Here is a 144,179-nt window from a genome sequence, read left to right as displayed (position 1 = left end):
GGGCAACTTTTATTCACAGGAATAATGTAGGCATCTCTCATTCCCTCCTAGGAACTTTGATAGAGCCAGGCCATCACTGAAAAATATTTGCATACTTAAACTACTTCATTATCTCATAAATGCCTCTAATCAGTCATTTGCATGCTAAGAGAAGAAGAATGGTAACAAAACTGAAGAGGCGTAGGAAATGAATGCAAATACCTCTTCACAATCTCGTGGAGCAAAAGATTAAAAAAAGATGTATTTATGAAGAAAAAAATGAACAAAATTATAAAAAGTCCATTTTGGTCATGATGATTAAAAAAATTACACCATAGTAACAGTTTCCATAATAGACTATTTCAATAAAGCATTTGTGTAGAGGACACTTACATTTCTACAGAGAGCTACTTACTGCATTTATCTTTTCTATTTCAAGCTGGGGCAGTAAGCCATGCTTAATTTTAAACACAACAGGAGAACTGTCTGACAGCTCCAGCTGTTTTGGCTGTGTTCTGCACTAGAGCAAAACTATCTGAACAAAACTGTCAATTAATCACCCTGAGCTATATTGAAATCAGTTGATTTTTTAACAGTGAAGGAGGTGTGATTTAAAAATAAAGAAATCATGCTGAGATATCTGGACAAAATTCCTGTAACCTAGCATCCTCCACAAGTACTATTTAGAAGACACAGAGAGACTGAGAGACTTCTAGGTCATCGTACATATTTTATGTTTCTATCTATATGGAGGAACTTTATGTGCGGTTCAACTTACTCGGGGTATCTTACTGTCTTACACAGAACCATAAAGCAGTGAAAGACGATGCTCCTACCCTAACCACAATCCGCCACAATTAAGCCTGAAAAGAGGAAACCTTGTCCTGTGAACCTTGCCTAAGGCATGACAAAAGCAACGGGGATCTTGCCATGATTTCAACTGGCTTTCAGCAAGGTGTCTAAAGCAAAACTGTATGTTTGCTCCTGCACCCACAGGCAGCCAAATTCTGCCTAGCTGCATGCCAGCAGCTGAGCTTTTTTCCTTCTTCCAAACCTGAGGCATTCCATAAAAAACCAGATTCAACCTAATACAATATACATCAATATTAACTAGTTAATCAGGTCACTTTTACATCAGGTCCTTTCTCCCCATGCAGCCCCTGCCTGGTACATGACTGTACCAGGTACATGTCTGGGGTTCTGCTCCGTGGATGTTGCTGAGTCCCTTCTACAAGATCCTGAGCACCGTCAGAAGTTGCTAAGACCAGACAGTGAGAAAGGGGAGCGGAACAGTAGAAATTACTGATTTTCACTCATTTAGACTGGTCCAAAAGGAGCATTTTTAGCTGTCTCAGTGAAGCATTCGAGGGACCTACTACTTCTGTTTTTCTTTCATTAGATTTGGGTATAATTTTAAGGCAGATGCCTTTCCAAAGACAAACCACAAATGTTTTACTGTAGATCATAGCAAAATTAAGCTTTTTTTAGTTTTATTTTGAATTACATTATTTTTCTAGAGAATAATTTCATGGCACAGAACAAGGCTAGCAATGCTGTGCGAGCACAGACAGCTTGATCAACAGAAACATTTGCCTGGATCTCATCAGCATGTGGCTAATTTGAGTCCTCAGACCCTGAGCACACTTAAGGAGAAAATAAGTTAATTCCTTTACCAGACTAAGCACACAAAATCCTGGGAGACTCCTTACATAGTTAAAATTCCTCTAAAATGATCCTATGTGCTTCTGAGATAAGCATAAAAATACCAAGCAAGTGCACTGTCCACCCAGCTATTGCTTTCTGGTAACTTCCAGCTTGATTTGCCAAAAAGATATAACACATTCTCTAAATGACACTAGTCTGCCTTGAAAAAAAAAGAAAAAGAAGAAAAAAAAAAATCAGTCAATAAGTGTAGTCAAACCTGGCATTCACAAAGGCTCCAGTCTGAAAGATCTCAGAGACACCTTGCTATCCCCAGCTTGGTGGTCATGCCCCAGGAAGGAGCACCCCAGGGGACTTGCCCTCTTCTCTGTCTTTCCATGAGGAAGAAGTTCCTCTGCTCTGATTTAGGTATTACACTTATTTTCCTGGGGCTGCAGAATAAGGAGAGGCATGAAAAAGTCCTTCCAGACTTGAGCACCAGGGATGCTCAAGATGCAGAGATGCAGAGTACCATGAGCTAATACTCAGATGCCCCTGTCCCCGACCCCTCCCCAGCTCCAGCACGTGGGGATGCCGAGGAAGTGCCTGATACAAAGGAAAGCTATTTTCTCTCATTTCAGTCCTGCACAAGCCATGTTGTTATTGTAAAAAGTCTCTGTGAAATTAACAGGGCAATAGGAAAGCCAAGTGGTGCGACTGCAGGGTGAGGTCTTCAGCCTGGCAGGCGTCAGCAGCTCCCAGTACGCTGTACTGGGAGTCTTGTCTCCATTGTCTCATGATCTGCCCCCAGAAGAGCTTTGCACAAGTGCTGGCAGGGAGGAGGAAAAGAGCAGGAAGGTCCCACATAAGAGGTATGTCTACACATCAGCTACTAGGTGAAATACATATCCCACAGCTCGTGTGACAACCAGTGCCAGCCAGTTTAGGCACGAGTAACCGTCTCGATGGGGACTGCAAGCTCAGGGTACACAAAGTGTGTCTTCTTCAGGGATGTGTCAGCAGGCCAGAGTGTGGGATGGGTACGTCAAATCCCGTAAAAATAAGATGACTCGTCTCTTCTGTGTTGCTTCCCAAGGCACTTTGGGCCTGCGGGGGTTCACCTCCCACCGAGCCACATCCCTCTGGGGCACACGGTGCCGAGGAGATGAGTGGTGCCGTCAGCCTGCTAACGTGCATCTCAGCCTCGGCTCTGCTCAACTCCCCAAGCAAAAATTTGCTCGACTCAGTGGTGTGTTACAGGAGTAGCGAAGGCACACCAGGCACGGGGTCTGTTTGCATCCAGAGCCCTCCAAGGCGTTGTTTTTCACTTAGACGTGTCACCTGCTCAGCGGAGCCGAGACTTTCAATCCCCCGAAGAACATCATGGCATTTCTCAGTCCTCCATTCCACAGCTTGTTTTTAAAAGATGTCTCGCTTAAAGGGAGATGCCCTAATACAGGTAGATATTGCAAAACACTTTTCTACTGCTCACCCAGCCTGTAGCCAGTTGATTTTGGTTTGTGTTCTTATGGCTCAGAGAAACAGGCAAATTTGTCTCCAAACTTCCTTGGAGATAAAGGATGTGTATTTAAATAAAAGCTGGGGGGCAGCAGGCGTGGGCAGGGAGCAAGATTAACAAGATGTTCTTGACCCCAAGTTTTGGTGATGATCTATCCTACCAGAGGGGATCCCAAATTAATTTGCTTAGAGAGCACCACAAAGGGTGGCATGCCTGTGCGAGGCTGTAGGCTTCTGGGAGAACAGGTATGGCTCCATCCCCTCCCTCACCTCACACCTACCCAAACAGGATCCAGACTTTTGCCCTTACGGTATCCACCTCCTAACTGCACTCTCCCAATGTATATTCAAACCAGCCTTCAATCTTCTTCCTCCCAAACTGGGCCCTACAAGGCCTCATTCACCTGATAAAGACTGCCGCAGTGTTTTTGCCTTGAATTCCCCAGTCCAGCCAGTTCCTGAGCTGGAAGCCCTGGCTGGGTTCCCACAGGCACTGACTCAATGGCACATTGCTCTCGGCCAGATGAGTTTGGTGACGCCCAAACACAACCGGGCATCACATGTCATTCAACAGGGACACAGATATTGAGCAGCACCTTCTGACATACAGGAAAGCATGGGCTCGCTCTGTTTACATGATCAGCTGCAGACTTACACTCAAGAGAGACAGGCAGCCCACCTTGTTGTCTCTAAATGCCATGTTTAAGCCCCAGCTCCCCATGCTTTTTTCCTGTAGGGGAGAAGCAAGTCCACCCTCCCACTCAAAACTCCAAGATGAGATTATTTCATCAGTAGTTGGGAGATTCACCACAAAAACTGGTGAGGACAAAAGTTTTCTCTCCTCTTAGAAAACTAAAGATGGCTCAAGAGCTGTGCTGGGAGTGGCACTTCACTGCGCCTCACAGTACGACATAAACCACGTTATTTCAGAAAACAGGGCTGGCGTCACAGTACACATAGGCATATCCCCATTCCTAATGGCCTTTCAGATGTTAACGCATCTTTTCCGTGAATCGCCTACCATGGGCTGCAAAGAGCAGGCTGTCACGCCGGGTTTCGTCATGCACCACACCGGAGCGTGGTGGCAGCAATGGGGAAGAAGCTGCATGACACGGTGATAGACGCAGCTGAGAAGTGTGTGAGCCTAGCTAGGGAGTCTGAGGGTACGCATGGATGCCCCACACCGTATCCTTGACCTCAGTATGATTCCTAACCCTGGCATTACTGCCGCTTTTTCTGTGGAAGTGGAGACAAAAAGGATTTTCCAGGGTGGAGAATCACAGACAGCAAAAGCTCCTGGTTGCTAAGAAAATAAAAATCTCAGCAAGAGAGCAACAGAGACATGACAGCCTGTCACCCAGGAGAGCATGGCAGGGGTGTCACAACAGCTGTCTCACCTTAACCTGGGGGGCTGTCTCTCATGTTTTGAAAGTAACCGATGATGCCCGACGTATGGACATCTCTGCTACGCAATGCAAACGCTGCCGGGGGACAGCGCTCCCCCGACAGGCACCTCTGCCATCTTCTACACCAGCTTCTGCATGAAAAATTCATACTGACTTAGGGTCCATAAAGCACGAACTTCCCAGACACCTACTCTGCAGAGAGTCACCCTGCACTGCAGACTTTTTGGCTACCAGCAGTGAAAATTTTTATAATTCAGTGAATTTTAAGGCAGCGAATTTTCAGAATTCGCAAAAGACAGCGTAGCTCTTCTGTGAGACCCGAGCATTTGCCGCTTGGCACCAACTCAGCCCGGGCAAAGCCTGCACCGCATGGGCACCAGCAAACCTCACCAAAACCATGCACGGGCAGAAAACAGCACTTCGGAAGATATTCTTGAAATATAACAAACTCTGATGTCCGCAGATGGCAACCTGTTTATCCACGGCACATCTTCCCCACGCTTCCTTACCAACCCGATTTCAGCTCGAGGAAACAATCAAACCTTCCTGCCCTGCCCTCCCAGACTGCCAAAGGAGTTCCAATTAGTGTCAATTGGGATAATAGCTCTATTTGCATTTTTAAGCTATTATTAGCAAGTTGTCAGTCAGCCAGTAATTTGTATCACTTTGGTATAATGAGTATTTAAATATTTAAAAAGAGAACATTCCTTTCTACCACCCCCTTCCTTTTTGTGCTAAAATAATAATGGTTTTAATCAAAAGTAATTTGTATTAATATGCATGTTGCCCCAGGTGTTAAGAGCAGTCTTCAAGAGCAGTGGTTAGAGATGTTAAGTAATAAATGCTATTAATATAGACAACTACTTCTATCCTTGATAGTAGCAGAAATGGAGGCTGCTTTTGCAGGTCATTCTGCCTCTTCTCTTAGTCTCTGCAAGATGATGATGGTACAGGAATTGAGGTCAGTTCCAATAATTTTATGTATCTATCTGGGATTATAATCTCAAAAGGACTATTTTGGACCTAATTACTCTATCTTCTCCTTAGTGAAAATTCCTCAATTAAGCACCCTGTACCACACACACACACACACAAAAGCACAAGCAGAAGACCTCTCCAGAGTGAGCCTGGAGCAGGTGAAGGGTTGTGTTTGTTAATTCAGCCAGCCAGCTATACATTGCCATTATACTCCCGATGGTTGCTGGGGGATGTTGTTTCCTGACGGGTTCGGGGTTCGAGTCTGGATGCTCAGGTATGTGCAGTCTGCCACCGTTCATCATCACACAGAGCTTGTAAAACAAGTGGATTGGCCATTTACATAAATAGGAAATCTTTCCAGGTTAATATGATGTACTGCATTTTATAATGCATGTGTGTATATATATATTTTTGACAAAAAAGCAGAGGCATGGCCCTAAGCCCATATAGGGGCAGAGCCCATCTGTATTTCCGGAGTGACAGGGGGATCCCAACAGCTGACTGTGCTGGAGGCCGAAGTGAGCCTAACTGGGAATGAGTGGCAGAAGCACCCCATTGTGACTGGCCCGGAGGCTCCGTGCATCCTGGGCATAGACTACCTCAGCAGAGGGTATTTCAAGGACCCAAAAGGGTACCGGTGGGCTTTTGGTATAGCTGCCTTGGAGATGGAAGAAATTAAACAGCTGTCCACCTTGCCTGGTCTCTCAGAGGACCCTTCTGTGGTGGGGTTGCTCAGGGTCAAAGAACAACAGGTGCCCATCGCTACCACAACAGTGCACCGGCGGCAATATCGCACCAACAGAGACTCCCTGATCCCCATCCATGAGCTGATTCGTCGGCTGGAGAGCCAAGGAGTGATCAGCAAGACTCGCTCACCCTTTAACAGCCCCATACGGCCAGTGCGAAAGTCTAATGGAGAGTGGAGACTGACAGTAGACTATCGTGGCCTGAATGAAGTCACGGCGCCATTGAGCGCTGCCGTGCCGGACATGCTAGAACTTCAATATGAACTGGAGTCAAAGGCAGCCAAGTGGTATGCCACCATTGATATTGCTAACGCGTTTTTCTCGATCCCTTTGGCGGCAGAGTGCAGGCCACAGTTTGCTTTCACTTGGAGGGGTGTCCAATACACCTGGAATCGACTTCCCCAGGGGTGGAAACACAGCCCTACCATTTGCCATGGGCTGATACAAACTGCACTGGAACAGGGTGAAGCTCCAGAGCATCTGCAATACATTGATGACATCATCGTATGGGGCAACACAGCAGAAGAAGTTTTCGAGAAAGGGAAGAAAATAATTCAAGTCCTTCTGAAAGCTGGTTTTGCTATAAAACAAAGTAAAGTCAAGGGACCTGCACAAGAGATCCAGTTTTTAGGAATAAAATGGCAAGATGGACGTCGACAGATCCCAACGGATGTGATCAACAAAATAACAGCTATGTCTCCACCAACTAGCAAAAAAGAAACACAAGCATTTTTGGGCGTTGTGGGTTTCTGGAGAATGCATATTCCAAATTACAGTCTGATTGTAAGCCCTCTTTATCAAGTGACCCGGAAGAAGAACAATTTTAAATGGGGCCCTGAGCAACGACAAGCCTTCGAACAAATCAAACAGGAGATAGTTCATGCCGTAGCCCTCGGGCCAGTCCGGGCAGGACAAGATGTTAAAAATGTGCTCTACACGGCAGCCGGGGAGAATGGCCCTACCTGGAGTCTCTGGCAGAAGGCACCAGGAGAGACTCGAGGTCGACCTCTAGGGTTTTGGAGTCGAGGATATAGGGGATCTGAGTCCCGCTATACTCCAACTGAAAAGGAGATATTGGCGGCATATGAAGGAGTTCGAGCTGCCTCAGAAGTGGTTGGTACTGAAGCACAGCTCCTCCTGGCACCCCGACTGCCGGTGCTGGGCTGGATGTTCAAAGGGAGGGTCCCCTCTACACATCATGCGACTGATGCTACGTGGAGTAAGTGGGTCGCACTTATTACACAGCGGGCTCAAATAGGAAACCTTAATCACCCGGGAATCTTGGAAGTGATCATGGACTGGCCAGAAGGCAAAGATTTTGGAATATCACCGGAAGAGGAGGTGGCGCGTGCTGAAGAGGCTCCACCATATAATGAACTGCCAGAGAATGAAAGGCAATATGCCCTATTTACTGATGGGTCCTGTCGTATTGTAGGCAAACATCGAAGGTGGAAAGCTGCTGTATGGAGCCCTATACGACGAGTTGCAGAAGTGGCTGAAGGACAAGGTGAATCAAGTCAGTTTGCGGAGGTGAAAGCCATCCAGCTGGCTTTAGATATTGCTGAACGAGAAAAATGGCCAATACTCTATCTTTATACTGACTCATGGATGGTAGCAAATGCTCTATGGGGGTGGCTGCAGCAATGGAAGCAGAGCAACTGGCAACGCAGAGGCAAGCCCATCTGGGCTGCTGAATTGTGGCAAGATATTGTTGCCCGACTAGAGAATCTCGTCATAAAAGTACGTCACGTAGATGCTCATGTACCCAAGAGTAGGGCCACTGAAGAACATCAAAACAACCATCAGGTGGATCAGGCTGCTAAGATTGAAGTGGCTCAGGTGGATCTGGACTGGCAACATAAGGGTGAATTATTTATAGCTCGGTGGGCCCATGACACCTCAGGCCATCAGGGAAGAGATGCAACATATAGATGGGCTCGGGATCGAGGGGTGGACCTGACCATGGATGCTATTGCACAGGTTATCCATGAATGTGAGACGTGTGCTGCGATCAAACAAGCCAAGCGGTTAAAGCCCCTCTGGTATGAAGGACGATGGTTGAAATATAAATATGGCGAGGCCTGGCAGATTGACTATATCACACTTCCACAAACTCGCCAAGGCAAGCGCTATGTGCTTACCATGGTGGAAGCAACCACCGGATGGCTGGAAACATACCCTGTGCCCCATGCCACCGCCCGGAACACTATCCTGGGCCTTGAAAAGCAAGTCTTATGGCGACATGGCACCCCCGAAAGAATTGAGTCAGACAATGGGACTCATTTCCGAAACAACCTCATAGACACCTGGGCCAAAGAGCACGGCATTGAGTGGGTGTATCACATCCCCTATCATGCACCAGCTTCCGGAAAAATTGAACGATACAACGGACTGTTAAAGACTACACTGAGAGCAATGGGTGATGGGACATTCAAACATTGGGATAAACATTTAGCCAAAGCCACCTGGTTAGTCAACACTAGGGGATCTACTAATAGAGCCGGCCCTAACCAATCAAAACTTCTACGTACTGTAGAAGGGGATAAAGTCCCTGTAGTGCATGTGAGAAACATGCTGGGGAAGACAGTCTGGGTTACTCCTGCCTTAGGAAAAGGCAAACCCGTTCGTGGGATTGCCTTTGCCCAGGGACCTGGGTGCACTTGGTGGGTAATGCGGAAGGATGGGGAAGTCCGATGTGTACCTCAAGGAGACTTGATTTTGGGTGAAAACAGTCAATGATTTGAATTGTATTATGTTAATTGTTCAGTATGACATTACTACTATGGCTGCTATCTACCATATCAATGGTATTCTAGTAAGAATCACCCAGACTGATGAAGAATGAGCTTCACTGAAGCCAAACAACGTGCAGCAGTGATGAAACCAGAACTGGCTTCAGCAGCTTGCGCCCAACAAATCCCTCGAGATCGACATCTTCGACCTGCAGATCATGGACATGGACCGTGCCAGATGACAATCCAACACCACATACCATCTCCCCTGCCCTGAGAGACTGCTATGATGGATGAAGCCCAGAGTCATGGACTGACTGAACTCCATAGACATTTTAGAGTGATGGCCCATGGACTAAGAAAGTGATATCTGTGTGTATATATTAAAAGACAGGAAGAGTAATAATGAATAATTGGAATGTATTGAAAAGTATAGGACCTGGGCATTACGTAAATGGTATGGAATAAGGGGTGGATACTGGAATAAGGGGTGGATACTGTCCTGGTTTCAGCCAGGATGGAGCTGGTTTTCTTCACAGAAGCTAGTGTGAGACTGTGTTTTGGATTTGGGATGAGGAACTGTTGATAATGTGCTGATGTTTTGGGTTGTTGCTGAGCAGTCAAGGACAGTCCAGCTTCTTGTGCTGGCCTGCCAGCAAGCAGGCTGGGGCTGCATGGGGAGCTGGGAGGGGACACAGCCGGGACAGCTGACCCAGACTGGCCAAAGAGATATTCCCTACCATCCGACGTCATGCCCAGTACATAAACTGGAAATCGCTGCTCGGGGACGGGCTGTCGATCACGGGGTGGTGAGCAATTTCTGTATTGGGCCTCACTTGTTCTTGTACATTTCTTTGTTGGTATTATCATTATTGTTCCCTTCTTTCTTTCTGTCCTATTAAACCGTGTTTATCTCAACCCACGAGGTTTTTCCTAATTCTCTCCCCCGTCCCACTGCGGGAGGGGGAGTGAGTGAGCGGCTGCGTGGTGCTTAGTTGCTGGCTGGGGCTAAACCACGACAGATATGCATCTGTAAAACCCCCTAGAGTAGGACTCATAGTGTTCTCTCTGTATGACTATCCAAAATCCTGTAATCCACATGCTAATGGTGATAGAAGTAGGAAAAAAACCCCACCACCAAACCCTAACAACTTCAGAGGTAAAATTAACATTCCTCATTCCCCAGCCCTGTATTATCTTCCATCTTCCCTACAACTGGTATTTTATACCTATTCTAACTCACATTTCTGATTTTTTAATATCATAACTGGTTTTTAATTACTTTCAAATTGAATATTGAATGACTTCGGTGCTAATGCATTCAACTCTTAGCTGTCTTCTCACCTGCAGCACCAGCATGCGAAGCTCTGCACAGCATCTTGTGAGCAAGATCAATTAAGCAACATTTTTCTTTTCTGCTTGGCTTTATCCCTATTCTAATCTCATACTTATTAAATTCCCTTTCACGAAGCTCACGCACAAATCCCACTGACAAGCATGTGTGAAGGAACAGGCTAAAAGCACACACAGAGGAGGATGGAGAGCAGTCTTCCCCAGGGATGAAGAGCTTGTTTGCCCAGACACGCTAACAGCGGCTGCCATCTGCCGGCTAGGGGGGGAAAAAAAAAAATAAAAAAAAAATCAAAGATCATTTCTCGATGCAAATTCAAACTTTGATATACTCTTTTTGGCCTGCTGGAGGAAACATGTGTGCCTGTTGGCTTCCTCGGACACAGGGCAAGGGGCAAAGCTGGGAGGCTGCAGAGCAGAGCGAGCCTGGACCCACTCACACGGGAGAAGTACGAGCGTCGGGTGGACTCTAGGGTGCTGCCGACATCTTTTATTGTAGCTCATAGGACACTTGAAAGATGCAAACCTGAGCACACAGTGCACAAAAAACTAGCTGCCCAGCTAGTTTTCTCTTACTAGAAGAGTTTCCAGGCAACTGAAAGATGGAAAGTGGGACTACAGAGTGGGGTGGCTGAAATACCATGAACAGATCTTGGAGAGCAGCATGCACAAACCCTGTTGATACGCCACTTCCCGTAGCTACCAGGCCTACTAACTTCCAAGATACCACTGCAGCATAAACTACCTCTCTGCTTCCTCCTTCTCAGTCCCTTCTCTCCTTCCTCAAGTTTGTAAATAAAAAATTAAACTTACTCATTTAAATTTAAATTAATTAAATTACAATTATTAAATTTAAATGAAAATACATAAAGATTTTGTGCATTACCTGCACCCAGAGGCAGGCTCATTCAAAACTTTCTAAGACTTTCCTAATCGCACCCTTTAGATCAACTACAATATCTATGTAGGTATGTAAATAACTCATATGTAAATAAAAAACAACAGGCCCTGAAATTCCAGAATGAGGAACTATGACAGGCACAGTGCAGATGATGTATGTGCTTTGGCTATCCCTAGAAAACTCGCTGAGGAACACATGGCTTACCTCGCTAGAGAAATAAGCAGCCTCTCCCACACTTTGGCCCCGCAGTCTCCTTTGGGAAGACTGTTCAATAGCCAAGTAAGTAAAATAGGCTGCTTTTACACTTTACTGTGATTTTAAACAGTTTCAAACATTTTATATAATTTTAAGCCAGCCCACATAGGAATCTCTGCCCAATGGATCAAGGTTCCCCGAAGTCCTGTCAATGTTCCCTGGCTCTTACATACTGGTTTGTACTGGGGAGCTTCTCGAGAGTGCCAGTGTCAGGGACACTGGATGTGGACACAGTCAGTCAAGCTCCACACAAGCCAATTAACTGGAGATTAAAATAGCAGGTAGGCTTTATTAAGAAGATGAAGGGCATGGGTCTCACTGAGCAACCTTAAGCAACTGGTAGGTCCTGTACACTTCAGTGCTCTCTTTGGAACATACACTGTTTACTTCTCTTTCCTCAATAGAGGGAGAGATTGCAGTGAAAACATCATTTAATAATTTAATCAATCCAAAGCAAAAAATTGAATCAATTCAAAAAATGCCACAAACCTCACAATTTTACCCGCTTTGCAAGAACCCTACAGGTTCTTCCCCCAGCCCTCAGCAGTTCTGCAAGCCAAGGAGTTATCCATCTCCTCCCTCCCAGGTAGGCCACTGATTTTAAATCCCCATCCCCACCTCCAATACACTACTCAAACCAACCTACTCAAGCTGTCAGAATAGTCCACCTTAATCTTCTCCAAAAGAAACAGACTGAGAAAGGAGGCAACCACAGCAGGAAGAAAGAAGGACAAAAAGTAGAACTGGACAAGACAGCACTGCATACTGGACCTGCAACCCATTCCATTCTGTGACAAACTATGAACATGTCTGCAGCTAGCAGATGATCCAGAGTAGCTGTTGTCTTAAGAAAAAAAAAAGAAAAGAGAAAGTACAGAATGTCACAGAAGCCAAAAGAGGCTGTAGAATTCAAGTCCATACACAGAGAAGGAATAAACAGGTTTTGACTCCCGAGAGCCGTAGCAGTTATACCTTTGACAAGAATAAGGCAGCAAACCATATTTTTCCCTGCACATCAGTAAAAACGCTAAAATAATTTGGATCTGGTCTAGGATCTTGCCTCACTCCGTAAATGCCTAATATACTAGGAATTAAAAAATTAAGGTGGATTTCCTTGATTACCTGACAACGTTGCAGCAGAAAGTGCATTCAGGTAATGACCCCAAAATGAGTTGAGCCTATTTCTACTTCAGGCAGATGCTATTTTCTTACCATCTCAGCCTTGAGAAGCTTACCGTGAGTAGTAAATCTTATCTTTACATATTAGTACCTAATCAACATACTCTATACTCCTCTCTCAAGTTAAAATATACTTTATTGCTTCAAAGAAGTCAAAAAAGACAAGCACATGGCCCTTAAGTAAAGAAGGCTGCAGGAACGTACTACCTTACTCATCATATATTCATAAATAACTAGTATGTGCAAGTTTATCTCAAAATACGGCCACTATGGGCCATAGCTGGACAGTTCAGTCCATAGTACCACCGAGAGGTTTCAGTAAGGTTTCTGGAATAGATTCAAATGCAGGATTAGCGGGAGTAATAAATAGACAATCAGTCATTTTATGAAGACTTTAAACCAGAACTGCTTATATTTTATCTTTTAAATAACAATTGGCTTTGATTTCCTAGTCAAGGGGGACAATAAGCTAGGCTTCTGTCTTCATAAAGAGCATGATGCTAATCAAGTCAATCTGCAGCACACATATATATTTCTTGACTGCCCTTATGTTTAAGTTGCATTCAAAAAAGCAGCCCCTATACTTAAGTAGATAATAAAAAGTTGTCCTGGGTAAAAAAGTCATGCATTTTTCAGTGGGGTATTAGAAATTCTTGTGGTTCCTGAAGCTTTTTTTTTTTTCAATTTTTCCAAGCAAGGTGTCTGATCCCACTGTCTTCAGAGATGCTTTGTCTGACGAATATCTATGGTTAACAGGATTGGTTCACCACACAGTTAGCCACACACAGTTGACCAGCAACATGGTTTACCTTTTCATCATACAGGTGGAAAAACTCTCACAATAAGTGAAAAATTTCTTAAAATACTTAATCATGCAACTGCCACCAGACTAATACAAATCACCCGGTTAACACTTTTTTTTCAAGAATAATAAATACATTTAAAAATTGAAGCCCTTGAATTAAAAACAAAGACATAATTCTGCTTCTCTCTTCTGTTCTGCTCTTTGCTAACAGTCACAGTATCCTTAGCCTGCTGGTATATCTACAAGATTCAAAGCAGCCAACTGGTGGCTTTACAGTAATGAATAAGACTCCCATTCATTTAATTAACACCCAGCACCACCACTATTCTAAACTCTAGTAAGCATCTCTGCATAGCTATCAATATCTAAATACCTTTTGAGAACCAGACCAAGGTCCTCAGGAATGCTTAGAAAGACATTCAGAATAGAGTAAATGTAGACAAACTATCCGAATCCCACAGCCAGGAACACAAATCATTAAATAGCTAGGGTCAAATTCCCCCTTGCTCAGAGAGCCTGCAGCAGTTTGCATTGCTTAGCCTTATTCAAATCCTCAAAAGAGAGCTTGCATTAAAATATATTAAAAGGCTGCAGGGCAAATTAATACAATCGAGGTCACATAAGGAACTGAGCTGCCAAAAAAGGTAGTTCCTTGTCCATAAAGTATTTTCCCATGAATTACAAAGTTTTGGTACAGCAGGGTGAGTTTTTAATAGTACACTAACCACAGAAAGCTCTTATTTCCAATAGCATTGTCAAAATGCATCTTGAAGACCATTTAAGCTTTAGGTTTGCATAATTTGTTTGGTTTTTTTTTTATAAAGCAGAGTGCGAGCAAATTCCTTGCAGCACTTCTATTTGGGGGATTATTTCAACAGCCTACTCTTGGGTAGCCGACTTGTAATGTTTCAACGTGCGAGCAGAAGGATCAGTAGCTTTAACCCATCTTGGCATCCAGTAGTGGGGCAGCCAGTTGCTTTGCCCTGAGTAGTGCTTTTCAAAGATCTGGCGGTAGTAATAACTTTCTTTTGTTTTAGGAGGATTGAAAGGATATTTCTCCGCTGCCTTTTCCAGCAGAAGGTCATCAACCTATAGATGTAAGCAAAACTCAAGTTAAGCTGCAAATACATTTAACTTTTACAAGTCAATTTGCTGCAAGTTAAAGACATACAAGGATTCACCAAGCACTGAACACCCATAGGATTAAAAAAAAAAAAAATTAAAAAAATCTATTCTAGAGGCAGAGATTTCTGACAGATGAATTTTTGTCATAGGCTCGTTTGATCTTTAAGAATACATAACTATATTTCCAGTGCTGTTAGTATTTCTCTCTGCATTATATGCGAGGCCCCTTCCTCTTTAGGTTACATTCACCTTTGTTAGTAAGCTCACAAAAACTTTCCTATTCTTCTCTTTGCTGTGAATCAGCCGGAACAACTTAAAGCAGTCTTTTTGTCATGGAAGTGGCTTCCTCTTTTTTGGTTGGGGTTTGGTTTTTTTCAGCTCACAGAGAGCTGTTGACTCTGCTTGTATAACCAAGCTCTTCGCACAAAAGACTTGCGATGCAGGGGCAAAGACAACTACAGTTGCTAAGCTGGCTAAGAAAGGGAGGATGAGTAGTTGCACCACTTGAGGCAATTTCTTAAACAGTTAACTCCTCATGCCATGAAATAAATTTGCCCCCACTACACCAATACAGGCTCAGTACAGGCAGCACAATACTGTTGCCTGACCCAACTACTTTCTTGCCTGTGGACAGAGGGAAAGAAAACGGGAAACAAGCACTTGGTGGCAGGACTACATATTTCTGTAGAACAGAGCTCTGGTGTAAATTGGATGTTATTCCTTCCTCCTGATTAAACTGCCTCTGTACACCAGAGATGATTATCCTTTGTCCAAAGCCAAAATACTGTAAGTCTTCACTGGTTAGCAATGCAAGCAGAGGCTTTAAAAAGCAAAACGGCTTAGCCAGGCATGGCTGGGAAAAACAAATCATATAAACAAGAAAGGACATTATAAAGTCACTATGCTGCTACTCAGCTGCAGAGTTCATGCAAGTGCCTTCAGCTGAAGCAGCTGCTTTACATGTAACTCTGAAACTGTGTTTGCCGACACACAATCTGATTTGCAATCCAGATACTTAAATGATATTCACTTCCTTACACAGTCATTTCTGTCAGGCGCTAGCATTTCTTTCTATCTATGATTTCAGATACCTTTAACCAACTCAACTAGAAGACCATTGATTAAAGTTTGTCTTGCCACTACCATGAAACTCAAGTTACTGTCATACCCAGATTTATTTTCCCAACTAAGCGTGAGCTGCCTCCCCTTGGCAGCAATATCTAATACACCTAAATGTGAAAAGACACATACAAAAAAAAGTGGTATTGTACCTGTTGATCAATATAGTCCTGAAGAATAGAAAACCAGGATTTCTTTACTGATGCTATACCATCACTGAAAGCTTCTTTGGGTCTCCAGAGTATTTCTTTGGGAAGCAAGTTGGAATCTTCGAAGGACTGTCTTAAAAGGTATTTTTCAATTCCATTCTGTTTGCAGAACAACAAAAAAAGTTGTGAGTCTCAGGAACTGCAGTACAAAGATCTGGCTTTAAACACTTAAGGAACGCTTTCCTTTTAGAAGGTCTGGTCAGAAAAGGGTTCCACATAGTCCAACAATCCCACAGAACATTTAAGAGTATGGTTGACTTTGGGTAGAGGACTTAACCATTGAATTCAGCAATTTGGTCATGCTTACAACATGTATCAGTGAATTTCTAAGCTTACACTTGGGTCCAGCCCTAGTTTTACATACCTTTGGGATTCGCAGTTCTGCTGGTAGAGATAAATAATAAGTAGTAAACCGATGATCCAAAAATGGGACTCTCAGTTCAAGACTAAATAGGGAAAACAAACAGAAAAGATACGGAATTAATCCAACAAGTCAACTACTTAGAAATTCTGCAACAGTTAACCTTTCCCCGTCTTTCACATAAATACAAGGTTTTCTGCTCTTATTTAGAAGAGATTTCACTTGCATATTTCATGACTATCTGCATTTAATTCATCAATTTGGAAAGTTAAGTATATGGTCTGCACAGATTAAATAAAGATCTCATTGATTTATGACGCCATCTGCTGGATAGCTTCTAGTACAATGAATTTAAAGACTACAGTCCTGCAGAATTCGCAACAACCATTGTTCCACATAAGCAAAAACACACTGAAAAAAACCAACCTGTTGTCCCCAGAGAACTACTAAGTTGCTCACTGGGATTTGCATCAGCATTTGTAAAGATGTCACAGAACCAAGCAGGGTTTTCTGCTGTCGTTTCTGAAATCCACATTTTGTTTGTGTTTTCAAGAAACAGTGAAAAGGAGCCCACATGGACACTATTAAGCTACTGACTACTGACCCTGCCGCATTTGCACAAGTTCTCTCCTACACCAGTGACAGATACAACAAGTCTTCCTGCTTACATTCTCTTATGCACACCATGGCTAGTAAGGACACTGAAGGCAGCAAATGCAATTGCAGTAACCGTGTCTTTGGTAGGAAGAAACCCTCTCAGTGGGTTTCCTCAAGAGACATTAGGCTGCTCAGCTTCAAAGTCAAATGGAGATGTTATACTGCATTCTAGTAATTTCATTGTTTCTGTAGCTCCTCCTCTGATAAAAAGCTTCAACTACGTCAGGTAATATCCACCTTACAAAAAAAACCCAAACAAACAGCCAAAAACCAAAATAAAACATCACCATTCAGCAATCAAGAACTAAGGCTCAGTTTACTGAGAAGATCTGCATTGCAAGTCTTTCCCTACAGCTATTTTTTCCTAACTGATAAAGGTACTTTCATCCTTTCTCCCATCATTTCCCCTCTCCTCTTAATTCCTTTTCCCTCTCTCCATAAATCTGAACACATTAAACTCAGTTTTAATTTATCAATATGAGGGTTCTTTCTTCCTAGCAGTGCTGTGAAGCCGACCTCAGCTTCTCTTCAAGAAATAGCAACTCTCCAAAGAAGAGTGGCCACAGTGTGATAAATAGCATTGAATATGGGGCCAAACTTTTCAGCACAAAACAAATTATGAGGCAAATGGCAGGTCTCCTGCAGGAAAGAGAAACGTAAGGTTATAAAAACCTGGGCAAGTAATTTTGTGGCAGGATCAATATACAACGCAAGTTTCCTGATTGGCAGTTGTTTTCTTTGCCAAAGGTACCATCTTTTTCTCATCTATAGCAAGCTTCCCAATAATATTGTCATTTTAGTTCTATAATAATGCTATTTTCTGCAGTGTAAAATTTAGTGATTCTTTAAGGCATCAGTCACACAGACTGTATCCTAACATCTTTTTATTAGTCAGCTATCCGAGTCAATGCACATACTTTTCTTTCAGTACATTTTTTAATTCTTCAGATGCATGCTTTTTATCAGAGTCAAGATACCTCTTTGCCTAAAACTCAGAAATACAAAACCCAGAAACGCAAACTCAAATACAACTCAATACAAATACAGCTTTGCCTTCCTTCCTTAATTCTGCATACTTGTATTTCTAATTCAATGTTTCTATAAAGACCAGTACAATCCCAGACAAAAGATATTTCCTGCATCAGTTGGCAACACAGTGGGTTCTCCAAACACAGGAGACCAGATTAAATTTTGCAGTGTGGTTTGCTGTTGCTCAAATTCCTTCACGCTACAACTTCAATTTTAAAATCATCAAATCATAGAAACATTTAGATTGGAAACGACCTTTAAGATCATTGAGTCCAGCTGTAAACCAAACACTGCCAAGTCTCACTAAATCGTGTCCCTAAGCACCACATCTACAGATCTTTTAGATATCTCCAGGGATGGTGACACCACCACTTCCCTGAGCAGCCTGTTCTAATGCTTGACAACCCTTTCGGTGAAAAAATTTTTCCTAATATCCAATCTAAACCTCCTCTGGCGCAACTTGAGGATGTTTCCTCTTGTCCTATCACTTATTACTTGGGAGAAGAGAGTGACACCCATCTCGCCACAACCTTCTTTCAGGTAGTTGTAGAGAGCAGTAAGGTGTCCCCTCAGTCTCCTTTTCTCCAGGCTAAACAACGCCAGTTCCCTCAGCTGCTCCTCATAAGGCTTGTGCTCCAGACCCCTCACCAGCTTCGCTGCTCTTCTCTGGACACACTCCAGCACCTCCATGTCTTCCTTGTAGTGAGGGGCCCAAAACTGCACACAGTATTCGAGGTGCAGCATCACCAGTGCCAAGTACAGGGGCCAATCACTTCCGTAGTTCTGCCACACTAGTTCTGGCACAGTCAGCACGGGTTCATAAAGGGGAAGTCCTGTTTAACTAATTTGATATCCTTCTACAATAAGATCACCCTCCTAGTGGACGAAGGGAAGGCGGTGGATGTAGTTTTTCTGGATTTTAATAAGGCTTTTGATAGTGTCCCTCACAGCATCCTTCTGGACAAGTTGTCTGGATGAGTGGGTTCAGAGCGCACTGGGGTGAAGAACTGGCTGAAGGGCAGAGCTCAAAGGGTTGTAGTGAATTGGGCTACATCAGGCTGGCGACTGGTCACCAGCAGTGTTCCTCAGGGTTCAGTTCTAGGGACAGTTCCATTCGATGTATTTATCAATGATCTGTATGCAGGAGTTGAATGCACCATTAGCAAGTTTGCTGATGATACCAAACTGGGAGGTGCTATTGACTCTTTTGAGACACAAAATACCTTGCAGAGGGATCTAGATAGATTGGAGCATTTGGCTATGATTAATGGTATGAAATTTAACAAGTGGAAATGCTGAATTCTGCACCAGGGATGGAGTAATGCTGAGCACAAGTATAAATTGGGAGAGGAGTGGCTGGAAAGTAGCCCTGCAGAAAGGAATCTGGGGTGCTGGCTGGCAGCAGGCTCAACAAGAGCCAGCAGTGTGCCCTGGCAGCCAAGAGGGCAAACTGCATCCTGGGGTGCATCAAACACAGCATAGCCAGCTGGTCAAGAGAGGGGCAATTCCACTGTATTCAGCATTACTGCGGCCTCACCATGAATACTGTGTGCAGTTCTGGGCCCCACGATCTAGGAAGAACATTCAGGTCCTTGAACGTGTTCACAGGAAGGCAACAAAGCTGGTGAAAGGGCTGGAAGGAATGTCCTAGGAGGAGCAGCTAAGGACTTTGGGCTTGTCTAGTTTGGAGAGAAGAAGGCTGAGGGGTGACCTCATTGCCCTCTACAGCTTCCGAAGAGGGGAAGTGAAGAGGGACGTGCTGAGCTCTTCTCCCTGGTTTATGTGGGAATGGTTCAAAGCTGCACCAGGGGAGGTTTAGACTGGACAACAGGAAGCATTTCTTTACCAAGAGGGTGGTCAAACACTGGAACACCTCTTCCTAGAGAGGTGGTCGATGGCCCAAGCCTGTCAAGCATTTAAGAGGCATTTGGACGATGTCCTTAATAACATGCTTTAACTTGGTCAGCCCTGAAGTCGTCAGGCAGTTGGACTAGATGATTGTTGCAGGTCCCTTCCAACTAAAATAGGCTATTCTATCCTATTCTGATACAGGCCAGGATGCTATTGTTCTTCTTGGCCACCTAGGCACACTGCTGGCTCATACTCAGCTGGCTGTCAACCAGCACCCCCAGGTCTTTTTCCACCAGGCAGCTCTCCAGCCACTCCTCCCCAAGCCTGTAGCGTTGCATGGGGTTGCTGTGACCAAAGTGCAGGACCTGGCACTTACCCTTGTTGAATATCATACAGTTGGCCCCGGCCCATCAATCCAGCCTGTCCAGATCCCTCTATAGAGCCTTTCTCCCCTCAAGTAGATCAACACTCCCACCCAACTTGGCATCATCTACAAATTTACTGAGGGAGCACTCGATCCCCTTATCCAGATCATTGATAAAGATATTAAACAGAACTGGCCCCAATACTGAGCTCTAGGGAACACCACTTGAACATCTTTTAAAACACACATCCAAGAGACTATGTTTTACCCATGCGCTGCAGTAGTTCTATCCGCACGAAGTACATCAAACAGGTAGAGCTCCTTCAGAAGCCGCTCGCTCTCTTCTGCTGCTTCTTCAGGAGATGGTGCCTGTAACCAGACATGGTTACATGTCTGCATGTAGCACACAGACATAATACATCTGCACTGAGGGAACCTGAGGAACTGAGTACTTGCTGTCTTGGTGTTTTGAGTTGTAATGATCACTGAGTGATCTCAGAACTAGCAAAGACCACATACAAGAGAGAACAGTGTCAGGAATTTTGAAGTTTAGAAAAAGCTATTTTTCAAGTGATTAAATTGAATCTCTTTGATTTTATGCCACCTCAGGAGAAATTCTCAGCTAATACACAGCTGTGACAACTCTCAAACTTCACACCTTGAAATCTCAGTAGAGAAGAAGGGGAGAACAAGCAGCTCAAGGACTTTCTGTATAGTGAATATATTTACCTTATGGAAATATATATATCCTTGCGTCAGCTCATCTGATCCTTCTCCTGAAAAAATGACCACACTGTCTGTTTTCTTCCGTATATATTTGGAGACAAGATACATACCTTAAAAAAAATAAAAGTAAAGTTATTAAATTACAGCTACATGTATGATGCTATATACAGCTAGTACAGTTTTAAATTTAGCATTATGGAAGTTTCTCTCCTACACTATTTTCTTCTGTGGCAAACAACTGCAGTACCCTAAAATAACATCTCATTGTTATTCAAAGCCATCAACAGCCACACAAACCAAGTGCTGCAAATAGATCTAAACTGTGTACTTATCCCTCAAAACATCAGTAAGATGTGTGTGTCTCATCCTGGGAATGCTGGAGGATTCCCGTGGGACCACACATATGAGTTGCTCTGACTCAGTTTGAAATTAAGCACACGATTAATTCCAGCACAGTCCTGAATAAACTTTCTAGCTTTGGAGAACGAAACTATCAGCAAAAGTTGCTGCTTAACTCTGCCACTGTGGGTTGAACAGGCTGAAGCCCTTTTGTTAATTTTTTTTATTTAAAAAGAATTATTTGTTAATTAGAATTCTGCCTTCCCTTCATTGCATCTTTCCAAACAATAAGCTTCTAGAGCAAAAGTATTAGAGATCTAATGAAAAAGATCTAGTTCATTATTTCTCACGCTAAGCTGCAATCACAAAGGAAGATGACAGATTAAAAGCTTGGCTTTAAAGAAACACTTTCAATATTTCACATTGCAAAGTCCCGTCTTCATGTACCAAATGGCATTCAGGGACCTGGGTTTTCAAAACTGTGCTGCCTATTTGGCTTATTAACTTTTTTACAATGTTTTAGGCTGACACAAGATTAACTGGGTAAAATGTTGTAGCTGGTATTACACAGAAGGTCACATTGTATTAGGGTATTTCATTCTTATCAGGTTAGCAACCCTTTGTAAGAAGCTGCTGGTAACTTCCTTCATTTCTCAGAATCAAACATACATTATAAGAAGTCTACCTGGCTTGAGTGCACGTGTTACTAGAGGGTGACAAGAAATACTTCACTTCAGTATTAAAACTATGCAAGGAAGAGGGTAATCATAATTGGTTTGCTATCATAACATTCAATACCTCAGATAACCTGTAAATCTTCCCCCTTCCGCCAAGGTTCATACTTATCAGAGCAGAAAACGTAGACCTGTAGATCTAACGTTTCTTCTTCATTTAACTTTTGTCATCCCAAAGCTTCAGGAATAGCTCTTCACAATTGTTTTGTATAGTTGGTGACTTTGAAACTACTGTTTTTGCCTCAGTGTGGTATCACAGGCAAGACCAGGGAGCAGAACTTGGGAGTCCCAGTTCCCAGGTTCTGTGACAGCTAAAGGATCTAGCAGATGACTACATGATTTTGCACAGAATTTTATTCAGGCGATATAAAGCAAAGATTGGTATTTAAAAAAACCTTACCAATTGAAGCTCTTACTGTTGTTATATCATAAGTTTCCAAGGAGAAGATAACCTCCTCTATTGCCTGAATTCCCTCTTCAGAATTAAATATTACTTCATGATGTTCACTGCCTATATGTGCTGCCACCTGTGTGTAAAAGGTCACAGTGACGTATTGCTTTTCAATTAAAACATTTTTAAACATACATTGTATTTAAAACACATGCATTGAGTGAAAGCACCAGCTCCCTTCTGCCACAGTGAGAGCTGTAGGACAGTAGGCCAAGAAAAGCTGATACTGTAGCAGATACTCTGATTTGCAGCAGTACATTTACCCCAGGGAACATAGTTTTCCTAATTGTAGTGTTCAGTCATGATTACAACAGATCATCCAGCTGCTTGCCCAAAGCATAATAGAATCTGTAGAGGCTCTAAATACTCCGGGTATTTTCCCTGAAGAGAAAAAGCAGCTCAAAAGCCTGGATACCTAAAGGGTACCCCAGATGCCAAACAGTTTGTACAAGGCTCTTAATTCAGTAAACTGACAATTAACTTACAATATTTAACATGTATACAAATGCCATAGCATAGGAACCATAGCATGGAGATTTACCCTAAAACCCAGAAGCAGAATTGACACAACTCCAAAGTATTGTCCTTTTGGTAACAATGCAATGGGAGTCTGTCACGAAGGTCTTCCAAATGCAGGAGAAAACATGTAAGGATTGATTATCTCTTTCGTAAGACTTAACTAAGCAGCAAATGTTGTACTAAATGATCTACTGCAAACAGATTTACATCATAGTGATACATGAATATTCATTATTACTCTTAATACCTTACCATGAAGTTAGCATCATTAATACACACTGTTAAGCATTCAGCAGCTCAGAACAAACTGAAAGCAACGCTTACTATACCTTTCTGGCAGCCAGTAAGTCAGGACTGTTTTCCATTCCAATTGCAAAGGTTTGTAATGGATAATTGATATTGATTTCTTTCATCAGTTTCAGAAGAACAGCTGCGACCAAGCTGGAATCTAAGCCCCCTGCCAACAAAAAAAATTATTTGGTTAGGTATTTGACTGGTGTTTTGTTTCCCCTTAAGGACACTAAATCTATATAGCAGAATCTCATGAGTGGGCTTCATTTTTAAGCCATGCGAATCCAATGTACTTCTTGTACAAGTGCACATTTACCTCTGCTTAACAGAAGAATCAACTTTGGTGGACCATCTTCAGTAACAGTTGTTAGTACTTTGGTGTCAGAAGCATCAGTGGAAATCCTTCTTTAAGATACACAGAAAGTGTTCGGAAAATTTTGTACCACTACATTGCTCCTTCTCAACTCTGCTATAATGAAATTTATTCTCCATTTCAAAACTGCTCTCTATCCTCTTCTTACCTACACATTTGATACTTTACTGACAGAACTATGGGGTTTTTTTTATTTTGATTTGCTGTTTGAATAAAAAAGAATTAAGTAAAAAACTAGAATGTTTTGTGTAAGGATTCTACTCTTCCCCAATCATTTTTCAAAAGTGTGTTTCACACATTTTGAGAGGAATTAATTTTTTAAACATCACTTCAAAGTGAAAAGCTTCACTAGTGACCTCCCCCCCGCCCCTTCTTTCTCAGAGGAGGACAGGGGAAGGATTTGAAGTCTGAAAAACAAACAACAAAAAAACCCAACCAAACAAGAGATGCACAAGGTGCCCAGATGTACTCTAAGGCTCCGTCTTCTTATTCTCATAAGCTGGTTCTGCTAATCCTCAACTAGTTCTACTTGCCAATCCCCTTTGAAGTACTGAGCAAAACACAGTACCTGTTCTCCCATACCTGTCTGCAGTTCTGACAAGCATGAGGCAAAATCCTCTCCTCTGTTTCCTACAGTCTGCATGTGTTTTTTCAGCTGAGTGCATTAGCATACTTTCACACCCTGATCCCCTTCGTGGGCATGCTACCTTGTAAAAAAAAAAAAAATCTCCTTCTATAGAAATTACACAGAAAGTCTGAGACAAGGAGAGCACAAAAATCAAACTGAGTGCTTATGATGTGGAAATCAGGGAAATCAAAACCTGAGTTTCCACTGTGAGGTTGCAGAACTCCCTCCGTGAATGAAACAAAAGCACTTCTCCAACTGTGATGTTCCAAACATACTCAAAATTATGAAGCACTGAGATACTCTGGTATTATGCCAGCATGGGCACTTAGTTTTGCTACTAATACATTCTGCATGTGCATCTGAGGAGTGCTGACTGCCTTCTAATTTGATATCTGAAATTTGGGGTTTGAACAGGCTTTTTACTGAGACTGGGATCATCCAACTCTGCGTATCTCCCCATTTCATTTTCCTCCCTCTTACTTTTTACGATGCCACAGTAAGGAAATGGTACAACAGTATCTCCTAGTCAGTTCTCATTCAGATGCACATTTAATAGGGTTCATGATAAATGAGTGTAATTATTGATGTTCAAAGCCAACCGTATCCTGGGCTGCATCCAAAGAAGTGAGGCCAGCAGGTCAAGGGAGGTGGTTCTGCCCCTCTACTCTGCTCTGGTGAGATCCCACCTGGAGTCCTGCATCCAGCTCTGGAGCCCTCAGCACAGGGAAGACGTGGGCCTGCTGGAGCAGGTCCAGAGGAGGGCCACCAAAATGATCAGAGGGATGGAACACCTCTCTTCTGAGGACAGGATGAGAGAGCTGGGGTTGTTCAGCCTGGAGAAGAGAAGGCTCTGGGGAGACCTTATTGCAGCCTTCCAGTACTTAAAGGGGGCTTATAAGAAAGATGGGGACAGACTGTTTAGCAGGGCCTGTTGCGATAGGGCAAGGGGTAATGGTTTTAAACTAAAAGAGGGCAGAGCTAGAGTAGATCTAAGGAAGAAATTTTTCCCAGTGAGGGTGGTGAAACACTGGCCCAGGTTGCCCAGAGAGGTGGTAGCTGCCCCATCCCTGGAACCATTCCTGGTCAGGTTGGACAGGGCTCTGAGCAACCTCATCTAGTTGAAGATGTCCCTGCTCACTGCAGGGGGGCGGTTGAACTAGATGACCTTTGAAGGTCCCTTCCAACCCAAACTAATCTATGATTCTATGACACCAAAACTCTCACCACAAGTTCAAAGTGCTACAAAACACAGTAAATAAGCTGTCAGTCCCATGGCTACAGAGCCTTACTTCTCTAAAGCACCTCCATAACACTGATCTGGTAACAGCCAATTCAGTGAACAACCTCCTATACCACCATCTATTACCTCACCTGAAAAAAAGACAACTACAGGAAATAATTTTGGTCCAGACGCTCCCCTGTAAATTGGTAAATCAAGGGCAGTCTAGGACAGAAGCTAAAGCAAAGAAGGTGACAAATAAGAACTTTCGTTCCTCCTGCTAGCTGAACATCCCAAGGCCTTTTTCTATGTTCACTCATTGCACAGTGAATGTAATAATTACATTTTCTTTTGGGATGCCAACCTAAGCATAAATCTTACACGTTTAAGAGTATATTGGGTGATTTTTAAATAAAAGTATTGTCTGTCTTTCTTAGTCAGAAATGGTCAGCCTCTCAACAAGCCAACATCCCATCCCAGAGTAAACTTTAAAAGCGTAAGACTTTCAAGATATTTTGAAACTGGAAAACTTTATCAAAAACTAACAAGTCCTCTGTAACTAAAAAGCAAATGAAGATCCAGATCACTTCGGTACATCACAGCATAACAGCCAGTATACTTTCCTCTGACTGGTAGATCATGGGCCTAAGAGACAGTGTACACAAGAAATTATGATTCTTGCTACTTACCTGACAAAAGACAACCAATCCTCCTATGAGCCATCAAACGTTTTCTAACAGCATTTTCAAACAGAATACGGATGTTGCTTTTCACTGTTTCAAGATCAAAGCCTGTCCAGAAATGAAGAGCAGAAAAAACCCCAAACCCCAAGAAGGGTTACTTAGACTTCGCTGGGTTATGTGATTAGGAAAACAAAGATATTTGTCTGAATTTCCTTTGAGAAAGAAGGCATGCAAGTTCAAGTATCTTTGTACACAACTGCCTACAAAACCAATTCTCGAGTTCCTACATTATGAAGGTTCTGACATTTTTTTTAAATAGCACTTTTCTAAACCAATCAGTATGAATTTTATATTCAAAGATTATAATGTATTCATTTTTACATCAGAATAAGTAGCAAATGCTTTGCTGTACTACCTGAAGGCAGAGGTTCCACTGTATCACATGCAGCATGGAGTGGTTCATCTTTATAGCTATGAAATTTTACTAATTCCACTGAAGCAACCTTGCCAGAGGGCTTTAAATCCAACACTTCATAATGACCCGGGAGAAACGGTTCCACTTTAGGACATAAGGACATTGAATGCTTTAAGTTGATAAGTCCTACAGATAAAACGGGAAAAAAGAAGTCAGAGGTTTTAACCTAGGATGGTTAAGTTATACCCCACTCAACAGCCTCTGTACTAAAATCATATATTTTCTCCAGATCTTAAATTTGGTATTAAGAAATATCATTTTGAGTCTGAGCCTGTCCTGGCTGGAGCACGATTCTGCTTCTGGCAGGTTGCACACATAGATCTGAGCCAGCTCAAGCCGAGGCAGATAGCAAAGAAAGGAAGCCAGCAAGTTTTACTTCATTGGTAAGTAGCAATTTATTCCTGTGAGCATTAAGAGCACTTTTCTAGCTGACTACATGATGTCCAGGTCAAGCTGTAATATGCTTATGAGAATTCAAATGACAGTTAATAACTGATTCTGTGTTGAAAATTAAGTGTAGTCAAGCTAGCAAGGGGTTTGTAATAAAACTACATCACTGAAGTTACTGCTTAATTGACATTGATTTAGTGATTTCATAACTCATGAGTTCCAGTCTGATCTACGCCACTGCTAATGAACGCCAAGAAGCAGACTTGTAGCCAAACCTCATTTCCATTCCCCTTGTGAAAGAGGATGTTTTGCACCTGCTGGTCACTCCTTGAGGAACTGGTTCCTTGAGGAACTCCACAAAAGAGATACTGAATTGCTGTTAGAGGGGGGCCAGTAATTCACTGTAATGGTTATAGGACACACTCCCTAAAATATTCACTTTCCTTCTGCCTTATTAAGAAGTAAAGATGGTACGGCTCTTAGTACTAAGTATTAGTACTACTATTAAAGGAGTCAACCTACATTGCAGTCTGATAATCTGATAATAAAATTGCTAGACAGTAAATGGGAGATACAAAAGTTATTGTGAAAGTCAGTTTTAGCCAAAGTGAATTTCAGGCACTAAACTCCCTTTTGGCACTGTTTGTTTTTGTTTAGGCAAGTGTCAAGACTAAAGATAATTACTTAAAAAAAAAAAGAAAAAGAAAAAAAGCAGTGGATGTGTCATCTTAAAGGAAAAAAAATAAATCAGCATCACATAAAATAAGTGTCACTAGAAAATTACTCAATGCTGCAGAAATTTCAGTAGGGTTTTAAAGTTCTTGGCTTTTACAGAGTAGCAGTTCTTGTGGCATTATTTCCCAGTTCACCATAGAACACCAGGAACAAATTCCAATAGAATATATCGTAGCATAAATCTAGCCTAACTCTATAGGCTACATTTAACTTTGGGGTAATATAAAACACCTTGGGCTCAATACTGCTATGACTCCAGAACACAAAAAATTACAAAATTAAATAAGCAAGTTATTTTAGAGATATTAAGGACAATTAAACAACTCAGAGGTTTAGTGTCTGTGGCTTTTGTTTCAATGATGTGTAATTCTTATACTACTAAACATAGTTCATTTATTACTGAACTTACAGTTCACTTTCTCTTCGCACTTAGGAGAAAAGCCTGACAAAGAAGTTTGTCTCCAACAACGATACCTAAGATTATTTAGGCACTAAACACAACTGGTTTTACCTTTTGCCTCAGAACAGACACCCAAAAATCCGTCATCAGTCAGCACCTTAAACAGTGGTCTGACTCCATAGGTATCTCTCGCCAGAAACACTTTTCTGTTTGCAGTGTCCAGAAGGATGAAAGCAAATACACCATCTAGCATGGATGCTGTTTGTTCGATTCCTCCTCTGTTGTAAAGATGAAGGATAACTTCACCATCCACTAACGTTTGATATTCAAATCCAAACTGCTTCTGCAACTAAGAAAAAATACAAAGAAAAACATGAATAAGCATTTGCAAACATTGTTTATTAATTGAAAAAACAACACCATTCATGTAACTGTTTAATAAGACAACTAAGTGTTTTTTGTAAAAATCACAGTTCAAAAGTTATAAAACATTTCCACCATAGAAGGAAATTACACTTTTGTGTTCAAAATATTATCCAGGACCATCTCTCAGACAATGTAGATTGACTCTGCAGTCTTAAGCAATTCACATTATGGCAGGTTTTCAGGGATACATTTCTATTTGAGGATGTGAAACTGCAAACCCATGACCCCGGTCTTCAGAAGCACTAGCCTCCCCATCTCCCACAGACAAATGGCAGAAGGAGGCAGCCACTGCTTCTAAAAATCCAACTCAAAATAGGACCAGAAACAAAGACATAATTTTTTTTTTTTAGTCTCAAATCACTCAGTGCCACTTTCTTATCAGATAATAATGGCATTTACATAAGACCCCCACAAAAAAAACACATAGATATTGGTAACATCTCTGCAGAGTAAAGTACTTCAGAAATTTTTGGTTTACATATGCAGTCACTGCAATTCCTCAGTGGTTTGTTTTGTTTGTCGGTTGTTTTTTTTTTTTATGCACAGAGAATTTCCTTCTTCCTAATCCATTTCTGAAACCAACCTTTTCACTCTGCCTGTGCAGATGGAGTGGAAGAGGAAGAAATTAGCTGTCAGACCAAATATTCCTCATGTTCTTGTGGTGCTACTCTTAAAGTCCTTTCAACATCTACCAGACAGGGGGAAAGAGGGGGTTTCCATAAAACACTAAAAAGCCAAGAAACCCCACAAAACCAATGTTTTAGCATTTTAACTTAAATTCTTTAGTTTTAATTGTTATTTATAGGGCAGAGTCTTGGATCAAATTGAGTCAATATCAAAATAACTAAGTCATTGCCCTAAACAAACCACCTGTTTCACCAACAATCCTTTCCTAAGTAGGTTTCAGCCACAAGTCTGAAAAATCTCTTTATAAAGAAAGAGGGTACATAATGTAGTGAGAACAACCAACCAAATTCCTGCTGATGGCAATGCAAGCTTTGCATAATAAAATTCCCCATACAATTGTGTGTGTAACATGATTGAGAGTAATTCTTACTGCTTTCAACACCAGAAAAACCACAAAGCAAAACACAGCAAGTATTACAGACTGTCGGTGCAATACATTACACTTTGCCCTGCAGTCCATGTGAATCTCACGTTTCAAACAGCCAGATACTTAAAAGATTGGGGGTGGGGTGGGGGAAATCTCCAGCCTATTCAGTCAAATTCCCAGTGACGTTACTGATGTCACTGACAAGCAGCCTGACTCTGACTTCAAAAATGTGATGTTAGCAGTACTAATATATCTCAGATTATTCATACGTTTCTGATACTACCACGCTCAGTTTATGATTAATTTTAAGCATACAGTTTCAGCATGATTCAGAAACAGTCGGGATTGTAAGCTGCTTTATGTGCCAAATTTGGATGATCTGAATCACTTCCCAAGTAACACAGGCAGCGTGGACATCTCAGTACAGGGACTGAGGCACACAGACAATGTTCAGCAGCAGTATCACATCCATCAGGGACAATCAGACACTTCAGGAAGCAAGTACAGAGTTGCTGCTTGTTTTGTGCCCAAGAGACTTGCTTAGGTGGCTCTCAGAAACCCCACAAAGCATCTGCCTTAAGCTGCAGATGCCTAAAGACTTTGGTGGCATACTGGAAACATCTCCCTCATGCTTGTTGCTTTTACATAAGGATGCATACTATACATTAATGTAAGTGACATATCCCATCTAGATTAATATGCAGAAATAAAAATGCAATACCAGACAGCTTGGAGAACGACCCAAAATAACTGAAGAGCAAGACAACCTAAAAGCATTTGCATTATAAAGAGAGAAGGAGAGAAAGAGGCTTGGAATTCCCTTCCCCAAAGGGTAATGAAAAATGCATCTTTATTTTAAGTTGATCAAACTTGAAGATACAAATACTTATTGCCCTTCTTGTCAATTAAAAAGTGATTTTTCAATATTAAAGACTAAGTATGTTGCTATCTAAGCCACCACGGATTCACAGCTCATCGAGATAGTTTACTTCCTTTTAAATACTAGTCATCTGGTAACTTTTTAATTTTTTTCTGATATTCTAGTCCACCATGTTTTAAACATTTTCCAAATATCCACTATTTTGAAATTAAAAAAAGAAAATGCTGTATGATCCATACAACACTTACCTGTTTGAAATTGTAGATTTCTCCATTGTAACACAGCCACAGATATGGGAATTTCTTCACCCGGATAGGCTGCATGCCATATAACTGATCAACAACTGCAAGGCGGTGGAAACCAAAACAACAGTTGGTGAATCCATTGACGTTCTCAAAACGAAAAGCATCAGGACCTCTGTGTGCTATCTTCATGGCACTTAGACATTGGACAGAAAGGCATTCATCACTCCCAAACAGGGCCCAGATACCGCACATGGTGAGGCTGTTTATCTAACTGAAAGTGGAGAACCTGTTCAATAAAGACATGAACATTATAAGCAAGTGTAGACACCTAGAAAACACAGATAACAAATGTAGACTATTAATTGCTTAACTGTCAACAGGAGTGATTAAGAGAACAGCAAAGTTTCCTACCACAAGGTAAAACCCAGTTTGCCCAGAATATGATAAGCAACCTTTGGCCAGCAAGAAATTAGGCGTAAGTTTACCTTCAGGCACACCAAGGCGGTCTATGACTTTTGTTATGGAGCACAAATAGAACAAATCGTTACTGGGCATCTGGTATGATCTGTTGAAGTAACATCATCCCAGCAGAAATGTTAGCAGTCCTTTCAGTCTGCAGCCTTTCAGTATAAAAAGGGGGCTTATAAGCAAGACAGAGAGGCTTTTTAACCAAGGCCTGTAGCCACAGGACAAGGGGCAACAGTGCCAAACTGAAAAAGGGTAGGTTTAGACTGGACTTCCCCAGTCCCATGGGTGGCCAAGATCAGAAAGGTGTGGCAGGAGCGATGTTGGCGCGGTGCCGTACTCCCCTTGGCAGGCCCTGTCCAGCCCCAGCCACAGCGTCCCAGGAGATCTAGGTCTTGCAGCTCTCTGAACACTAACCCTAACTAACGGTAGACCCGGGCTGGGGACCTACAGGTCAAGTGATGGTGCCGGGGTCCTCAGCCTCAGCCCCAAGCCGCCATTAGGGTTAGGGTTCAGAGAGCCACAAAGCCTACAGCTCCAGGGACGCTGGGGATGGAGAAGACATGCCATTGGGAGCACGGCATGGCACAGCATACCACTCCTGATCCCTTCTGATCTGCACAAGTGATGGCGCTGGGGAGCTCGGCCCCCGCACATGGAGCCGGGCTTTCCCTCCAGATGGGGCGGCTTCCGGGAGCCCCACGGGCTCGGGGGCTCTTACCATCACGCGTCCGCAGGCACCCGGTGCAGGTCCCCTCAGCGCCGACCCGCTCGCCCGCCCGCTCCCGCCCCCCCGGCACGCTCCACACAACCGCCCTTTCCTCCGGCGGCTGCAGCGCAGGCCAGGCCCGCCGCCCCCTCACTCACAAGCCGGCCGAGGGCGCCGGGAGGAGCGGCGAAAGGCTGGGTCCTGCGGGGACTCGCCCTGGAGGCCGCCCAGCCCGGGTACACACCCCCGGCCGGCCCTGCCCGGCGCAACCCCGCTACCCCGGAGCCGCCGCCTAAGCGCCTTACCCCGTCTTGGCCGCCGGCGCAGGGAGAGCCGCCGTCCTCGCCGCGGCGGGTGATGAAGAAGGCGGCTCCCACCGGTGCCGGCTCCTCCCCCGCCGCCTGCCACTGTTGAAACGCGCCGTGAAGTTTCATCATGCGCCTCCCTGCCCCGCCGGCGGGGTCCGGCCACTGGCCGGGGCCTGGCCTACCACAGCGGGCCGGCCAGGCCAGGTGAGGCTCGGCCAGGCCCGACCCCGCCAGCAACCGTGGCCTCTCCTTGTGGCTACGGCACGGGGAGCCCTACGGCGGGGCAGGAGCCACCTCGCACACCAAGGAATCCGGGTTCTGCCAGCTGCCTGGGCCACTGGGAAGAAAAGCATGCACCACCGGGCATCGCTGGGCCCACCAGCTTTATGAGGGCAACTTGCAGCCATCAGAAATCCTGTCCCTCCACATCCGCCCCGAGTTGTACTCTGTATCGTGTAAAGTGAAAAAAGCCCAGACACGTGCATGTGGTTGCTTTAGAGCTGCTTTATTTGGTTTGGGAGAGAGAGCACTTGCAAAGTTTACACGTCTGGAAGCATTTACTGTGGACTTAGGATTTTGCTGTGCAAAACTCCATTTTGAATAATAGATGCTATGGATAAAAAAGGGATTTTGAGGCTTACCTGATCTTCATTATTGGACAGTTTTGCCTTTTTGCCTTTGAGTGTGCTAAAGTAAATGAAATTCCATTCTGAAGGCTAGGATGTGAAGTGCTAAATATAAACCTTAATTCTCCGTGCATACTTCAAGAGAGCCATTAGTAGTAATTTGCATGCAGTGCACTTTCATATCTAGCTCTAGTGGACTTAGTGTAAATCTGCAGTGCTGTGCATAAAGTTCTGCAGGTCATGCAAGCTGCGAGCAATAATTGTGGTCTGTGTGCAGAATTTTAAAAGGACCTTTAAGAAGCCAGTAAAAGGATATTTTTAGGCTTTAGAAAGAAAAACACGTTGAAGTGTCCTGTGCACAAGAAGTAGACTTCAGTGCTGATCAGGAATAGAGGTAGGAGGTTTCAGTTCAGTACAGCTTCACGTGAACACAGGACTGGCCTTGGCAGAGGCAAGGACATTGAGTTGCTGGAGCGTGTCCAGAGAAGGGCAACAAAGCTGGTGAGGGGTCTGGAGAACAAGTCTTATGAGGAGCAGCTGAGGGAACTGGGGTTGTTCAGTCTGGAGAAGAGGCAGCTGAGGGGAGACCTTATCTCTCTCTCCAACTACCTGAAAGGGGGTTGTGGCGAGGTGGTGTTGGTCTCTTCTCCCAAGTAACTAGTGATAGAACAAGAGGAAACGGCCTATCAAGTGATAGAACAAGGAAAAGGCCTCAACCTCAATATCAGGTTGGATATTAGGATAGATTTATTTACTGAGTGGTCAAGCATTGGAACAAGCTGCCCAGGGAGGTGGTGGAGTCACCATCACTGGGAGTGTTCAAAAAACATGGAGATGGGGCACTTCAGGACATGGTTTAGTGGGCATGGTGGTGTTGCATTGATGGTTGGACTTGATGATTTTAGAGGTCTTTTCCAACCTTAATGATTCTAAGGCTTTGGACAGCCTGCAGATGCCACGTGTGTAGTCATCAGAGCTGTGCACTGCCTGGAAGAGCAGAGTGAAAGTGTGTGCAATGGCACACTGAGCCACCACTCAAAGAAGAGTAGTGGTTGTGCTGGGGAACACCTTATGTCTTGTTTTTTTCTGCCTGAGAGGTCCAAATGTCACAAACTCTGCCTTTTGAAAAACTACAAGAAATAACAAACAAACGTCATATTAATCTAGGTTGTTCTGTTGGGGTTTTTTTGTCAGAGACTTTTGTAAACAGCTTTTCTTTACATCTATCTTTATTTTCTCCACACAGAGAAAGGATTTTTGGAGGGGCCTGCTTAGACTTAAGTTGTTGTCTGGACATTTTCATTTTATGAGCAATTCCTGGTTCATAACTAGATCTCATACAGTGCTTTACGATGGTAAGTCACAAACCATTTTGTAAAATAGGAGACTTTTCATGGAGAAACTGAAGCAGGGAGGGTGAGAAGCAACTTGCAGAAAGTGGCCTGGTAAGGCTGGGCAAGCACAGCCAGGGAAAAGCAAAACCAAAGTCCTCATTAACAACCACACCCTTAGGGCACACTGGGTTACAGCTACATATTTATCCTCCCCTTTACTACCCACTTTTAAAAACTGTGGATAACTGCTGCATTTTACTATGTCTTGCACATTTAATCCTCTATTTTAATGGCATTGATGGTGTTATATATGGGACTAATGGCAGAAATACTACACACAATCTATTTTTAAACATTGGCAATGATACTGTTTAGTAGTTACAATAGCACAGGTAATAACGGATGTCCCTGTCTTTTTCTAGCCTTTTCTCTCTGTCATGGTTTAACCCCAGCTGGCAACTGAGCACCACGCAGCCGCTCACTCACTCCCCCGCAGTGGGATGGGGGAGAGGATCAGAAGAGTAAAAGTGAGAAAACTCATGGATTGAGATAAAGACAGTTTAACAGGCAAAGCAAAAGCCACACACACAAGCAAAGCAAAACAAGGAATTCATTCACCACTTCCTATCAGTAGGTAAGCATTCAGCCATCTCAAGGGAAGCAGGGCTGCATCACGCATAACAGTTACTTGGTAAGACAAACACCATCACTCCAAACATCCCTCACCCCTTCCTTCTTCTTCCCCCCACTTTATATGCTGAGCATGACATCATACAGTATGGAATATCCCTTTGGTCAGCTGGGGTCAACTGTCTCAGCTGTGTCCCCTCCCAACTTCTTGTGCACCCCCAGCCAACTCACTGGTGAGGTGGTGTGAGAAGCAGAAAAGGCCTTGACTCTGTGTAAGCACTGCTCAGCAATAGCAAACACACCCCTGTATTATCAACACTGCTTTCATCACAAATCCCAAACATAGACCCATACTAGCTACTATGAAGAAAATTAACTCTGCCCCAGCCAAAACCAGCACACTCTACTATTGCCAAGTAGCCCCTTACAGTCCCTTTACATTGTATCATTCTTCAACATCCAAATTTTTCTCTCAGCATGTCTGCAGACAGCACTAGATATAACTACACCCCAGACTCACAGCTCTGTTCTTTTATAGTCATCTTCCTTATCAGTTTTCTCCTTCCTGCAGACTTTATCATGTATCACTTTCACCAAAGCAACTTCTTCTCCACTATACTCCTCTGAAGCTACTTTTCCCCTCCATTTTTATTGAGAGGAATTTAAATTGATGCCAGCTGGGTGGAGAGAACAGGTTTGAACATAAATACAAGTTGCCATGAATAGCTAAGAGACCTTCTACTTTATTGTATCATCTGTTTAGTACCTGAGATCAACCATGGGGCCACTGGCTAAAACCATTTAAGAATGTCTGAAAAACACTGTAAGAAAGTTCCTGATTAATTAATTAAGAAGTACTTGGATTAGTTTTGTTTCTAATCATCTGAAATGAAAGGCCAAGAGGTTTTGCTGCAGGCATCAGGTAAATGAATAAATGAAAGGTCAAAATGAACAGGTAAATGAGTACAGTGTAGAAGGAAGGGTTGCAGCTGCATGACTGTTATACTGAGCTGGTCACTGTCAGCTCAGCTGTCAGCTGAGCATTGCTCACAACTGAAGTCTGTGCTCCTTATTTTTTCCCACTAAAGATGGGATACCTTTGCTGCAGCCATCAGATGTGGTGCTACCAGCATGCCTGGAAAACTGGAAATGTGCGAGTTCTATGAGGTCCATGAAATCTGTTCGGAGAGGAGGCAGAACTGGGGGGAAAGTGAAGAAGTCATTGGCTGTGATTAAGAGAGACATACAGGGAAAGTCTTTTGCTTTCATAGCGATGACTAACAAGTTAATAATCTGTAATAGCAGGGGGTTTTACAGGGAGTAGCCTCCTGAAGGTATCCCTCATGGTTTCTGGCTTTTTGCATGAGAGAACACAATTCACCTGGTTTTGTGATGGTGGCTCTCCCAGCTCTCTGTTCCCATCCTTTGCTCTTACCGGAGCTGTGCAAGAAAACAAGATCTGAAGTAGAAAACAATGGCCAGACTCAAATATTGTAGAAAGACTTTCCTTTTCCTGTCAGCACCAAATGCACATACTCTGCAGTTTCTCAGATGGGACTTGAACACCCTTTGTTGATGGTGAAGGTTGCCATGAGTGGATTCATGGGCCAGGTTGTTATGCCGGGCAGAACTGTAAAACATCAGAAATTCTGTTGATGTGCCTCGGCTCAGCCTTGCACCAGCCCTTTGCGCGGCAATTGCTAGTGACTAGCTGCGGGACATAGGCATTCTGCACCCCTCCAGACCATCTACATAGTCATGGACCATTAAAGATGCTTCATGATCAACAATTTGAGGGATAATAAGGATAATGCTGAAAACTTTCTATTTTTGAAAAATGGGAGATTTTGTCTGTGGGAAGGAGAGGGTTGTATCTTGTCTACACTCTCATGACTCCCTTTGCATCCAGTATCCATTTTTAGCTTGGGCCAGCTACTCCCCATCTGGCCTTGAACACATCAATTGCAACAGCAATACTTTCTTTTTCCTTCTCCAGTCCTAACTTGTGTAGTAATGGAGTCATGGCTCCATGGGAATAGGCGGCTTCAAGTTTCCAGATGCCTCTGACTATCCTTTTCTCGACTCACAGTGACTGCATGTTCATGATGTAAGCTGGGCACAGATCAACAAGAATTCTGTATTTTCCAGCTTGATTTTTTTCCTTTATGTATTTGCTGCACAAAACTTTGCCAGACATTGTCACAGGCCCAGCTGAAGGGGATATGCTACTATTGATTTTTTTGTGTTTGTCAGCATCTGCAAATTGCTTTGGTGTTGAAGTCTGTGTACTATCCGTTATGCATTTACATCTTCTGTTCCTGCATGCGCACTAAGAAGAATCTAATGCTGTTCTTGGGGCAGGGAGTTAGTGTACAGCTTCATTTCTGCCAGGAAAGAGTGACTTTAGACAGACATTGCTCCATGATCCAGCATTGTAGCAATAACACAAAATCAAGTGGCAAATGGCAAATGCTCTTTCTGGAAGCAGCCTAGTATATTTTCTAGAATGGGAACTGAGCTTGAAAGCAGAAGGTTGTTTCTCCTAATGGAGCTACACAGACACATCCTTGTACTATGGTGGCATTGGCAGGGAGAGGTCAGTGGTGGGCAGGACTCGGGAAGGTGGAGATCAGTTCCTCCTCCCCAGTTGCATGGGCTGACATAAATAATGTATCTCATACCCTAACTATCTTTACAAATATAAAGACATGTTGGATAGGTGTACATTTACCAGGCAATAGTTGTAGTGCCAGGTGTTCTGGTAACATGTCTGACCTCTGAAATGTTCGGTTGTATGTCAGGGATACATGTATCCAGAGAGCAAAGGCCTTTTCCTATTTTGTTTTTTTTTTCAGGAGAATACTAACACGATCTGCTGTAAAGTTTGAGTGCTTGCAACTCAAGATCTCAGGCAGAGGTATACTTTAATCGCCGTATCTGAGTGGGGGGAAAAAAAAAGTGAAAAGAGAAATTGTCAGATTCAAAAGCTGTTTAGAGCTTTATAGCTTGAAGTAAGGTAGGCTCTCGTTTGTATTGCTTAGTGAGCTTTTTACACAGTGGGACTCCACCACATGCCAGCAAGCTTTGAGCTTGCAGCTTTTAAAGAACTTATCGAACTAACAGAGCTGTTTGTTCTTATAATTTTGAATATGTTTTTTTTCCCTCTCTATTCTTTTCTCCTCCTTTGGAAGACATATAAAGGACAAGCAGACTGCTTGTCCCTCCTCCAGACAAAATCCTCTCTCTCATGGTATAAAAAGTAGTTGTCTCTCCCACTGGGAGTTCCTATTGCTATAGTCTCTCTTATTTAATCCTTTTTCTTTTCTTTCTGCTTAATTATGTTAAGCTTCAAAACATAAACATGCTCTGTCCTCAGAGTTAGAGGTCACAGCACTGAAGAGTTAAAATCTTTTCTAGAACCTGGGCATTCAGAACTTCAGTAAGTACTAGGAAGGCATGCCTAGTGCAGCAGCGAGAGAGAACACAAAGTAAGGTGATTTGTTGTTGCCTCAGAAAAGACTAAGCATTTTGCACTACTGCCACATCCTTTTTTTAACATCCCAGACCTTCCATTATCCCCCGTGTTTCTTAGCACAGACAAGAAAGGGTTGTTGAAAGAGCTGTTGGCCATACAGTGCACATTGCAGGCATGGCATATGGCATACCAATGGCTCTATTGTCAGCAGGCCCACGACCACAGAGGAATGAAACATCGCTGACTTTAACTGAATAGTGGTCTTGGCTAATGAGAAGGAATCCAGTGTAATTTATTCTCTTCCTGGGGAGAGGGAGAGGGAAACATACCACAAAACCAAAGAACTATTACATACGTTTTTTTTAACCACTTGCAGAATAAGAAAGAAAAATTAGGTGTCTGGTATCGATTCTACAACGTAAAGTGGAATAATGCTCTAGAGTTTTTAGAGCCATAATGGTAGAGCTAATTTAAGTTCTGGTTCTTTTTCATACAGTGAGAGAGATTAGGTGTCAGCTGAATTAGCATTTAAACTAACCGTTGTAGTCAATATAGCAGGATTAACTGCAAATTACAATCTTCAGTTCACTTTTTCATTGTAATTCACCCATTGTGAGATTTTGCCCCGTTCAATAGATGTTTTGTTTGATACAAACGAGATCCTTTTCATCTAGAATACAGCTAAATCCTGCTGCAAAAGACATAGTTAGCTGGTATAAAGCTGTAAGAGCTAAATTCATGCTTGAACGTATACAACAGAGACTTAAAATACATTGGAATGTATGTTTCAGATGGAATAACTAGATGTAATTCTAATAAAGTTATTTTGACACACATCAGTTGTGCTGCTTTAGTCTTTTAAAGCAAGGTGTTTGTGATTAGTGTCTGCAAGACATCAAAAGTGTCCAGAGAAATGTGCTTAAAGGCACATATATGCTTTCCTAAATACAATTAAGAACAATAGAGGAAGAATAACAACAACACTATTGAACACTACATGAGGATTTTTTTTTTTTTAAAGAAAATTAAATGGTCTTTGGTTTACAAAAGACTGAGAAACTATTCTAAAGCATATGACTGCAGCTGCTTCTTCCCATCACTAGGTCGAGCTATTACCTCAAAACGAGAAACCGTCACCCTGCTAGCATTGCTGTTACCAGAAATAGGTGTAAAACAAATACAACAAAGGTCTGCAATGAAATAACTAGACTGGCAAATGTAATACTTTGCAGTGTGGGAAATAAACAACTGCACTATCACATACACCAAGCCCGTTATTTCCTGTAAAAGAAAAAAAATAGTGCAAGTAATTTTTCCCATTTTCTCACAGATGTACATGCTAAAATAGAGCTCAATTCACGGTATGTGTTGGTGTCTTACTAATTCTGTTAAATCAAGCAGTATTGAACCCTTCAAATGATCACCTTGTTTCTTCATTATAGCTACTTACTCTGCTTTTTTCCTAGGAATTAATTTTGAATTCTGTACAGAGGTAAACTTCTGTTGTTGTTACAGATATATAAAGTCAGATGGAACATCTCTCCTCCCTATTCTTCCCTAGCCAGAAACTCTAACGACAGACTTTGTAAAAATAGCTTTGTTTCTTTATATATAAAGAGGAGAAAGAGAATCCTTTCTAATTAGTAAAAGTGAAGAAAAGCAAAACCAGAAGAAAACCTAAAGAGAAGAAAAACAATTCTAAAGGAACTCAAAATGCAATATCAATTCAAAGTGATTAAAATAATTAAATAATTAATGATTGCAAAGTGGAAGAAGAGTTAGTTTTGCATTCTAATTCTTATGAAACAATACTTCATCTCACATCACAGATGCCAGATAATTATGTGGGTATTTCTACTAATTTAACAGGACAACTTCCAATATTAATTCCAACAATTTATTAAGCTTTGTTTGTTTGCTTGTTTTTTCCAAAGAAAAGCAAAGAAAACATGAGCTAACTAAAATCTTCTATCAACTCTCATAGAAACACAATTACACAAGAATGATACTTTATAGCAGCATTATTTTGAATCTCATTTTAGCTGCCAACAATCCTGGGAACATTTTTGCTTTTGCCAGGAACAGGTACAAGATAGGCAAATAAAAGAATGTATCTGCAAGTGTTGGCTACACCTCAAGCTGTTCTAAAATGTATCTCTTTTATCAGATTTTATTATTTGAGAATTTATTATTTTATTATTGTAGGATTTGACAAAAAATATTTGCACTTGCACTGGATAAATTTTAAGGTGCATGCATATGTAAAATACACAGAAATATCTATACAGAAAGATCTGAGTAACAAGAATACGAGAGATGTATTTTTCTTAAGCGCTTAAGTAGGTTTTGCAAGGCCATTTCTATAGATAGATCAGGGCCAAAAAGTACATTCAAGTACGGGAGGCTAATTAGTAGCACACTCATCGGTGTGATTTATGTCCATGCATTCCTTGAGACAATCTCTGGGCATGGTTTAGAGTAACGCTTGCCAAGAGCTGTTTCTAAAGAGCGATATGGACAAGGCTGAGGTTTCGCTCCATCCGCAGTGCAGCCCTCCAAGGGAATGCCAGCAGGCTTCCTAACCAGTCAGTACTCCTGCATGCCTTCCCACCATGTCCTGCAGCGCTGAAAATCGGTGTAATTTTCTCAGTTTTATGGTAGGAAAAATCTCATTCTGGTGGGCTGCAACACAGCCCTCAACTTACTTTGAACTGAAAAAATAGTGATGTCAAAGAATGGTCCCTGGCACTGCTTCATCCATAGAAATGTGGATGTGGCCCAGAGCATTCTGAAGCAGGCTGTGGGGCAGGTCTGTAAGCAGGATTGAAACACTGTGGGGAGTGCTTTACTTGCAAAATTTCCAGAATGATAGCTTACTCCACTTTGTCTGATATTTCCAAACAAAACACAAAGACATTTAATATTCTTTAATTTCGGTAGCGAACAAAACCCCTTTACTTCCAATTGTTTTAAAGTGTTCTTTAAAATATTACACTTTTAGCGACATCCAGTGATTAATTTCTTATTCTGCCACTCAAAATGCCAGAACTGAACACTCATCTGTAAGTTAACAGTGGCTTGTTTTTAAGTCGATTATTTGTTGCAAGCAGATCTTGCAGACAGTTTAAATGCAGACAGTTCTTCTAACTTCACAGACCAGCAATGGGTATGATTACATGGCAACTCCACTATTGTTTGTGCAAGAAATATAGTGAGTAAAGTTCCGTGTCGTAACAGGATGTCAGACTTTCAGCCAACAGGCATTCTTACATGTAAAAGGAAGTCATGGTGATACACTTCGCCAACACACTAATCAAACAGTTTACAATAAATAAGGTAAATTAGTTTTACACCTCTGTGTACGATTCTGACTGTTCCAGGACACCATAGCACCAAATTAGTGTGTCCTGTGCCAAGTCAGGTGAGCAAAGGTATGGTAGCAAATTGAAACGCCATTCATCTTCCTAAAGGCCTGTGTTCTGCTTTAAGAATTAGGGTCAGCATGGATAAGACTCGTACTTCACCTGGTACAGCTGCGACTGCAGCTGTTTGCAATTGCAACTACAATTTGTGGGTTCACAAGCTGATACAGAATGGGTAATAAGTTCTTCAGTAAAGAATGGTCTGACTGAATCTGAATGGTCAAGTTAGTGCAATTTTTTAGAAATAATATTAAGCAAATAAGGCATTAAATTGAATCTGGTTGCCTGTTTGACCAAATAGGAGTGAACAGAGAACACAAAAGTAGGTTTCAGTCAAAATATGTGGAAATTATTCATTAATATATATTTCCATGGTTTTGCTGATGGTCCATAAAAGCAATGGCATAAACAGAGTCAAGATAAAACCATTTATAATTGAACAAAATGTTAAGAAAACAGAATAGTTACGAGTGGAAGTATGTAGAATTTGATCTGGTGAAGCTGGTTCTGTGTCAGCCATTATCACATAGAAAGCTGCTTACAGCAGGAAATCACAGCTTCACCGCAGATATTTATTAAATGTCCCATTAAATATTTAAATGCTATGTGTACAGTCAATGACTTGCCAAATCGCACAGCCTCACAGCAGTTGTAGCATTTTGCCTTCCACCTTAACTTTGTGTCAGCTTTCTCATTTAGAAACCTGTATTCTCAGACACCTGCGCATGGAAGGGAAGGGAGCTGAGAGCAGTAGCTGATCTGTGAGCGGGCTTTTATGGTAGGTATGTACTCTGGAGTGCTCTGCGGAGGGCTGAGGGGTGAAGATGCCCAGCCAGGCAGCTCACCAAGACCTACCTAGTGATGAGTAAAGGGATTAAGGGCCTGCTAGCTTGCTTTTGCCCTGCACCTTTTGGAAGCATGCAGGAAACAGTCTTTATGTTGAATATAGCTAGGCCTCCTAGGTAGGGAAAGATCTCATTCTTTTGTATATACTGACATGAAGACCAAAGTGATTTATTTCCTTTTAAATTACTAAAAATTTAATTTCCCTTTCATTCTTTCCCAGCCACGCATGACAGAAGATAAGTGATGTGACTCTCCTTGCTGTATTCCCATGGTACCAGAGCATCCCCCATCACTGCCGGAGCTTTCTCAGTCACAGAGGAGAGTCTCTTGTAGAAGTAGGACATTTATATAGAAAGGGACTGTGGTGAAGCAGATCTGCAGGCCCTGCAAGCACAAAGGAGCACCAGGCCTGCTCCCCCTTTCCAACCCCGAGCAAGCAAATGACTTTTCCCTCTACATAGCCACCCAGAGGCAGTTTGTTATGCAAAGCAGAGCTGCACAGCAGAAGGAGTGTTTGCTGCCACTGCACATGCAGGGCAGCCCCTTAGAGGGGCATGTTCCCTTACTCTGAACTGCCAGAGATTGCTCATCTATCCTCAAGCGAAAAAAAACCCAAAACAAAACCTGCTTAAAAAAACCTGCTTGTATGTGTGGTATGTAAATATCTCCATAAAATGTTAAACAGCCATTACAATGGGGCCAAACCAGTCACATTTCTTAAAGCAAACACAGTGTACACCAATATTAATAGGCAAGTCATGACCGACTTTTGTTAAATTACAGCACCTTCCACCTTCTCTCTCTTTGAAATTTTCCTTTCAAACTCACCTAACAAAGAGTGAAACAGCTCAATGAACATGTCGGTATGAAAAAGTGTAGCACTTCATGCATACATATACATGGGCCACAGTCCTTGATAGTAGAAGTCCCATGATGCAAGACCAGGCTTTAGAGTTTGCCAAGCAAAGTGAAGTCTCACATTCAACTCAATCATACTGCATTATGAGTAATATGAGACATTTTGGAAACTTCACTTAATCTATTTCAGAATTTTAATGCATGCCCTGGACATGGGTGGACAGAACTCCTGTCAAAATTGAGGGCGGGGGGTGGTGGTGGAATGAGAAGACAGACACCTCTATTTTTTCAGCAGCCTTTGCAATTTCCATTGTCTTTGTTTATAGTTGAATTTCTTAATAACAAACACCCAAACTTCCCCCCCCTACAACAAGTGTGTTTTCCTCACTCCTGCCCTTTCTTCTATAATGAAACTAGCTTAAGGAGATATCCTTCACCAAATTGCTTGTAATTTTTATTTTAAGAGGCAGCAAACTGTGGGAAGGGGCAGGAAAGAGAAACTATGACCTGGAGCCATGTGGGACATGGGAGCTTCTTAAACCAGTACAAAAGCCAGCATCTCCCAAGTGACCAATCATCCAGAGAAAAACAACTAAAAATAGAGGAGGAAAGGGCACATCCCCGAGGGGGTGATTGTTTTGGAGAGAGGGGAGACAGAAAGCAAGCACGCTGATCTATAACCATGAAGAGGCAAAGCTATGGTTTGGACTGAACCACCGAACAGGCTGTAGGAAGGACTGAGAACTATGGGGAGGGAGGAGATATGGTAAGGTGTCAAGAGCAGTGTGTGCAGTGACCTCCATTTACAGAAACACTAGTGTCCCTCAGCATGGACCAGTTCTTTACACGTACCTGCACCCCAGTCCTTTAAAAAAAAAAGAACAACAAAAACCCAAACACATCACACACAAAAAACTCTACCTGTTAACTACAAAGCTCCATTAACTACCTGCGGTTTGCAAAATACTATCCTTCAGTTACACTGTAACATAAAACACCTTTTAAATCTATAATCCCTCTTCACATTTAATAGATTTTTCCTAAGGAAAGATATTAAGAGAGAAACGTCACAGATGTTAAAAAGGTAGGCAACATTTAGCATAGGGAGATAAGAAATGATTTCAGAGGGTTTAGTTACCTAGCAACGTCCCTTGCAGTTGCCTAATGGTATTTTGGAAGTGCAGAGGCTCCAGACTGGCTCAAGTGAGGGAAGGAGAGGCTGGAAAGCAGTGGAGCTCCGCAGCCCTGCCTGAGCACACGACACAGCTGCTTCCAGGAAAGACCGGGCAGACGAGCAAGGTAACGCCATAAAAGGGTGGAGGGACAAGCCCTGCCCGGGGCATTTCTTTCCTAAACGTGTCTGAAGAGGCACCACCGCCAAAATACCTCACCACTTAAAATCTTTAAGTGGTCAAGGGGAGGTGACGATCTCCGCTCTCCCGTCCCTCCCTTGCCCTCGCATGCTCTCCCCTTTCCGCCCTGTGCCATTTTTTCACCCGCACACCTCGAAGCTCTGGCCAAGCCACCAAGCGCGGCCGGCGAGCTGGCCCCCGCCCTCACGCCGCCGCGCCGGCGGCCTCCCGACGCGGAAGGCGCGAGCTCTACTAGGGGCCCGGCCCGCCAACGTGGCCGCGCTCCCGGCATAGGGGAGAAAGAAAGGACGGGTGCCCGTTCCCACGCGTGATTCCCGCGCAGAGCGGCGGGGAAGCCGCCGTCCTCCCGCGCCCCCCCCCGCAGCGGCGGCCGTTACACCCAGGCAGCCTACGCGCGCGAGACCGTAAAAGGATGAGCGAGCTGCCACGCGGCGAGACCTGCGCGGCGGGAAGGGTTAAATGCGCGTGCCGGGGCGGCCACGCCCCCCGGCGCTCGCCACCCAATGAGCAGGCGGCGGGGCGGTGCCGGTCCCGCCCCCGCTCCCGCTCCGGGGCTGCGCCGCGCGGGGCAGCGGGATGGTGCCGGCGGCGGCGCGGGGTGGCGGCCTCCCCTGCGCGCGGCCAACGGCTGCCTGCGCGCCGCTCGGCTGAGCGCGCGCCGGGCCCCCACCAGCCGACGAGGTGAGAGGGCGGGCGGCGCTGAGGCGGCGGTGGGCCCCGGGCCGGGCCGGGCCGTCGTTCGGGGGAGGCCGGCGGGCAGGGCCCTGAAGGCTGCGCGCCGTCTGGGGAGGGGAAGTGAACGAAGGCGCAGAAGGTGCCTCCCTGCGGTAACGGGGTAGGAGGAGGTGGCCGGGGTGGTGCGTGTCACCGCGGCGGCGGCGGTGAGTGTGCCCGCAGGATCCGCGGTTGCGGGGACAGCAGGTGCCTTCCTGCCCGCCTGGAAGGAGAGGCTCTGAAGGAGGGTTCTCTTTGAAAGACAGCGAGTCCCTCAGAGCCCCACCGGAGAGAGCAAGGTGCTTTCGGCGGGGAGGGGATTGGTCCCTGCTCCCCACCCATCCGCCTTCAGCTCCTTGTAACGGGGACTTCCTGGACTGACGTCGCAGTTCCTTTTCGTAAGAACTGGGTTAGTAGAGGTCTAGAAAGCCGTAGTTTGGACACGGTAACTTGTTGCTGGAAGAGGGTGTCGGCTTTTGGAATGAGGAAGACGATTACCAAGATCTTTTTTCCCGCACACCTGTGCTGTAGATTTTTACGCATCCTATTTCAGTACAGTTATTGTCCGCCTGTACCAAAAGACCTTGCTTCTGTTGTCTATAGTTTTGGATAGATTCCTCTCCAAGAAGATGCTTACAGCATTAGATTTTTTTAAAACATAACAAATTGTTTTTGAAAGTGAAAAATATAATCTGTGCTGAGTTGTTAGGAACCTGCAGCAGTTCACAGTAATCCTTGAAGAAGGCAACGTTAGTACGTGTACAACTGTTTTACATATACCTTCGTTTTAGAAGCATGAGTACGTACGTATAAAGCTTCTAGAAATAATGGGACTTAGTGAGCAGAAGACCTTTCCTGGGCATTGCACAGCTAACTACGTTTTCTACATTTTTACTTTATTCTGATGTGTTGCTTGACTGTTAAGGACATGGTAGTAGAGATCAATTTAATTGCTAATTATGCAGCTCTCAAAGGACATTTACGTTCTCTTTCATGCTGCGGTCTCAGAGCTTCCCCCTCACTTCGTCAGTAAACGATACAAGGAAGAACCAACGGTGTCTGTAGGCTAGCCATATTTCTCATTACGAGGAATAATGAATTCTCATAGTCTTAAAGTGATTATGGAATGATACTGGGATGAAACATGTACAAAAATATCTAGAGTTCTGTCCTGCATTCTGTAAATTTCAAAATCCTGGATTTGTTTGTTTGTTTTTGTTGAAAATACTAATTTTAGAGGTGGTTGGGTTTTTTTTTTTTTGAGGGGTGGGACAAGTTCCAGTATCATGTAGTCCTATTGCATGAGGATTCGCTAAGTTTGCTTTGGCTTAGGAAGGTGACCTTAACCCTTGTTGGAACAGCTAGCAGAATGAGAACCGTATAGATTAATTTGATAAAAGGCTTATCAACGGGCAGGCACAGGGGCACAGCGGGGCGGGGGGACCTCGTTCATCTTATCAGAGCCATCAGCCCCCGGTTCTGTCACTGGAAAGCCATCAGCCCCATTGCCCGGGTGTGACGCATATCAAGATAAATCAGCAGAAAGGCTCTCTGGAACAGTTTACGAGATTGAGGTGGGTAACTGCCCACAGAATATGGGACATATTATGGGATGCAGAAGAAGAGCATCTTGTGATTGTACAAAACCTATTATAGGATCAGGGGAGGGACCAAGGTGGTTTAGGGAGGAACAAGTATGGGAAAATAGAAAGATAAGGGGATAAAAGGGCCTGATCAATTGTAAACCAATGGCTGGTCAGTATGTTTGGCCATGCCCTGTGCCAGATTACCCACAGCCTGTCCTCTTTTCTCATTAAGCTCCGTTTCTAACTGTCCTCATGGATGAGGGGACTCTGCTATAGTCACGTGTGCATACTGATGTCTAAGTGCCAGCAACTGGAGTGGTACTGTAAGTTATAAGGACCTCTGTGTCTGATGTGCCAGCAAAACTGGAGTGAGGGTTTAAATGCCAGCAACTGGAGTGGAGACCATAAGTCATAGAGACTTGTGTGTCTGGAGTGCCAGTAATTGGGGAGACTGGGGTGCATGCACATTGTCTTGGCAAGTGTGCGGGTGTGTGGTTGCTAGTGAATATCATGCAGGGCTAGGCAGTGAGTAGGACAAGAGGCTTGGGAAGCCAGGTTTTGAGGCAGCTGTAAATGTGGGACAGGTACTAGTGAGATCAGAGGGTCTTCAGTTTGGCAATATGAGAATCCAGGAGGTCCAAGTCAGCTACTGGAGGGACTGTAAGATCTGGGAGTCATTTTGGAGGCTCATTTGCATGTGCATGTCTGAGCAAGGCAACTGGAGATAAAAGGATCCAAGGGCAAGTTACTGAATAGACTGAATGTCTAAGGCCATTTACTGGGGGATCATGGTATGTCTGTGGGGAGCCGCCTCTGTGTGTGTATCTGCGTGAGGAGGTCTGCACCAGCAGCTGGAGTGGGGCCCTGGGGAGGCTAAGGATTCAGGGTTGGTTCCTGGATAGATTGTCAGAGGCCAGTTGCTGGAGGGATCCACGCTGTATGTAATCTGTGGATCTACTAATGAACTTCTGTCCTGGTCAGCTAGGGAGAGAAGCAGCATAAGGCCAGACCACGTTTGTGTTTGCATGAACGCTGTTTTTAGCTGTGCTGATCTGCATGGTCAGCCCTGTGTATATGCATGTTCGCATGTGCGGCTATGGGCATACATCCTCAGCCTTGTCACTGGCTGGACCTGGGGACGTGGAGTTGCAGCAGCCTTGTCTCCATTGGGCTGCCAGGTTCAGGAAAATTACTTTTTCTGTAAGTTTGAAAATGCAAAAATCATTGACTCTCAAAACTTAAAATTGGTGCCAAATCTACAATGACTGTTAAGCTGTGATAGAATTTTAAAAGGTTTCTTGGTCTGGTTGATATGAATACGGCTACCTGCATAAATATCTAAATGGACACATTTGTTTCAGCTCCCTTGATGTGGAGCATAATTTAAATTTAAACCTAGGCTTTTGTTGTAGCTATTTTTTTAAATGGTGTCTTTTTTTTAACTCTAGAGAAGTAAAAATAGAAGTAGGAATAAAAATCGGGATCTTTTAGTGACCTGGTAGGTTTTGCACTTAACTGTTCTCCCTCTATATGTCATAGAATCATAGCATCACAGAATGGTTTGAGCTGGAAGGGACCTTTAAAGATCATCTAGTCCAATCCCCTGCCGTGAACAGGGACATCTTTCACTAGATCAGGTTGCTGAGAGCCCCATCCAGCCTGACCTTGAACACTTACGTGCTTTGCATGTCTTGCCCCTGAATGAATCCCTGTATAGAGAAGAATGTCAACAAAGAGTCTGAGTGGGGATGCTTATCATAATAAGAACTGACCTTCCTTTTAGACATTTTCTGGTTCTAGTCTAATGCTATAGCATTCATTTATTTTTGCTGGCAAGTGAAAAGACTCTACTTATGTCAAATATCAAAATATAAAAAAATGAAGATTTCTGTCCTGTTTGTTGTAGTTTATAAACGTATGGATACATACACATGTGTATAGTGGTCCCTTCTGTTGATATAAAATTGATAGAATGATGAGCAGATTATTTTAGACTGAAAGCTGTAACTAGATGTGTTTCATATCAAATATGAAGTGTAGCTTCAACATCTGTCCCTACCTGCTCCCAGAAATCCTCTTTGCTTGTGGAGTATTGCTAAATCAACTTGCGATTTCCAAATGTGATTAATGCACTTTTTTTTCTTTTAACATTTCCAATACACTTAAAGTTTTTTTCTAAATAATCTAATTTAATGTAATTCCATAGTTTAATAAGCAGCAGTTATTTTCAAGTGATTTTCTTTTTTTTTTTTTTCCCCCTCTACAAGGCAGAGTAATTTTAACAGCTGTTAGAGCAGATAACTGGAATTGTATGGCAATGAGACACCTAATATTGAAAAGTGGAACAATGGGGACTTTTCCGTCTGGAAAGTGCTGTAGCTGTGCTGTGTGCACGAATGGATTTTTATTTCCCCCCCCCCCTTTTAATATGCTGAAGGAAGGCATTGTTTTATTCTGGCCCTCTCCCTTTGCATATTGCAAATTTTGAGGGGACTTTGTGGTGACAGGTGGGGAAAATGAAAACAAAAAAATAATAATTTTGGTACAGTGGATAATTTTCAGTGTCATAGGCTGTTTGTGCATGTAGGATTTTCCTTAAATGTTTTGGGTTTGTTTTTTGGTTGTTTTTTTGGTTTTTTGGAAGGCACCTGATCTGAGTCCTCATGTTTTCTTCCCAAGTTAGTGGCATGTAAGACAATAGAAATAAAGCTGGAGACCAAGTAATTTTTTTCAAGGCTTGGGTCACAAACGATAATACAGTCAATTTTATACTTTAAGATGTGATGTTTAAAGGCAATGGTTAGTCTGCACCAAGATGTAGTACTGAATTGAGGGAAGACAATGTATGATTAAAAAATTGTATAATTTGCTTTTTTATATTAAAGAACTACAGCTCCTTATCAGCCACAGTTATAATTATGTGAAGTTGATAAAACCTTTAAGTTTCTTGATAAAAATCAATTGTGTGCTTCAAATTGTGTTTCCTGTTTTATTTCATTTTTCTAACAGTGTGGAAAGAAAAGCATATAACATGCAGCTGGCTTGGGGACAGTCTTTTTCCAATAGACTCTGCACAGCCAATGAGAGAAGTGGGCGCAGGCTAAATGAATTGATTTGGTGGCTGCAGTTCTGATCTGATCGATGTTTTTCATCAATGCTCTGTACATTCCATAATTTTCTTTTTTTGGCTCCCTATCTAACTAAATTGCGTTCTGCCCATTGCCATTAAGAATGATCCTAATGGAGGGAACATCATCAACTTGTTTGTAAGGCTTTGGCTTGAATCAAGTATGTATTTAACATTCAATGTTTTTGTAGATTAGTCATGAATTATTAGAAAATATCTCAACCCTTTGCAAAGATGAAAAGGCCTCAGGCCTCAACAGCCTGAAATTGGTTTGCAAGTGTTTAATACATAGAAATTCACACTTGTTTTGGATGTATAAAGTTCATTTTATGCAGATGTAGATGCTGGCTTTGTTTAATTTTCTGAAAATGGTCATCCCAGTCCTTTAGTTCTTGAGGAGCAAGGGTGTGGCTGAAGTGAAGGGTTTTTTTACTACTGGATTACAAGGTTTTTTATGAGTAGAAGAGGCCTTGAGGCTGATGCATTTTTTTCTTTTCCTCCAAACGCCTTTTAAAAATAGGTGTTTCTGTATGAAAATTCAGATGTTGTCTTACTCTTTCTTCTGAAAGTCTATCCTCAGTACTTCCTGAAACTGGAAGGAAAACTGCCCTACTTTGAGAGTAGATTTGCTTTTGTAACTCTTCAAAAATCTGCTTGTGTTTGACATCTGTTAAAGAGTTCCTGTAATATACTTACTGCTGGAGTTTAAGTATGTCTCATGACCATATTGTATCTTGACCTATGGATTGCCTCTGATCGTCATCTTTCAGCTTTGTAATAGACTTAGGTATTCCATTTTAAAGTGCAGATTTCATGGGATGAAAAGAATAAAGACGTGAACATATACTACAATTTTATAATTAAGATATTGCACTTTGAAAGTATACATTCTTGTATAAATATTGTATAAATATGATGAATGTTTTCTGTATTTACAGTCACTATTGTGATTTATGACTGTCTTCTATAATTTTAAGCTAAAGAATATATGGTAGGCCTTTCGCACTACATTTATCAATGGTTGTACAATTTTATATGAATATTGCTTTTGTACTTAAACTTCCATGCAAGCCCAGGGGAGCTGATTCTGAGCTAGAACTGGCATCTCTAGTTCCAGATATTTAGTCTTTGATTTCTTCCTATGGTTTTGTATTCGATTTCTGTGTTAAGTGGCTTTAAGCTTAATGTATTTTTCATTTGTTTTTGACAGTGTATTATCTTCAGGAGATGGCCTCTTCTAAGTCTTTGATGAACCTTCTGACCTTCACTTTTGGATCAGCAATAGGATTTTTCATATGCTATCTTCTGTTTAGCATTATACTAGAAGAACAGGTTAAGATTCAGCCTCATATCCTTCACAATGATCCACACGGTCAACACTCAGCAGATACTGATAACAATCAGCTGCAAGGACAAATGAATTTCAATGCAGACTCTGGACAACATAAAGGTATTTTGTTACAACTGGCTAATTATATAATATGCCCCCATTTTCATGTGTTGCAAAATGTTGCTTTCTTCACTGCCAAGAATTTGTATGAATCCTTTTCTTTTACTTTCCCCACGTTCAGTTTAGATGTGAATAACTTTGTTCTCCTGAGGTCTACTGAATGGTGGTTTTCTTTGTTTCCATTTTTATTACAGTAGTGATTTTCTTTCCTAGAGCCCAGCTGTTTGTCCAACTTCTGTCTGCAGACTTGTTTGGAGCCAGAACTTCTCAAATGAACTATTGACATCAAATGATGGTTTTGCTAAGCAGATATATTTGCTAGCATTGTAGCTGTGGCTGAGTTGCTTTTTAGCTTTAAGAAGCTAATTTTGAACCACTTCTAACCTTTTATGTGCCCTCAGACAAAGCTGAAAAAAAAAAAAAATTTAACTTTTTCGCAAGGGAGGGTGGGGCACAGGAGATCACTGTAGGCATTGTTTGCCAAGCTGATCATGCAGCAGTCCAAACACGGATGGCTCTTCGCAGTCAAAACTAGAGAAATTCTTTTGCACTCTGATTTAGTTATTTATTATTTTTTTTCTCAAAGAAGGTAGACTCTTCTGATATTTCAGGCATACTTTTACATTTGGCACATCTCATTAAATGAGTTCATTCTAAATCCTAAATATAGATAGTGTTCAAGTTGGGACAGTTTGGATGAGAAAAAATGCACTATAGTGCCTTTGCTGAAGAAGATGTTGATAAGTAATTTGCTATTTAAACGGAAAACTTTGTAAGACAAATTTGTGAGTGTTTTACATGTAATTGTAGAAAATTGTTACAAAGTAATCTGATCTATTATTGCATAAAGTGTAAGCAGGAATATTTTAGGAGCAGTTATGCAGATGTCTCTCTCCATCAAATGTTCTTTTACATGAGTTAAAATCACTCTGTATATATCAAGTGCAAATGTTTCTTTGAGGGAAATAAATGCTTGGAAAACCATATATTACACACTTCAAATAACTGTCTATTTATTCTGTTGGATTGTCTTTAAATAAAAACATTTTAGCACAACAATAATACTAGTTTCATAGTATCCTAACTTATTTCATCTGATTTTTTACAAATAAGGTTTAGCTTGATTTGGTGATAAATTCTTTCTTTTTGGCTTACCGTCTGCTTTTTTCTTTCAAAATATGTTGCTGGTTTAGAAATATTTGTTAGGTTTTGTTAGTTAACATGAATATATGTAACAGAGTTTATTAGCTTTTTGACCTTTCTGTGTTGTGATCATTAAGTTGTGTTCATTGTGAATGGCAAAAATATTCAGCTTTTTAATTTTCATTAGTCCTCTGACACCATAAAGAGGTTGCCTCCAAACAGATTTATGTAGAAATCAAGGTTTTCTAAAGCCATAGTGAACAACTACCCATTTTGGTATGGCTTTTATGCTCTCCTTTATCCTGTGAAGTTGAAGTAGCTTTAAGAATTTTAGTTTCTTGGTTTTGGGAGTCTTGTTTGTTTTCTTCCTAAATCTAACATTAATTTCATAATTTCATTCGGTACATTTGGAAGCAAACTCTTCTTCTCTCTCTGCATGTCTTTTCTGATCTAGAAACAGAATGTCTGGGGGCAGTTTGCTCTTATGTTTGTTTTGCAATCAAGTCTAATATTGTTTTGGAACTTCACTTTTTTTTTAGATGAGAATAAAGATATTGCGGAGGGACTGTATCAGAAGGTGAAAATACTATGTTGGGTCATGACTGGACCTCAAAATCTAGAAAAGAAAGCCAAGCATGTTAAGGCCACTTGGGCCCAACGTTGTAATAAAATACTTTTTATGAGCTCTGAGGAGAATAAAGACTTCCCAACTGTGGGCCTGGAAACCAAAGAAGGCAGGGACCAACTGTACTGGAAGACTATTAAAGCTTTTCAATATGTATATGAGCATTATTTTGATGATGCAGATTGGTTTATGAAAGCGGATGATGATACATATGTTATATTGGACAATTTGAGATGGCTTCTTTCAAAATACAGTCCTGAACAACCAATATATTTTGGAAGAAGGTTTAAGCCTTATGTGAAACAAGGCTACATGAGTGGTGGAGCAGGTTATGTTCTAAGCAAAGAAGCTCTGAAGAGATTTGTTACTGCATTTAAAACAAACAAATGCTCTCACAGTTCCTCTATCGAAGACCTAGCACTAGGAAAATGTATGGAGATCATTAATGTGGAAGCAGGAGATTCTAGGGATACAAGTGGTAGAGAAACCTTTCATCCCTTCGTTCCAGAACATCACTTAATCAGAGGATACCTACCAAAAACATTCTGGTACTGGAATTATAATTATTATCCTGCTGTAGAGGTAAGTCCTTAGGAACCTGGTACCCATTTTATGAAGTACATCATATGATGTGTGTGGATGTATATGATGTGTGAATTAGTAGCTTAATAGCAGCTCGGTATATTTTAGAAAAGATTTTATTGCAATCCTGTGATATATCTGTGTGTAGATGTGTTAAATACACTAATCAACTAAAAGTTGATGCTAAGAACTTAACATTCCAGAAGAGCTAGTGAATCCTAAATTATTATTGCTGTTTTGCTATGTTCTGCGGACAGCAAAAAATGATAAAACCTTTTTGACGTGTTTGTCTAGTGTCACTGCTACTGCCTTCCTTGCAAAGTTATTGTTCTGTCTTGTTCCCTTGTATCTCACACACAGTGTCTATAGCTTCTCTTCCAGCCACCCAGATCCCAGGGTGCAGTGAGAAGTGAGACCAGCGTGGTTCATTCCAAGCTTTGTATAAAACCTGTAAAAATAGGACTAATTTTGAGACTTGCTCATGATTGTGGTTAGTTAAAATTGACTCAGAGATTCCCAAGTTACTGGAGGGGGTAATTGTGTGTGTGACTGTACTGCTTGCTAGTCTTTTTGCCTTCAAGTGGAGATGTGCTGCAGTATTACTCTTACCGCTGATAACTGTGTGCGGTCTTACCTGGCTCGAATGCTGGTAGCTGCCCCACTCTCACTTTTTTATTGAAGGTTGTTAAAATGTACATGTAAGTGAATTCTATTGAAAAGGTTACAGAAGAATGAACATTGCTTAGAAGTGAAATAAAACCATGATTCATGGCTGCTTTTTTAGGATTATAATCTCAGTTTTAAAGGTATTCTTTTTCATCAAGCTTTGAGATCAGTATAAGTGGCCAAAATCAAGGATAGGATGTGGTTTTTTTTACACCATAAAGCTGGAAAAAAAAAGACTCTAGTTCTTCAGTAGACTTTTTTTATTGTAAAGTATGTATTTTTATACTTGTATTCAGCAGCTAGAGCATTTCTGTAGCTTAAAACAGTTACAATACTGTATTTAGCATGTCAGGATGCAGCAGCTTTAGCTATGGTTGCAGTTCACGGGTGGCTGAGCTGTGGACAGTTACATGTGTAACTGAAGCAGTGGGGGTAGGGATCCATAATGGAAATTGCGTATTTGATCCTGTCCTATCATATTTGTGTTTGGGTAGAGACTGCGTTATCTGGTATCAAAAACAAGCTATATTGATCAAAGTAAGTATTGAAAGAGTAACAATTATATAACAATTGTTCTCTTCAATGTCTTTAAATATTTAATCTTAGTTCCAATTAGAGTTGGAATATTAGCAGCTCTGCAATCAAGTCTGATGGAAAAAAAACCCAAAACCATCTTCCAGAAAAGCATTCTCAAAGCCGAATTTCAGCTAGAAACTACAAGTTGTAACAAATATGTTAACAATGATCTTTTAGCTCTTAAAAATGTTTAATAATGTCAATGGAATTAATAAACTTTTTTAAAAGTTCCAAAATTATTTGTAACAGCTTTCTGTAGGTAGGAAGTTAGATACTGACAATTTTGCCAACCTATAATGTGTGAACACACTCAGAGGTGCGTGTGCACACACACATTTGGCTTATATACTCTAGATGGGTGCTGTCATGAATAACATGAATGTATTGCTTCATATAGAAATGCAATGTATTTAGATCTACTTGCTGCTTCTCGGTTTTGTTTAAACACCAACATAAAAAAAGAAGCATGGAAGAGCATAAACCCTCTGACCTTCATGAGGGCAGTTAGTTTTTTAAGTGGCTTGATTACAGAAGCAAAATACTTTGTCCAGCTTTATTTTGGAAAGATGCTTTGGTGGATATGTCTGATACATTTTGCTTGCCTAACATTAAGTTTTGAAGTATATGAATGACTGATGATAGAATTTCTCACCGTGAAGTCAAGTATGTGTTTGAATTCTTCCTGGATCTTTAATCCAGGGCATGCTTTGCAATTCTCGCTGATTATTTTTACTTGTTTGTATTTCAGGGTCCTGGATGCTGCTCTGATCTAGCAGTTTCATTCCACTATGTTGATTCGGTGACTATGTATCATTTGGAATATTTGATTTACCATCTCCGTCCCTATGGGTATTTGTATCGGTACAATCCAGATTCAGCAAAGAATCCAGAAGAGCAGAGCAAGAATGAAGCACTGGAGGATAATCAAAAGCTAAAGCAAAAAATTTCTGAGAATTAATTGGACTTTGAAGAAAACTAAAAAAAAGCCAGTACAATGAGTGAGAGTCTCCTGAAACTCCTGCATGAAGCTTGTGGACTAAAATTACTCCTGGTGATTCTTATTTCAGAAATCATGTTGGCAGAACTTCCTGTCACTGTCTGTACAGCAGAGTCCGGTGGCTGCCTCTGACTGTTTGGGATAGTATGACCTTGCAGCCCGGCTCACAAAGATTCGGGGCCCTAAAGCTGTGAAATAGGAGGTTGTTCTGGTACACTAATATCTGGAAGAATTTGTATAAAAACCATAGTGGACGGGTTCAAAGATAAACAAAGTATTTCTATTCCTTTTTCTGTTCTCCTCTATTTCCTTCCAGATATTCTGTTAGGTCAGTTCTAATGTTAGAAATTGGATGCTGCACAGTCATATACTTCATGATGACTTTCTCTAGTGTTCTCAGTATCTTGATGTTACTTTGCGTACCTTGTCCTACAAGGAAGGGATGAATGGAGTCTCAAGTCTGCTTTGCCTTAATGACAGACTGGTTATTATGAATAGGCAGAGATCCACCCAAAAGATAAATCTGAATTGTTTCAGAAATGGAATTCACTGCTATGAATTATTTTTAAAAATTTTAAGTCTCTGTTGTACAAAACAATATGAAGTTGGATCACTACTGTTTTAGGGAGAAACCCAGAAATAGTTACTATTGTTTAAATTGCTGAGGTGATGCAAGCTGCTTACGTATTTGCCTGTGGTGTTTTGGGTTTTTTTTGGTATTAACTTATCATATTGGTTGAATGGATATAAAAATTCATCCCAGAATTTCTCAGCATAAGATAAGCTAGATGCTTTTTGAAATGGAAGTCTCTCTTCCTTCACACCTTCCATGTAAACCAGAAAGAATAGTATCTTGGCAAAGTTACAGTGGCATTATAATAACTTGGTTTCAGTTGGTATTATAATTAGTTTGTTTCCATTTAATTTTCACATCACTATGCTTTGAGACTGTGGAGTTACCTTATTCATTAGAATTTTACAGACACAAACAAATCCTATTTTAAAACTGCAGTAAAGCCAATTTGACTGCTTCCCTATGCATCTAGTTTATTTCGCTAAGGTACTTAATTTCACTTTTCTGAACATTTTTTTTCTCCACTTTTAAAATTTCTCCTATATCTGCTTTTTGTTACCTTTTTCAGAACAAAATGATAAATGATCCTTATTTCACTCTTTTTGAAGCTGAAGTATATAGTTATTCAGGTAATCCAGGCTGAATGCAGGAATCTTTCAAAGTGTGTTAACTTTGTCCACTGTTTTATGAGTATCTCTGTTTCTTAACTGAAGACACTTTCTTGGTGTGGGACAAAATAGGTGTTTTAATTACTGAAAAATTTTCAGAGGCCAAGCCTATGTTTTATATAATTAACGTAAAACTTTCTGGTTTTCTCTTTTTCAAATTGAGTGAATAGCAGTATGGGGGATGGGGTTAAGCTTGACATGTAGTGTGTCTTTATTCTACACTTGAACAAAAGTTTTTTCATCTTTTATCACTTTTCACCTTCATCATATTGATGAATTTGGACATAACCTAATTACCTCCAGTCATTGTTTTGGAAAGGGCACATACTGGTAGCAGACAGCCTTATTTACTACTGCTGTCCTTCAGGATGTTCCTGGAAGAGGATGTTACCATAAAGTACTGGAATTTTTTTTCCAAAGATCGTTCTTATACAGGTTGGGGTTATATCTGTTGTCCAGCAGTAAAGAGTCATGACTTCCTTTCTGACCATTGCTCTGCAGCATGATGGCAATTACTGGTAGATCTCATGGAGTTGAAGTGTTACATACATCTTCTCTGTCTGAATATAGGCTGGGTTCATATATCAAGTATTAGTTAAATGAATAGTTCCTGCAGGGTTAAATCTGTTGCTCTTTTATGAGCAAGACTGCCTCTGAGGTACTGAAAGGGACATGAGCTTTATTTTATGTTAATTGACTTAAGTAGAAAATTATAACTCTATTTGTTCAAAAAAGGAAAAAAGTCTCCAGTTTGCTCTGGTCAGAGGGGTGCTTGTCCAGAGGAGAATGGACGGTACCATGCTGAGAGGTGCTTCCTTCTGTGAGCTAAATGTTTATCCCACGTGCAGCACAAACCAGTAATATTGTGAAGTCCATATGATATTGATAACTCCAGTGGCATTGTTCAAACATGCGATTAAAACTTTCTGGAATACTTAAGGAAGTTATAAAATGAAATCAAGATCCCAACTTAATCTCTTTGTACATTCTACTGAACTACTATACTGTTCCTTTTATTACTGCTTTCTTCCTCAGTTCATCCGTGGGGATTGAAAGATTTTCTTCCATAACAGGCAGAACTAGTCTTGCATATTTTCTGCAGATTTGTGTCCTGTGTTTGCCCTGTGAAGTAACATAATTTCCTCTTCATGTTCCTTACTATCCTGTCTTTGGGTTTTCAGTTTCATCAAGCATGAGTCTCAGGTGGACAAGAGGAAGCAGGCTGTGAGATATTTGAGCTCCACACAGGCTGGTTGCTGAGGTCGCAAGCCAAACCAGCTGCTGCTGAGCTGAGGGTGAAGCCTTTTCTCATCAGCAGTTCTAGTTCTTGTCAGCTGCCCAGCTGGGGCTTGTGGGTTTACAGCGTGGGTAGGAATGTCCCTCTCCACAAAACATGGAGGACCTCAGAGGGAATGGAGAAATAAAGGAACATGTTCCATTTCTTGAGGGAATAAGGCTAAAAACATATTATCTTGTGATAAATAGGTGGCCTATCTGGAGCATTAAGTGTAGCCTTTTCTTCAAACATCCATTCTTGTTTTTTTTTAAAGTGTCCTTGCTCTTAGGCCTCTGAATCTATTTCTTTAGCCTTTCTAACAGCACTCAAAAAATTATTTTTTTTTCCTTCCAGACAAGCTAGAAAAGTATCCTTTTTTACATTCTGTGATTATAACAGAGAACTGTTGTTCTCTGTGGAATTGCATTGCCATAACAATGAGCTGATACCTCTGGAATAATTAGTTTTTATCTCAACTCCCTTCAAAGGCTTCAGCAGACCAGGTTGGAATGTGAACAGTTAGTATAATTTTCATGTACAATATTAACACTACCATTGGAAGTTTCTTATTTCACTCTCAGGTCTTTGTGCTTTGAGAAAATATTTATTGAGTTTGAGTATTTCTGCAGCCCAGAGAGGCTTCTGTATTTCAGGTGGATAGACCTTTCTGAAGTGCAGCAACGTAGGCTGTCTTAGGCTATTCTGATTATTGCTCTGTTTTTGTTTTGTTTTGCTTCTTAAAGAGGTTTCTTAATTTTATAAAACCTTTAGGTTAGCTTCCATTGGCACCGTGGTGATTTAAATGACCCATCTAAAAATTTTGAACTAGTTCTCTTGAAATTAGTAGGCAGCAGTTGTTTGCGCTTGGGTGTGGGATTGTCCCTTAGTGCAACAGAGTAATATTTTAACCTTGTGATAAGTGTTCCTTAGTTCAGAAGGAATGAGAATGCCAAGAAGCTACCTTCTGATCACTGTTCTTAAATCAGAGAATAGTATTAATCTTTGTTTGCATAAAAAGACCCATTTTAATCTTTCACGCCCAATTAATTTTTGCAGTCTATATTGGTCTTATCCAAGAGATTAAATGCTGGTGATGTTAGCACCATCCCTCATTTTGCGAAAGCTCTTTTCCCAGTACCTTTTACCTTTAAGGACACTTTCTTTGTTCTGCTTTGGTGGGGGTATATGTTAAAAATCACTTTTTCTTCACATGTTGCCATTTGTTCTGTTATGCTTCCAGAAGTATAAATTTTAGTGAGTAGCTGATAGATGTCTTATAAACAGTTTGCTACCTGAGCAGGGTGTTTTATCTTTGTATGACAGAAGAGTGCGGGTTATTTCTCTGGTGTACCTGCTGCTGATGTTGATAGTGCACGCACAGATGAAAATAGATCCCTCAATACAGGACCACTTGGAAAGGCAATTTTGTCCTTTTTCTGTCAACAAAAACTTCTGTGGAACTCCAAAAGTGTAATTTGCTGTTTTACCATATTGTATTTAAAATACTCCAAAAATGTTATTAATGCTCTAAAAGAATTGAATATTGCTGCTGGACAGTATGCTCCACTTAAACCTGTGAATGTTTCACGTTGCAGTTATAGGTAGTCGTGTCCCTAATGGCAGGTGTAAGTTGGTGACTTGCCTGGAATGATCACCATAAGGATTTGTTTCTTAAATACCTTCTTTGAAGTGCCTTTGACCAATTTTTAGCATCAAAATTAAGTTGAGACTTGAATAAATAAAACAAGTCCTCTCATACACAGTGCATGTCTGTCTTTATTTGCCCCTCCTATATGCTAGTAGTGTAGCCTAGCAGCATAAAAACATTCTTTTTTTTTTCTTGGGTGGGTACAGGAAAGACAAAAAGCTTCTCACAGTTGCTATGTTTTCTGTTATTATTTTTATGCTATTAACAAATAGCAAGCTACCTTGAAAACAAAGGTGGTGGATTTTTTAAAGAGTAAAATTAATCATAAGTGCTGGTACTAGATTGACATAAGCAGGCTGTTGTTTCTGCATTGTTCTGATTTTTTCAATATCTCCACATTATTACAGAGTCCTGAAGTGAGCTGGCTACAGCTGATACCTCAAAGATAAAACAAAACTCTTCCAAATTAACCATCTTTTTTTAAAAGGACTTACTCTTTCAGTGAATCTCTTCTGAAAAAAAACCAAAACCAAACCAAAAAAAGCCTGATAAGATTTAAGCGGTGTGCTTTCTAACCTGGCTTTCTGCTGTTCATGCAGGATAATATTCAGCAGTAAAGAATATTCCACTTACTGGTCTTGGAAGTGTCTTTACGGACTAAATGTTGGTTGTTGGACATGGTAGGCAGAAGCGTGGTGTTTTGTTACCTCAAGTACTGCAATAGACCCTGCCAGTACTATTAACCTGGGTTAATTAACTATTTCAGTGTTTTTAACTGGAGTGCAAACATGTCTGCAAAGTGCAGGAGGTGTGTGTCAACCAAGTTAACCAAGCTCAAAAGCTAGAATGTTTTAGCTACGGAACAGCAGCCGAATGAACAGACAATAAATGTTCCTCTCAAGTTTCAGGTATAGGTTACGCTCTTATGTGATGCTACAGTAACTTTCAACTCTCCAGATCAAACTAGACCTAGCAAACGGCAGGGCGTTGCAAGTAGAACAAAAACTACGGCTGCTACTCCGGAGAAAAAAACATTTCATAAGTGTGGGTGTGCTTGAAATGCTAATAAAAATAAATGGTAGAGATGCCCTCAAGGCTGGTTAGACAACAAAAACTGGCAGGCAGACTACATCCAAGTATGCTTTTGTTAGCGCTACGGTTCAGATGTGATGTGGTTTTGAGATGTGACCCACACGTTTTCATTTTAACTCTTCTTTCCAGGCTCCCTCAGTCCCCTCTTCCATTGTGTGTAACACCCCTCTTTTGGGTGAAACTACAAGCCACAAAGTACAGTCCCTTCTCTCCTTCCTCGCCCCAAAATGCCGTCCTATAAGCTTTGTTTTATTTAGGGAGGTTGAAGCCTCGGGTGCTGGAGTCTGTGCTGATACTGACCACAGGTTTGTGCGCCAGCGTCCCGGTTCAACTGGGGCTTCTCTGATGTGTTAGGCAGCTCTTGGGATGAGAAAGTGTCAATTCTTTTGCATATTTAAGGTGTTACCTTCCTTGGAGGTATGATTTGTTTTTTAAACATCTTCCCATGTTCTTCCCCACCCTCCTCTTTTCCTTTACTTTTCCTGTTAATAGTTTCACCTTCTGCTCTACAAAGTGCTTTTTGAGGAGTACATGCTACCAGATGGATTGCTGTCACTTTCACAAGTGGCGGCAGCTCACTTCAGGTCTGTATGTGAAATGCTACGCTGCCTTCTGTAAAGTTTTACTAACTTCATGTGTTTTAAAATCGGCCTAAATGAGTCACTATCAAAGCAAGAGTTGGAACCATGTTGTATCATTTGGTGCTGAAAATACTTCTCAGTTTGGTAGGATGGACAGGTGGACTGGCTCCAAACTGTGGCACCCAGTTGTACTAAAGGTGTGTGAAAAATGCTTTCCTTAGAGAAGGGGGTATTCTTTGTAGAATGTTCTTCTAGAAAAAATGAGTTTTCCAATTGCCCATTCAGTGTTGCTACAGTCATTATCTCATTTTGATTGGTGACGAGTACTGTGATCAGTGATGAGTGGTGTCCCTCAGGGTTCTGTGTTAATTAAAGGGGTCTGTTTAAAATTTTCATCAGTGACATAGACAGTAGGATCGAGTGCACCCTTAGCAAGTTTACAGATGACACTGCAGATGACAGGTGGTTGACATGCCTGAGGGACGGGATGCCATCCAGAGGGACCTGGACAATCTCCAGGAATGGGCCGGTGTGAACCTCATGAGGTTCAACAAGGCCAAGGGCAGGGTCGTGCACCTGGGTCAGGGCAACCCCTGGTATCAATATAGGCTGGGGGATGAAGGGATTGAGAGCAGCCCTGCCGAGAAGGACTTGGGGGGACTGGTGGATGAAAAGCTGGACATGAGCTGGCAATGTGTGCTCGCAGCTCAGACAGCCAACCACATCCTGGGCTGCATCCAAAGCAGCGTGGCCAGCAGGTCAAGGGAGGTGGTTCTGCCCCTCTACTCTGCTCTGGTGAGACACCATCTGGAGTCCTGCATCCAGCTCTGGAGCCCTCAGCACAGGGAAGATGTGGGCCTGCTGGAGCGGGTCCAGAGGAGGGCCACCAAAATGCTCACAGGGATGGAACACCTCTCTTCTGAGGACAGGCTGAGATAGTTGGGGTTGTTCAGCCTGGAGAAGAGAAGGCTCTGGGGAGATCTTATTGCAGCCTTCCAGTACTTAAAGGGGGCTTATAAGAAAGATGGGGACAGACTGTTTAGCAGGGCCTGTTGCGATAGGGCAAGGGGTAATGGTTTTAAACTAAAAGAGGGCAGATCTAGAGTAGATCTAAGGAAGAAATTTTTCCCAGTGAGGGTGGTGAAACACTGGCCCAGGTTGCCCAGAGAGGTGGTAGCTGCCCCATCCCTGGAACCATTCCTGGTCAGGTTGGACAGGGCTCTGAGCAACCTCATCTAGTTGAAGATGTCCCTGCTCACTGCAGGGGGGCGGTTGAACTAGATGACCTTTGAAGGTCCCTTCCAACCCAAACTAATCTATGATTCTATGACACCAAAACTCTCACCACAAGTTCAAAGTGCTACAAAACACAGTAAATAAGCTGTCAGTCCCATGGCTACAGAGCCTTACTTCTCTAAAGCACCTCCGTAACACTGATCTGGTAACAGCCAGTTCAGTGAACAACCTCCTATACCACAATCTATTACCTCACCTGAAAAAGAGACGACTCCAGGAAATAATTTTGGTCCAGACGCTTCCCTGTAAATTGGTAAATCAAGGGCAGTCTAGGACAGAAGCTAAAGCAAAGAAGGTGACAAATATGAACTTTCGTTCCTCCTGCTAGCTGAACATCCCAAGGCCTTTTTCTATGTTCACTCATTGCACAGTGAATGTAATAATTACATTTTCTTTTGGGATGCCAACCTAAGCATAAATCTTACACGTTTAAGAGTATATTGGGTGATTTTTCAATAGAAGTATTGTATTTCTTTCTTAGAAAGAAATTTCTTTCTTGGAAAGAAATATGGTCAAAAATGGTCAGTGTCTCAACAAGCCAATATCCCATCTCAGAGTAATCTTTAAAAGCATAAAATGAATATTCTATGATCCTATGTAAAAGACTTAAAATTAATGTGCATTAGTACTCTGCACCTTTAAAATCCTGGACTATGATTTTTTTTTCCTTTCACTGTCCCACATGAATTCTTAACTTGAAGTCACCCGAATGTTGTGCTATTAAGTGTTTTATTCCTGCTCCCTGCCTCTGAAGATGGAGAGCATAACATTTTAAGACATGATAGTTTAGGGACAAATCCTGTGTACTTGGCAGAATTCAAAACAAATAGATGTGGCTTTTTTTTTTTTTAATTAATTTTGTCTGCAAACTCCTAGTTCTACTGAATTTAGGGGTATGGCAAGATTGTTAAATGTCTGTTCTCTGGCTGTTCTATGGCAAGTGGAGGAGCTGGCTGTAAACTGGAGCCCATATCCTTCCTAGATGCGTGCCCCAGGTGAGCCCCCCGCAGGGATTAAGAATGCATCGTATGAAAACCCCACCTGAGGCTCTGAAATTTTCCCAGCACAGAAGAGTGCTTCACCAGCACCAGTGGTTTGAGCATTTACCATTGAAAACAGCGGTTTCACATATTCTGCTGTGAATTCTGTTGAAATCGTAGCTGGAATATGATTCGTGTTTCCAGGATGGGTAGGGTAATCGTGTCTAAAACCCATTTTCAAACACCTGTTCAGAAGCTGGCAGTGCTTCAACATGAACAGTGAAGCCTTTGTTCCTATTTGTCAATGTTGCCCCATTTATTAGCAGAGAATAGGCGGTGTCTGTTTACCCAGATTAGAACATAATTTGCCAGGCTAAGCAACAGCATCCTGCTTTTAAGGTATTTCCCTGTCAGCTAGCTTGGGCCTTATGAGCTTTACCTTTGTCAGCTTCCAAAGCTGCATTTCGTGCATCTTGTTCAGATTCGTTCAAGTGAACGTTACTCAAAATGCATTGGATGATTAATTTTAGGTAAGCTTCACCAACTCTAAATGCAGAATTGTCTTCTCAAACGTAGACCTGAACATCCACGCATTTACACCAATCCCAGTGGGAGAAGTCTCATGCATCAACTGTATCTTCTTGCTTTAAAACCATCATTACAAAAGTAGCATTTGGGTCTTTATTAATCACTTTACAACTACTAGTACTTTCTCCGGGAGAACGAGTTAGATTCACAGACCCTTTATTATTTTACATAATCCTATTGTAAATGAAGAAAAATCCCATTGTAAATGCAGTTATGCCAGTCCGCGCTTTGGCGGGCATTTCTTGTTCAAGGAGCTTTCAGCGATACTGACTGAAAACCAATAGCTCATAGATGTGTGGTGGCTCTCTGGTTTCATCTGGTCTTTGCCGTACAGATCAGTCCTGCAGCAAAGAGCTTCAGTACTGCTGAATGGTTTTTTTGGGAGTCAGAGTTGTGGATTTCATGTATATTTTCAGCAAAGTTTTTTAAAAGATCTATACGTACTGGTGGCAAGCTGGCACTGGTGGCAAGTCATCATGAGCCTCAAAGAAGTGGAGGGAGCATGAGTTGCTGTTACACGTAGCATCTAGGAATTTTACTCTTGACATCACTGTAAAATGAATAAACTCTTACAAACGTTTAACAGCATGAAAAAAAATGAAATCATGGTTGGAAAAAGGACGTATTTGCTGTGTCCTATTAGCCAAATACATTTGTGGGCTAGGTGTCTGGGCCCGCGAGAGAGTGAGAAAGCTATTGTGGTGTATAAATAAGCCAAAAATGTTGGCCGGTCCTATGGCTTTTGCAATTAAACATAGGTTAATTACATACATTCAGCTGGACCACCTACTGTATTGGCTTCTAAACATATAATCGTGTACTGTAGAAGTAGCATCTCTAAGATGAGCATAAGGAAAGAAAATGCTGGTATGAGTAATGTGGATGTCCCATGCTAACAAATCAATCGGTAGTAGTAGAGAGATTCTAATGTGACTGAAGAGAGGACAAAGGTTTTGCTTTTACATTTTTGTATTATGCTGCTGCCTGGATCACTGAATTCCAACATCTGTTTCGGTTGGAGCATCTCATCAAGGGAACACCTTCGTGATGGGTTTTCCATGTACAGCTGCAACGCTTCATACTTCCTGGTGCCAGGCAGCACGTTCTCCATTTCACACCTGCCCAAGCCTTTCCATCTGACTGCCCTGACTGCTCTCAGGAGCTTTGGGCTGTTCCACATGGTCAGGTTTGAGGATGAGGCTCACCTTCAATAGATACTTGCCTGTGTGCAGGAGTAAAGAGGCTCGAGTAACCCAATCCAGCCTTGCAGCTGACTCCTTTGAGCGGGAATCCTGGACGGATCAGATGACTTCTGTAGTCTTTTTCTTACCTCCAATCCTAAACTGTTCTGTCAGCTTTGCAGGGAGATGTTTTGGCACCTGCATGTTTTCCCTTCAGCTCCTCCAGGTCCTGTTGGTCCCCGCTATTCCGTTGCGGCCAGCTCCCTCCCGCAGGCCGGAGAGCCCCTGCCTGACGGCCGGCAGGGCTGTCGTGCCCGTCTCATCCTTCGTGCGTTTTCACTTTCTCCCTTCCAGAGGAACAGCGATGTTGTGGAAGTTCTGCTTGTCGTTCTGAACAGTGCTGCACAAAACATCTCTTTCACGTCCCGTTTCATGGAAGGGCCGTTAGACCGTTAGTCTCGGTGCTAGCGTGTGTGCTGTTTCCATCGCGTGGGGAAGGGAGTGCTCTGCTGCGTTGTACAAGTGAGTAACTGCAGGTTGAGTTTGCCCCCTCCCGGTGTTGCATCCCGGTTAAACGCAGGCTGGGTTTTATGGGAGCAAAAGTTCCCTCCTCTCTCCGTTCCTGTACAGTACTCGTGCCTCTTGCTTGCTGAACTCGGAGGTCACGTTTCCTCGGTACGCAGGGCGAGAAGGTTAAGTCTGGTATTGGCACAATTCCTTTGTCTGTTACAAAAGCTTCTAATCTCCCACAGCCAGCAGGTAGCTGCTATTAAAAATGCCATAAAAAATGATTGTAGGCACCGTGAGAACAGGATCCAAAACGTTTTTTCCCCACGTGGAAGTAATAAAAGTGTCTTCACAGGGGCCTGTGCTGCCTGCAGCACCTGTGCCTAACTTAGGCCCAGTGCTTAGGAATGACTTCTTGTAATTCCTAAAAAGCAAACACATAAAGAACAGGAAATAAATGCAACAAGGCAGGAAACACTTTCCCTTCCTGCTCAGTTCAGCGTTATGCTGATACTTACTCGGCGTTTCGCTGCTGTTTCACAAATACGTCTGCTCCGGGTTAGAGGGGAGCAAGCTGGTTTCAGAAAGCACGGTTAAAGAGACGCGGGCAGGATCCAAAACCTTCATGCCGAGACCCGCAGGAGGAAGTCTCCAAACAAGCGCTTGCCACCCTGTGATGACCAGCCGGCAAGTAGAGCGCCTGAGGGCAGGTTCAGACCTGGGTGTGCTACTGACGTGTCGCGGGTGTGCGAAGTCAGCGTACACCTGAGAGCAAGACTGATCCTGATGCGAGGGAAGGAGTTTCATCTCCCAAATCGCCTCCGGATCGGCTGTTAATGCTGCCCTTTCCCATTGCTGCTCGTTGATTAATAGGTGCTGCTCTTTCAAAAGCTGGAAGAGGCTCTCGCTACGGAACAGGATGCTACAGAAAACAGTGTAAGATACATAAAAGTAAAAATCTTTCCCTGTAGAAATTACACCAACTAAAAAAAAAAAAGGGAGAGAATGGAGTTTAGTGAAATGATGTTCCCAGAATGAAGCTACCTTCTCAGGGCTGTAATGTGAGAAAGCTTTACAGAGAGCGGGTGTGTTGGGGCATTGCTCGTTTGAGCTGACTGGAGGGGTAGGAAGGTAGTTCAGCTTGTACCCCAGGTAGTATCCAGGAGGAGTCATGCTGAGCCCATCGAGGCACCATCCAAAAGCAGAGACCAAAGTCTTTACTCCTGTCTCAGACCTCCTGCACCTCCCTGCACAGCAGCTCATGAGCTCTGGAGCCCTTAACCTCAGATCACCGGGTGAGTCATCTGGCAGAGGGCAAAGACTGCTTCTGTGTAATAACTTCATTTCCAGCACGACACGTTCTCCACCTGGCTTTGAACTGGAGGCGAAGCTTGGGGCCAGGGACTCTCATCTACTACCGCTGCTATTACACGGAGCCCTGACCTCCCTGGGTGCTTGGCTTCCCAGAAGGCACTCCTAGGCTTGACATTTATTGCTGGATGTAAATTTGGTAAATTCAGCAGTATTGCCATGGTTATAGATGAAGTGGGGTGCTGCGAGGGGATGCATGATGTGGTTATGGGGTATGTTGCTCTTTGGCTTTCAGACTATGGTATAATATGCATAAGGGCCCTTCTATAGCTGCGTTCCTGCTTCAGTGTAAATACCTCATAAGACTTGTACCTGCAGTGTTCAATATCTGGTTTGCTGAACATCTTATTTACACAATGTCCAGTTTAAACACCAGTCGTAAGACAACTGAGAAATTTGGCAAAGAGACTGAGGAGCATGAAGTAGCTACGGTGGCCAGTAGAATATGTAAGAGATGAATGTGAAATGAATTAAGAGGTGATGTAAAAGTCCTCAACCAACTACTGCTGCTGAGCTGAGTTTTGGAAGCTGGTACTTCAATACGATTTGTAAAAACCTGTTGATGTCTTGCTGTTTGTTTTACAGAGGCATTTTGTTGTTTTCCTCCTGGTGGCACTGTAGGATAAAGCTCTGGTCGTTGGGGCCCTGTACTGCAGCTGCATCATTTAAGATGCTGGGATTGCTTTCCACTGACATGACAAGTTCTGTAATGCTTGACTTGGGAACCAGTGCATCATCCTTACTCCATATTAACCTAAATTATCGATGTGGACTTTTAACTTATTGAAGGGAACTCTTGTTGGGTGATTTTTCTTCTCCTACGAAGAAAAGTTTCAACCAGCTTATGAATTGTAAACAAATCTAACACATTCCTAAGCATGTCAAAAAAGCCTGACAGATGACTACTAAATTCTCAAGGATCCTGCTCAAAGAATGGTTTTGACTCACACAAGTTCACATACATGCTCTAGAATATCCACCGATTACTGTGACTTTGGGTTGACTGTATCGTACGGTTCATCCAGAACAAAAACTGAAAATCTCTGTTTGCAAATGCGATATTCCCTTCAGGCAGAGCGCAGTTCTGCCTCCAGCGCCGCCCTCGACAGTACGCTTTCCACTTATTCCAGCGACTTGTGTATTTTGGCAGCCTGTGCTTCAGGTAACTGATGATCTGCACAGTGATGCAGCGTGCAGTCTGATGGAGTCCCAGTCATAGTGCTCGGAGGGTCACTGCAATTAAAACATTTATTATCAAACCCAGATTTTATATGTGAATCTCATTATACTCGAATTAATTGGAAAATGCAGCCTTTCTGCTCATCAGAAATATATTTTTTCTATTATTTTACAATGTAGTGAAAACTGGTCGAAGCTACCCTTTGAGAAAACACGATGCACTAGGGAGTTGCCCCGAATGAAACAAGAAGTAGATGGAATTGCCAATTATGTCATGATGGGAATTCAGAAGAATTACTAGCTATTTGCTTTCCCTGGAAAAATGACTACTAACTGTCCCCAGTCCCCCTCCCCTGCCCCGCTCTCCATACTGGTGCCTGTGTGCAGCAAGCCTCGGACACCCCCAGGCCAGCAAGCAGCCACCAGACCACAAAATCCCCGAAATCTTTCTCCGAATCGATGCTTTCCACGCAGCCACCTCTCCCCTGCAGCCCCTCTTCCCCAGCCCGGCTGCTGAAGGGGAGGTACCCAGGCACATCCCGGGCTTTTTTGGGTTGTTGCTCGTTATTTACTGCTCTGGCAGGATTTTTTTTAAGTCTCCTGAAAGCTTTAACCTGCTGCCTGCTGAGAGAGGAGCACTAGCCCAAACACTTCCAGCAGCACCTGGGATTAGCTGTGTCTGCAGCAATTTTAAAGCTAATCCAAATCTCTCTTGTGGGGTTTACTCGTATGTTGTGAGCCTTGTGGTTGCCAGATTCACTCTTGTCACAACTCCTCTCTACCGTTCTTTTCACAATAACAAATGGTTTTCTTTACGTCCCAGGGTTTACCGTGCCAGGTGTTGGAGAGATCCCTTTTGCCATGCCAATAAAATGCAAAAATCTCCCTTCTCCTTCCCTGTCTGCACGTAGGGAGGTTACAGCTGCTGAAAGCAGAGATTGTGAGACAAGGAGGAGAGCAGACGTGTTCTTCTTTTCGTCTCAGAACTTGCTCTAAAACAGGTCTTACGTACTGTTAGAAAGCCAAAAGAGAAAGCCTTCACGGATCACATTTTAGAGCCTTACCCATTTGGCTGAATTCCTACATAATGCTGGTTAGAAACAAAAGCCAAGCTTAAGTAGAATTTGGCTCAAAATTTGGATTTCAAAGCTTAAACCTGTTTCTGTCCCTACTAAAAGATGTGATAAAACTCCTGGAAAAAAAGACACTTGTATTTAAGGCCATCTCAATTAAAAAGCTACTAACTAAATATAAATTATAATTCTTTAATATTTGGGGGTTTGCTGCTTAATTATGGAGAAACTCGTTCATTTTGGGGGATCTTTTATTTCTCTGTTTGAAGCTCATGAAAGAATGTTGTGATTTATAAATTATAACAATGCATTCTATAATAGTATGTGTAGTTACAAAATTACTCTCTCTCAGACTGGGTCTTTAACAACTTAAGTACAGGGTTATCCTGAGTGATTAGACTTGTATTGCTGCATTTACGATTTTATATTTATGTTTTTTTTCCAACTGACCCTCTTTCCTAACATGCATGGTATTTCCTGCATACTCACACATTTTAAAATGTAGTTTTTGCTGAGAATTCAGTGCATAACTATACGGTAATGGCCTTGTTAGGAGTTTAAAGCATAACATGCATTATACCTTTCTCTTGTAGGTGCCATTTTTACTTCTTTGCTATTCTTAGTAAGAATTAAAAGACAAATTTTCTGATTAGCTTTTTTTGGCCAGATTGGTTGGCTACTTTATCCATGTTGTTTTAGAGATGTTAATAATCAATTAAATAGAAAGCCTTCTTTTAATACTGACATATATTTTATAATCTCATTCCCTATACTTTCTATTAAAGAAGAAATCAAAGCTGCATGCTTGTGCTCATGCACTGCTCGCTCCTCCTGACGCTGCTTCTCCTCTGTTTTGCCCATAAAAAGCATTTCTGAACACAGATTGGACCAGATAATCTGCTGATTTTTCAGTGTCTGCTATACTTCGAGTGCTCTACGTGGTTACATTTTAACCAATGGAAGAGTTCAGCAAATATTTGCATCAAGCAATGGCTCTTTATGTAAATCACAAAGAAAGTTTTCCAACGCTTTGCCAATAGCCCTCTTTGTGTTTTGCCATCCAAGTACCTCAGGCAAAGGAAACTCTAGATCTGAGCATTTTACCTCTCATTTTTTATTTTTGGCCTCTTCCGCAAACGGCGATGCGCAGTTGTCCGAGGAACCGTCCTACGACGGCAAACGGCAGCATTTCCCAGGGACCTTTTTGGCGCCAGCCGAAATATCACCGCTGGGCTCTCCGGAGAAGGACAGCCCGCTCAGCGTGTCCGCACAGCTCCCTCCTTGTCCGGGCCAGTGAGAGGGGTCGAAACCACAAAACCCCGCAGTCACCCAACAAGGTCCAGGTTTGTTTGTGAAGCAGGGCTTGTAATAATTTAATTTTAATTAAATAATCCATTTAATAATCGCTGATGGATAAACCGTCTTGTGTGCGGCGGGACACGGGTCATCGGCGACGAGAGAGCAAAGGCACCCGCTGCTGGAGGCAACGAAACATCATGCAGATCGAGACCACAGCTCTTAGCTGCTTCTGTTTCTGAGAGAGGTTTCTGAAAAGGTAGTGAGATCCCTCATGATTTTTAGTTTAGCTTGTGCTTTTGTGAAAAGCACAGTCTTCGTGGGTTCAATTCATTTTTGATCCAAGAACTTCCCACAGAAGGGTGTACGAAACCTAGACACAGCTCACCGTGGAGAGAGGTTAGCACAGAGGCATAAGTGAAAACTGTAATTCTGCCATAACGATGATGGGTTTTGCCGGTCTATAAACGGAGCTGGTTACATTTTGTATGCAAACCTGAAGATAGCCAATATAGGTGTAGGTTGCCTTTTGCGAATGGAGCTGTGTCTACAGGAGTGACATTTCTGTGTCAGGCTGTACTTTGAATTTCAAAATGGATTTTGACTTTTGTGTAAGTAAAAGGCAGCAGCAAAATCGTAAGGATCTACCTGAAGCTTTCAGTTAACTCTCCAGCTAAATAGCGTGAGATGAATGTAAGGGTGCCGTGTGTAGCTCCCAAGCAGGATAGCCGAGACGTCTGCTCACGTTTGCAATTTCAAAACCTTGGTCTGCTGCAGGCTCAGCTTCAGCAGCAGCTGGAAGAGCTCTGCAGCTGGGCAGGTAAAACATAGGTCTGAGGAGACTGAACTGATTATAAAGGAGATTTGATAAGAAGCTGCAGGAGGAATTAACAGTAGATAATGAGGGTGTCAAAGATCTCAGTGCTGGAGCTACCGTCTCTCCTGTGTCAGGAGATCTTAGAAAAGTCACTCTACTCGCAGGCAGAGCTGGGGTTTCCCAGCCCACACACCTGCCCATGAAGAATTTCACCGGGGTGGGAAAAAAAAAGGTATTTGTTTTGTTTTTTAATAAAAGATCTTAAAATTTCATCAAGTTACCTGTGAGAACTTGCGCTATGTGAGCCGGCTGCCTTTGCAAGCCAGGCTTCTGCAAGGCAATTACTTGATGGTTTGGGGTTTTTTTTTCAGTTGGCTTTTGCAAGCTGATTTCCTCCCTTGAGGAAGGTACGCTGTACGTACAGACGGCACCAAGAGAGCTAAGAAAGCTAAGCAAGGAAAGTGCAGGAATGCCGCTATAAATCTATACTGTCCATAAAATTTTACGTTAAAAAAAGTGGGTGCTGGTCTCAGCCATGCTATGAGTAAAGTATTTTTTTTCTTTTTTCTTTCTTTTTTTTTCTCCACCCCCAAGGAATGTCTTTGACAGCAGCTTCCAAATGAGGAAACGTGGTAATCAGCTTTCCAAGGATGTTCAAAACTGCAGTGCAGGAAATGTTGCCTATCTTCAGTCAATTGAGGGTAACAGAGAGGAAATTTGAAGATGTAGAAGAAACGGAAAAGTGCAGACAGCAGGATGGTCGGTGAACAGGCAGTGTTATTAAACACTCTGAATGCGCCCTAGGGACAAGCAGTGACTGAACTGGGTTAAGGCAAAAGCTGAATTCAATTCCATCATTGTTAGTGAGAGACTGGTAGAGCTTCCCAAAGTGAAAAGCTGCTGCAGTTCTACAGTGAGCAGATGGGGCACTATTTTCTTGTTAATTTTCTGAGTCTTTTTCTAAATTGTTAGAAGTAAGGATGTCAGAAAAAGAATTCACCTTGTAATGATCCGTTCTGTAGAAAAGGAAAGCCTCTGTTATTCTCAACCATTCTTAGCTTTTACGGTTTATAGCATTTGGCCTGGTCTAGCAGCAGATTTAAGGATTTCAAGATTAAACTATTACTGCTTTTAAAAATCACCTGTGATGTAAATAAAAGTTGGTTTGTTTGCCAGTGGAAACTGTAATGTTTTCAGTTAGTAATGACATTTTATGATTTTATACAACTTGAGAATAAAGCAGTGGACGTTGGCAAGAGGTGCCCTCTCCTGGTTTAGTGACCCAAGACACCCTTAAGGCTGCAGAGCTGGGTGAGGAGACGCAGGAGCCCACGCTGCCAGTCAGTGCTGATAGAGATTGAGAGAAGAGCTGTCCTTTCACCAGGGACTTACCTGCTTTTTCATGGTTTACTAAATATTAGAGCATACATTCAGAGTTTGCAGTCTGGGGATTCACAGAAAGACCTGAATAGAAAAGGATGCTTATTTCGGGATAATCTGATTTGAACAGCATACAATTTAAAAAAAAAAAACAACCTTATAGCTTTCACTTTTGCTTCTTTGCTACAAAAGGTTTAGTCAACTCTGCATAAAAGTGGAAAAGAAAGCAGTGACCTTCTGGATCACACTGGTTTGACTGCATTAAGAAGACTCCTTGTATACCTGTTAAAGAGTAACTCCTTTTTTTAAGCATTGTTACATAGCAAACGGTGTCACTATTTGTACTTATTGAAGCTTGCCAACTTTATCAGAAAGTTTCGCACTAAAAATTACAGAAGATATTATACCCATAACTTATATCTTCATATTTACTCCCAAGTTCATTACCCCCAGTATTTCTTAGACAAAATGTATCTCTCTGTCTGGAGATCTGGAGCTGAACACAACAGCTAATGCCATCCCTGAAGCAACTGCCCAGGCACAGAAGATTAGAATGGATTTGAAAGATCCTGTGAATTCCTAGGCTTCCTTGCAGTTCCAGTGGACTTTGCTGCTGTGAGTTTCCAGAAGCAGCTAAACCTAAAATATTCCTGGCAGGTGTGAAATGAAGTGGATCTTGGAATCTGTTGCACTAGAGGTTTTTTACAGCTATCCATAAGGTAACTCTACAGTAGAGTTTAACTGTGCAAATTTTTCATCTTTTCTGGATGGAAGATCTTTTCTCTGTATCTTCATCTGGATATGTATCTCTATCCCTGTATCTACTATCTACCCCTCTCTCCCTAGTTATCTATATGTATCTATGTATCAACTTAAATAACTTGCTTGCCTGTATCAGTGCAATGAATCATTCCTGCTGAAGTGTAGGATGTCGCACTTACCGTTGCTGACTCCAGCCCGCTGTGGGGTGAGGGTCCTTTTGGGACATGGGGGATGCTGTTTGGGTTGGGCTTTTTTTCTTCAGATGATTTTTTTTTTCTTCTTCTGAGGGTCCTATTTTATGCTAATCTTTTTCTTAAAAATATTTGCACTGCCTCTTTATTATTTCTTATGTAGCCTTTGTCATCTAACTGAAATTAATTCTGAATACTGGATTTGAGACCTAGCCTAGAAAATACGTCTTTGAAGTTTGACAGTATATTAACATCATATTTCAGTAAGTTTTAAGTTTTGAACCTACTATTTCCAGCCAATTTGCAAGCATCATTGTGTCTATTCCTCTTGCTCTTCTTTTTCCCTAAACTTTTTGTTTATTCCTCTCCTGTTTTGGACATCTGTTCACTATTAAAGGTCTGCAGTGCATAGATATTCTTGGTATGATGGCACTGGCTTTACGGCTGAACAGTAGTTTGATTTTCCCATGATCTTTTTGTGCCACTAGTAGGCAATTTGTTTGCTTGAAACATTTTATTTAATCTTTCATTTTACCTGCTGCTTATGTCCAGCTTTATATGCAGATGATTTTATTCACCACAAGAGTCCCTCTATAGCATTTGGAGTATACTTTGAAGCAATTTATTTTTCTGATGCAAAAAAACCCTAACAGTCTTATTAAAAGTGGTGTCAAATTTTACTTTCTGGTTGTTTTTTTTCTGTGAAAGGAAATTAGTTCGTGATTTCAACAACTTGACTTTTTTCTACACCGCTGAGTCCATTAATTTCCAGGATATCACAGGACACATAGCCCAAGGTAATGTCCTTGAGTTTTACCCTTCCATGTCAAACAGAAGTTAATTGTGCCCTTAGGGTTTTTTTGAGTGGTCATCATAGTAGTTCTGAGTATAGTAAGAGCAGGATTTTTTTGGGGGTTGCTGTCAGGTTTTTTTCTAATTTGAAACTCACAAACAAGGCCAGCTTTTTTTGGGAAAAAAATAAAATTAAAAACTTTTAAACTGCACTTCAAGCACATCTTTCCATAGAATTAAGTTTGCATCCTATCTGCTGTAAACAAGTATATTTTCCATGTACATGCTATTGTTTGGTTACATGGGGGTGGAATATTGTGCAAGCAATTGTTTAAACATATCAAGAATTGTCCATACTGCCTGTGTAGATACTAGTTTTTATGTTTGCAGAGAAATAACAATGCATGACTCTTTTTCAGGTATTGCTTTCCATTTTAATCACATGCTCATCATTTTCAGTTTTAACAATATGTCATATAGGATTATGGCTAAAAGTAGAAATTATCTAAGTAAACATTTACATACAACTTGCAGTGCTTTTCCCTTTTTTAATTTAATAGCGTATATTGGAGTGACATAACTTTTTTTTTAAATAGAACACAGAGGCCCTGAGAAATTGAAGCGTACTGACTAGCCTAAAGGACAAGAAGAATCCTGTTTTTAATGTAATTCTTAATGAAAGTCCCACCTTTATAACTGAAAAGATTACATTGATGTTAATCCAAATGTGCTTTAATGAGGGGGAACAACACTTCTAATTACTTATAACTGTGGTATTTACATTCCAAAGAGGTCCTCTAATTAATGGAAATCTTAATTTATGTCTCTAAATGCTGTATTAAGAGTGCTAATTTCAGGAACCACTTATTCTTGTTTAAAACTAGAACATATTTTATTCTTCCAAGAAAATAGGAGACCTCTGTCATTAAATGCTAAATGTAAACACTTTTGATATTTTAATCCTAAAAATAGAATTTCATCACTGCCACATGTAGTAGTAACAAGTTAATACAAATTTGGAGGGAAAAAGTAGGCTCCCATGTGTGTGATTGTTACTGCAAGTAATTGCTATGGTGTTGCAGATAACATACATTATACAGGAATCTAGTTAAATGTGAATACCATAGTGGGGAAAGCAGTAGACCGTGGTAGTAATATATTCATGTTAACACATCATTTTGGATCCTTCTCAGTCATTTCTTCCTCAATACACATGAATTTCCAGCTTTAAAAACTCCAAACAGCAGTCATTTCTAGAAGAAATAAGGAATTGATTAATTTTTTGGAAATGTTTAAAAAAACAACACACTGCAATTCAATAGAATTTTCCTGTACTGAAAGATGAAATAAATTATTTAATACAATTTATTGGGGATGAGCTTTACTTCTGTAAAGGAAGTCAGGCACTAATGATAAGCAAGCTCTCTGCAGTCCATGCCTCACTTGCCAAGCATGTGGACCTAAGGCTGTTAATATATTCTGCTTGAATTTCCAAAATGTAAGGTCCCTCCCCAAAGGAAAATGATACTGGTTTGAGAAGGACAGTCTTCTACTTTATAAGTGTTATATAGTATATAAGTTTATAAAGAAGAAAACAAAGGAAAGGGAATAAATGGTCAGTGGAGAGAAGTCACTGGAGGATGCATACTGTGGTCTGTCCTACTCAATATAGTCATAAGTGATCTCAAGAAGGGAATAAAGAGTGAGGTGACAAAATTTGTGACAATACTGTGTCACTCTGAAGTAGTAAAAAAAAGAGGTGACTGCAAGAAATCACAGAAGGACCTTGTGATATTGACTGCGTAGGCTGTGGGTGGCAAAGGAAAAGTGAGTTTTGATAAATGTGAAGTAATACGCAAGAATAATTATTCTAAATTCACATGTAATATGATGGGTTCTCAGTTTATCCTATAGATGAGGTCTTGGGATTATGAGCTATGAAAAAATCACCTCCAACCTCAACAATGGCCAAAAAAATCCAATACAATGTTGGAAACTGTAAGGTAAGGAATAGAGAACAAAGTAGAAAACCTCACTGAGTCACTGTATAAATCCATGACCATCAAGTGCAGTTCTGGTCCCACCACCTCAAAAACGTTCAGAGAAATATATCAAGGTTGATCAAAGGTATAAAAGATGATATGATACTTAGGGAGAGTATGGGAGACTTTTAAATAGACACAAACTTTTTTGCCTGGAAAAGACGTGATTGAAAGAGGACCTGATGGAGGCAACTTACTTATTCACCAATCAATGCAGGTTTCTCGACATTCTTTTTCTGTTTCAAATCTATTGTTGGTACCATTACAACCTCCATACCAGAACTGGCCACAAGAATTTCCATTCTTGTCATAATACCATTTCACCACATAGTTCCGACAATCCCCTGGTTTCAGAGTTTCCAAACACCTTGGATCTGAAAATACAGCACTAAATGTTAGTTTGGAATCTGAGGATAAGTTACATTATTCTAGAAGAGCCTCCTTCAGTAAGAAAAGCACCCCTTCTTTTTCTTGTAGTGCCTGTGAGTATATATGCCTCTCAAACTCGTAGCCAAATTCCATTTCTATTAATAAACAGGTCTAAACAAATACAGGATCAGTTTGAAACAAGACTACCTAAATCCTGATGTAAGAACCAAGCTTATATTTAAATACCTAAGCACACAAATGGTATACAAGGGTTGTCATCTAGGTTTGAAACTCTGACTCTCACTGTGTATGGTGTCTGCAGTCAGAGCACCCAGAAAAACAAAACATGGTAAAATCTAGTAACTATATTGGGGGAGGGAGTGGGGTTTGCTGGTTGGTTGTTGATTGTGCAGACTTGCTACCCAGTATCTGAGGACAGTATTTATTACTTACCTTTTTGAGTTGTTGCTACCTGTGGCTGCAGCCCGGTCAGGTGGCTATCTTCAGCAGCAGTTACATTGAACAAAGGATTGGTAACTGGACTCTGAGGTCTGATGTCAGATATCTCATAAAGTGGGGGAAATTTTGATTCTCTGTCAGTAGAGGTGGTCGCAGTGTGATCCTGAGCAGATGGCAGCAGCTCGGTGTGTCTGTTCTGTGATGGACTAAGCTGCAAAAGGAGTCAAAATCTTCTAACTTAAAAATCTGTCTGTGCTCAAATGTTAAGAGAAAAGTTCGAGAGAATATGTAGGAAACTAATGGTATTTTTCACGCATGTTACTTAGCAATAAACGACAGGTGGGTTGGGACCTCCTTCTTGTGATTACTCAGAAGATGCCATAATTGTAACAGATGTATTTTCTGACACTGAGAACTGAATGAAAAGGCAAAGTAATGCCTTTTAATTTAGTCACTAAGCTGAATCAATTCCATTGAAGCAAAATTTCAGGCACCACGTAGTCTGTAATACAAAACAAAAAATGCAAGAACTCTGGAGTAAATCAGTGCTTCTTAACATGTTACACTCATTTGGAATGTTCTGACATCTTTGGTCTGTTAAGAAATGGAAAACGGCAGGCAGGAGGAACAGGGTACTTGTTACACTACTGCCAGAAAAACACATGTACATTACGCTCCTCCAAAGGTCTTTTTTGATGTGGAATCTCTTGAGTACAGCAAAAATTTCCAAAACTTGTGTTACAGATCCACATCCTAATAACAAGATTGTCTCCTTACATGTGTCCTTGCCTGTATCAAGCCAAGTGATAAATCAACCCTTTTCCCATTTCTAGCTAACATCCAGTTGCTAATTATTAGAATTTTAGAGTTTACCTTGATAAAAGTGTTAAGAAGCCAAAACAGCTTTTCACATTAAGGTTACTGTATAAAAATTTGCCTGTGTAGTGTTTTAGTATATTCAAGATTTCCAAGCATCCTAGAATAGTATAGTGTACATTATAGTGCAAATGACTGCATTAATCCCACGCATTGATAACCTATTTGGAATAGGAAAGAATTTTTTACTATTTTGCATCTTTCCATTTACAGGACACTACTGACACAGTGAATTTAAGAAAACTCTTCAGAGTCATTTTGGCTCTGAAACTCAAAATCTAGCTGAAATGTAAATGTGCAGTTCATCTAATCCTTTGCATATTGTATTTCTTCTCCAAGTCTACAAAAAGGCTGTGTTTATTTCTGATAGTAATTCATCAGTTTTGAAGATTTAACTATAACCACAGCCAGCCAGATCCAAGTCTGTTAGTACCCAATCACTTAGAACTAATCATATTTGTGATCCTTATCACAAGCTTTATAGATGTCAAGCATCTATAAATCCAGGTTTACATTAATTTTTCTTAATAATACAGAATGTCAAAATTGACCCTCAGTGTCAAACAAATCTGTCTGGAGGTATTACAAGCCCCAAACCTAAATCAATCACACTTGCTGAGGGACTTCTCATTCACAGAAGTTAAACTGAGTTTTCAAAGTGATCTATTTAATCACTAATGATGTTTACATAAACAGTAATCCGAAGGATTAATTTTGGCTAATCTGCTGACTTCTCCACAGTGAGGCAGTAGTATTTAATTAGCTCAAATCTGTATTCAATTCACTTGATGTTTAAATACCAGTATCGTGGTCCACTATATCCATTCCATGCAGCTAGAGATGTTTATATATCAAACATTTCAATAGTTTATTCAACAGGTATAGGGACAAGCAACACTCAAGTTTTTATCATCGGCTATTTTTAGGCAAAGCAATAAAAATACCCTAGAGAGTTAGTGCTGATATACCGTAAAGGTGTAAATATCCTACTCTGATACTAAGACAGTGGCTGAAAAATACCACAGACCTAATAAGATATCTAAGGTGATATACATACACAGAAAATATTTATCTATTGCATTAAAACTCCACCTGTGCTGCCTATCTGTGGAGGGTAGAACCCCAATGCAGGGCAGGAGGAATTTAAAGCTGGAGAATGAAGAGTAACATGAATGAGGAGTCCTGGAAGTACAGACCAACAAGAAAAGCAAAACAATACCAAAGGCTTAATAACACCTAGAGAGTGCGTGACCACAACAAGAAGCATTTGTACAGTTTTAAAAACACTTGATAACTGTTACTTCTTTACTTACTGGGTAACCGACTCCTTCTGTAGGGAGCATATAAATCTCTGAAGTAGTCATTTTAGGAAACGGGCTATTAGTAACTTCACTAGCAATTTCAGATTCCGGACTTGGAGATGGAGAGAAAATGTTATTTTTTCTGCTGTAGACTTCAGATACATTCTCACAAATTTTTGTGATCAGTTTACTTTCAAGAGCTGAAAAGATTAACAAAATTATGAAATTTATTAAGCGTAATCGAGAAAAGTCATAATGATTCACCACAAGTTTTTAGTGCAGTATTAAACCTAAATCTTTAATGATAGTGACTTGTGAAAGAACATCTTCTAAAGTGATGTCAAAATGGAAATGAGAAGTAATAAAGTAACGCACTCTCTGAATTAATTATTTGCTTTTAATGCTCTTTTGTTCTTTTAAGAAGAAACAGATAAAAATACCAAGTCTCTTTTTAAAGACGAAGTCATAGCTCAACAGTGAAGAAAAGAAAACAGAGTGAAGGAATGAAAGTGTTTATGTGCAGGAAGGAAAAAGAAAAACTGGGTGACACATTCTACTTATTTGCACAAAAAATGGAGTGACTTGGAATACTTTTATGTTGAATGCCGGAGCCTGAGTCAGAGCCCTAAATTTAATCCCAGCTAGGACCAGAACTTTAGCTTGGACTCTGTCCTCTCTAGACGTAACTCCATCCACAGGCTTGGCATAGCAAAATGAGTTCATGCTCAGGAAAAATATACTTTATAGGTCTAGTCTGCCATTAGTCTAGATCAATGTACTTTTTTTCAAGGGTCATTATAGGTTTCCTCCGGATTTTCTCCTGATTCTAGCTGTGGCCACAGATTTTTCAAGCCACAGTTTGAAATACACAATGTACTATCATCAGACATAATTCCCTTGTATGTTGCTCCACCATTTTCCCCCCAGAATCAGGATAAAAGCATAGGTTTCCCTACAGCTTTCAGAAAAAAACACTTGAAAGCATGCTTGTAAGAGATGGTGAAGGGACTCCAAGACTGACAAGAGCCATATGAAAGAGAGAAAGAGACAGAATTGTTGCATCAAGGTGGAAGGAAATCTGCACCTCTCTGGGATGAAACTGTTACCAAGCACAAAAGGACTGCCAGGGAAGGCTGAAGCAAGCTCTCACAAAAGTGGAGTGCCCCAAAGAAGGGCTTGGCTTGGAAAACTGCTGTTCATTGTGTTTTATTATTTCTGCAAGAGGTAAAAATTTGGCAAAGGTTTCATTTGGCCAAAGAAGAAGAGAAACAGAAGAGCTACATCCAAAAGAGAAACACAAGCTGTCATTTAGTGGGCTGCCTTGCCTTCCTACAGGAAAGGCCAAACTCTCTTATATGCTTATTTCAAATTTCCTCTTACTAAAATAGTTTCTTTTACCTGAAAGCGTCATGAAGTCATCTATCTGGTAGACATGTTCTTCATCAGGGTCTGTTGCAATCAGCTGCATTTCTTTCAGAAAATCATCATAATGAGGATCAGCCCTTTGAACAATCCCAATGACAAATATCTCAATATTCGTAGCATGGGCCTCCCTTACTACAGTATCCAGTTGTACTTTATCACGGGCGTCTGCTTGTCCATCTGTTATGACAACAGCCACTTTTCTTACTGCCGGGCGTGCTGCCTGAAATAACTGAATGGCTTCTTGGATAGCAGAAGCTGTGTATGTGCCTTCTCCTAAGTAAGGCATTTTATCAACAGCTGTTTTCAGGTATTCTTTGGTTGTGTACTGCTTCAGAGAAGACACCAACTCCACTTGATGGCTGAAGTTGATAATGCCAATGCGGGTTGTAGCGTGGTTGGCCGATACCTTGTCAATGACTGTTTTCATAAAAGTTTTGATAATATTGAAGTTATCTGGTCCAACACTTTCTGAACTGTCAATGACAAATACTAGTTCCAGTGGTGTTACTCTACATCTGATACCACAACCTAGAAGAATAACCATTTCAGACATTTTATGAGAAACCACCTTCATAAAAATGAATCAAACTCATGTATCAGATTTACAGTCAGTTAAAGGTCAATTGATGAATTAATTCATAGTTACTGATACTGATAAATACAACAGAGCTGGACCAAATTACTTCCAGTATACCTGTGGCAACATAGTGAGCATTGTTTTCACACAAATGGTACCCTTACACACAAACATGTAGATGACAAATTCATTCAGTCAGTATAAATTCAGTGTGTTTTATTACAGCTTTTTTTTTCCATACTGGAATGCTTACCACATATTTCATTGATAAGTCTGATAACTTCTTCTCTCTGAAAAAGAGTATTAATTAATTTGCTGTGTGTTCTAGTTTTAAGAATGATTAATTTTATTTATTTATTTATTTGTTAAAAATGCAGGCAATGCAATGCCCCATAAACAACCTTGTGTAACATCACATAACCTTTAAATATTGTTTCCAGAATAAACTCTTATCTTTTAAATTAATTCATGTACATACTTACCGAAAGACCGGGTTCACCTTTTTTCCCCCAAGTTCCCTGAAAATGTGTAGAGTGAGATAGTCAACAAAAGACAAATTTGTCTAATTTCTATTGTATAAAATTAAGTAATATGAAAATATATTTTACCTTTGGTCCTGGAGGTCCTGGGTCTCCAATCTCTCCTTTGGCACCTTTGCTCCCTGGATCACCTTTATCTCCATAGTCTCCCTAATTTAAAACAACCGTATTAAACATGATCAGTTACTCCAGTTTTGTTGATAGTCAGAGGTGGAGTTACGGTTCAATGAGCTTTTAAGATTAATTTTCTGATGGCTTTTTACTATGTGGCTGATTTATCTTGTATGTATCATGAAGAGAACACCTGAAAGCAGAATCTTAGAGAAAGCAATATGGTCAGTAAAAACATCTTTAAGAAATTTATATGAAAAATTACCCTAATTCAGGAGTGAGGAGTAAAGACATCTTTATGCAAATATCGAGAATACGTAATTTTCTACTCTTCTTTGATTTTCTTAAACTCTAAAGGAATGTTTATACTGGACCTATCTTAATTCAGACCTATGAAGAGATATAACTGCCTCAGATCAGCCAATGTACTGAAACTCATACCAGCTTTGTACAGAACCCACATGAAAAACTGGGATGTTGCAAAGAACAGAGCAAAAGGCATGCTTGCACTGCTACATTAATCGGAAAATACGTAGTTTCACATGTAGACGCAATTCTGCACTTTTCCTCAAGTGACTAGACTTTTTGATTTCCAAAAATAGGAAGGGTTCAATGTTACGGTATTTCAAGATAATCCAGGTGTGAAATATACTAGCAAAGATTCAGGTTCTAAATTAGACATTTCTTCAAGAATGAGATTGTGCAAGACAGTTTTTTACTTCTCTCTGGAAGTTACTGACCAGCTTACATTTCATTTGAGACTTGAAATCTTAGAAATTTATCTAGATTACTGTCCATTTTGATATCATTCTTCAATATTACCCAGCCAATGGAATTACATAGATACCTCCTGTGTTACAGCATTCACCATGGTGATTGCTGTCAATTTTAATGAACACTTTTGACTCTCTCAGTCTGATTCTGATCTTACTCAAATTGGTATAAACCTGAAAATTGTACATAGCTCCTCCACAGAATTAGGAAAACCAGTCTCCACTAATTAAGCTCTTGGAAGACAGTTTCTATTCTATTTTCACAAAATCATAATATCCAGCAAAGGATATTACCTTCCATGAATTGAATCTAACATGAAAGTTAATGTCAGCATAAGGGAGAGAAAATATGATCTACTGACTGTGGTGGTGGTGTTACTCTTTTACACATAAATATATTAAAACCTGATCTCTTTGGTATTTGGCCCTTATATGAAATTCCTACTGAACTAAAACATTCCTTTTCATGTGTGACAAGTCTGCTATATTAATAGCAAACAGAAAAATTGTGAGTATTTGGAGAGATTTTACATTGGGTCACAAAGATTAGTCAAGATACAAGATGAATACAAAGAACAGTGAAAATATTGCAATTATTATTGTAGTATGTAGCATTTGGCATCCGAGAGAAAATAGAATTAGGAGGCAGAAATTTGAATCTGTGTGATAGGGCTTGATATTCACTGTTGCATAAAAGCTCCAAGCTGTAGTAGCTTGAATAATACAGAAGTCTGAAAAAGTACTAGTGTAGACTATAGTATCATGAACATTATTAGTGCAGGCAACAAATGTCTGGGGCTCTCAATGGGTACTACCTGCCTCAGGTGACTACAGAGGGGATTGAATTCTTATTTGGGTAACTTCCTCAGGTTACGGAGCCTGATCATCTCTGCTCTCCCATGAAGATTGCCATGGTTTTTCACCCTCATGCTTTCCAGACAGAGCCTTTACAATATATTCAATATTTCAGTGATGTTGTAGTTATTGCAGAAGGGCTGCCCAGCTGGCCCAGGTGTATGCTGTGAATTAAAGGTCGTCTGCTGCATCATGCACTGACATCAAGGGTCATTCCGCCTGGGCACACTGTTCTCATTCATGTATGCACATAGTTGGTCTCCACATCCACACTGACCATGAGCCTTGGTTTCCTTTGGCTACGCTGCTCCCATCAGATGCTGCACATCTGAAAATCACTAGTAAATAGCCAAAGTATTTAAATTCTCTTTGCGCAAAATTTGTTACATGGGAATAGGTGTGTAGGAATTTCCTACAATTTTTCTGTCAACCAGGAATCTGTTCAGCAAGGAAAGATTTAAGCTTGGGCTTCAATCATTGTAAATAATGAGTCAAATAAAAAAAGCCCTTGAAAGACATTAGTCAAAAAGCAATTCCTTTTTTTGTCAAAGCCTGGCAAATAAAAGAACATTTTTGTAATACCTGAAAAATATCTAAGATAACTGAATACCTAATTTGACTAATATTATTCTCCTGCTAACAGCTATGACTTCATTCCAGATTGTACTTTGGAGCCTAGTCCTTAATGAAAATTAGGATTTTCACAGCCTCCAAAGCTGACAGTAAGTAATAGGCATTTACCTTGCTAGCTATACAAGACAATGTCTTTGCCTTCTATTTATCTTCAAAGAGCTGGCACACCAAATAACCAATAAAGGGAGAAAAAATTACCTTTTTTGCCTTATCACAAACCTAGGATTTACCTTTGGTCCAGGAAGGCCAATTCCTATTGATCCCTTTAGTCCAGGAAAACCTTGATTTCCTTTTTCTCCCTGAACAGAATGTGGGAAGTAAGTTTAATTGAAAAATTAAATTAAAATCTATGCTGTATATATTCACTTTCTGTATCTATTCACATCTGCATAATAGAGAAAGCCAGATATTTGTATTATTCCATGAAGCACATAATTTTCAAGACAGAAGTGGTCTGAAGCTGGAGAAATAAGCAACTGGGTACAATTCAGAACACAGATGAAGCCTTATAAAGTATATAATGAAGAATTTATTCCTGATTAATTAAAAGAAAAATTGTCATTTCACTGAAACAGATGAAAGACAAAAGTAACCTCACTGAGGTTCAGACAGTTATTCATCCAGTCTAGAAGCAGTAAAATGACGTCCAGCACAAAGGTTCTCTAGAAATACACACCCAGAATCTCTGCAAGGTTGATGCAGTTTTTCTGATCTTAAGTAAATAAAAAGACTTCTCTGCTTTTCACAATGTGGAGAGCAGACCATCCTTCTGCTGATACTTCAAGTAAGACAGTATCAGTCCAGCTACAAAGTTAAATTTGTTTATAATGATTGTTATACATGCCCTGATGCATGCACACAGACTTGAAAAGCATGTTCACGCTAGCAGTGTGGGCACACAACGTGTTATAAAAGGCAGCTGTTTATTTTATAAAATGGATACAGAAAATACTTCACAGCATCTGGCTTCCAGAAACTTTCCTGTTTTATTTAATAGGGTAACACAAATATTTTTTTCAGATCAACTGCTGTATACATTTTAAACACAGCTAGAGGTGATTATATTGCCTGGTACATAAATGCTTCACCATAATTCACATTATATACATAATTCACATAACAGCAGTGCATGGTGCAGACACCAAAACCAGCTCCAGAGAATGTCAATGAGATCAGGAGCAGTCATCACCTGTACTCGACCTAGCCTATGAGATGCAAGTACAAAGTTAGGTTTACTTTTCAGTCAAGAGCCCTCAGACTAGCGTTCTCACTAAAGCATCTTTTACTAATACTTGTATAGCTGCTTACAAATAGGCCAAAGGGGTTATATTGCTCATAATGGGCAGAGAAATACAAAGTGTTTCCAAATTTATCAAGACTCCAGCCTTCACCAAAGGCACTCTAGTGCAGAAGGACTGACCACTGACCATTCCTGCTGTGCTGGATAGGGGCTTATGGATTTCTGCAGGTGGAGAAGCAGCTGCACAGTGCACAGCCAAGTCAACCTTCTCTTCCTTGTATTCAGAACTCCTGAATCCCGTGAGTTGGCAGTTCACCAGGGGTTAAACAATGAGATGCAGCTTCTAGAAGAGGCAGTATACTATGAGTCATGGTCCATGAGTGGTTTTCCCTGTCCAAATTCCAGATTTGAATGAGTTCCTGCTGAGATGGGAGCTTCTGCTTGCACATGGGTGCATTGTGGTCTTGCCCCACGCTAGCCAAACGCACCCACTGCACTCCACCATTCATATCTCCACTGGAGCACTGCCTTTACAGCCTTGCCCTGCAGGAGCCTCTTGGTCCACTAGCCCCAGCTTGGCGAGCAAAAATGCTCTGCTTGTCATCAGGGCTACCTATCACTGCCTTTTGGCTTTTAAACATAATGGCTTTTAAACATGGTGAAACAGCGTGCCAGCCTGTTTCAATGCTTGCCATCCAGCACTGGGACTGACTATCCTTCCTGACTAGGGTCATCAGAGAACTTCCTGATCAACACCTTTGCAGATCTGCAGAGCACATACATATGAATTAGGATATGCTGTGTATTCCAGTGGTCCTCCACCAATAATAAATGTCAGATCCAGCAAAACTATAAATTTATTGCTGCCATTTGTTAAAACCCATTTGACATTGTTAGGTTGGTGCTGAGGCAATGAAAACTGAACTGAACTCTACTGTTCTAAAAAAATCCATACCTGTACAGCTGCCATTTCTCATAGGCATACATGTGAGTTTTATCCTTTAAAATGTCAACTGCAGAACCAAATCCTACTTCCTGTGCTTGTGCAATCAATCATCAACTTAAGAAGAATTTATCATATATAACATAACTGAACATTTAGTAAAAACTAAGACGTATGCTGTATTAATTCTAAAATATTTATTGCTTTGCCAGTCCAAGCCACGTACACAATTAAACTCAAACTTGACCATCAGTCTTATCATAAAAACCAGTGGTATGCATGTAAAAATGCAGACCCTTGGATCCTTGACCCTAATATCCTGCTAGATCACTGATCAATAAGCAGGTTTTTATATAAAAATGTCATTCTCAGAACAGAGTGCAGATCTCAGAATGTCTAGACTGTGGTTTTGAAAGGAAACCAAGCATAAAAAAAGAAGACCTGTGCATGTAGCTATCAACATATAGTTACTTGAAAACCATCTCATTTTTGACATTCCATTCTTACCGTATGCAGACTAAGCTCTATGTGTATATATAAAAAATACTTGAAGTGATATTGATAGTTCAAATCCAGGAGTATAGTAGCTTTTAACCTGATGAAGACTGGCCAAAAAGAGTGAAGCTTGACATGGCTGTGAAGAGATAGAAGGACAGAAGAGACAGCTAGAAGCTCAACAAGCACCAGCGTATGGAGGAAACAGGTATTAAAGGAGCAAGACAGTTGCCAAAGTTGTTCAGAAAGAAGTTGTTCCTAAGAATTATATAAAAATAATAATAATCTTTAAAAGCAGTTGTTAAGGGTAGAAAATTCAAGAGATAAGACTGTGCCTACATAACTTTTGGAACGCTATAGAAACTCCACCAGCTGAGTCTGATCCACCACATCATTACAGTTTTGGTTTCAAACCCAGAGACAAAGACCTTCCATAGCCAGAGCCCATGTTACTCTTCTACATCCTAAATTCCACATCCTTACATTACAAACGTACCTCTGTCTGACAATGTGTGTCAGTAGGCCGTGTTCTTCAACTGGAAATCTTGCATGATGAAACTGAGCTCTCTACACTTCTAAAATATGCTTTAGATACTACTCATAACAGTGCCAACATAACATCCAAAACCGTGTCTGTATCCATATAGAGATAGGTAGATAGATAGACAGACAGACGGATAGATAGATAGATAGATGTAAATGTACACACTGAGCATATTTTGACTAACCTTTACCTTTCTTCAGGAAGAGAAAAAATATTATATAGTCTGTATATTTTTTCATGTACCATCAGATGCATTTGATTGCAGAAACATTTCTGTTCAGAACAGCAATTGTGCTTTTATAACTAACCTCACATACCCATAGAATTAACAAAGATATATTCCAAGTATTATTTTCTGGAAACTTATCAGAAACATCTGTTAAAGCCAGGCAGGAAATAGTTTTCCTATACCATTAAGCCATACAGAGATGGCAGAAATTTTTCTGTTTTCCACAAGAATAGAGCAAGGAGCCTTCAAAGATTCAGCAAACAAACGAAGAGAACAGAAAGGAAAATAGGAAGTTCCCTATGCCCTCACATTAGAATACCTAATAGCTTTGTGGTTACTAATAATGATTAATACAGAAGAAAACTACAAATAGGTCAAAACCAAAGGTCTAGACAGTTAGATGACTCTAACCGTGTAGAGATCTCTGTCTAGGAGTCTTGATATAAAGTAAATCAGAATCTTTTAAAGAGAGTTACACAATAAAGAGAAAAGGAAGAACACAGTAAAATATAATTTTAGAATATAAAACACCTCACGGTGAAAAAAGGAAGGGCTCACTGCAGTACAAAAAGGGAAATGATTGAACATGAGTCTAAAAATAGAATACATTGAAGCTGGAGTCAGAACAAGTACTAAACAAAACAAATTCAGAAGGAATTGGTGCTTTCCTGGTAAAGCTTGTCTGAAATAATTCCACCCTGAACCAAATAAAGGTTCTGCTATGAAACATTTCACCAGCCAGGTACATTTTTAGTGTCTCTGACCAACTGCAGTGTAGAGAGGCATCTTTCCTAATCCAGCTAAAACAGTGCTCCTCTTTCTGATCACTATTAGATTTGGAGAGCTGAGCACAGTCCTCCTGATCTAGGGAAATATTCAATCATATACTCAACTTTAAGCATACTGATTTAAGAGAAATAGAACAAACTTGGATTGTCCTCCACTAGAGCCTCCAGTTATAATAATTTTCTTCCACACATTTATGACAAGGCAATTTATTAACTTGGAATGTTTGGAATATGTTGCCATGTTTGTGCTTCTCCTTACAAGGAGAGAAGTTATGGTTATGGCTGGAACTGGGTAAGTAAAAACCTGATGAAGAGTATGTGAGAGACTGGTTAATTTCTTTTATATTCCTATACGTGCTGTTTGACTTATTCTGACACAACGTGGTATATCTCTGTTACTGTCTTTTATAAGGGCATTCAGAGAAAAACCTGGATGTTTTCTTTGGAGCTTGCTTTAAATCTGAGTAAATCAGTAAGATGTGGCAGAGATGAGACATTTTTCCCAGGTTAAATATATTTGTAATGACAAGAAGAGGAGAGAAATTGGGTGCCAACAATACTGCAAACTCAACAGTTAAAGTTAATATTACATAACTTGTGAACAAGAAACTTAAATTTACAATGAATATTTGCAAGAGTTCACTGTCTCAGTGGCAAACAGAATACACACAGAGATTATGCAGGGAGAAAACCAGACAATGAATCTCCTTAAGAGACAGTTCTGAGAAGAAACTGGACAGATAACACATTAAACTGGATTACCTTGCTTCCTTGTATGCTGTCACCAGGGGGGCCAGGTGGACCAGGCAAACCTTTCTGTCCCATAATACCCTATAACAGTCAGTAGGGCAAAAAAAAGATGGTAAACTCTATTCCTGGTAACACTAAGGAAGTAATCTCAAAGTCACTGCAAGGAAAAAGTAAAACCACTTCAAAGACTCCAGTTCTGGTTCTTCTTTGATTTACGGTTTCATACTGTGGTCCTTGGTAATTGTCCCTGGCTAATTCCAAGGAAATTAAAGGAACAACTAAGCTGAAAATAATTAAAGAATAAAATACGCCCATGAAACAGTGTGGTATTTTTCCCAGGTAGAAACCAACAGAAATCATCTTTATCCAACAGCTTTGTGCAATCACTCCCCACAATGGCAGCCAACAGTAGGGGCACAAAGGACCACAGCAATAAAACCCAGTGTGAGTAAATCTGCCAGGAACGTTAGTTAGCTCCTGCGCATCATGTATATACGTCAAGCCCCTGTGGTGCCACTGCCTCTGGGAGCACCAGTCATTCAGAAAATCAGAAATGGGAGGGAAGGAGAGAAAAACCAAAGCAGCACCTGCTGATTTGTGTCAATAAAGTCAAAGCCAGGCAAAGCCCTTGTGCTTTGGAGGCAGGCTAATCTAACATTTCAATGTGACAAAGTGAAGCATTTCCCTTCGATTACATGAAAATTAAACGTTTGCTTTTCTCTTTTCCCTTTTTCTGTTTTTTTTTTAGTTGAAAAGGGTCTCCCAATTTGACCCAGCTTCATAAAAGTTTCTGTATTTTTGATTACTCTCTAATAATAAATAACCACCGTGCTCCAATACAGTAAATGGAATTAATTCAGTGGCATGTAAATTACCTACTTTTTGCATATGTTGACTATTTAGGCAGAAGTACACAAAAACCTGATCATCATTAAATAGAAATATATAGCTCTAAATAATTAACTTCTAGATATTAGTGACATTTGAAAAGTCATCACTCTCATCTGTGTAGAAAAAAAATTTGTCACAAACATTGACAGAATCTTTTGTGAAAAATACTGTTAATCTATGTATTTATAAGCAGGGGTTCACACAAAACATTGTGGTGCTAAACAGCCTATGTCAAGAACTAGATGCTACAAGCAGGGCCTCACCCTGGGAAAACAACATTATTTCCCCACAGACAACACATTTTTCATTCTTGAAGGCTTTGCAGAAGCAGTATATAGCGTTGCACTTTTGTGGGATTATGACACTCAGTCCAAACTTACTTTTTTTAAACAGACTGTGTCTCTATGATTTACCAAGGTACTGAAATTGCTGCAGTTATAAGAAATCAAGGGACAGACAGACATACATCCTCAGAAAATATTCGTGCTCATTGCACTCATTGCATTTCTGTAACAGGTTGGTAATAGCAATGTTTCTCCATTCAGATACTGGTTTATTCAAAACGGCAGTGGAAACTTCTGTTAATCTCTGCTAAGGAAATTATAGACAAAGTTACAAAGACACATCTATTTTTAACTTAAATTAAAGTGTACAGATATATACCAAAGTCCAGTGTTTCTCTCCATTGCCTTTGTAAAAGTAATTGATGGATACATCTATAATAAAGAAATCCGGGCATGATTTGAATTACTTTCCTTACCAGAATTTCTTTTTTGAATTCTAAATAATTTTAGTGGAGGGGGGAATAAAATGCCCAGATGTTGTATGTTGGCTGCTTATAGAATTAACTTTGCGTTTTCATGTTTCTTTCCTAGTGGTTTTACTGATGTAATTAATTGGATTCCATTTCATTGAGCAAAAATTGCAAACATAAAATTTGCATTTAACGTATTTTCCACCACAAAAGAATCCCTTGGAAGCAGAATAGGTACACACAGAAGAAATGCATCATTTAACACATTTATCAGCCTGATAGTTCTGTTCAATTACCAGCTGTAATCTCATAAAGTTTAGCTGCAAATGCAATTTTTATCCAATCAGTGTTCCTTCCTAATCCAGTTGGTACAAGTGTATGGGCACTACCCATGTTATGCTTGATTTCTCTTGCAGATGCACTAATGTAAAGCAAGATACTCTGATGTCCAAGAGATCAGAGTCTGGCAGTCAGCATCACAAAAGCGCAGAAAGCTTCAACATGGCATTGTACCAACCTTGGGACCAACTGTTCCGCTCCCCCGTGGCCCTGGGGGCCCAGGATAGCCTCTTATTCCACGGTCTCCCTGAAAATAGTTGCAGAAACGTGAGTAGTTTATCACCTATTAACTGTTACACCTCTCATCCACTTATGAAGCTATCAGTCAAACTACTGAGTTAAAAAAAAACAAACCAAACAAATGCTACATACATAAACAATTGCTTTATAGATATTTTAAAAAGCCCAAAATGCAGGCATGCACATTATTTAAGCTCTAGGTGAAGAAGACTATTCCCCAACCAAAGGTCCACGTGATCGAAATCACCAACAGGGCTAGTACTCTAATTTGCAAGCTTATCAGCTACAGAAGAAAAATAAAAGCAAACTCATTTGGAAACCACCGTTTTTCCATTACGTCCTGCAGGGGCTTACCGGGATGGACAGGGAGCTCGCTAGTGGGACACAACAGTGATCATGCCCTTTACTGATCATGGGCTTGTTCTGAAACTAAAGGCATTTAATTTCCAGAATTGTCAAACTATTATGCTTATGAAACCCACATTAATTTTAATAGCATTGATATAGAAGAATAAATAGAACAGCGAAGGAGATGGGGGTCAGGGGACATTACTGGTAGGGGGAAGCACGGGGACATAAGCAGCAGTTTTGTTTTCCTCAGTCCATAATTGTACAAATGAGGGACTAGGCACACATTCAGCACATGATCACTAGAAAATTCCCATCAATTTGAAAAGAAAAAAGAAATCTAGAACTGGTAAGTTATGGATGCAGAAAATTCTGAATTGGGTTTAACATGTCCCTAATTAAAAAATGTCCCCAAACCTATGCCTGTGCAGGCAAGTGCAAAAGAAAGAAATGTTCTGATAAGCTATTGATCACCCAATATATTAACAAGAGCCAAGAAGAAATTGTATTTCTTGCCAAAATAAAAAATTTCACCAAAAAACCTCTTCATTGTACTTGTTTTTCACTCGGAAAATCTGTAGAAATGTCTGTGCCTGCAGAGGGAGCATTCTAACTAGCAGAGAGATGCAAGTATGAATCACACAAATCACAGATGCCACTTGAGTTGTCGTAGGTGAAAAGAAACAACATGTCAAACTGATTAAAAAGGAAGCAAACAAAAGTACAGAATCTTTTACTGACTTCCTTTACTTTCCAGGAGGAATGTGTGCAGTCATTATAACGACTGCTTTTAGGTGAAAAGCCCAAGGTTCAATCTCTAGCAAAGAGATCAGTCCAATCTGTGTTTTTTATATATGTTTATGATACTCTCATGCTAAGTCCTGACATATGTGCTATTTATGGAAATATATTAGGGCCCAAACTATGACCAGATTTGATGGATTTGGTGAGGTGGAAACTCTGAATCCAAAGGCTAAGGTTTAGACTGAGCTTGCCTTCCTGATGTAACATTTGGCTTCTGAATTTATTTTCAATTCCTATTTCTTCCAAAGCACTGGAGACTGGCCAATTTGAGTCAGGACATAGGCATGGTACATGGATGCTCTTAGCTTTAAATTGGTGTGTCAAGCTGATTGGGTTAAACTGATTGCCATGTTCAGTCGGGAGGAAATTTCTCCCTCAGATTTGATCAGAGAGGGGAGTTTGTTGTTTTTGTCTAGTCTGGTTTGGAAAAGGGAACTGAAGAGTGAGCTACTCTCTTTAGTAGTGTTGTTCTTCTTCAGATGACCTGAGGCTTTTATATTACACCTTCCCTGCTAATGCAAAGAGCCAAGACACTGGCAATGCCCTTGAACTTTTTGCCCTTTTTTTTCATTCCCAAATTCCAGCTATAAACTCTTAAAGATTACAATCACAAGCACTTAAAGATTGTAGCACTTAAGTCTGGTACATCGTGCTGGGAAATGCCCCTCTGTGGTGGGATGAATGGTAGATACTCCTGGTCTTTGAAAACATGCCTGGTTTCTCAATTCCTCCTGCAATGCATTTTCTTACAATTAGCTTGAGATTGTCATATTAGTAGGAAATACTGAGAGTCTAGGCAAATGTAGGCATCTTCCTATTTAGTACCATTTATTATCACAGGAATAATCATTGTTCCTCAATGTCCTCACAAACCGTAACACAACCTTAAGCTGTTTGTAGGAGAACTCTTCACGAGCAGCAGTTGCTCAGAGCAGCCAAAGCTTTCCGTGCCCAAGTCTCCTTCTGAAACCGCCAGAGGTGCCTGAGCTAAGAGGTGGATATACAGATAAGACTTTGCATTATAATTTTTTTAGGACATCCTGGGGTGCTGTGGCCTGTGAAACAGCCTGTAAGCCGCTGTGATGGAAGCTGAATGGGAGGTTACCAAACAAGTAAATGATTCCTTATGGTCCAGTATCCAATATACCTACAACCTGCTCTTAAACCAGCCCTGACCAAAAAGAGCGTAAGGGTGACTTGAAGCCATCTGCCTCTTCCTCCCATGGGTAACAAATTCTTACACAGGGTCGTTGCAGGTGAAGGATCAAATTTTAGTCTCACATGCTTAGTTAATACCAGATGTTTCACTGAAAAGCTCTTTTGTAGAGCTTTATAGTAATCCTCAAAGTTTCTGTATTTCTTGGCTTATACAAAAAGACTTTTATTTTGCTTTAGGAGTTGTGAAGTGGAGCAGTTCTTTTTCCTAAGGTGTGACTCTAAACTGTCATCCAGGGAATTAATTTCAGGAATGATTAGTACTGTTCTTTGATAAGCTCTAATTTATTTCCTGTATTGTGCTTATAGACAAGCTTGTCACCATCAGCAAAGCAGTGAAATAGAAAAACACCTCTGAAACAAGAAGTAAAGAGCTGAGTCAAGACAGTGTGAAGTATGGGATTCCGATGTCTATTCCGTACCATTTGTTCAAGAAAATTCATTAAATGACCTAATGGTCACCTGAAAAATGAATCTTGACTTCCAAATGTATATAACCTCATTTACTGTGAAGCGTGTAAATTTGATACTGAAACATACAACAGACACTGCAATACTCTCTTTAGTGAGAGCTAGTGGATATAACAGTATTTGTAAGAAGAACATATCAAAAAAAGGACGTTGCATCTCTGCTTTCCACATTTTAGTTCAAATAGACAAGGCCCAAGCTGCTGTAGTTATTTATATTGCAACTGGATCCAACCCAAATGTTCATGCACTAGGGACTGTGCTAGGGGTTTTAATATTCCTTCTGCTATCCAGTTACTGAGAATGAAGCTTGCTTTATTTCCAGTGCTGGGCTCTTGCTCTTGAATGTCTGCAACCCACCTCCTAGTTGGCAACAGTGCTTTTAAATCAATTTTTATTATATTCTGACATTATGTGCTTCTGTTTTAATGCTACAGAAAATAGGGTGCTGCCAGGATTGAATGCATCCCACATGTTCCAATTTTGTTTTCATGTGAATTTGACCTCTGATACATAAAATTCCTATCTAGCAGTGTGCACATATGTGAGCCATTTCTGAAAGTGGGGAGAACAGAGCTCTGATTCAGCTGAGTGGAACATTCCTATATAATGATACTCAAAGGAATTTCAAATTAACTAGTGTGTAAATTTATGAGTCTCTTTTATCAAATAAATGTTCTTTTTTATATGCAGAGATTGTTGCTGTTCTTATATTTATTTTTTTAATGTGGAAGGGATGAGAGGTAGCCTATATTTTATTTGAAAAAAACAGAAGATTGTCCATTTCATGCACTAAGTTCTGGTGGAATTCTTGCAATTCAAGTGAATTGTTTTTCCTTGTGGCACCTTTGCTACCAGGAAGTTATCTTAGTTACGCAACTAAGGATTCAAAATTTTTATAAGCAAACAGGAGCAAAAAATCAGGGAAGGAGAAGAAATATTTATATACTTTGTTTCTCTTTTTCCAGTGTACTCCACACCATGTCTAGTGCGGATGCACAGAATTAAATCACAGATGAGACTATTTGGACACTGCATGCTTTGGTGCAGCAGTCACACACTGCAAAAGCTACAGTTGCTTGCCATTTATAGAAGCGATATGCATTTCCCCCCATAGGATTAATGCACCAATCTAGATGCATCATGAAAAAGAAACTTACCTATTTTAAAGTAAAAAATACACATTAAATTTTTATCAGATATTTTTAACTCTTGATTTTTTTTATTTTCTGGTTAGATAAGCACTACTCTGAGCAGCCAGATTTGATGGGCAATATCACACTGAACACAATCAAACCTGTAGATCCACGCAAAACTTTTCATATAAAATTTGATGTGAGCATGATTTTCCCTAATTGTGTCATGTTACTTGCAAAGACAGCTACTCTACAGGGCTCTTCATAATACAGCTCCTCCTAGAACAAGATGCCACTTCTCCATAACCCATGGTTATGGTGCATTCTGAAGCTACACCATGACTGGTTATTATGAGTAGAAACCTCTGGTTGATAGGCAGCTTCTAACTCTCCTATCAATGAGTAGTGCTACAGCCCATTAGCAGTGAATTTGTAGCCTGATGCTTACACTGTATGCAATGTGAGGAGACCTGCCTGCTCTGCTCCTGTGGACAGATCACCTGCTGGGGTTAGAAGTACACATTAAGAGCACTTACAGATCAGATTATCTAGTTTAGCTTCATCTGAAGGAAATCCATTTCCTGGGTTGTGGGACCGCTCAGACCTCTTTTTGGTCCGGAACCCAAAGCACAGTAAATGGGTCCACTGGGAGATTGACTTCAACACCTCATTTCCGATCCAGCCTGAACACCCGCGCAGATCACCTGAGACGACTCTGAGTTTGTACGTGAGGCTGCCTGAACTAGACTGACTGCACATGCTGAGGTCTTGCTCCTTAGGCTGTATCACACCCAGCTCCCACAACCACAGGAAGCCCCATTCTATTAACCTGAAAACACAGCTTCCTTTGCATCCATGTTTTTCAACAATTTCGTTCTTAGAATCAAGCTACCTAATTCTGACAATTTTGTGACAACAGAGGTGACTTGATGGAAATGAGGAAGATACTTTTAACTTACATGACAACCCTGATCTAACCTGAAACTGTCAGAACACACATGAGAATAGCGATAACAATTTACCAGTTTGCCTTTGCCTAATCTTTTGCAGGCTTCTTTATAGATAATGAATTACAATATGAGTTTCTATTTCTAGTTATTCCATTACACTATTTCCTGTTACAATTTAATAGTATTTAATTACAAGAGCCTCACCTCTTGGTCACAGATATTTCACTTTTGCTCAGTCAAATTCAGGTTTAAGTAATGGGCCTATTGCCAAATTTATTATTAATCAGTAATGTTCAACTAACATAACAAAGGTCATACTCCTCCACAAAAAGATACTACCAATAAACCTGCTTTACTAGTACCATGAATATACTTCAGCCCACAGATCTGGAGGGATGGTAACACTTCTTATGCTGTTCATTGGTGGAGAAGAGACTGACAAGTAAGGATTTATGTCTTTATAACAGACTATGAACAACTCACTTGTTTTGGCAATGATTTACATCACTTAGAGCTGAAAGTGAAAACTGTAAGTTTTCTATAACTAACTGTAATCTATTTCTAACTGTAACTATAATAGTAATCTATGATTTAATTAAATATATATGTTATTATATACAAAGACTTACAGTGGTTTAAGAATAACTGTGATAAAAAGACTAGATCCCATGTCCTCCACTGCAAAACCTGGATATATTTTCTTTTACTTTGCAGCTTTTACCTCCTCCCCTCTAAAGCATTTACTTCCACCAGCCATGATCTGGGGTGGAACTTTTTGAGTAATTATACAGGCACTTTCCAGCCCCCCACCCCCAAGTTTATTTCTGTATGCCTTGTACATTTGTGATACTTTTCAGAAACACAGCCACAAACGCTGATTTTAAAAATTCCACTTGCGAGAAATTTCACTGCAATTATTCTAGTGGCTTCCTTTCACTTAAAAAAAAAAATCTTTTGTTTCCATGTTGGATTTAACTCAAATTTCTTTATGTTAAACCCCTATATTCCCACTGAAATTCTGATTTATATTTCTGATGTTTGTAATCTTTCAACCATGGCATCACAGTGGGAGATCCTTTCATTTGTTTACCTGACATGACCTTCTAATTCCTTTTCTTTGGGAAACACTACATTCCAGAACTATGCATTTAGGAGGTGGAGGGGAATTCCAGACATAATGATGCCCCTAGACATTTTCATCTAATATCTGCCTTAATAATCTTGTACAATATTCTAGGAGTTTAATGAAATGTTCTTCTGTAGTACCAAGAAAAATGTTTAATAAGACTGTATTACATCAAGTCTCATATCTATATTTGGAAATGATATTATCTCATATTAAAAAAAAACTAATTAGTTTAGCAATATGTATTTTCTGTAAGTCTATATTCAATGACATAATTGAAATTACTTTTAGTTCTTCAGTAGTTCGTTTCATGGGCCAGACATTGCATTACTTTATGTGAAATGTCTTGTATTGATTGATAAACAGCAATTTGGAATGGGAGCACAAAGCCAGGTTTCTCAGATCCCATTGTCAGGCCATGCTACAGTCATTCTAAGGTCAGGTCATTCTAAGGATGAATGTCCTTCAGTTTCTCCTTTATTGTGGATATGCTTTTAATAAGTTATTGTTGCTGTTTATTTTAAATGGGAATTCTCATGTTTTGGGAACAGAAGTTGAAAGTTCCTTCTGTTTGGGAAAAAACTTGTTTGGCCGATATTTATTTTGCTTTCTCCTGCAACAGGCTGCCTGTTTCCTATTTCACATATGTTATGAGGAAATCATTAATAAAACCACTCTGTGGGATATTTTAAAGCAATTTCTTGTATGATTTTAGTCTTAAGTCTCTTTTTTCCAACTTTTTATAACATAGCAGTTGCAATGCAACTTTTTAGGTGAAATACATCCTGCTTAGGACTTATAACAGTTTAGCTATTCTGCATTTTATGAAAAAACTTAGAAGTGTTTCAGTGTTGTGTTTCTAATCCCTTTATGAGTTTGGTTTTTTTTTTTAAGCTGCTGAGTTATGTCTCTAAACTAATACTAATTTTAGATGAAGGCTTATAGCCTTCTCTTAAGAATCCATTTCTAGGAACTTTAAAAATATATCACTAGTTCCACGTAACCAATATTTCCCTGGATTCCTTTGGAGCCTCATCCCTTGCACTTTGTAGGACAAAGGAAGTGCATAATTATTAGGCAATACTCCATCTATGTTGGATTCTGACTCCCACACGGGAACTCCAGCATTTAGAAATATCTTGGGTCTCTGGATGTATGGAAAACCTGCAGATTTGCATCAAATCTGAGGATAAAGCCAGAACTGGTTTGTATATATCATGGCAGAAACGCTTTTCTTCTGAAATGGAAAGTGGGAGATGAGATTGCAGCATTTTGTCATATATATGCCATTCTAATCTAATGAATTTTTTGGAAGACGTTTGTCCCTTGTCTACCAGTCAGATGTATGTATGTACCATTGTACAAGTACCTTTGGTCCAGCATCTCCCACGCCTTTTGGGCCTGCTGGTCCTGGGGGCCCTGCTGGTCCTGGAGGTCCCTGGTACAGCAGAGGAATAAAGCATGTCAGTAATTGTCATAAAGGAAGAGTACTTGTGTTCTTCAGCAAAGAAGAGAATTTTAGCAATAGTTACTGATCTCTTTGGTTTTGCTGTATTTTGCCAAATTCTTCACATTTTTGATGTGTACTCAGCAACAATCATCCTCAGTCCCAGGTAGACACCTGAAAAGACTACCAGAGTGGTGGAAAAATAGTCCAGCCCTTGACTTAAGAACATCAGAGTTGTTCTCATCTCAGAAAAACTAGTGAGAAAGCAGACATAGCTCCACGATTCATACACTGCAGACGTTACACATCTGGGATACCAGAGCTAACCCATCTAAATTTGGGGGTTGGGTAACCCTAACATTGGTGTATTTGAGTTTGATAATCTGTTCTCCTGAACTCCTCACTCAATCTATCACAGCCCCTTCAGCTGCCCTTCATATCGTTGGATGTACCCCCACCCTCCCTTCCAGCATTCATAGGGCAGAAGTTTTTGCCCCATCATGCTACAAAGGCTTAGCTACATACATCTTGTCTATGTCTGCCAGTGGTTTACAAAGTTGGTCTTTCCAGATCACAGGGCATGGAAAGGCAGCCTGAAAAGGGGAAAGATGCATGCTACAGCACAACAGAACCTTCACACATTTTAAGGACATGTAAAAACACAACCAGCTGTTCTTGAGGCCTTAGACTGAGTTGCAGAGAAGCATGACACTTAAGGCAGCTGCAGATGGGAACCCTAGAACAGACATGATTTCAGGAATACTATTGCAGAGCAAGGCTCTTTTTTTTAATTGTCTAGTCACTAACAGAAATGCAGGAAGCACATACACCTAAGTTGTAGTCTTCCGGTGACTGGGCAGACTACAACCAGCATTTGTATAGTTTTATTAATCCATGGCTACCAAACAAGGCTTGTCTTGAATTCTTCGATTAATTAGAAATGAAAAGTTTTCAGCTGCTCACTGACTTCTTTTATTTTGTATCTACCTATACTTCTTTTTCATATAAACAGGTATCTTAATTTGTAAAGCTTAAAACTTCAGTTCCTATGAGGCATTTTAAGGCGTACTAAAAGTTCTTCAGTCATCTATTTGCATCACTGCCTTCCTCATGATTGCCTTTGCATTTGCTTTTCAGTTTTATATGGGATGATAGTAGGGTTTTTTAATTTGTTTGCCTGTCCTCTCTTTAATGGGTCTGGGTCCATTACTGGCACTCCTTGACCCTCCAAGGAGTCCTGAGCTGGTCTAGTGTCCCTACATGCTGTGAAATGTGTCAGGTAAATGGCATTATACCAGGAATTCTGAGTGAATGCCTTCTGAATTAATTCTGATCCCAAAGGATGTTCCCAGGATCAGTTTGAATGACAGGAAATTGGAGCTGAGCTGTGACTTATTTGGAAGCACTCAGGTTCCACCTCAGTGTATTTGGGAGTGCATTTGTGGTTGTAGTTTGAAATAAAGCTGGATTACAGACATAAAGAAAATAGTGCTAATGGAGGTTTGACATGTGGTGGTTGAAGGATGGCATCAGTATTTTCATTTTCTAGTGGAAGGTTGGTCAAACATCTGTGTGGCTTTGGATGACTGAAATTTAGGATGATATGCCCTTGTAATGGAATGTGCCAGCTGGAATACTCAGGCATTAACCCTCTCTGGAGCTACCCATCAGAAAAGCAAGTGGGGGGAAAATCTTCAAGAAGAGGATTTAAGCCCCAGGTACGAAAAGCAGCTTAAAAACCAAGGAATTGAAGGCTGAAAGATTTGGCCAAACAGATGTTATTAGAGATCTTGAACAAAGAACAGTAAAGAACAGGGAGGGAGAGGAGGAGGGAAGAAAAATAATTCAAAGCAGTGATTATAGCACAAATGTATGAGCAGCCATGAAGATTTTGATGGAATTACATGGTACCCCTTTCACGATGCTGAAATGAGAACAGTTTATATCTGGTTCTGACTGCCTGTAGAACTGGCACTGTATTTAGGACAGGAAAGGATTTCAAAATATATATGAAATATTTAAATTATCTAAAGGATGAAAGAGAAGATTAATTGCACTTAGTTAAGTAACTAAATATTGAGTTATCACATAGGAATTTTCTTTGTAGAACACAAAGTACAGAATTCAAATTGTACTTACAGCTTCACCTTTGTGGCCATCGCCTTTTGCTCCACGGGGTCCAGGTAGGCCAGGTAGTCCTCGGTTACCCTAAATACAAAATAGTAAGTCAGGTATTGTGCCAGTAACTGTCATGATGTAACAGATATTAACAGATATGTAAGGAAACCATTTAATATCCTTTTGGAAATATAGAATAGCAGTTACCAGCTCTTGCAATTTGTTCACAAAGATCAGAAATTTTTGTGCTTTTTTATTATTGCTTCAGTTGATCAAATTAAGACTTCAGAAAGAAAGGAGTTCTCATTAGGAAATTATTAATTTCTAGATTTGCAGTTGCAGAGAGAAATATTCAGAACATTAACTTTATCTTAAGCCAATACAAAATTCAATTTATTTTTAAAAAGTTAAACATTTATGACTTTGGGGGTAAGTCTGGACATTTGAACAATGAATGTAACAATACTGAAACATAATATGCCAGCCTTAAGTTATCTTATATTGCACTTTTTGTGGTTCCAGGTAGTCACATTGGTTCTCTCATACAGTAATGCAAAACTGCATTCTAAAACGGAAAGAAGTAAAAGAAAGGAATACAACTGATTACAAGAAATATATAATTTCTCTTAGTCTAGCCTAAAATGCTCTTTATCAGGAGACAATCACTCCTTCTGTTGACTCTTCCACTGACTCCCGCTAAAGATTTGCGCATTTGCAAAACCTCAATGCTTCCTTTCACAACCAGAAGAGAAGCAGATAGCGATCTTTTCCTCTACCCTCATTCCACTGATCATTTTCCTGACATTTAATGAGAAAATTAACTGAGCTAGCAATAGGCTGTTCTTCACAGAACCAAGAAAGAAAACATATTACTTTAAGGTATCCTCCAAGATAGGCTGGCAGTCTGTATTGTAGGTGTTCCCACGTGACAGCACTGCCACTCCAAAATCCTTATTGATACTTGTAGGTCACACATGCACCCCACTCCTAAGCATGGTACGTATATGGCCATACAGGGGGAAGTGTACACTCTTCCTTCGGTCCCACAGAACCAAAAAATGTAAATGGGCTCTCCTGTAGAGTGTTAGAGGGTCAGCTGTTAATATACATACAGATAACATATCCTGAAGAATGACTACATGCAAATAGCAAATATTTCCCCATCTATTCCAGTAAAAATAAATAGCCAGAAAAAAGAAACTACAAATGACTGAAAACTGCTGTTTCATCACTGCATTGTGCCCGTAAATTTCTGCAATAACATAATGCTTCAAGAAACCAAGAATGGAGTCCTAACAGCAGCTCAGGTCTCAGGAGCTGGTATGTCTGAATACAGTGTCCATCACTGGAGAACAAACCGACTCATATTCTAGTTAGATATCCAACAAAAGCAGACTTTGGGTCCAAATTTCCTGTCCTATGAACGTTTCTACCATAGACACAAGCAATCAGATCGTCTTAACCAATTTACCCCTGTCAAGGAAAAACGAAAGAGCTGCTTTGTCCTAAAGATATACCTCACAGGTTTAGGTTAGGTGGTAAATGAGCAAAAAAAGACAAGGTAGACTCAATGTTCTGGCTAAGATGAAACCCTGAAACCACTTTAAGAGGATTTGGGATAGGGATGTAAGCATGCCTTATGCTTAAAGAAATTTGTATATGGTAGGTCACTCCTGTATGAATCTCTCCTATTCTCCAGTCCAAAGGGATAGTTTCACTGGAAGACTTTAAACAGAACCTGACCACCAGATTCAAACTGCATCAGCTTTGGAAGATGTTTCTTCATGTTCCCTAATTTTCAAATGATGGAATCCTGATCCAGTTCTGTGAAAATTTAACTGAGTGTGATTCTAGATCATAAATAGCTTTATAATGTAAAGTCAATTTTACCTTTTCCTCATTCTTAATAACCATAGCTCTTAAATTGTGCATAAAATGAGAAATGTTTTAGAAATGTTTAATACCATTTTTTTTAACACAAAAGGAAACCACGGATCATGAGTTCATCTCTATTTTTACTTCTAATTCCACTGCAGTAAAAAACAGCCAAACAGATGTTTTCATTTAATCTTAACAGACCATTGTAAATACCAAATACATGTTAACACATTCTCTTCTGTAAGAATTGGGATTTTGTCAAGTGGCTGGTTTTGCCATTAGTAACACAGCTATAAATCTACTTAAGTCAAATCTACAGCCAAAGCTGCTATAAGAAGCAGTTCTCTAGTCCAGATTATTTAATTTTAATTTCTTTAATAGCTGAATCGAAAATACACAAGAGATGGCCCAGGAGCAATTCTGTGATTACTGCTTCCCACCATTTAATGGGGTCTGGAAAAGACAATCACAGTGACTCACTGCAAGTCAGTGCACTGGCAACAAGGCAAGTGCCATTGCTGTCACAGATGGCATGCTGAATTAATTCATCTACACTGCCAACCTTTCCAGGGCAGGTTTTAAAGTCATATTTTCTGAAGCAGTAATATAGAGATAGTTGCTTCTACACTCTTTCAAAATAATAACATAAAATAAAAAAGATAAACAGGATATAAGCATAAATCTTGTGTCCATGGCTTTCACTTTCTATAGATATCACCATACGTAAGTAAGAGGAAAAAGTGTAAAATTATTTACAGATGGGATTCTGCATATCCTACAGGACATTGTCATTGTTAAGATAAAAAATAACTGCCAGAATCAAAACCTGAACGATTAAGTATATGACTGGACAATTAAGTGATGTCTGTCACTTCTTTTTATAAGAAAAACAGAGTGAAGTAGCATTCTAGATTATAGACAAAATAAATAAATTTAGAGTTTTTGAAAATTCAAAAATACAAGCTACTGAATGCATGTGGATCAATGTGCATCCTCTGGTAGGTGTACTGGTGGAAGTCTGTCAAGCCAGGAGTAAAGCATTACTGGTATTCCTAAGATGTTATCGCACAAAATTTACTGTATTAAGTTCCTTTATTTTGTACTACATTGTGTTAGGTACACATAAATTAATTGGTCTCTGAATTTGGGTCTATCAACTATCATCCCAAGAAGTGAAACAGTGGAATTGAGTGGAACATTTTATGTGCAGACACGGTAAACATGAAAAAAAGAGGTTTACTAAGAAGGTTCTTGGCTTCAATCTGGAAAGGAGATCACAAGAATGGTATCTTTCCCCAAAACTGAAGGAATTCTTCCTGAACTATTCCCTTATCACAAGTGGCAGAAGGCTTATGGAAAGTTTTGACCCAGATCATGACTGAAAGAAGTACAATATGATATTATAAAATGCACTAGAGGGGAGAAGGTGAAAGCTGCAAAGGAAAAGGAAACACATCCATTTTTTGCAGTAGAGGACATAGGAAGTGTTCTAGGGACTGCAGTTTGCTCTTAAATAATGTAGAAAGGTGAGTGGCACTGTTTGCTAATGATGCCATGTTATTCTGATTAATAAATGAGAGACAGTTCCAAGAAGTTGAGGAAAAACCCTTAAATAATGAGTCATTTGGTGATAAAATATCAGACAAAATTCCATGCTGATAACTGTAAGCATTATGCAAGGAGAAAAAGGAGTCATACCTTTATGTACCTAATAGTCATCCTGCAATACTGTAACCCCTTAAGAAACAGGAGAGCGATAGAATCATTCTTTGAAAAGGTCACTTCATCATTCAACAGTGATCAAAACCCATAAAATTAATCCTTTGTAAATTATTCTATATCCTTTTCCTCTAACTGATTTCCCACTGGTGAGAGGATGGTCCTTGGTCTCACCTTATTCTTCAAGCAGCTTTATGTCAACTCACGTGTACCACAGAGGAGAATTTTTCAGTCTGTGACTTTTACAAAGACTGAAATCTCTGTGTTACCACTGAATCCTCAGTTGAATTTCTCATCTTTCACTTGTGTGTTGATCTTGCCAGTTAACCATTAAAGGCTTGAACAATAAGCACAGAAATCCTGTTCAGACTTCTATACTCCATTCTCTGTGTTGAAGTTAAAAATGTAAAGGATATAACCAAGGAAATCCTATTCTGTAACCTATATGCAAATAAGTACTTCCAAAAGATCTAATTTTTAAATTAATTATTTTGGGTCTTACCTATGTTTTTGAATGTGCAAGGTTGGTAACACTGAAACGTCACTGTTACAATAACTAATACTTCTCGGTTTATACTCAGTAAAGAGCATATTGTCCACACAGAAGTATAAAAGACCACATGAGGTAGCGAAAGGTGGAGATGACTTTGAAAAGCTACCTTCCTAATTAAGATTTTCTGAGGGAAGTTTGCAGGGTGAGATACACTGGACTAATTATTTAATCTATTTTGTGTTTCTTCTTTGAAGATATAGTAAGTTTACTCTTAAAAATAGACTTAACCTGGAATGATGGAAAAGTTGAAGAATTTGTTAGTTACTTTCCTGAAAAAGTTGTTCAAGTGGTTTCTACATTTTCATAAGAGTTTTGCATATGTTTCATATCTCTTTATTTTCCACCTTTTGTTTCAAAAGTCCTACCGTTGGTCCCATTATTGAATTTCCAGGAAGTCCATCATCTCCTGGTGGCCCCTTGGGTCCTGGATCCCCCTACCCAAAAAGAAACAAACCCAAAAACATATATTCATTATTTTTTGTTTTAATTTCTAAAGTTTTACAGAAAAGAATAAATACTCAATTCTTTCTGACAGTGACAATTATTGAGCTAGGTAATATGAACTCAGTATTTCTAGAGAAGCTTTTACTTAATTTTTTACTCTTGATTCTGACCTCTCTTACACCTTTGCCTCATGGTAACTGTGTCAAACAGTTTGTTCTGCCTTGATGAATAACTTAACAGCTTTAGTTTTCAACTGAAGGTTGAATATTATAACTCAGTTTCAGTGGCCAGATTCACCTGTGGCTTCTGCCTGCTTTTGCCCACACAAACCAGCAAAAATTGGTGCAAGGCTGCATAACCTTGTTTCTGCCAGAGCACATAGAGAACAGCGAACAAATTCAAAGACATGTGCTGACACAGACAGAGTATGTTTAGAAAGGCTACAGATGCAACAGTGCAGCACTTCAAAGTTGCAAGCTCCACAGTCTGGCTTTTCTGAAGTCCCAGGAGGAAACTTGAGATTTTCCCTGAAATATTATCCACTACAACCATTTGGTAATATTAGCTCTCTCAGTGGCTTCATGGAAAGCAGTTAGGCTTAGAATTAAAGTTCCTCATGTTATCCCTTTACAGAGCAAAATTTGGCTCCTTCTAGTGTTTAATCTATGGCAACAGATGTTTTACTTTACATTAAGGATCGTAAAAAGAAAATTTTGATTTTCAATGAAACTTTTGCAATTTTTAAGACTAGTGAGAAGGACAGGCAGTATTTCAGGCAACGTTCTCTAGGGAATGCAGGTCAAACATTCTATCAAAACCACCGAGCAGCTGTAACCATGAGAAAGGAATATGAGAAAAAACAGCTATCTGATGTTACTGTCTCCATATTAGTAACAGCATAATGGTTGTCAAGGGAAATAAAACTCTAGTCCCCAAACGTGGGTGTAGCTTAAAATAAATAAATTTCCAATGGACACAACCATGTCTGTCCAGGAGTTAAGACCTCTAGTGATCACCCACTACTACATCAAATACTTAGAGATGTACTAAAAAGACCTCAGACCATGATAACTCCCAGCTCTGAAAAACATGCAGACTCCCTGCATCAGAAATTTATGTCTGGCTTCCCTGCTGCAGATATCAGGATGTTCCAAGAACACAATTACTAGTAATCTGTGTACCTTCCGCGGTGGAGAGGGAAATGGCCATGTGTAGCCTGTTATATTATTGAGCAATTGTCAGAAACATGGGAGATATTTGTTTAAACAAGGAAATTATTATGGAGCTAAAGAGACAAAGTTTTGTATATTTTCTAAAAAACAACTTGCATTTTATAATTACCTGAACTACTTGTTTTCTCACATCAGCCACTGCACATACATAAAAGCCCTGATCTAAAATTTAGTAAAGAGCAAGCTTCAAAACACTCCTACAGACTCCACTGAATTTTGGATTGTGGCCAGTCTGCTATGACAGTGACACGAACTGTATTGAACAGAATCAAATCAGAATGAAAAAGGCAATAGAGTCTACAAAGTTCTTATTTTTCAGCACAAATTTTATCAATAAATAACATTGACTCACTTACTTATCTATTCAAGAATGTCACAGTAATCAGGAAAGTGTGAAGAAGGGAGACCAGTGTAGTGAAACCTGTCTTCATACAAGTTGTGCCTTATAACACGCCACTTATATTTTCTTGCCGTAAAGTTTGGCACATTATTGTGGTTTTTAACCAATATAAGAGATATGAGCACCCCACAGTCCTCGCCTTTCTTTCTTCTCTGTGGTTGCATTTTTACTGCAGGGGTACCCCAAGCTTCTGATGTTCCCTTCTTCTGTCCTCCTCCATGCACAAACAAGTCCAAACCACATCCTAGCCCTCTGTGATGTCCTGTTGCCAGGCTGATGAGTACATTGTATGTACGTTACCTACATGTACTTCTCTGTGGGGGCACATAGGTGTTTAAGGAAGAAGAAAAATAGGGATAAAATTACTTCAGAGTGATAGGATGTACTTTAGTGATTTCTCTAAAAACTATCACCAAAGCTGAAGAGCATCAATTAAAGTTGAAGTTAACTGACATATTTTAAAACCAAGTATTTTATTCTTAAAATAAAAACGGGGTGTTAGTGAATTTTCAAATGTTTTTAAAACCTTCAAAGTTAGTTTTACTGTTGCTGAATCCACTTATTTTACTCAGAACACCAACTCCTATTCATTTCAGGTACATTTTCCCCACAGACAAAATGAGGTGGATGTAGCTTTAACTATCTTGTAGATGACATTTTATTTAAAGTATTAACTACAGGCCAGCTGTTCACTTGGAAGTGACATACATTCATCTCCAAAAAATCTTCTAGTTCAGCATATAACTCCCTGGAACTATACATAGACACATTCCTGCAGGTATTTACTGCCACATTTAGGAAAACTTTAGTCTTTCTAAGAAAATAATGCATAGCAAATTTGAAAAAAGAAGACGTCTAAGTGATTAATTTCACAGGAGGGGCCAAAACACAACAGAAATATAATAAGGATTTTTTTTTTTTTAAAACAAATGGCTTCGGAAGGCAATAACATGTACAAAGTTCAGCATCATGTTAAAGGGCCTCCAAATACTCTCTGTTAATTTTTAGTACTTTTCACTTCTTATTTCTAAAATTCAGTCACCTTTGTTGCTACCAAAATGAATTTTAACTTATATTCTTTTGACAGAAATGTACACTAGAAGTTTTCCCATTTCTGGTCTCCAGCAAACATGTATCAGATAATCACCTTTGGTCCAGCAGGTCCCTGAATAGATGATCCAGTGACACCAGGGGGCCCTCTCTCTCCCGGTTCACCCTGTTACAAAATGGTATCATCTAGATATAAAAATACACTTTCATTTTCTGTGCAAGTAGCAAAAGTTTTTTCAACACTTTATATTATAAAAATATCTCCACCACTTCAGGTGAAAATAGACAATATTTAGGAAAAAACATAAATCAACTTACTGCTCTTGTGAAAGCTGGTCCAAGTTTCATGTTTTAAGTAACTATTGGTTGAACCATGTATTTGATTTTTTAACTTCACTTAATTTTTTGTGTCCAGCTTACAAAGCCAACGGAATAACCAGAACACTGATAGTATTTCAATTTCCTTACCATTCAGAGAGACACTTATTACAAAATAGTATAATAGAAATCCAATGTTTCAAAGTAAAAATTTGTGAAATGATCATGGCTAGAATCACTTGGAAAACTTTAATTTAGCTTCTCAGTGCTCATGTATAACTGTAAGGTCTGTAATTATACATTTACTTATTCTTTTTCTCCTCAGGACTTTTGTGTCATTCAGGACAGAGGGTGGAAATATTTCTGCTTTTCCTTTTTTTCTGTTACATCTCCAAGCATCAGACACTTGAGAAATTTGTACATAAGTTCCATAGATACTTTTATAAGATACAAAGTGAAGGGTTACCCTGGAGGAACAAGCTTACTTTTGGTCCAGCTGGGCCTTGTGCTCCTTTATAACCAATCAGTCCTTGGGATCCTTTTTCTCCTGGGTCACCCTGATAAAAACAAAGCTTTTGTTTAAATCATGGCAAAGCTTCATTCACAACTGCGAGATACACAAACAAGCAAAAACACGACAATAATGATGTCCTTAATCAGAAAGGTATTTAGATGCTTCACTCTAACTGCAGTCTCACTCAGTTTTAGAATCTGCCTCAAATGTCCTACATTTAAGCAGGTGGGAGATAAAAGCATTTGTCTGTCTACTAATACATCTTTCCAGGCTTTTAATTTCATATTTAGATGTCTAATTAGTCACTTAATTTCCTTTAGCTCCTCTTCTCTCCCTGTCAGCATACTGAGATGATTTGCCTCTTCCTGACTTTAATGAAAACTCTGGACTGAATTTTTAGGAAATCTTCACTGCCCAATTAACCTTAGGGTCTATGTTTATAGCCCAATTTTGCTGCACTTGTTCAGGCTAAGGAACACATCACTGTCTCTTAAATCCTTTTAAATCATCAGTTAAAACATAGTTGCTACTTAAAATATAGTGAATGAAAAAAATAGGCCAAAATCTGGACTCTTATAAAATAGGTCCTCCTAGAGACTGTAGTATTTCTCTAGTGCGCATGTCAAGCCATACCTTTTGGCCTACATCTCCTTTGCCAGGGGGTCCTTCCGGGCCTCTTGGACCTTGATCTCCCTTTTCCCCCTAATAGAGATTAGATGGTTAAAAAATTTTCATATGCTAATTTTATTGAATCAATAGACTTATGAGAAACAATGCTTGCATAAACACTTTTCCCAGAAATGTCAGTAAATATCTGTTTGGGTTTTTTTCGCTGCAAAAAATAAAGTATTCTGTCTTCTTAAACCCCTTCCATCCTCCTGCATTCATATTCCTTATTTTGACAGACATCTGTAATAGTGCCATTTGCAATTACATCTATCTTTTGTAGGAAGAATTGCATGCATAAACTCATACGAGGATGATAAATGCTTGCAAAGTTATCAGAAAAGGTCTTGGTTGACCAATTCTAAGAAAAAGAGCTTTTAAGAAGCAGTAATTTTGGGCAACTCTGTAGCCAAAGGCCAATCCAGGCTGCAAATATTTGCCAGAAACATTACTTCAAATAATTCACAAAAAATCCACATAAAACATTCTATTAATTCCATTCTATTCTATTAAGGAACATTATCTGCAAAATATATATACGTAACATAGTACATCAGAATGCCTGTAGGTAATTCAGAAAATGAAGAGTAGGTTAAAATGAAGTTTAAAATTCCATTTTTGATTCAAGTTCTTGGTGGAAGTGCCATTACCAGGGAAATGATCATTCCCCTGTACTCACACTGGGGAAGTCACACTTTTAGTATTGTGTGAAGTTTTGGGCCCCTCACTACAAGACAGACATTGACGTGCTGGAGCGTTTCCAAATGAAGCTGATGAAGGGTTTAGAGCACAAACTTTATGAGAAGTGGCTGAGGGATCTGGGGTTGTTTAGTCTGGAGAAAAGGAGGCTAGGGGCAGACCTTATTGCTCTCTACAACTACCTGAAAGGGGGTTGTAGTGAGGTGGGTGTTGGTCTCTTCTCCCAAGTAACCAGCGATAGGACAAGAAGAAATGGCCTCAAGTTGTGCCGGGGAGGTTCAGATTGGATATTAGGAAAAATTTCTTCACTAAAAGGGTTGTCAAGCATTGGAACAGGCTGCCCAGGGAAGTGGTTGAGTCACCAACCCTGGAGGTATTTAAAAGACCTCTACATGTGGTGCTTAGGGACGTAAGATTCAGTGAGATTTGGCAGTGTTAGGTTTACAGTTGGACTCAATGATCTTAAAGGTCTTTTCTAACCTAAATGATTCTACGATTCTATTACAGAGCCTACTGTTGATAGGCATCAGTGTGGATCCCACTTCTGTGAGACAGCTTCACATCTGCATATAACTGCCATAACATCTCTGTGCTACAACTGCAGGCATCAAGCTGTTCTTTGCACTGTCCTGAATACCCAAGGTAGCTGCTCAGTATTAATATTTCACTTATAATGAATTACAACAACGAAGGTGACAGCACCAAGTTGACCATCAGAATGAAGGCAATATGCAAGGGAAAAAACCCCAGCATTCCCAAATACAAAAGCTACCTGTAACTTCAACCCAACATTTACTTTTAATTCTGATGTTTCCCTTCTGATACACTGGGATCTCCATTTCTGAGAAATTGTAAAAAAATAATGAAGTAGGAACAGAAATGCAACATACTTTTCCACAGTGAAAAGCTTACTGCCTCAGGCTGTAGCTTGTCAAAATGGTATTTGCACTGTCCTTGTAGATGAAAAAAATGTGAAGCTGCACTCTTAATAGATATTTATTACAGATATTCAGATATTTTCTGATTAAAGACCTGGCATCAAAAAATGATGATTTGCTTACTCTGAATCATATTCAGTTCATCAGTTCTACATGTTGGCCAGCTGCTACCCTCACTTACGAGCTGCACAGTAGCAGAGTTTCAAGGTGCCTGGATTCTCAGCAGCAATTCAATAATCAGCCAAAGCACTGAGTTTTGCTCACTCAGCAGCTCATTCTTTTTGGAAAAAGTAAAATCAAAAGTCTCAATTTAACTTACTCTTAATTGACTATTTTGGGCATTCTGCTTCACATCCCTCTACATTTCTTTCCACTGTTTTGAGTTTATGATTCTTTTTCCAAATATGTCAGAGTTTCTCTTAAAATATCAGAATTTCTCTTGGAAACAAACAGCCCTGGTTTCAGTTGTTTGTGATGGTTTCTGTACCAGGCTGGCAAAGTTCAGTCACAGCTCACCACCCTGCTAGGTGCCATGGTCACATCAATTTGAGCATGACTTGTTGGTGTCAGGAAATATCTGAACAAGCTATTAGGAACAGGCTAAAGACACAAGCTATCTGTTTTCCAAGAAGACCGTGAAATTTAACAGTAGTCAATACCCACAAAAGGCAGGGCAGCTAAATCAGTTGCAGATTCAGATGGTAACCTCTGTTAGTGCAGTTTGTTGGAAACATCTCAACTAGCCTAGTCCCTTTTCCCTGGAAAAAGTATTGTCACATGCCCTCCTCCAGGATGAACTCCTTGCCATTGCATACTTGCAAATAATGGTTTGTTCTTCTTTTGTCTACACATTCTACAGTAAAATTGTATATTTTTATATATTTATAAAAATATATTTCCTTACCTTCTTCCCTGACTTCCCAGGATCTCCCTGCACCCCTCTCTCTCCTGGGAGTCCTGATAGACCTATATCACCCTTAAAGAAAAATAAATAATTATGTATGCATACTTCAATAAATTCTTTATTCTATAAAATGGATCTAACAGTATGTTGAAATATTAATGAATGATATACAGTATTTTTGCTCAAATTAAGGTTGTTATTCCCAGTAAGTAAAAATTCTATAAAGCCAGTCATTTTTTTTTCTACTCATATAATCTAAAATAAGTATTTCAGAATTCTTTCTAAGCTCCCCACCTGCTTCTTAAACCTTGGTTTTGTATTAAATAAATTTACATTTATTCAGTGAGTACAAACATGATAGAATGCTGTTTGTTACCTGTGCACAAGAACAATATGATACAAATGTAATTTACTTGCAAAGTCAAACATCTGGGAGTTAAGGAATGATCAGCCAAAAATGCCTAAATGGAGTTGCTGACTGGAGACTAACACCTTGCTGATTGTACGAACTGGTCTAGGCATTAGTTTTAAGACTTGTCCCAAAGAGTTGAAATTATCCATAGGAACTAGTCCTGCCAAATGCTTCTTCCATGATCCTGGGAAAAATAACCAAAAGCAAGATGTCCACGTCATCTTATCCAAGATTTTGGAAGCCCTTCTTAAATCGTTAAGGATATGGTATACAGTCTTCAAAATGGCAGCTGAAGTCAAAGCTTTAAGTGTTTAACAACTCTTCTAACATGTAGGCAGTATGACCACCACTGTTACACAGACTGGGGTTTTTTTCAAATCATCACAGAGGAACAGAGGTAGTAACATTTCTAACAGGCCTTGGAAATACCTCACTAGCTTAGAAAAGTGAAAACTCTGTTACAGTTATGGCTGCAGTAATGATTTTAGGAGAGAGGGTGGGAGCTCTAGTGCAGCATTTTAAGTTTAAAAACTAAAACTGTGAAGTTAAGTGAATATCTATCTCTGAAATTCCTTCTTATTTTGATCATAGTCAATTTATACCAAAAAATCTACTTAGTTTATCATCAGTTAGTGAAAGAATTAGAAGATCCTGTAAGGAACAGTTAAAAGCAAAAATAGACTCACTTTAAGTCCTCGTACGCCAATTCCTGGAAGTCCTGGTTCCCCTTTTTGTCCAGGTTCACCTGGTTGACCCTTGTAACAAAAAGTATTTTGTTTGACACAGGAACACAATTTAGCTTCATTCATTACTTGCACTATTTCACTAATTGCTTTACACTTAGCAGTGGACTTGATGATGCTTATGGGTCCCTTCCAACTAGAGATATCCTATGATTCTAAGTGGTCAAGTTTTCAGCCAAGCAGTTTTCAACTGGAAACTTCTGTTCTTTAAAAACCCCAGTAACTTGTAGGCCTGTATCTATTTTATTTAACCCTGCAGTGGGCAGAAAGTCTAAGTGAATTATTCGAACTTTCTCCTTTTTGTTTTAATACATTTTATTTTTTACTTTATAACACTATATAAAAAACTCTTTGGCAACTGAATAAAAAATGAGTCCAAATAATGAAAAAGCAGAACTTCTGTTTAAGAGAAAGTTTTACCCTCATGATTCTTCTTTCTAGTAGTTATAAAACAGTTAAAGAAATAGGAATTCCATTTTTCAATTTTGCTTTTTAAAATACTTTTTCACACTAGGAAAATTGTCCTCATAACTAACATGTTTCAAAGCTATCTATTTTTTCCTATACTAAATGTTGCAGCTTTAACTGCTATTTACATGCCAAAGTAATGCCCAGATGAAAAGAATTGTATTTCTCCCTGCTTTTGCTAGAGTGACTAATGTCTTCCTTTCATAAATCAAAGTGATTACAAAGCACGCTTCTGCTTTACAGTTCATCGGTTCATTCTACCTGCTCTCGTAAGTATTTCATCAATTCCCTTTTTCTCCTCTTATGGTGCTCACCACTAGATACTTGGGCTTTGATAGCAGTAATTGTTTACCCCACTTTCCTCCTCTCTTCCTACTTTCCCTCCGATATGCTAGGAAGTGCTGCAGTGTTAGCTACTATGTACACTTAAGCTCTTTTTTCTCTCCAAGTCTTTCATTGTTTGGTTTTGGTTCTTTCTCATGATGACCATGGAAGGCTGAAGGACAGGCTGAAGGTGTGGTGGGACTAGCCTTAAGTCTCAAAACCATCGTCGTTTTACAGCTGTTTAGTAAAATGCTTTACTTGAACACAATGTGTATGTGGCACAAAACTCATTTGATATAAACATGTCTGAAAGATACTTTCTTTATAAGCTTGTGTTCATTTAGAACCTAAAATCCACATCCACAAAGGTTAAGGGCTGGAAGCTAAGCAGAAGTCATATGCTCCATTTGGGGAATACCTTGATACATGGGTGGTTTTCCCTCAAAGATTCAAAAGTGAATTGTTATCTCCAGTGAAGAGTTACATTTTCATCTGATCAAAGACACTCTTGAAAAGCCCGGAAAAGATACACTGCTTGTTGTTTCTTGCTGGCGCTACTTTTAAAAAAAGAATGTCTAATTATTACCTTTGGACCTGGCAGACCAAAACCTTTAGATCCTTTTGCCCCTGGGTTTCCTTGTGGACCCTGTATACCCTACAAAGCAAAATAAATAAGTTAATGCATTACACTCTTCCACGTCTGAAATTCACTATGTGTTCATCTGTCAGTTAATAATGATTTTATCTTCTTTTTAAAAGAAAACAATTTGCTTGCCTGTCCTCATGCTTAGTTCTGAGATCTTTATTTTATTTTTCCTTTGTCACTATCCTGTGAATTTCACTGACACATCCAAGTGTGATGACAATTACTGTTTAGGGAGAAAACAAATGGGAAGTGTCTCAGTATCTGCATCTAAGCCCTGATATATTGGGATAGTATGGCAGAAGCGTGAACTCTTTTCTTCTTGCCCCCAAAAAAAACCCAAAAAGATCTTTTGGGATGTTTCAGTTCCTATTAAAGGCTGTGTTCAAGCTTCAAAGGGCTTGAAATTCAGAAGTGGTGGATTCCTACCTTGTGAAACTCTTATCTATAATATGGCATCAACCAAGCAATGCATCTGATTTATCGCCTATGCATATTATTATGCAGATTAGACCAAATTGCTGTTTGCTTGAATCTATGACCATTCAAATCAGTTGGAATCACTTAGATTTACAAGCTTTCCCTGAAGACTAGTTTGATACTTTTTAACATCAAAAATCGCTGTGAGATTTTTAATGTCTTCGTACCAAAATTAGAGCTCTGACAAAGTATAAAACAAAAATTACATGCAAATACTCATTACATGTCCAAAACGTAGACTCACCTGGCTTCCTGGATTGCCTATTCCTGGTGGTCCTGCTGGGCCCTGTGGTCCTACTTGGCCTTGTTCACCCTATACAAAAAATATTCCCAAGAGCTAAATTGGAATAGTCCATGCTAGGTGATCAACATATTTATACCAAACACAGGGCAACAGTCCCCCAAGCCCTCCAAGTCTCCCAAGCTCCCCAAGTATTAACTTGAAGTTTGCTGCTTCTATTTGAGTTAAATGTGTTTGGAATACTGAAAGTCTGCCTATGGCAATTAATCTAATAAAAATAATATCCCTTCCTACCTACAAACTCTATTTCATTTACAACATTAGATGATCACAGCTCTAACTTTATTATTAGAAGGATCCATAGCTTATCTTTACATACCGAGATTAATTTTAAAGATTTCGTTGTATGGAAATATACAGTTTCTTGCACAACACTCAGAAGAAAAACTTGCACGTGTAAACAGAGCGGCTAGAGAGTATTTTTGAAAAATCTTTGTCACATGGTATTGTAATGGCATTGTACAGCACTTGGGGAGGGAATAGAGGAATTACGGCAGAGGGAATTATGTGAATCGAGGAATATGGGGAGGTCATGTGGGTATTGGAAGTGGCACAGACCCATGAAGGTGTCAAGGATGTGTGACACCAGCCCCTAGAAAACAAAAGTAATTAGTTTTACTTTACTTATTTACTGAAATGGTCCCAAATGCTTACTGTCCTGGTCATCGCTGCATTCTTCCTATACAGACGTGTGAACAGGAAGGCTCGTTCCTGCACACATAACCAATCTTCCTCTTACTAAGGCCTTGAGCAAGATGGTCTGGCAGGTGCTCACCGAGCATCTCTCTCACAGACAGGCCAAGTCAGACCATACCACACCGCTCTGAAGATCTTGGAGAGCCATTTGACTGGACAGTGAGATGAGTAAGTTCAAGTTAAACTTCCCACATCCACGAAGCACTTCCTGCTGACTAAGCTGTCAATGACTTTGGATGGGAGTGCTGTCCTCTCCTCTCACTGAAGCTTAGCATCAGGCAATGAGGAGAGCAGGAGTAGTGGGGAAAGGAGGGAAGAAAAACAACAGGGAGTAGGAGGAGAGCTGTAACACCGAATCATGAGAAGGAAGATCTGGAATCACTGCCTCTGCTCTATAGGACAGCTGGGCATCTTTCATCAGCCAGTCTCAGGGTACATAAGATACAGGCTGGAATGTCATCAGGCCAAGGGAATTAAAATTGTTCTGGATCCCTCTCTGGGGGACTGGGCACCAAAAAGCTAATAAATTTCAAAAGCCAGAGTGTTCCTATTTAAAATATTATAAATATAAAATTTCTGAAATAAATTTAGGAGGAAAAAAGTTCATGTGTTCCCTCATACTCCCAGCTGCATTGAATACAGTCATTACTGCTCTCAGTTAACAATAACAGGCTTAACTACTTGTATAGATGAGCACAGCCTGTGGAGCTGCATGGAATGGTGTAGCATAGTTCCTAAGATTTCAGGTAAAACACACCATTGTATTGTTGAGATACTGTGTGAATAATTTATCATCAATTTAAGTATAAATATAATCAACTATAGATACAATTAGAAAAATACTCTGTGCCTCACCTTGTCACCTTTGATTTGTTGACCTGGCAGTCCAGGAGGACCAGCTACACCTTCAGAGCCTTTTTCACCCTAGAAATAGGTGACAGTTTTGTAACTGCCTTTGGGAATTTATAAAGAACACTATCCTAGACAAATGGGTCATCACAATGTGCATAATGAGGAAAGAAGTATTCCTTCACAAACAAACAAGAAAAATAGTCAATGGAATTATCAGTATCAAAGTGATTCAATTACAATTCGTAACATGCTTCATCTGCATTCATTGTGTTGTTGAACACAGGACTTCAAAAGGAGAAAACAAAATACCAGGAAGAAGGAAACTACATTTTGAAAATGCGATAATATGTTCATTAGTCAGAGAGCAGTTCAGAACCTGGTGCAAGAACACTACTAACATCTTTTCCATAAAAGGAAGAAAAATCTTCTTTGCTTAATAGTTCAAGGCTCTAGAGGATCTTGAAGCCACTAAAAAAGAGGGATACATTTTGATGGGGAAGCCCAGTTGTGGTTTAATCATAAAACTTTGCTTGTTTATACTTTTTTATATGAAAAAGGAATGTTCACATATATTAACCTAGCAAGTGCCCTTAATGAGGTAACTGTCCATAGAGACTCATAAAACCCATCTCTTAGTTTCCCAAAATGGTAAGACAGAATGAAAACAGTTCCTGAATGTTTTCTTCCAATACAGAACATAAATAGCTAAGTAGTCTTTCAGAAGACAATTTATCTCATTAATGCTACCAGAATAATGTATCTTAATAAACACATAAATATGAGAAGCATTAACTTACTACTGTTATACAGGCTGTACACATTTTTTGTAATTATCTTGAGTTTCTGAACTCAGAGGGATATTGAGAGAGCACAGTGATTCAGAAGACCAAGATCCATCAGCTGACATTCTATACCAGTGGAATGATCAGTGATCTTAAATAATTTAGACACTACTGCAAATTTGGCCCACAATGTTAAAAAAATATAATTTCCATAAAACTACCTTTTGGCCTTGAATGCCCTCTCCTGGTAGACCTTTCTCACCTGGAAGACCATCAGGGCCACGTGGTCCCTGTAAGAAAAGAAAAATATATTCAGACTATATCAGTAATCCCATTTTTTTAATTGACATTTTGTCTAACTTGCTAGTATAGGTACTTGTAACTCTTATGACACTGGTAAAGAAAAATGCTTCTGTAACTGCTTGGCTGAGCCTAGGCAATTAGAATGAAGTGTAGCAACCCTTAATTGGAGGACTTATATTAGAATAAGCTAATGCTGAAATGGTGTGAATTACATAATTAATGTCTAAAGATTGTATGCTTAAAACCCAAACAAGCCTGTAGATTAATTTATAATAAACACATATACCACTGTGAAATTTATTCCCTACAATTTCATATACTTTCATGTAATTTCATGATTTTCATAATGAAAATCATTAATTTGCACATAGGTTTTTTCATACAAAATGACAGGTTAACGTACAAAATTCGAGAATGCCAATTCTGTTTTAAACAAGTACAGAAATAATTCTATTTGTAATACTTTTTGTTCTTCCATAAAATTCAGCTATCTTTTGTTATTTAAAGCTAATGAAGAGTTTTTAAGGATGATCTTGATTAAGCAAAAACCTTCTACATTTTTTGTGTGAAAAATAGTCTTTTACAACCACAAAGTGACTTTCAAAAATACTGTTAGAATGAATCTAATACATATCCACATTTGTGGCTTCTTAATTAACAATCTCTTTGAGGTTTTTAATGAAATACACAAGACAACCATACATTTTATGCTCTGTCCAGCAGGAAGAAAAAGTAGCCAGTGAGCACTAACCCAACATTACAAAAAGCTTGCTAAAGTTCTGTAATTCAGATGATAAAGATATAATTAAAAGCATGTAATTTGGGTCTTTGTTTTTGATGCAATCCAAATTACACACAGGAGTTGAGGAATGCTCTTGGATTTTCATCTTCTTAAAATCTGGTTTTAGACAATTTTTAAAGATTATCCTCAACTCACACAAGTAGGGATACACTTATTAATATACAGTTCCACCTCTTTCTGAAAACTGGATACTCCAATCCTGCTCACACGGACGAAGCAAATTCTTACTTCCCCAAAACTTATTTGGACATGGCTTTATTCTCCTACCTCAGCAAGGCACATGCAATTACTGCTGCAATACTGGGCTGCCATAGCTGAACACATTTCTGCTGCTCCAGACTAGGTACAGGGTGGTTTATGGAATCAGCAGCCAATATAGCTGCTGTCAATCAATTACACTCACTAAGACTCATCATATTATATTTCCACTTCCAATGCATATATCACTGACTTACAGGTAATCCTGGCTCACCAATTCCAGGAGGTCCTGGGAATCCAATTTTACCTTCTTGACCTCGAGCACCCTTGTGAAAAAGAATATTAGAAAGTTCAGCCCTAATTCATCTCAACGCTTTTGAAAAACATAACATTTACATATAGATGACTTAATGATGTCACCAGAAAGGTCTGATATCAAATGTGCAACATCTCCTGATGTAAAAAAAGCATAAACAACAATTTAGAAACATTTAAAAGTACCTTTTGATTAATACCTTTTGAGCACTAGATCACATTCCAGCCCTCATGCCAACAGCAAAGGGATGTTATCACTTTGCATAGGGGTAACTGCTTAAAAGTACAGGACCTGACCTGAGGGATGAGGGAGGGAAGTCAGGCTACATTTGCTTGCAATACAACCCAACCATGAAGCAGGAACGCTCAGTTGTGAGGAATCCTCACCGTTGCCTCTATCTAGGCACTCAAACTGATTTTAAGCCTGCTTCAGTGGAATATGAGATTGCACGGGAACTCCAGGAACTGCATAGTTTCTGTATTTTCTATTTATAAGGTGTCATAATCTTCACAATTCCTCCCATTTACTGAGGACTAGGTGCTTCAAGGATAAGAGCACAGAGGTTTTTTATCTTTCCCCAGAGTAATACAGAGACTGGGAGTGACATTCTCCATAAACTATTTTCCCTTCTGTAATGACCCAGTGTTGCTCCTTTTACAAGGCAAATTACTAGTTTCTGAGCTATATAAACCATCTCTATGTTCCGGGGTCTGCCCCATTGTACAGAAAATATGCAGGAGTTCAATGAATGTACAAATTAGAGCAGTAGAAACAAAAAAGTGCAGGTATTTTAGACACTGGCACTTGGCTCCAAAATACGGGGAAAAAATAGCATAAAGCAACACCAAACACAGCAGCCAGAAGAACTAGGGTGAGATCTAGTTCTTCCCAATTTAGATATCTTGCTTGAGCCTAAGTTGCAGGTCTCTGACAAAACTCTCATAAACTAAGTAGTCATGTTTCCTACGTAGACGCTTTTGCAGTTTTCCAAAAGGAGATCTGGCTGGCCAGCATAGGCAGACATGACTTTTCCAGATTAGCAAGACTGTATTCCTCCTTCTAGTCTTTTGGAATAAAATAATATGGAAGAATTAAATGCTGCATGAGAGTGAGAATTTTATAACCTATAAGAATATCTATTCCCTAGTGACAAAATAACATGGCAATTCTATCGCTTTACTGTGTATCACAGTGACTGAGATGTATTTCTGTGCCTTGAAGTATGGTTTACTCATTAGTGCAAGCATCTTCTAGTTCTTGAAAATGATCACAAATATTTAACCCCCATTTAAATGGCATTATTTCTGACTTTGATTTTATCAATGGGATCGTAATAAAAACTTAAGAGTTGCTAGAAAGGCAGGTCTGTTATCTCCATCCTATGTAAATAGAAAAACCTATCAATATTGTATCAGTTTTACATTTAGATGATGAGTTTGACTTTGATAAAACAGCAAGTGAGAACTTTCATCCAAAAAATGACTGCACACAGTTAGCACTTTAACAGACGTATTACTGAGAGTTACCTTAGGTCCTGGCTGTCCAAAACCAGGGAGTCCTGGAGGACCGTAAGGACCTAAAGGGCCTTGCTCTCCCTAAGGGGAAAAAAAATTGAAAGAAACTATTAATGCAAATGGAACCTTGATCAAATTCCCCCAGAGTGTCTATCCACCACCTCATTTAAGGCTATAGAAATATGTTTTTAAAGTTAAAAAAAAAAAAAGTCTTAAAGCTAAATGTTTAGATTAGAAGCAGAATCAATATCCTGTCCGTACAAGTTGCTGGGATAGATAATAAAGTTAGAAAGACATTCTTTCATATATGTCAGGAAAGAAAAAAAAATATATTTGTTCCTTGTCATATCTTTGGTCCTGACTTTATCCAATAATTTGGTGCTTCCTCAGTTTTTTTCTTGCTAGAAAGACAGGTATATGGCAATTAAAACGGTGCTTATGCTTTAAATATTGCACTCAAAGTTTTTCCCATAGTAACCACTGCATATCATGACTGTTGTTCCTACTGCTATCTTTGACTGCAGCTCCTAATTCTCTTGCATGTTTAATATGTTTCTAACAAAGCCAACGTAGCCACACAACTATTAAAAAGTCTTTTTATCAAAATGTGTTTCTTTTCTGGGGAGGTATTCATATCTGGGGGGTTGAAATTTTGTATATACCGAGAAATCTTGTATGCTGAGTTATGAAACCTTTCAATGAGATTTTTGCACTTGAGAGGTCAATAGAAGTGTAAAAAACAACTTCAAAGCTATGCACTTGGAGTGCTACTACTGAAGCTTTAAACCTACAATAAAGTGGAACTTGATGCCCAGTCTTAAATTCATTCCATTACAGGACAATATGATAATTTGAAGAGCAGCTATGAAATTTAATGCTTATTCAAAATACGAGATTCTATAGCACACTTTGATAATCTACTAAGTTAATACAGCATCAATAGGAGAGAAGTCTTAAAAGGCAGAGGCAAATCGGGGAAAGCTGGTATAACTTAGCAGAACAGCACATGTACCTCCACATAGCACACTGATAGGGTATTAGCAACATTGACATCGCTTTAATGGGGATTCTGTGCATGTAGCTGTTGCCAAAATACAGACTATAGCAAAGTATTCCTAGGTAGACCTTATTGCTTGGGTTTCCTAATAATATTTTCATGAAACCTTTGGACCAGAGTCACAACCTGGCTGGCGTGTATCCAGATTATCCGAAATGATGCAATTTTTACTGATACAAAGCCAATTAGAAATTGTCCCTTGTTGTCCATAGCTGGATTTTTCCTCCTGTGTTTGTTTTGAAGCTGATCAAAAAACAACAAGAACAAAAATTCCTCAAATGGCCCATCTTCTAGACTTCCAGTTCCTCCATGGGATTAATACGGCATTGAACAAACTGTCCTTTTAAAATCAGCTGATCAAAACCCATTTTTATTAAGTGTTTCCCATCAGCGGGAAATTTAGGGAAGGCCAAGAATAATACAACCAAAGCTCATACTTGTCTCCTCTTTAATTCTCTTTACAAACTCTCTGTTTTAAGTACTGTTGTGCTTTAAGCCAACAGTTAGTTAGCTGATTTCAGGGGTTTGGGGGCTGACTTTGTTTAGACAAAAAGTAGGGGAAATATGTAAGGAAATATTTTATACTGTTTCTTTAGAAAATAATATATACTAAAAGCAACATTTTCAGGAGGGTTTTAGTGACTTAGACACCTCCATTTCTTTTTCAACGGTAGTAATTTAGGCTACCAAATTTCATTCATGTCAAAAGGTCACAAGCATCTAAGCATCAATCTAAGCATCTACATACTGATTGTGCATCAGTATGTAGTAGTGTGCTGGCAGAATGGTACCAGCAAAGCCACAGTGCTGTAATTACACACACACAGCCCCATGGCATGCTCTGTTTCCAGGGCAAAATCACCCCCGTGGGAGCTAGACAAGTAAAACTGTTAAGGTTTCAGTAGAAAGTTTTGCAAGATAATTTCCATGCATAGACACTGCCTCAAGGACAGAGATACTTCTGCCACTTTTACCCACAGCTGTGCTTCTTGCAAAGCTGATCAAGATGCACAAAGCATAGGTTTTGGAAGAACGTTAAGCCAAGCACACCAGCCTGGTGCCTAAGAAGCTTTGCCTTTCAGCCTTAGCTCACCACCAACTCTTACTTCAATAGCTCTCCACTTGGCCAGCAACACTAACAGATACAGCTCCATGTAGCTTTGGGGCCTGGAGTCAGTCTGGTTAGGGATGGACTTCCCCACTTCAAGGAAGGGGTGCCTCAGTGAGAAAGAAATAGGCACAGGCTGCTGTAAGGCCAGGCAGTGTGCTAAATATTGGTGTTCAAATTCACAGTCCTCATTTCTCTCTTGGAGAAATCAGCCTGGGATCCCTGTTCTGCCATGATGTATTAGCAAGCCCCAGAGAACGAATGCCAAAGATATGCAAAGTTGAAAATATATTAAAAAAACCCTATCAGAGAAAAATAATTCAGCAGCATGCAGCATCACTATGTGTAAGTAGGCTACTCTGGGCACAGCAAACGCACCACTCAGCACGTTGGCTCCATTTGTCAAAAATAAATCTCTGAAATGGTGTAGGAACTTGTTCCATTTCAAAAAATGACATTTCATAAAAACAGGCTCATGTCCCAGCTGAAACAATAAACCAAACCCCTTTGTTATGTTTGGAAAGTGTCTTCCAAATTTTTTGTCCTGTCATCCAAACAGACATTGTGTTTCACATCTATTTCTGACAGCCCCTGACAGAACTTCCCAAGAACAGCAACTCTGAGGGATGCTTCCTATCACAAATCATTTGCTCCTTCGCAAGTTCACCCGCATGCTAGATATGTGCTGCCTTGAATCCAGACCGGAGTCCCACTGAAGTTAATGTTTTTCCAAAAGATCTTTTTTAACCATGATGAAAACATTATACCATTTTCTTTCCAATGACTGCTGTCATGTAATCTGCCTCACAGCAGCTGTACTAGTAGGTCCTGGTGTAGGCAATGTAAATAGCCCTTATGATAAAAAACACATAGGGTAGTATGAAAATTTTATTCTGTCAAATGTTTACTCACTGGTAGCAGAGGATGCCAGAATATTAATGGAGAAAGAAACGCCATCTTCTACCAGATATGTAAAACTTGGAAACTTAAACTATTCAATCTATTTTAAAGACTGTATATTTCAAACTTCACATGGCTGTTAGTAAGCCTGGCTTTTATCTTCTATGGTCTTGGTGCTAGAGGTAATGTGGAATTTATTAAAACCATAAAGTGTTGGCAATAATCTCATTACGTTATCTCTACATGCAGAAGGAAAAGTCTGCTTTTCAAAGTAGCTTCTTTGTAATTATTTTCTTTGTCTAACACTGCTCAAATTCTTTTTTCTCTCCCTATTGGGATTTTCCTTCAGGTGGCATCTAATATCAGCTAGAGCAATGGGAAGGAAAATTACACTTGATCTGCGTTTAGTATTTTCACTTATTAAAACTGTACCATTTTAAACTTGGAACATACGTAACAGTCTACTCCCCAAAAAATAGTTTGTTATGATGAGTACCAGTTAGTGCCAATACAAATAATTTCTTTTACTTTTAAGAAAGCACATACATACTGTAAGGAACACAAAGACTCTGTATTTCAGTCTATAACAAGATCATGATTAAGCTATAGTAAAAAATAATCTTTCAAATATAATGATTTTATCTTTAAAGTAAAGATTGGCAACAACAATGCAAGTATAGATATTTTAACAGATATTATTGATATTTTGTATGTCTAAGCTAGTTGAGGTACCTAGGAACCATACTTCTTTGCAGGGAAATTGAATTTTTCAGTCTCCTGGGAAAGACGTAACTTGCCACATAAGTAAGGAAAGAATTTCTAAGTCATCAGAGAACATCCCTTAGCAGTTCATTCTGGGACTTATTTTCAGGGAAGTATGCAATGATGGGTTTTTCACGGGGTTATTCCAAGATGTTTTTATGGGAATAACTTCTTTGAATACCCACATTCAAACTTAACTGTTTCCTTAAAAGTTTGAATACATGTCTGCTCATACAACTTTAGACTCTAATTCAGAATTTTACAATGCATATGAAATTTTCCAGAGAAGTTCGTACTATAGCAGTGGCTTTTAGGAATTGTTTTCAGTCTTTCCATAAATATATCACGGTTTCTAGAAATGTGTACTTTATTTCTAGTAGCTGGTCTAAGAGTTTAAACAAACAAACACACAAACCCAATGTCACTTCTGAAATGATAACCATAAGAACTCCCTGTTCATTACTTCTTTATGGATGGAACACAGGTCATGCCCACTTCCTGATTAATTGGTATTTTAAGTTAGTGAGAGAGAGAAAATAACATAGAATTTGGCTTTAACAATATAATTTTTGTTTGTAAATTTAACATCTTTTATTGTAACATTGACAATAGGCAATAGAAAGTCAGCAAAACAGAAAACAAAATTGACAATAGGCAATAGAAAGTCAGCAAAACAGAAAACAAACAGAATAATCCTGGTCCTTTGCTCAGGACATGCTTGGGAACATGACCAAGATGACTGCTTCAGAAGACAGGAGATGATACACAGTGAAAATAGCCAGTTCCCAACTCCTAACTGTGTTTGAGTGAAATGTCCTGTTGCTCTCTAATGTTTTTCTCTTAAAGTTATTACGTTTTATAGTGTGTTTTGGCTTTACTGTTAAAATGCAAATCCAGCATATGGTGAAATGGAAATGTATTTAGTCAGGTAAATTAATAATAATGTAAGATGAGTTAACGTGTTTTTATTTTTATGCAAGTGCAGTCCAAATTTGTCATTTTAAATGTCTCAGCCTCTGTATGGAGAAGGTTTGTATACATGGTAATAAAACTACTTAGATGTTTCTGAGATGTTATAACTTTGCAGAAATGTAAATAGAGAAAACTTTTTTTAAAGTTTGCTTAATAGCAAAAACTGCTCTTAGTTAATGCCATGCTGAGCTGCACTCTGTGCAGGACACAGGTTGTTTGACATATTCATACATGACTTGAAAAGTGGGTGAAAGTAAAGTGATGAAGTTTGCTTGTAGATTAAAGAGGTTATTAAAGAGAAGGTCTGATTGCAAAGTGCATCAGAAAGACTTCAAGAGGTTAGGATGTGATTCACCTCCATGGGATCACTCCTAAACTTAGGTGTTTACATGGAAACAGGTTGGCTGAGTTCCTGTTGTAGTCAGTGGAAAGCTGGTCAATGCAGGCCGTGGGACTTTGAGAGAAATTCAACTCATTACTGGCAATATGATAAGGCAATAACATGAAAAGGGATGGAAGTAGAGTATTGTGTGGCCAGAAAGACTTCTCACTGATAGATTAGCCAGCAGCTTAAGAGAGAACAAGAAAATGCATATGAATAACAGAAGTAATAAGGTATGAAAAGTTCTTTTAAGTAATTTCTTGGACAATGTTTCTGGACTCCACGCTACCTTGCTTCAGACAAGTCAAATTAAATTAGTTGAAGTTGCAATGCCACTAACCTTCTCCTGCTGGTGGCTGCCAGAGCCAGTGGCATCCCCAGCTGTGTCTGCCACCTGGCACTGCGAAGCAAGAGTATGGGTACGGCACTGTCTTACAGAGGTGTGGGATGGACTGAGCTGGCCAGATATATGAGTGAACTGTAGACTTCACAGATGAGACCTAAAACAGATCTACAGATGTTTTAGGCTGAGCTTGATGTGGAGTTTATATTTTGAGGAACTGAACCTCCTTTTCCAAACCTCAATATGGCCCACTAACAATGAATAAAAGTGTTCAGTGGCGGTGTTCTGCGTTATGTCACATCAATACTAATGCCATGCAACTGTCTTTAGCTCTGCTAAACCAGGGTGAAAACCAGGGTGAAGTCACTAGTTCAGCTCAAAAAGCAGAAAGTATCAGCATGGAAAGGCCATGGGTATAAGGAACTGCACTAAGAATAGACTTATTTATTTTATCCAAGGCAGTTATTTATAACTGCCACTTTCAGAGATATTGTATTATGTGTCATGAAAACTAATTTTAAAAGAGCAATTGAATAATCATTCTGTAAGGACAAAAGATATTGGAAAGACTGCTGTGTGTCTGAACCAAAAAAGGCCTTGACCTTTACTAGCTGAATGGGTGTTTATTAAGCTGTAAACAACCACTGATTATCTGTACTGATCATTAAAAAATTTTTCACTCATCTCAAATAAGCTCCAAAATGCCAAAGGTTAGCTTTGGTGCTAGGTGTGGACAAAAGAAAACCTCTAAACATACATATGTTTCTGCCATACTCTTTAAGTATAATTACCTAAGTGTATTAACTAAACTTGCCTGGCAACATTTTTATTATGCTAGATGTCTGAGCCTGGAAAAATCTTTACTATAGACTTTTAACAGCAGATTGCAGAGTTGGAAGCTGAAAAAAGAGGGAACTTTATTATTAATACTGAAAATCTGCAGCTGAAGTATAACAATTGACTGTAAATATTATATCCAGGTAGATGAATTCTAGGGAGAGCTGCATGTATTTTACAGACAAGAAAGTGTGTGAAGAGACTGACAGGAAGACAAACAATATTCAACGAATACAGTTTAGTGCATAATAAAAGTATCTGGTACTACTATCTTGGATGCACCAGTGTGAAATGACAGATAAAAAAATTACTGTCATTTGCTGTGCTGAAGTTGAAGAGAGGCATGACTTTTCCAGAACATATATGAATAGCTTCTTTCAGAGCCATCAACCTCTTTCTTTCCCCACTTCTGAAATATTCTGTAGCAGCTTTCGTAATCAAGCATTTTGTTGAGAAGATGAAAAAATAAGAAGCATGAAAAAGCATTTGTCAGGAAGAGGAAAATCATGATGGATGCCAGTATTCCAAACTTTTTACCATAAACATTTCCCATATCCAAATTTATTTCTGTGAATCTTCAAATGAAATTGTTGCCTGAGAAACAAAACATGAGTGTTTAAATATTGCATCTTTGGCAAATTGCTTTGTATGAATTTAGTTGCCTTGTATAACTTAGATATGGCATTGTATTAACCAGGCTATCAATAATCCTGTGGTTGAAAGTCTGTGTCATTAGACTCTACATTTTCAAACTGATACATGAAAGATCTTTATGTACCAAACAGTGATGTTAATTGTTGTCCCACGGGCAAGAAAACTGTATTTCCATAAAGCAATTTCCCAAAGGTTTGCAAACCAGAAGGCTGCCTCAATCAGATACTTTATACAACTGATTTTGCTGTAGTCTTTAACTCTAAATGATCTATTTCAAATATAGCATTAATCGTCATCAAATCTTACACCTCTACCAATTTCAAAGTTGTCTTGAGTTTCTACAGTATACAAGCAATTAAAAATGACTTTAAAAACTCAGTCTGAAGACTTTGCAACCACCATCTAGAATTACTCAAAATCTTTAAACACAAGGCATTTTAGTTAAAAATATGCTCAAAAAAGCTTCCCAAGTGATGGCAGAAGCCAAGACACACATGCAGGTGATTTAAATTCCAGCCTAAGTGTTGTGGCTGTAGGCAGGTCCTTGGTAGCACCTTATTGTGGCCCTACAAAATGCCCTCCCAAGCTCTGATAGCTGGGCTTGGAGACCCAGACAGAGAACTGGCTGTATGTGCCAACGATACAAAGCTGTCATAACATGACAACACTATGGTGCACCAAGCAGATGACATATATTATTGCTGTGCAAAGGACACCACTAACAAAAAACTACAGAGGAAAAAGGATAATAGAGCATAGAGGTTTCACACAGAGTTTCTGTGCCTTCTCTCCCTATATAAATAACATCTACACATATACAACTACATCTTACCTTGCTTCCTTGAATGCCTTTTGGGCCTGGCTCACCTGGAGGTCCACTGATACCCTACACAAAAGTCAAAGTATAGAATGAGTTGCCTTTGAAGATGCATTTAAAGTTTCTTTTGAATTTAGCCTGAACAGGGTACAGTAAAACATAGCACAATGCTAAGCTCTAAAGGACAAGAGTTTTCTGCATTGTACTCTGTGAAGTGCCCAACACATTGAATATTGTTAATATTCAATAACCAGTGCTGGCAGAAAGGATATCTTACTACTCCATGTGAATTGCACCCATTTTATCTGAAGCATTCTGTTCCTTTCTTCTCCTGTTCCTGACTTTGCCATATTTTCATATTCTCTCTCCTGCCCAAGCAAATAAACTAAGCTGTCACATCCTATTTAGCTCTGTTTGTAAGAAATCACTTCCCCTACATCTCTGATGATGAGCTGAGATTAATTTTCATTCCCTGACATTACTACAACCATTGTGTCCCCTCACACAAGGAAATAATGAATGGCTCTTTGGAAGAGACAAAGCAGGTAAAATACTCCGGAGAGATGACATTTGAGGACGTCCCTTCACCAATACAGTGGCTGGTACAATAGCTAGAAAAAAGTAAGTCTGATAATATGAAGTGCAATAAAATCACAGGATTAATAGACTACAGCCAAGTCTGGTGTTAAAGCTTTAACTCTTACTTCAACCCTCCAGTTCACTGACTTGTGAGTTGGTGAACATCCCATTGGCATCTGCTGGGCTGCCCAGTTGGGTCAGATCGATCAACATTGTTGCAACTACCACTAACAGAACTGATAGTCAAAATGAAGTGAAAGCCTCATGAAGTTTTTTAAATGACTGGAGAAAAAAAATCATGAGCTATCGAAAGAATAGTACCACAAAATGACAGTTTATTGTAATAAAAATGCTTGGTCAAATACGGATAATTTTATGCTTATAAAAAGACACAAACTGGACCAAATCTAAATGTATTTGTTTCATTGCTGACAAAAAAATATGCTCAGAGCATGTTCATTCCCTTTCTTAAATATGATCAACTACAGAAAACACATGACTATCCAAAAAGAAACAAAAATAATTCCTTTCAGCTATCATCATTAATAGCGATAGTAAATCCTCAAAAATACTGCATTTTGGCTCACAAACAGATATCCCAGACTCTGGGATATCTGTGATTTTATATCTCCCATGGATTTCCAGTCAGAAAGATAATATTCATTATTCTCTCCTTTCTTTTTGTTGCTTTTGCACAAAGCGTGCAAAAATGCAATCACACACCTAAGTAACAGTTATATGACCACGAATCAAATACTGGGGGAAAAACAGTGAACGAAATGAATACAGTTAGTGTTCCAAATTATGCTCAAATCATAACTTTACAAACTAGGGAATAACTGTCTCAAAAAATCACAGTGTTGTCCGAAGTGCTGTATGGTGCACAAACTTAGTTATATGGCCTTACTCCTTGGTTTATGCATTTTAATTGAGTACTACTTACTAAAAGGAATCTTGCAGTTTTGTTTGTTTCAAATAAGCAAACTCTATTTTATTTTCTTAGTATCTCGGTGTCATATAAAGAAAAAAAAGTTTCTTTAAAACCTCTTAGTACCTGAAAAGCATTTCCAAAAGAGATTTTGAAAAATCACATTTTTATAAGTTATTCTTCCCGAGGAAAAAATTATGATCATGATATGAGATGGACAAATGTCCCAGCAGTAAAATGGCAATGTGCTTGAGGCAGGGTGTGCTAATAGGAATACATAATATAATCTGTTAATATAAACACATAAGTAAAGATAAATCATTCTCAAGCCCATTGCATGCTATCTTCCGTTTAGTCATTAAGTGGGTTGTAGTTCCCATGGTAACTACTCTTAGAGGAGAGTTCTGCAGTTTGAGAGCATAAGTGGGCCACACACCTCTGAGTAGCCCTAAGCAGCAACAGCTGCCAACATTTTTTCTTTGAAAATTATTTCCAAAAGATAAAGATTTGCCAGACTCTGCTGTCTTGGTGCCTCATGCATCAAACATGGTGCTCTCCACAGAGCTGACAGGTTGTACGTAGAAGAAACTTACAGTATACAATGTGTTTTCTTTTTATTTGGCAGCTTTTAGTTCCCGTACCTGAGGTCCCCGAGGTCCCCTAGGGCCAAAAGGACCTTCCAAACCCTGGGGAAAAATAAGATTCGATTACCAGATTAATAGGAAATTGCAATTATCTGCTTTAAAGTATTGAAAACTGCAGTGTACATGTAATGACTTATATCTCTGTTTAAGCATTTTCTAGGGAGTTTATTCTCTCTCCAGAGTACTTCTGTTCTCATTCTGTATTCAGTAATTGCCTGTTACATTCTATTCTCAACATTTGGTTAAAGTACTTTTCATATACAACAAACACTGTGTACGGCTACTTAACATCTTAGCTATTTGATTAACTAGTTATTATTTGCTACAGGTCTTTAAATTCAATCTCTAGAAGTATATCAGATAGATACAAAATTCTTAAAAAAATGCTGCAGTGCTTATACCAAAATAACTTCAAGTAACTTTGTCCCAGTAACTAAAACTGATCAGTAGCATGGCAGCATCACACTAATAGTTTGCAAAAACCATTAAAAATGCATCCAAAAAAAGTAAATACCATATTTTTTTATTCTATTAGCTGTCATTTCTCCATTTAATGAGTTCTTACCCGTTACCACCACTGTAGATTGTTCACAAATCTTTCTGCTGCATTGTTTTTCCTTCACTCACCAAAATGCATATTCTACAGGATTTCACTTCCAGTTGACTCAATATTCAGTTATAATTTCTTTCTAAAGCAAAAACAGCTTTCAACAAATAGTTTACTGGTCTTTTCTTTCTCTTTCTTCTCTTTTAATTAGCAACATCTCCACACACAGAGGCACTCGCAGACTGCTGCGTTCTTCAAGGCTTATGTCACATTTGAACCTCTAATAGCCTTGACTGAGCAATGATACCTACGCAGCCACACTTCATTGACTGTCTTCCCCTACAGATTCAGATTCAGAGTTTTTTAACAGTTCTCTGCTTCCTGGCATTTGCTCCCAGGCCAACCATCAGCCACCAGAAAGAGCAGATAACGCCACTCAGTTCTAGCCCATTTACAAAACTACACATGCAATGGATGGCACAAACAGCAATATGCTGATGCGACGACAGCTACTTTTGGTAGAATACACACAGAAGACTGGTCAGTTTTGATTTCAAAGCCTAACACAAACTTTCTGAATTTAAAGCCTAATTAGCTTTTGAAGAAACTCAGATTCACAGCACCAAACCCACTGCTGAAGTCAGCCTGATTAGTGAGATTGGAAAGCAGCGGGGTAAAAATGGAACATTTTCGAATCAGACAACACTACTGCCAATTATGCTTCAATAGCCACCACTACAGTTAAAGATTCACCTCAGAATACTGAATTTACATTTGGCCTTGTGTGTTCTGTTTCTGATGATTTTGTCCAGCACGGAGTACTTTCATTAAAAAAGAAAAAAAATAATCATTTTGTTCTATCTTCTGCATTTGTAAATGTGAAGCTGGGAATTCTGGAATTGACTGTAATTTTCATTTATTCACTAAGTGCTTGAGAGCCATAATCCATTATAATCTCTGATCCTCTGCAGATGTCAAACTTTTTTTCATCACTGTCCTCAACAGAAATGAAACAAGCAAATTTCCGGCAGCCCTGGCATATGTTTTCTACATCCAGATTTCTTGGCTGCTTTGATTATGTTCTTTGCCAGCTTCTGAACAGCTTTCTTTTATCTTAGTAGACATTTCACATAACCTCATGCTATTTCTCACATTTTGCCTGGACAAAGAAGTTATGATCTTTCTTTACTCCTCTGAGAGATGCAACTCTTCCTCCTTTTTCATTGATATTTCAGCCTTTTCTGACTCACTTGCTGCCATTTTGAACCCCAACATCTCACAAAATGTACTCAGCCTTTAGATTTTTATCATAGTGTAATGCCCTTTTTTCTTTGCGACAAATACTGCTGCTTTGAGTATTTCCTAATTCCTACCTGAAATTCATCATTAAACAACAGATTCCAGGAACCACAAATTTTCACGCTGGTCTTTGATAAAAGATAAGCATAATATGGATGTTAAAACTGAAGAAACGTGCTTTAACAGAATGATCAATTGCAATCTAGTTGGTAGTACTTAACAACTGTATAAATCAGTGGTTTGTAGTACTCATACAAACTTACTCACATGAACTCAAGATACACGATTATCTGACTCAGGGGTACATTACCACTCCATCTTTCAGAGTGTAAAAACCAGGTAAAAAATTGTATTAACTTGTATCACTTCTTCACTTCAGGTTAAAAGAAGAGGAGGACTAGATAGAGGTGTGAATGCATATCAACACTGATAGGCTGCTAGACCTGAAAGTTGTTCAGGTTGTGCAAGAACCTGCTTCTATTGTAATATAACTTAATACACTTCAATTAAAATTAATATTTTAAGGGAAAAAAACTGGTGAACTCTGTACCATGCTCACAGTCCCTTGTAAGCAGGGCTTGGCATTGATCAGGACAGCTTTTGTTTTAGGTAAGTGACTACATTTCTTCTGCAAAATGGAAAAAAAGAATATGGTGAACTGCGGGTTCAGTTTCTATGATGAATGTATCTCTACTACCAGGGAATTATAAGATGCTCCAGATTTACAACAATATTTACAAGCTATGTTTATGAATATGTCACATGATTTTCTAGTATCTTCATCAACATTAAACAGTTCAAATAAAAATTATACTTACTCTTTCCCCTTTTATTCCTGGGGATCCACATTCTCCTCTTTCACCCTTTATAAGAAATCAAAAGGTTAACAGCTAAACAAGATGTTTTGATTATGCTACATACACTAAAGACTGTGCAAGCAGTTCACTAGCACAAGAGGTTTAGTAGATTCCAAGGACCTGAGAGTGGCATCATTAGATATGGTCTGTAGAAGATATGTCTGCTCTACTCAAGATAGATACTTTTTCTCTCTGAGAATGCCTACAAAATTTCTTACCTACATCATAAGAAGATAATATATTAAATATCTAGTAAGTTTTGCTGTATTTTTCCACCTCGCTGTGCTGCCTCCAGAGATCCTCTTTATATTCTGATTTCACTACTGTGATGTCTGAGATTTTCCTGAATAACAGTTGTGAGATTGTACAAATGGAATGAAGAGAGAGACTTACTAATGTGTTCCACTGATGATCTAACATATCAATAGACACATGAAAAGTAGACATATGAGTCTACCTTTCCCATTTCCATGAAATGTTTCCATAAAATTGACTGAAGCATTTTTCTAATAAATACAAAGATTCAGAGAGGCGCTGCTTTTATTAACAATCAATGGAGATAAGTGTCCAAACCAAGCAAAGTCAAAACAAGATTATGTCTGTTTCTGTTCTGACTATGATGGTCCAGTTTGCAATGTAAATTTCAGCTCCAGAATCTTGCAAGTCATTGAAGTTTATAATTTTTTTAGCTTCTTGGAGAGCCTATCTTGAGATTTTTTTGGGTCAAGCATTAGCCCTTGCAAGTTATAATTAGCTTAAAAGTAAACTTCCTTGTGGTAAGTTTTTTAAAAGCTAATTATTGCCACATCTATTTGTGTTCGTAGTAAACAATTTCACGTTTGTTCTATTTAACCTCTAACTCAACCCTCAACTTTCTTTTTCCTCCCAGCAACTTTATTTGTGGTCTTTGCCATTTTTCTTTTTATATTTAGATTACATTTTCTGATTTTTTTTTCTTTTTTAATTCCAACAAGCCAGTCTGCAAGCATTTACACAAATGATGATTTTACTTCTAGGGATTGCATTAGGAGCTCTCATGACAAAAGAAAAGACAGGCTCTTCTTTCCATTCTTTCCGTTCTGTCAGCAAGTGACAATCTATTTTCAGATTACTTCTAGTCTAGAAAAATCTTACCTTGTCTCCCTTGTAGCCAGGAGCTCCCTATTCAACAATTTAAAAAAAGAGAGGAAAAAAATCATAAAAGAGAAAGCAAAGGCATAACTCACTCCTAATTTAAGTAGGGGAAAAAAACAGTAAAGAATTACATTTCAGAAAATTAACTATTCACAACAATAAAATTTCTCTCTGGAATCTTTTAACATATAATTCTCTGCAAATTTAGATGTGTACTTTTTCCTCATAACATTAGCTGTAAATATGCTACTCAGTTTGCCAAGCCTCTTAGTGGATATATAATACCATTACTACCATTTAAATGAGACTTTTACACTGAATTGATCTTATGCATGGAGTAGTGTTAATCTTTCTGCTGTGAATCAACAAGAATTCAAACTGAGAAATATCAGATGTCAGAAGCCACTGGAAGACTACCTAGATGTTTTTAGTGATGACATTTTCAATTTACCTTTGGGATAAATCTAATGCAGGTCAATACAAAATCACACAGCTTCAAAAGTTCCTTTTGTCAGTAGCATCCCATCTCTATACTTAAGCACATGGTTAGACTGCTCTTCTCACTATAGGTGCTTCTCTAAACCAGCACTTAGTTTAGATGCTCTAAGTAATTTAATAAAGTATATGTATGAAAAATGGAAAACAAATTTTCAGTTCAGTGGAACTAAACTGTAAATCAGGATCTTCCAGTTAATCTGAAAAGACCAAATATGAGTTAGCACTGTAGTAGTCACATACCTCTTCACCTTTTTCTCCATGATCTCCTTTCTGAGCATCGCCCTATTGGAAGCAAAGGAATACAACTGAAATATGTATTGCTCTTTTATTTATCACTATTACATAAAACTAAGAACAATGTTTAAGGGGCAGAAGTTGCTTTTCCTATTTATAAACATCCACACTTCTTCCTGCTGCAATCAAGGATATGCAATTCCTGAACATTAACATAGAAAACTCAACTACTGTTATTAGATGACTGAAATCTTAGTCATCAGAGCAAGCCACTCTGCTCAAGAGTTCTGTGTACTGTTAGAAAGCCCTGTGAAGCTTAGAGAGCCTTCAGCTAGATTCAGAGATCTCTGCTGTCAGAGAAAAACTGGAATGACAGGTAGTATTAACTTGGTAGCAGTTTAGTTTCAAGTTTTTCTCTCTCATTTCTAAAGCAGCTAAATATAAACCTTTCGTAGCAAAAGTGAGTCTTTTAAATCATATTTTAACATACTCTTCCTTTGCTATATTCATTTCTACAGTTTGAATAAAACTAGATAGAAATTTGCTTTATTTTTTAAAATTCACTTTACCTTGTTTCCTTTTGGTCCTGGCTCACCTTTTTCCCCTCTGTTACCAGCACTGCCCTGAAACAAAGCAGGAAAATGTTATTACCATTGTGAGAATAAAATTCTCCAGTTTCTCTAAGACTGTATCTTGGGGGCAGGCCAAAACAATTCTGGAATAAGCTTAGGTAGAAACCCACACTGATTCAGGTACAGTACATGTGACACTACTTTCACTTCGCTAAATAAAATCTGGTATAATAAGGTATCTGTGATTTTTTTAAAATCAATATTCAATGATAAATATATTTTCAATAGACCATTTGAAAATCTAACCAAGAAGGTGTCACAAAAAGCTACACAGTTCCTTTTCCCCATTCTTCAGAGTTACCCACCACTATCTGATCTTCTCTGCTTAAAAAAAACACCTATGCACAGAACAGCTTAGTGTCAACGTTCAGCAGCCCCAGAACAAAAAATTACTACTTCATTATTCCTGTTTGGAGGATCACGAAGGTGGGGACTAGAAAGCTTGATGTATATGTGTATATATAAAAAATACATACATAATAGGTTACATCTAATAATTTCAGATAAAATAACTTAAAATTCTTAGATTTTAAATTTAAATTGGAAGCAGGGGTTTTATTTCCAGATGCACATTATCCAGAGACAAGGAAATAGATGATAGACCCTGCTGTCATAACCTGCTACGCATACAGTTGACTGGTTGCTCAGTGTCTAGGGAAAAAGGCAAAAACCTCTGTATGTACCTTGGTTGTCTCTGGGGGAGCTATTAAAGGGATCACAGAGGTCACACACTGTCTGAACACACACTTCTCTCTTCTTTACCAGAGCCAAGAAACAATTATGTGTTGAAGTGTCACAAGAGAAAAGTGTTGGAGGCAGAGTTTTAGCCCATTCTTCATATATGCCATCACTCTCAATCTTTTGAACTTTTATCCGTTACACAGGGTATAGAAGCTGCTGGTGTAAGTAAACCTTTGTCTAATGGACCTTTCCTTCCCCATTGCAAAATTCAAGAATACCGTTTTTATTTGGGCTTCAAAAACATGTACTTATTTATCCACAGTGTTTTATTACCCAATACTATAAATATATTTCCAAGGTAGTATATTATTATGGATAGATTTTTTTCTGAGCTCTTATAACAGTGGACTTTCACAGTGGTATGCTATGATACATCACTTCTTTTTGCAGTACATGCACAGCTAATGTCCTGCTTTTTACAGACATAGTAACCAATTAAAATACTGTGCAACATTGATTTCGATTAAAATTCAAATTCTGGAGGCTTTTCAAGTGAATGCATACTTACAGAATCACCTTTGTCTCCTTTTACTCCCTTTTCACACCCACAGTTCTTCCGCATACACTAAAATGTTAATAGAAACATTAAGGAGAACTTTTTAAAAATTTATTATTTCAAATTTTTAAAGCAAAACCTCTGGTTTTGCCCAGCCAACGACTAGAGAACATAAAAGTGGAATAACAGGAAATAAATTATCTTCTTATACATATTTCTTACATAATCAGGAGTACACTTCTGTACAGCCCAATCAAAATCAGTTGCTTGATTTATTTATAACAAAAACAAATAAATCTGTTACTACTGTAACCATAAATGTTTAAGGTAGTATATACATAGTATATAGTACTGTGAAATCTTAACATAATTTTTGGACAATTTTGACATTGCTATTTTTTTCTAATGAGACCACTAAAGAACATGCATGTGTTGTACCAAGCCTATTCCACTCTAGTAGGAAAAGTTCTTTATGTCTTACAGTTGATACTACCCACTAATGAACAAAAGTTGTAGACTTCTTCGAAGAAGGGATGGAAGAGATGGATAAAAGTTACAATAAAAGCAACCATGGTCGGAAACTTTACTCAGGGAAGGAAGGTTGATTAATCCTGGAGTATTGTTGCATTACAGAGGCAGACATCAGGAGATCTAGTATGAATAAGACTAATCAAAACACACAAAACTCGAAAAACCTACCTGCTTCTGAAGCAGGGCTTCCTGAAAAGAAAATAAAAATATTACTTTCATATAGATTTATTTTAACAGAGTACTAATTTAACCATTTTTCTTCTCTAGTTTACAGAATTTCCAAGGTGAATGGTAAAGAATGTAAATACCTTCATCCTTCATCCCTTCCTCACAGTGATAAGAACCAGCCTGCGGAACTACTCGTATGAAAAAAGGTTCTCTGGTAGGAATAGGGGGTTGCTTCATGTGACTCACAGTGATCAGAAAACAAATGAGATGTAATGGGACAGCTAAATATACAATATTAAGGAACAATGGTGAGGCCTCATCTGGAGTATTTAGTCCAGTTCTGGGCTCCCCAGTTCAAGAGAGACACAGAACTTTTGGAAAGAGTCCAACGGAGGGCTACGAGGATGATTAAGGGACTGGAACATCTCTTGTATGAGGAAAGTCTGACAGATGTGGGGCTGTTTAGTCTGGAGAAGAGAAGGCTGAGAGGGGACCTTATCAATGTCTATAAATATCTGAAGGGTGGCTGTCAGGAGGATGGAGCCAGTCTCTTTTCAGTAGTGCCCAGTGATAGGATGAGGGGTGATGGGCACAAACTGCAGCACAGGAAGTTCCACCTCAACATGAAGAAAAAATTCTTTACTGTGAGGGTGACGGAGCACTGCAACAGGCTGCACAGAGAGGTTGTGGAATCTCTTTCTCTGGAGACCTTCAAAACCTGACTGGATGTGTTCCTGTGCAGCCTGCCCTACGTGATCCTGCCTTGGCAGGGGGATTGGACCAGATGATCTTCAGAGGTCCTTTCCAACCCTCCCATTCTGTGATTCTGTGATTCTGTAATGCTAACAAGGGGAATATGAAGACTTCCTAATGAAAGGCCTTACTATGGAAGGTCTTACTAACATAATATATAGGAGAAGGACTCAGTGATTTTATCAGCCTTATCCATGAGAACAAGCTACCTTCTGAAGTATTATCATATGCTCAGAGACACACTGACTGTGCTGGAAAATACCCTGTCCCTCCATCAGTGATCAGGGCAGCTAAGCTCTTATTGTCCAGGCATACAACTCCTTCAAAAGCAGCTGGGAGGAGGAGGAAACTCCCTCTGTCCTGACTCCTCATGTAGCAGAGACATGCACCACAAAAATATTCCTCACAACAGCACCATTGTGTGAGATCTCAGAGAATTCTTCTTCTCTTTGTAAATATATACCTTCACAGGTACAAAACACAGGCTTGTAACAACATGAATTATTTCAGAAATGCCTTTCACTTACTGTATCTGAGATCTCTAGCCACGTGCTTAGTTGTACAACATAATAATTTATTTTTACATGTATCAACTAGCAAGTTTCCATTTCTGATTTTAAATTTTCAAAATTAGGTTTTCACCATCTTTGAGAGACTACAAAAATATTACATAAATTCTGTATGGACTACTCCTTAATTAAAGCTATTGTGTTTTCTAAGAACTATTTTCCTCCAAATTGTCTTGTTATTTGCAAAGTCTTCCCTTACTTAAAAATATTTTCTAGGATCTTAAACCCCAAACACTTCCTAGGCTGCCCCAACACATTATTGCCCAGAAGCGAGAAAGGTCAAGTCCAGCTGACATCTCTGTCACAGCAACACTTTTGTCTACTCTAAACTAAGAAATTAATTAAGTAGTATTCCCTACCTTTTCTTATTTGTGCCTTATGCTGTGTTAGAAGAGCAGAGAGCTGAGTGCCCTTAAGTAATAACTACAGTGGCAGATTTACAGTACTTTGGAAACCTGATCCCACTCAAGCCAATTAAAAAAATTCTACTGGCTTCAGCAAACTTTCTTGAAATTAATTCTTAAGCCCATAGTTACTGACCTTCTCTGCTACCAATGCTGGAGCCCAGCTCTTGCAGATGTCCCACATGATCTTTACAACCTTGCTGAATTTCCAAATCTGAGGCCAGCTCCAGCCCTGTAAACCTTTGCACTGCCTTCAGGACTTACCTACCAAAGTAAACGAAATCTGCCATGGATAGATGGGTGACAAGATTAACATCAGCATTACTTACCAGTTCCAATGCTACATCAGTGATCAGGTTCTGATCATCCAGGCATAAGACATGTTTAGAGGATGAATCACCAGATATCATGCGCAAATTTTCTTCTTGGACTTTTTTCTTAGAAAGGCCAATGGTAAAAAAATGTATTCCAAGACTCCTAGCTGCTGTGGCTATACCCTGGACATTAGGGCTGTTTGGATGATCCACACCATCAGTCATCAAAAAAGCTACTTTCACGCTTCTCTTACGACCTTCAGTTTTAAACAGCTGAGTGGCATTGGAAATTGCATAATAGGAGTAGGTACCGTGGCCAATAAAGCCCAGAGACTTGATTTTCTCTTTAAAATTCTGTGCATTTTTCCAGGCTGTAAAGGGATGATCAATGCTGACTGTGCTGCTGAACTGCATACTTGCTAGTTTGACACTATACTTCTGAGATTTAACTGGCTTCATCTGGAAAATGTTGTCAGTTAAGTTTTGAACAAAATTCTTCTGTAAATCAAACAACTGATTTTTGGCACTTTCTGAACTGTCCAAGATAAAAACTATATCAATGAGACACATATCACCTGTAATGGAACAAGAAAGTTAAATCTATGAATGATGAGCACACCTGCACAACAAATTTCAGATAATTCTCTGCAACAATCCCAATCCTCAGATCATTTCCCCAAGGATTCCTCTGTCTTCCCAGAAAAAATTCTAAGGATAAATTTCACCGTAAATGCCAAGAAATTCTATTGAAGTCAAGTAACTAAATTTAAGTTACTTTAATTCATACCAGTATTACTAAACACAGTCAAGAGACAAAAACTTTAAAATTAGGGTCTTGATGGAATTGTTTTAGCATTTGAGTTGATTTTGTATATAAAATTTTCCACATGCAATTTCAAACTAAAAATTAGTCTCCTTATCATTTATCTTAAAAGGGATATGTGTGTCAATAAAAATCATAAATCAAACTGGATTCCATGATCAAGTAAATGTCAGCCTGATAATCAAAATAAATCACATTTCATAAATGTACACATAAGTTGTCAATTATTAGCTAATTATACTGAAATATGTGGAGACATATAACATGGTCTATCAGAAATTTTAAAAAAATGGTTTTACCTTCATCTTTTTGCATGAGAGAATAAGAATTCTTTCCTTTCTTTCTGTTTTGCATATATACTATCTGGTTTGTTGTCACAGCCAGAAGGAAAAAGCAATAGAAAAAATGTTTTTGCCACATAGTGACTTTGATCCCAAATTAGATGACTTTTCCTTTCTGTTAAAAGTAAAAAAACATCTGCATTAATAGATGCAAACAAATAAATACAGATACTTTACATACAGAATACACGTTTGTGGGAAGCACAATTCTAGAAATAACATGTAATAAACAATTATAAAAAGTCACTAGGTAGGTGATTTAAGCATAGCAGCCAATACAATCCCAACTGTAGCTCACATGTATATTAGAACCTGTTTTATTAGAGAAGAAATATGTGTAAAACAAACATAGTGCTCCCTTTTCTTTCTTAAAAAAAGCCAGTGCTATCTTTAGCGTTCATTTGAACATCTAACAAAGAAGGGTAAAAGAAATTGTTACTAATGCATATTGCTATTAACATACTTTGCTATTACACTAATTATATTAAATTAGCAGAAATATTATAGAAAACACAGAATATAGATTGTTTCTAGAAATCCCTAGTTATTAGGAGTAAAGATCTGGCTGTTTTGGGATGCAGATATATTATCTAGGTCTGGAGCAGCAGCATGAACAATTTATTCTTCTAAGAAACAATGGGTTAGTAATGAAATTCAATATATTAATGTATTATTAATGTTACATATCTGTAACAGAATGTGTGCAATATTTTCTATAAAGACAATCTTCTATTATAAGAACAATATACACTAATAAGATGAACGTTACAACATTTAAATCAGCAATTCTAGAGAAAACTGAACTCTATTAAAACTGATTTGCAAAAAATGCCTGCAATTTATAATAATTAATTTTAATATCATTAATAACAAAGAGAATATATTAAATTTAAATATCCTTCCTAAATCCTCTTTTCAAGTCCATCAAGCAGCTGCATATAGAGAAGCCATCCATGCAGTTCTCTAAAAATAGAAAGGAAATAACTAAGTCTCTTACCTTCAAAGGCATTCAAAAATCAAATTGTGGATTGAATAAACTGTCAGTATAGAAAGTATGTCCAGTAGGTGATACTGGAAAATATGTTTTGTTTACAAAAATAAGGCAATCTGAAAATAAACAGCCTATCCACTTGTCAATGGCTCTACCTTGCATCTAGATCCTTTATGGTCCATGATTGCTGTTTAGTTGGCCAAAGTTTAAATGAAGATAGTCAGGCATTTAGCCAGGGCTGAGTGGGAGACCAAGCCGTTTTATTAAAGGGACAGTGTCAGTCTGGGAGCACAAGTGTTCTCCCATTTTAAATAACTGAACTTTTACATTAAAAAACTCACTTCTAGACAATCTGCATCTTTACCCATCACTTTGCCAGCCACACCTCTTCAG

The 144,179-nt window shown here is 39.6% G+C and overlaps 3 protein-coding genes across 3 annotated transcripts; 1 reads left to right on the top strand and 2 right to left on the bottom strand.

Annotated features, from left to right (window-relative positions):
- Positions 1 to 14,219: 14,219 nt before the first annotated feature.
- On the bottom strand, positions 14,220 to 31,025 carry ASNS (asparagine synthetase (glutamine-hydrolyzing); the record flags this gene model as incomplete). Its single annotated transcript, XM_082015222.1, has 11 exons — positions 14,220 to 14,579; positions 15,887 to 16,042; positions 16,308 to 16,389; positions 20,474 to 20,574; positions 20,935 to 21,041; positions 22,405 to 22,531; positions 23,304 to 23,431; positions 26,175 to 26,276; positions 26,584 to 26,769; positions 28,280 to 28,517; positions 30,777 to 31,025. 11 exons carry the CDS (start codon positions 31,023 to 31,025, stop codon positions 14,370 to 14,372), a joined length of 1,686 nt encoding a protein of 561 aa, XP_081871348.1. The 3' UTR covers positions 14,220 to 14,369.
- Positions 31,026 to 51,461: 20,436 nt separating this feature from the next.
- On the top strand, positions 51,462 to 56,246 carry C1GALT1 (core 1 synthase, glycoprotein-N-acetylgalactosamine 3-beta-galactosyltransferase 1; the record flags this gene model as incomplete). The annotated part of the gene is made up of 3 exons (XM_082015272.1): positions 51,462 to 51,696; positions 53,379 to 54,046; positions 56,037 to 56,246. The coding sequence occupies exons 1-3, from the start codon at positions 51,474 to 51,476 to the stop codon at positions 56,244 to 56,246; spliced, it is 1,101 nt and encodes a 366-aa protein (XP_081871398.1). The 5' UTR covers positions 51,462 to 51,473.
- A 10,967-nt stretch (positions 56,247 to 67,213) lies between these two features.
- Positions 67,214 to 142,874, bottom strand: COL28A1 (collagen type XXVIII alpha 1 chain; the record flags this gene model as incomplete). Its single annotated transcript, XM_081996504.1, has 35 exons — positions 67,214 to 67,598; positions 77,785 to 77,953; positions 78,402 to 78,618; positions 80,597 to 80,784; positions 81,983 to 82,537; positions 82,840 to 82,876; positions 83,069 to 83,104; positions 83,195 to 83,275; positions 85,728 to 85,796; positions 90,499 to 90,567; positions 92,649 to 92,717; positions 100,127 to 100,195; positions 102,344 to 102,412; positions 106,838 to 106,906; positions 109,696 to 109,764; positions 110,402 to 110,473; positions 111,064 to 111,132; positions 113,638 to 113,709; positions 114,736 to 114,804; positions 116,171 to 116,239; positions 116,952 to 117,020; positions 118,560 to 118,628; positions 119,560 to 119,628; positions 120,899 to 120,967; positions 122,484 to 122,552; positions 130,319 to 130,372; positions 132,452 to 132,496; positions 135,119 to 135,163; positions 136,292 to 136,318; positions 137,030 to 137,071; positions 137,593 to 137,646; positions 138,905 to 138,961; positions 139,592 to 139,612; positions 141,647 to 142,206; positions 142,754 to 142,874. 35 exons carry the CDS (start codon positions 142,872 to 142,874, stop codon positions 67,214 to 67,216), a joined length of 3,873 nt encoding a protein of 1,290 aa, XP_081852630.1.
- Between the last annotated feature and the right edge of the window lie 1,305 nt (positions 142,875 to 144,179).

Source organism: Phaethon aethereus, assembly GCF_964289735.1.
Source record: "Phaethon aethereus genome assembly, chromosome: 2".
Lineage (NCBI taxonomy): Eukaryota > Metazoa > Chordata > Aves > Phaethontiformes > Phaethontidae > Phaethon > Phaethon aethereus.
This window is presented reverse-complemented; position numbering and strand designations above follow the sequence as displayed.